This window comes from Lontra canadensis, unplaced genomic scaffold, assembly GCF_010015895.1.
Source record: "Lontra canadensis isolate GAN:19392208 unplaced genomic scaffold, GSC_riverotter_1.0 scaffold8, whole genome shotgun sequence".
In the NCBI taxonomy this organism is placed as follows: domain Eukaryota; kingdom Metazoa; phylum Chordata; class Mammalia; order Carnivora; family Mustelidae; genus Lontra; species Lontra canadensis.
The window spans coordinates 11839592-11983770 of NW_022631002.1; the positions used below are offsets into that span (position 1 = coordinate 11839592).

The following is a 144179-nucleotide window of genomic DNA, read 5'->3' on the forward strand; positions in this document are numbered from 1 at the left end:
AGACACTGTAGAAGGTAAATAATGGCCTTAGTAGAATTATGGGAAGTTTTCGCCTTTGGAGACCCTCTGGGGTCCCTGGTCACTTTGGTAGGCGCTGCTGCGCTGTAAGAATAAATCGTGACTTCAGACTTATCAATGCCTTTACGGCAGGCCTCCGGGGATGGAGTAAACCTTTGGTTTGCGCGAATTTTGGGCTTTGGTTTTTAGGCCATCTGGGCCTTGCGGGGGACACGAGCGACGAGATAGGGAGGACACCATGCGCCTCCCCTCGCCAAACCCGCACCCGCGAGCTCTCGGCGAGTTACCCGCGCGCTGCTCACCCTCGGACTACGACTCCCGGTAGAGCTTGCGGCAAGGGGGCGTGTACCACAGCGGCAGGGAGCGTGGGTCACTCAGGCCGAGTGACGGAAGTGGAGGGGGCGTGCCTGTTTTGGGTCGGTGCAGTGTCGCAATTGGAGGAGCCGGGAGGAGGGGCGGAGCCTGTATTTGGGTCAGCCAATGGTTTGAGGTCTGGAGGAAGAGGGGGACGGGGCGTGGCAGGGCTTACTCGCGGGCTGCCTGAGGCTCACCGAGCCCAGGAACTTGAGTTTGCGGGGAGTGGAACGCGAAATCCTGGGGTGGGGGCGGTCGGGTGCAGGAGATGGCGGCGCGATGGAGCAGCGAGAACGTGGTGGTGGAGTTCCGCGACTCCCAGGTGAGTCGGGGGCCAAATGGAGCCTTCTGGGCATGCGCCCTCTCTGGTTCCCCTCCCCCACGCTGCCGGGTCAGTCTCCTGGTTGGCGGAGCGACCCTCCAGCCTGGGCTGGGGAGATGGGTAAGGGGGTGATCCGGCGCTGTCAGACCCGAGTGAGCGAGGGCAGCCTTGATGACCGTTGGGGGCGGTTGGGGCGGGCACGGACGGGGTATGGGTTCCCCGCGGGGGTCCGGGGAATAGGGTCTGCTTTGGGACACCGAAGCGTGGAGACTGCGCGCGAGCGAGTGTTGAGCGGAGGCTTCCCAACACCCGGGTGGTGAGCGAGTGGGTTTGCTCTGCAAGGTTGGGGGACTCGAGGCTTAGTGACTTTGGATAAGTCGCAGAACTTCTTTGAGCTTCAGCTGCGTGGAGGTATCATTGCCTCACAGGACTTTGGAATGGATTCGATTAAAAGAAACACAAAACTATAAAGTGCCTGTTTCGGCAGCTAAGCTTTGAGGTGGCTGCTGATGCTAGAATAGTGGAAAATACCTTATAGGGAATAGGAGTGTGCGATGTACGTATTGCCCAAATTCGAATACCTGGTTCAAAAATACCAGCTCAGCCCTAGCCTGTCATTCCCTCTCAGCTCCTCACCTTTCTCACCTGTGTGAAGGTGAGAGTCGTGCCTGCCTCACTGGGCTGGCGTGAGAATTTTATGATGTATTATTATATTTAGGATATGTGGCACAGTGACGGGCACGTGTTAGCCTCAAGGAACTTTAGCATTTACTAGGGTTTTTTGTTTGTTTGGTTTTTTACCATTTTTGTATTTCGTGCTTTCCTAATGCTAGCCCTTGTGGTAAGTGATTTATCTGCATTTACTTTCTCTAATTCAGGAGAGAACCAAGAAATAGTTATTAACCCTTTTATCCAAATTGGGGGTGGGATTGATCCGTGTATGGCTGATCTCAAGTGACTTGGCCAAGGTCTCCCATTATGTGGCGCATTTGGGATTTGAAGGCAGGCATCTGACCTCAGGGCTCTTGTTACTTTGCTTCATGTTTTAGCAATCTGTCGTCCAGTCCTTCCACAACAACTAACCCATTTCCTCTTCCCCATCACCTAGGACAGTGTCTTGGTGATTCTCTCCACTTATTCAACAAATATTTATTGACTACCTTCTGTGTGCCAGGTTTTCATCCACAGATTTATTCAGCAAGAATTTACTGAGCCCTTGCTAGGTGAACACTGCACCGTGTATCAGGACACAAATGGTTTATACTGAAGGCAAATCTGGATTACAACAAGGGGTGATGTGGTTTCTTCTTTCTAAAACTCCATCCCTTTTTTTGCCATAAAGATTTACAAGTGGAGGAGCCACCCACTGATTTGCTCTGTGGTTCCCTCTGACACATAGCCCCAGTGGAGAATTTGAGCAGCAACATACAGATTAAAGCATTCTAAGGTACTTTGCACTGTCAGCACGGTGTCTCTGGGAGGCCTGCTGTCCCATGGGAAGCGCCAGACCCCTAGGGAAAAAGAACTGTATTCTTGTTACCCTTCTTGTTAATTGCTTTCCCTGGAGACTGGGAACAGTCATGTATAGTTACCTCTGAGCCTATTAATTTGGAAGCTACTAATCTGCAAATGCTTTAATTCTCAGGGAAACTCAGGTAGTCTCACCCCTTCTTCTGTATAGAGCTGTAATTGGAGAGACCTGCGGAGAGGGTGCTGACACATATATTAGGATGTATGTAATATCAAGTAATTAAACCTGAACAGCAGTGGTCATAGTAAGAGAACAAAGTAAATTGGGTAATTTAACTGCCTTGTGGGGGTTTCTATTTTTCTTTTTTTCAGTTGGAAGGGTACGACTTAGTTTGAATTAGTATGGTTTTGTGGTTGTTTCTGGTGGCAACTGGAAGGGATCTAGACCCACTTTATTAACTTTATTTATTCATGTGGAAAGAAAAAAAACCAAAGCTCTTCATACTGTTTTTCTAACAAGGGAGGACAGACCGATAAACTTGTCAAAACCCCCTGCCTCTAATTAAAATATTTTGGTTTTTCAGAGAAAAAGCCCAGCCTGAAAGGTGAAGTTCTTTTTCTTCAGTTTCTTTCTTTCTTTTTTTTTTTTTTAAGAGTTTATTTATTTGTCAGAGAGAGAGAGAGAGAGAGCGAGAGTGCGAGCGGACAAGCAGGCAGAATGGCAGGCAGAGACAGAGAGAGAAGCAGGCTCCCTGCTGAGCAAGGATCCCGATGCGGGACTCGATTCCAGGACCCCAGGATCATGACCTGAGCCGAAGGCAGTGGCCTAACCGACTGAGCCACCCAGGTGTCCCTTTTTCTTCAGTTTCTACAAGTGCCATTCACTTTATGAAACCATGCCTTCAGATGTTACCATCCCTGATTAACAGCGAAGAAACTGTGGTACTTAACAACTACTCTGAAGTGATCCCTGGAATGGATGAGTGTTAAGAAAACTTAGAGATAACTTTCTAGAAAATTCAGTAGAATTTTCTGCCATGATGGAAATGTGGCATTGAACAGTTGAAATGGGGCTAGTGCAACTGAAAAATTGCATTTTTAATTTAATTAAAATTGAATTAATTGCCATGTAAATAGCCACTTGTATCGAGTGGCTGTGCTTTTCCAAAGTGCATGGGAGTTGAGATCAGTACCCCTGGCAAAGAGGTTAGATGGCAGAACGCGTAGTTCACAAGCCTCTAAAACAATGGAAAGAGCAGAAACAGTTCAGAAATTGATTGGGATGAAGACAGGAATTTGAACTCATGGCTCATAGCAACAGTTTGCTTAATGTCTCCGCTTTGGCATCTGTGAGATGTCTCAAACTCAGTTTTCCAAAGTAGCTGGCCATACTCGGGACCACTCTCCCTGCACCCTAGCTTTTCGCTGCTTTCCAGTTCATCCTCCACAGAGCCAGAGTGGGTTTTTTGTTTTGCTTTGTTTTTCCTTTAAAACCAGGTTTACTGGGGCGCCTAGGTGGCTCAGTTGTTGGGCATCTGCCTTCAGCTCACATGATCCCAGGATCCTGGGATCATTCCCCACATTGGGCTCCCTGCTCAGCGGGGAGCCTGCTTCTCCCTCTCCCACTCCCCCTGCTTGTATTCCCTCTCTCGATGTCTCCCTGTCAAGTAAATAAAATCTTAAAAAAAAAAAACCCAACCAGGTTTATTGAAGTATAATTAATGTACAGTAAAATTCCCCTTTTTATGTGGACAGTTTGTTGAGTTTTGCCCGTGTATGTAGTCCTGTAACCAGCGTTACACTCAAGAGTAACACTCCAGAGTTCCTTGGTGCCCCTATGTAGCCAGTCGTAGTGCCTCCCTCTGGCAGCTGCTGAGATAATTGCTGTAAGAAAAGGAATGGACAGTGTGGAAACCTCTGAACTTGGCCTCTCACCCTTAACCAAGTGCCTTTGAGATTGATCCATGTTGTTGAGCATCAGTTAGTCTGTTCTTCTTATTTTAAAATATTTTATTTATTTATTTGACAGAGAGAGAGAGAGAGATCACAAGTTGGCAGAGAGGCAGGCAGAGAGAGAGAGGGAAGCAGGCTCCCTGCTGAGCAAAGAGCCCAATGCGGAGCTCGATCCCAGGACCATGACCTGAGCCGAAGGCAGAGGCTTAACCCACTGAGCAACCCAGGTGCCCCTAGTCTGTTCTTTTTTATTGCCCACAGGTGGTACTCCGGTGTATAGAGAGACCACAGTCTGTATCAGTTCACATGTTTGTGGATATACAGGTTGTTACCACTTTTTGGTGATTATGATTAAAACTGTGATAAGGGGTGCCTGGGTGGCTCAGTCAGTTGAGTGGCTGTGGCTTAGGTAATGATCCTGGAGTCCCAGGATCAAGTCCCATGTGGGGCTCCCTGCTTCGTGGGGAGTTTGCTCTTTCTCACAAATAAATAATATAAAATCTTAAAAAATATAGAGCTGTCATAAAATATCAAGGTGGTTTTTTAAAACCTAACTTTAAAACCTTAGGGGAACCTGGGTGGCTCAGTCAGTTACTCATCTGACTTCAGCTCAGGTCATGATTCCAGGGTTCTGGGATCAAGCCCCATCAGGCTCCCTGCTCAGTGGGGAGTAAGCTTCTCCCTCTCCCTTTGCCACTCCCCCTACTTGTGCTCTCCTTCTCTCTTATCCTCTCTCTCTCAAATAAATAAATATCTTTAAAAAAAAAAACCCTTAACTTGGGACGCCTGGGCGGCTCAGTGGCTTAAGCCTCTGCCTTTGGCTCAGGTCATGATCTCAGGGTCCTGGGATCGAGTCCCGCATCGGTCTCTCTGCTAAGCAGGGAGCCTGCTCCGCCCCACCCCCCACCTTCCTGCCTCTCTGCCTCCTTGTGATCTCTCTCTGTCAAATAAATAAAATCTTTAAAACAAACAAACAACAACAACAAAAACTCCTAACTTATCCCTCCTTCAATGGAAATGCTTCAGTGACTTCCTGTTGGACTGAGTGTAGAATATAAATTCCTTATTTTGGACTGTTTAATGTGCTGGTCTCAGCCTACTTCTCGGATCACATCTTACACCTACTTTCCCCCTCTGTCCCTGTTTGTTTTCATCTTTCTCCAGCTGCTCCAGTGTGAGCTCTCTGAAGGTAGAGATTTTTGTCTTGTTGACTCCTGCTGTCTCCCTGGTGCCTTGAATAGCGGTTGGTACACAGTAGCACCCAGCAAGTATTTGTTGAATGAATAAATTTTAAAAAATCAATTATGTTGATTAATAGTATTAATAGGAATTAGGAAAAAGTGTTTAGGTTATCATGGTTTTTTAAAATAGATTTTAGAATAATTTTAGACGGGGGTGCCTGGGTGGCTCAGTGGGTTAAAGCCTCTGCCTTCGGCTCAGGTCATGATCCCAGGGTCCTGGGATTGAGCCCCGCATCGGGCTCTCTGCTCAGCAGGGAGCCTGCTTCCTCCTCTCTCTCTGCCTGCCTCTCTGCCTATTGTGATCTCTGTCTGTCAAATAAATAAAAATCTTAAAAAAAAAAAAAAAAAGAATAATTTTAGACGTACAGAAACACTGGGAAGATAGTACAGAGGGTTCACATATGCCCTGTACCGGGTTGTCCCCACTAAAAACATCTTGCACTAGTATGGTACATTTTCCATGATTAACGAATCAGTATTGATATTATTAATGCAAATCCGTACTTTCCTCATATTTCCTTTGTTTTTACCTAATGTTGTCTGTTCTGGGATTCCATTCAAGCTACCACATTCCATGCAGTCATCATGTCTCCTCAGACTCCTTGGCTATGACAGTTTCTCAGACTGTCTTTGATGACTTGGACAACCTTGAGGAGTACCAATCAGGTATTTTATAGAATGTCCCTCAGTTGGGATTTGTCTGATGTCTTTCTCGTGATTAGCCTGGGATTATGGGTTTTGGGGAGGAAGACCTCAGAGATAAGGTGTCATTCTCATCCCGTCATATCAAGGCTACTTGCTGTGAACATGGCAGGTCACTGTTGATGTTGACCTGGCTGAGGTAGTGCTTGTCAGGTTTCCCTACTGTAAACTTGACTCTTTTTGCTTTCTGTCTGTTCTGTACTCTTTGGAAAATAGTCAGTATATGCTGCCCAAATTAAAGAGTGGGGACTTCTTTCTTCCTTCCTTTCTTTCTTCCTTCCTTACCTCCTCCTTCCTTCATTTCTTCCTTCCTTCCTATCTTTCTTTCTCTCCACTTAGTTGCTTATATCAGTGTGAATTCTTAGATATTTATCTTATACTTTGGATTATAATCCAGTACTACTTTATTTTTATTATTTTTACTTTGTTTCTCAGATTGTCCCAGCCTTCACCTTTGGGAGCTCTTCAGGTGGTTCATGTGTTCTTGTGACATACCCCCATCGTTGTTTTCATTTGTTTGTATGTCTTTTACTTTTTTATTATTTATTATTCATTATTATTTTTAAAAACATTTATTTGAGAGTGAGAGTGAGAGAGAGCACAAGCAGGGAAGAGAGAGAGGAGCAGGTTCCCTGTTGAGCAGGTAGTCCCATGTGGGGCTTGATCCCAGGACACTTGGATCATGACCTGAGCCCAAGGCAGACACTTAAGTGACTGAGCCACCCAGGTGCCCCTGTGTGTCTTTTAAATATACAGTACTTTCTTATTTTTTGGCACTGCAAGTTGCTAAACTCTTTTTTTTTTTTGATATTTTATTTATTTATTTGAGGGAGAGAGAATGAGAGAGCATGGGGGGGAGGGTCAGAGGGAGAAGCAGACTCCCCGCTGAGCAGGGAGCCCCATGTGGGCCTCCATCCTGGGATTCCAGAATCAAGACCTGAGCCGAAGACGATTATTTAACCGACTGAGCCACCCAGGTGCCTTCAAGATGCTTAACTCTTATCATGTATATTTCCTGCCGTAGTCCCCAAACTAGCCATTTCTCTAAGGATCCCTGGTTTCTTTTATTGGAGAATGACATCAGAAACCAAGATCTGGTGCTAAATGTGCTCACTGCTCTTGGGGTGTTATTGCCTGTAGGCACTCTTATCTGACAAAACAGGAAATGTATGTGCATACTAATCCGTGTGTGTGTGTGTATATATATTTCTATATGTAATTATCTGTATATTAAGCTGAACACGAGTTCATACTTAGCATCTTCTACTCTAATCCATTATCACAAGAGTCATTGTGCCACCCTTTGCCTACTAGTAACCTCCCACTCTTACTGTGAGAAGCAGGGCCCCCCCTGCCATCCTCCATGCATTTACATACTTGTTCATTCCAAAAGACTTGTACAGTGGCTTCAGAATTGTTCACCTCTATAGCAGGGACTTTATATACTAGAGCACAGTGCTTATGTACAGTTCTTTTCCCCGTTAGTCTTACAGATTTCACTAAGGTTTTCATCATTTTTAAGCAGCCTTTTTCACTTCTCCACACTGTGTTCCAGTCTTGTCTTTTTAAAATTTAATTTAATTTATTTTTTTGAGATATAGAGAACAAACAGTGTGAAGGGGCAGAGGGAGAGGGAGAAGCAGTTTCCCTGCTGAACTGGGAGCCTGTCTTGGGGCTTGAGTCCAGGCTCCTGGGATCGTGACCCCAGCCAAAGGCAGGTGCTCAACTAGCTGAGCCATCCAGGCACTCCTCGTTTCCCCCTCCCCAAGATTTTACTTTATTTATTTAGTTTTTAAAGATTTTATTTATTTAGAGAGAGTGCACTTGTGTGTGCTCAAGCAGGGTGGCAGGGGGGAAGGCAGAGAGAGAGAATCTTAAGCAGACTCTGCACTGAGCACAGAGCCAGACACTGGTTTCGATCCCATGACCCCAAGATCGTGACCTAGCTGAAACCAAGAGTCGGGAGCTCAACTGACTGAGCCACCCAGATGCCCCTTAAGATTTAGTTTTCAAGTAGTCTCTACACCAAACTTGGGGCTTGAACTCACAACCCCAAGGTCAGCCATCCCATGCGTCACCGACTGAGCCAGCCAGGTGCCCCTGTGGTATAATCTTTATGAAGCATTACCTTTTCTTTTCTTTTTCTTTCTTTTTTTTTTTTTTTTTTTTAAGATGTATTTATTTATTTTAGAGAGCTACCCTGCTTAGGTACCCTAATATTGGGTGACTTACTAGTCTCAGCATTACTGCTACTTTTCCAGACAGATAAAAATTGAAGCCTTGGGGTGCCTGGGTAGCTCAGTGGGTTAAAAATTGAGGCCTTGTTTTGTTTTCTGCTCTAAATAAAATAAACAAAACACAACTTGGCAAATTTGTTAGCTAAGAGGAATGTTGTGAATAGTTGATAGTCCAGACGTTTCCTGGAGCCATCCAGCTTTGGTCCCTGCTTTTCTAGTTTCACTTCAAGTTCATTTTGGAAACTATGGGGATAGAAGGGCACAGAGGGCTGTTTTGGGTGGAAGTGACTATTAGGTTGTGAAAGCTGCCAATTATTTGTTTTCTAGAAAATTTGATAGGAAAATGCAGTGAAGAATGGGGGAGGAGTAGGGTACCGCCAGGGAGTGCCAGTGTTAGGACCCAGGTTCTATCATCTCTCTGCCATGTGATCTTGAACAAGTTAGTTCCTTTTTAGCCTCAAAGAATAATAGTATCTGCCTGTGTCCAGGAGTCCCCGTACCATGCCTAGTTTCACTAGGAGGATTCACATTCGTATTTGCGGTTAGGATTTATTGCAGGGAAAGGACACAAAGCAAATTCAGAGCGAGAAAGCACATGGCGTGAAGTCTAGAGGAAGCTAGGTGCAAGGGACCTTTCACCGTGGAGTCACTCAGGACATGCTTAATTCCTCCAGCATCGAATTCTAGCGATACCTAGGAAATGTGACCAGGGAAGCCCATCAGAGTCTCAGTGGCCGAGTTTTTATTTGGGGCTGGTCACGGAAGCACCCTCCAGCTAGTGTGAACCACACCTCAGCAGGTGCTCAGCATAAACCACATTGTACACGAGGTGTGGGTAGAGTGAGCCACTCTTATCAGTTGGGGAATGGTGGGAACATTCCAGATCCCAAGTTCCCAGGCGCCAGCCAAGAACCAGCCTTGCAAGCAGGCCTTTCTGAGGTGAGTAGTCTCGTGCCTGCTACGCTCTTTTCTGCAACACCACGTGACAGTGACTGGAAGGATTAGATGAGATAGTCCCCCTTGAGCACTTGGCACAGTGACCAGCTTATTTTAAGTACCTGATACATGTTAATTATTATGGTTATATCAGAAAACTTGGTAAGGAAGCAACAAATAGCCTGACAAAAGAGCCTTATGGAGCTGAGGGAACCTTTGGAAGACAGCTCATCCACTTTCTTATTTTATAGATGGAGAACCGGGGACTCAGGAAGGAGAGGTGATTTTCCTAGTCATACCCAGTGTGAGCCATTTCAGCTTGTGAGAACACAAGGATGTTCTCATTTTAAAGAGGGAGACTTCCCGGAAGTGTCTGGGTGGCTCAGTCGGTTAAGCATCTGCTTTCAGCTCAGGTCATGATCTCAGGATCCTTAGCAGGGAGCCTGCTTCTCCCTCTCCCTCTGCCACTCCCCCTGCTTGTGCTCTCTCTCACTCTTGTCAAATAAATAAATAACATCTTAAAAAAAAAAAATAGAGTGAGACTTCCCAGAAGACACCCACTGTGCTGAGTGTGTGAACACAACCTCAGATAGAAACCTCTAGAAGGTATTATATGAGGATGGTTCAAAAGCAGCCCTAGCAGCAGTGTTTGTCTCTGATTTAGAGACTGGATCTCGTCATTTGAAACGTTCTGATCCTTTTTATATCCATCGGTTTTAGTTTGTGGTTTTATTCTATGAAATCCAAGCGTATGTACATTACAGTCGTTATTCAGACACGTGACAGACTGAGTTTCGGGGACCTGACCTAGCTCTGACTTGTGTTGATTGGATGTTTCCACTCTGCATCATTTCGAAGAATGAACGGGCAAAGTGTTTTTGTATTTTTGAACAGCTCTTTCTAATTCAGCTGGGGTTGAGAGAGGAAGAGTTGATTTCTTTCCAAGCCCCTTCAAGTAAACTGAGATTTTGTTCTGCAGATGGCAGTGGTCTCTGTAGAGGGGCTTTCTTCTGTGTTGAATCAGGGTAGAAAGGTAGTCCTATGAAGTTATATATTACAGATTCTTCCCAGAGAGATAAACTTTCTGAGAGAAGCATTGTGTTTGTACCAAAATTTAACTGTAAATCCAACATGGATTGGAAATGCAGTCTATCTGCAAATTCATTGTCTCCTGACCATTGTGAAGTATCATCCCTGTTGTTATCTAAAAGATGAGAATATTATAGTGTAAGCCTTTTTTTGGTGGTAGTTTTATTGAAATATTGTTGACACATCATATAATTCACTTGCTTGAAGTGTACACGGTTTAGTGGGTTTCATTATATTCACCGACTGAAACCAGTGCCACCATCATTTGTAGAACATTTTCCTCACCCCCAGAAGAAACCTTGTACCCTTTAGCCATCACCCCTCAGTCCTCCAACTCCCCCAGCCTTAAGCAATCACTGATCTGGTGTCTTCTCTATAGATTTGCCTTTTTGGATATTTCATAGAAATGGAATCACATATGCAACGATGTGGCTGAAACTAGAGGGTATTATGTTAAGCTAAGTAAGGCAATCAGAGAAAGACAATTATCATATGATCTCACTGATATGAGCAATTTGAGAAAGAAGAGAGAGGATCATGGGGAAGGGAGGGAAAAATGAAACAAGATGAAACCAGAGAGGTAGACAAACCGTAAGAGACTCTTAATATTAGGAAACAAACTGAGGATTGCTGGAGGGGAGGGGGGGTGGGAGGGATGGGTAGCTGTGTGATGGGCATTGGGGAGGATATGTGCTATGGTGAGGAAAAAATAAATGTAAAAAATATATATTCTCATATAAATACAACTAAAAATAAAAAGAAACAAAAAAAAAGAATCACATAGTATGTGGTCTTCGTGATTAACTTGTTTTGCTTAGTTTTTGTGTTTTGTTGTTTTTTTTTTTTTAGAGAGAGCATGTGCGTCGGGGAGTCAGGAGAGGGCCATAGGGAGAGGGAGGGAGAATCTCAAGCAGATTCCCTGCTGAGCAAGGAGCCCGAGAACGGGCTCCGTCTCATGACCCTGAGATCAGGACCTGAGCCAAAACCAAGAACCTGGCACGCAACCAGCTAAGCCACCCAGGCACCCCTCACTTAGTTCTTTTTAAGGTTCATCTTTGTTATGGTGGAGTAATATTTCATTGTAGGGCTATGTCACATTTTGTTTATCCATTCATCAACCGTTGGACATCTGGGTGGTTTCTGTATCTTGGCTGTTAGGACTCATGCTGCCATGCGCGTTTGTGTATAAGTTTTGGTGCCGCATAAACCTCTGTTGTCCATGGTAGCTCGCATTTATGCAGTACATACCGTGGGCTGTGCCAGGCATTGTGCTAGTGAGTCAGTTTTTACCCTCAAGCAATTGCAGTCAAATAGTGGGGATGTATCAGTAAGTAGAGGGTTATTATAAAATATCACAAGTACTGTGTACAGATAACCCTTGCGTACTACGGAAGCACAAGGGAAGCACTGGTGAGCCACTGGGTGTGTGCAGGAGGGGGTGGGTCAGAACTTTCTGGGACAAGCGTGCCCTGCACTGTGAAGGACAAGAAGGGATTGGCCAGGCGTAGAAGGGAAAAAAGTGTCATCCAGGCATAGGAAGCAGCAGGTGTGGGGGCCCAGAGGTGAGAGGGAGGGTGGTGCTTGCTTGAGTTTGGAGGGGATTCATAGTAAAGAATTCATCATGGCTGGAGTGTTGGGATGGGGTTAGAAGGTGAGTGATGTGAGCTGGGCTGTAGAAGTGAGCCCAAGAGAGGTCTTAAGTGATCTTTACTGTCATGCTAACGGTGCTGTCCTTCATCGTGTGGGGTGTGGGAACCACTAAAAAAGGTGACCGAGTAAGCCCCGTGACACTCCCTGGATCTAGCAGAAGCCCTGAGGGGGGAGGAGCAAGGCAGGTATCTTGCTGCACAGGTGTCTGACCCGGTGATGACTGACACAGGTCTGAATGAGGCAGAGATCGGGAGAAATGGATTGATGAGGAATAGACCAGAAAGGGGCATCCAGAGTAAGGAGAGAGCTCAGAAGAAGGTCAGTCATGTCATGGTAGCCATAGGTTTTCGGGAGGGAGTGATCATTTGTTTTTAAAATTTTATTCATTCATTCATTTATGATTTTATTTATTTATTTGTCAGAGAGAGAGGCTGAGCGGGGAGCCTGATGTGGGGCTCGATCCCAGGACCCTGGGATCATGACCTGAGCCGAAAGCAAAGGCTTAACTGACTGAGCTACCCAGGTGCCCGTCATTAGTTCTGATACTGCCTTTTTTGTGTGGAGGCTTACACAGTCTCATGGAGTTGATATCTTTTTATTTGCTGTCAGCCTGCCTTTCCACATCCATTAGTTACATATTTTCCAGGCCAGCAAGAATCAAGCACCACTGTCAATGCTATGGTAGTCTTATTTCATAAAGGTCGTATGACTCCTGAAGTGTGTCACCAAAGCCACCATCCTGCATTTGGAGGAACAAAGGCTAGGAAGAACTTTATTCTCTTTGGTTTAAAGATACTGCTTTCGACAGGAAGCAGTTCTGAACAGTAAGTCTATTTTCCTGCAGGCAGGAGAGGACTTTTCAGTATCTAAAAACAAAGGTTGAAAGAAGGTATGATTGGAATTTTACATTATAAAGCGTGGCTAAGATGCACACATTTTGTTCCTTGGGTTTCTCTATTCTAGTTGAAGGCTTCACACAGCAGGCAGTGAGCTACTGAAGTTTATTATTCTAGAAGGTATTACAGAAGAAAAGGAACTAAGATAAATTCATGCATGGTAAATTATCAAGGGAAACTACTGAAAAAAGTTCTTTGAGATGTCAAGGAACGCCTTGGCTCATTAGATTTTGACCTGATTCTGATCTGCTTTCCAAACAGCACATGTTCACAGAGCCCCTCTTTGGGTGCTCTGGGAGAAATAAGATAGATCCTGCCCTGTAGGGGATCCCCAGCTAGTGGGAGAAGATAAATGTGTACAGTAACAATTACCACATAGCAGGTGACAGCCATTCCTGTGTCGGGGTTAGAAGGTGCTTTTCGAGAAGGTAGAATCCCCGTGGTGGACTCTGGGTGAGTTTCTTAGAGGAGATGTGTCTTAGGACCTAAAAGGTGAGCAGAATTTCCACAGCAGAGTAGGAGACAAGGACTTGCCAGGTGGAAAGACGCGCTTAAGCATCTTCTTAGAATTGGGAGCTTTGCTGACCTTCCAGAAAGGTGAATGCTTCGAATGGGTGTGGCCTGGGCAGGTAGAAGAGGGAAGGTCAGACTGGAAGGTTATATAAGCCTCTTATTTGGAAGGGTCTGAAGGCTGAGGAGTTGCCACTTGATTATTTTCAGTGGAAAACCTGCAAGGTTTTAGAGCAGTGGATTGATGTAATCAGAAGTCTGCTTTCAGAAATTTCAGTGTCGGGCGGGAACGGAAAATGGAGAAGGGGAAGGAGCGCTGTTGGGAGGGAGTTGCTGTAGGCTGGCAGGCCTGGAGGGCCCAGGCCAGGATGAGAGGCATGGAAACAGGAGAGGCTTGGGATGCCTTAGAAAAATAGTATTTTTTATTATAAAATCATGTGAATTTGTAAGTAATACAAAAACATAGGCTCATGTGGAGGAATGAAACAAAAACCCCATAGGAATAACTACCATCTGAGCATTCTGATGGACTTTCTTCAGGGTTTTTTAGGCATAAGTAGCTGCTTGAAATTTCAGTTCATAGCACAGTATAAAATACCACTTTCCTTCACTCCTGTAAGCTGTCTGTAATCTGTCCTAAGCCCCTTCCTGCGGCTACTGGGAAGTTCTCTCTCTCTCTTTTTCTCTGTCAGTCATCATTGGGGCTGAGCTCCCTCTCTTGCAGTGGGATCTTGTGGTTCCCGGGATTCTTAACTCCCTGACTCCCAGACTTAGCATCTCTCAGCTGCTCCCTGCCCAGTGCCCTGAGGTGGGGAGGCCTCCTGGGGGACTCCTATCCCCGCCCCACCCTGAAGCGCCAGCTTTACTCTGATTAGGTCCCCTTCTCTTCCTCTCCATTCTCTCTTTGTGACAGCCTGGCATGAAGTTCCTCAGTGTGCTACGAACATGATGTTGGCCCTTTTTTCTGGGGTAGTAGAGACACATCAGTTTGATGTGCTTTTGAGTCTTTTTAAAAATAGCTTCCTCTGATGAGGTGATATGGTGAGTTACGCTGCTCTCTTTGCTGTTTTGGATCCTGTGTTTTTCAGTGTCATTTTTAAACACTTTGAGAATATTGTTATAAAAATATGCATCATTTACTGGTAGATAACATGAAATAAGCCACTCTGTGTATAGAAGTTTTTCTGTGTTTTGGGTGGATTCTGGAGGTAGAATTTTTGAGTCAAAGGCATAACTTTTTTATCATCATGATTATTATTATTACTACCGGGCCACTCTCTGTTATCACCACAAACTTAGCGGCTTGAAACAATACCCATTTTTTAGATCCCAGTTCTGTAGGTCAGAAGTCCAGGCATTGCTTGTTTTCTGTTCTGAGTCTCCCACACTGAAATCCAGGTGTCAGTTGCTGAGCTGTCCTCTGGAGGCTCGGTTGGCTAAGGAAGAATCTAATGGGCTCATTCAGGTTTTTGGCCGAATTCACTTCCTGGGGGTTTTAGGACTGAGGTCCATCCCTGTTTTCTTTCTCTTTTTTCCTTCCTTTCCCTCCCTCCCCTCCTTTCTTCCTTACTTTCTTTCATTTTTTTAATTAACCTGTACTCTCAACATGGGGCTCGAACTCATGACCCCCGAGATCAAGAGACACATGCTCTATCAGCCGAGTCAGAGCCAGGCACTCCTTTAAAAAAAAAAATTATTTAAAATAGGCTTGATGTCTTTTATTTTATTATTTTTAAAAATTTATTTATTTATTTTTTAGTAATCTCTACACTCAACACGGGGCTCGAACTCATGACCCCAAGATCAAGAGCTGCATGCTCTTTCCACTGAGCCAGACAAGCACCCCAGCCCTTTTCCTTTTTTCTTTTCTTTTTAAATTTTTAAAAATTTATTTAACAGAGAGAGAGAGAAAGAGACCAAGCAGGGGGAGCAGCAGGCAGAGGGGGAGGGAGAAACGGGCTCCTCGCCGAGCAGGGAGCCCAATGCGGGGCCCAGGCGCCCTTTTTAAGATTTACCTTATTTGTTTCATTGAGAGAAAGAGAGAGAGGGAGGGAGAGAGAGCACCCGAGAGCGGGACTGAGGGGGCTGGAGGGAGGGCAGACGCACACTCAGCACGGATCCCACGACTGTGAGATCTTGGCTTGAGCGGAAATCAAGAGTCAGACACCCAACTGACTGAGCCACCTGGGTGTCCCGAGGTCCCTGTTTTCTTGCTGATGGTTAAATAGGGTTCACTGTTAGCTTCTAGAGACCACTTTCAGGGCTTTGCTGAAAGCCCTTTTACAACCGGCAATCATCTTCCTCACATTAAATGCCTCACCTTTAGAATCTCTGACTGCCTCTGTCTCTAACCTCTGGACCTAGAGTTAAAGAGCTGACGGGATGGGGTTTCTCTGTCTCCCCACAACCCTCAAGAACTTCTCATCATCTCAACAGAAACTCTCAGGGCGCCTGGGTGGCTCATTCGGTTAAGCGTCTGCCTTTGGCTCGGTCCTGGCATTGAGCCCTGGGTCCAGCTCAAACAGGGAGCCTGCTTCTTCCTCTCCCTCTCCCCCTGCCGCTCCCCTGCTTGTGCTCTCTCTCTGTCAAATAAATAAATAACATCTTAAAAAAATTCAAACACAAACTCTGTATTCATTAAATAGTAACTCCCCATTCCCCACTCCCTGCCCCCTCCACCTCTATACTACTTTGTGGTTTTATGGATATACCTATCTTAGGTACCTCATGGAAATGGAGTCATGCAGCATTTGTTCTTTTGTGCCTGGCTTGTTTCACTTAGCATAATATTTCCAAGTTTCACCCCTATCGTGGTATGTAGGCCATTATATGTGTATACCATGTTTCGCTTATCTATTCCTTTGCTGGTAGCCATTTGGGTTGTTTCAGGTCTCTTTATCTTAAGGTCAGCCGATTTGGGTACTTAATCATGTCTGCTAAATCCCTTCTCAGCAGTCCTCAGATTAGTGTTTGAATAATGGGGAGAGTGTGTGTATGTACCAAGGGCCCAGAATGTTGGAGCCATTTTCAGATTCTTTTTCTTTTAAAGATTTTATTTATTTATTTGACAGAGAGAGAGATCACAAGTAGACAGAGAGGCAGGCAGAGAGAGAGGGAGAAGCAGGCTCCCTGTTGAGCAGAGAGCCCAATACGGGGCTCGATCCCAGGACCCTGAGATCTTGACCTGAGCCAAAGGCAGAGGCTTATTAACCCACTGAGCCACCCACGTGCCCCCATTTTTGGATTCTGCCTACCACACACCTTCTAGAAAGATTGGAGGTACCATCGTGCCTTCTTTCATACCTTTGTCTATAAATTGTTCAGAAGAGTGTGGAAATCACATCTCATTTCACTGCCTGCCTTTCCAGCTGGGCTTTTCTCTGCTCACAACTCTGGTGGGATGAAGAATGCATAACAATGACTTTTCAGCCTCCACTGAACGCTCTGGCTTCTCGTCCCCAATATTACCTGTGACATTCTTCTTGAGGATGTATGAGATTGTGCAGTAATGTCCTGAGAATGCAGCAAGATTTGAATTTGTCTAAATTAAGAGAATTTAGGGCTATAATTGCTGTGATTAAAGTTAGCCTCATGCTTCAGCCTGAATGCAAATTCATTTGACTCGTTCTGGTTTTCTGGGAATTAGACATTGGATCCTGAAAAGATGGTGCTCCCTAGGAACTGGGATACTTGGGAAATGGAAATCATTAGAATGTGCTAGAAATCTCAGATTAAATGGGAGCTGAGCATCTCAATAACAAGACTGTGGCCATGGATTCAGCATGGGTGGTGTTTGAATATTACTTCTTTCCATTTGGCTTGGAGGAGGAGTCTATGCCCTTTGGGAAAGGGATGGGGGTGGTGTGGTCTGGGATGGGGTGTGTGTGTGTGTGTGTGTGTGTGTGTGTATGCATGTGTGATGTCCCAGGTTAGGTTTTGCTCAGAAGGGGAGGGGCTCTTAGTTGCTCTGTTAGCTCTGAGGTACTTAGATCTTCTAAGGGTCCTAGGATGATATCTTCTCAGTTTAGAATATGCCAGCTTGCTTGTGGGTAATCCTGGTGTCGGGGAACAGATAGCATCACCCTCTTGTGGCAGGTGAGTATGAGATGTGGATGAGGATTAGAAGTGGGTAAAAGCGTCCACTGCAAACAGTGAATCCTTCCTGCCCGCTGGGGACTTCTCCCGGGCCAGAGGAAGAGAAGACGCCGAGGTGACAACCCGCGTGTCTTCTCTATCCTGAGCTCGCTTTGCTGGCAGAACTGAATGTGTTCTCTCTCGCAGGCAACGGCGATGTCTGTGGACTGTCTGGGACAGCATGCTGTGCTTTCCGGGTAAGTGAGCGTGCAGTGTTCCTCTGCTTCGATTTCTGGGAACAAGTGGCAAATCAGGAAGGAGGTTTCTGGGAAGTCGGAAAATACTCCTTCTCTTTAAGGATTGTGGCTCTAGGGCTTAGTTCTCTCCTAGTGACCTCGGGGGCACTTAGAGGGATTGTTAGCAGTTTATTTTTGACTCTGCCCTAATATGTAAGCAATAAAATTCCTTTGAAATTTTAGTGACTGGGACTTTGGTCTTGGAATTATAGTTTTCTCTTCATTGCATGGACTCTGTAGAAGGATGCTCTCTGTTGTGGTCTCACAGGTAGTTACAGGGATGGAGGGCATCTGGGTCCTAGTTTGGCACTGCCATTAATGACAAGTCCTGGGACATTTATCCAGTCGGCCTCCGTGGACTTCAGTTTTCCTGTGAAGGAATTTGATTTCATTATGAAGAAATCAACATAATTTCTGTGGTGTCTTCTGGCCCAGCATATTTAAGATTTTGGCAAGTAAGCACCATCCCAGCATTGCTAGTTATTCCACCACGGTACTGGAGTGATCCCACTTAATGGCCAGAATCTCACCTCCCCTCTCATAATCACTATCTCTCCAAGTTTGCTGTATTTTCATTAACTTAGTTGTTTATGAACCCATTTATAAAATTTTTTTTTTAGATTTTATTTTTAAGTAATCTCTACACCCAATGTGGGGCTTGAACTCTCAACCCGGAGATCAAGAGTCACATGCTTTACTGACTGGGCCAGTCAGGTGTCCCTGAACCCACTTATAAATTAATGAATTATTTTCTTTCTTTCTTTTTTTTTTTTAAATATTTTATTAATTTATTTGAGAGAGAGAATGAGAGAGAGCAAGCAGGAGAGGGGGAAGATCAGAGGGAGAAGCAGACCCCCTGCTGAGCAGGGAGCCTGATGCAGGACTTGATCCGGGGACTCTAGGATCATGGCCTGAGCGAAAGGCAGTTGCTCAACCAACTGAGCCAGCCAGGTGCCCAATGAATTATTTTCTACTTCATTGTTTTATTTTGAAATAATATTTTAACTTACCTTAAAAAATGTAGCAAACATTTAAATAATTCAAAAGACTATAGGTTGAAAAGTAAGATTTCCTCCTCCCTTTGGCCCCCTTCCCCAGGGACAGTTACCATTACCATTTTCTTATGTCATACTGGCTGCATAGATAAGCAACGATTGGTATGTCTCTTCACTGCTGCCTTCTCACTCAGAAAAAAAAGAAAAAACAGCTTTATTGAGATATAATTCACAGACCATGCAGTTTACCCATTTTAAGCATACAAGTCAGAGGTTTTGGGGATATTAACTACTCAGTTTTTAAGCCTTGTTTTTTAAAAATCAAGGAAATACATATATATAGTTGAAAAAGTCAGTATAGCATTACAAGGATTATATTGTCAGACAGCAGAATCCTACCTTTTCCCTACCCCTGATCCCACTCACTAGAAGCAACTAATTGAGACTCTTTTAGCCATTTCTTTGGGGTTGCCTCCATTTTTCCAAATAGTATACCTATACTTGGTATCTTGATTTATCCATCAAAGATCTAACAAATTGACTTCTAAAAACAGGTGAGGAGTTAGCACTTTTATTTTCCTCTGTGAGTCCCTTACAGGACCTTCCCCCTCCTTCCAGTATAGTTATATAACAATTTTTGGGTTGAATTGGTATTTGGGGTTCTTTTCTCAGAGTAATTTTGAGAGGTCCTATACCATTCTGATTCTGGATTTTTTAAGTGACCTATTTTTTGTCTTTGGAAGCTTTAAAATGCTATCTTCGTCTCTAGTGTTACTTTTACCCCCAGGTGTGTGAAATTGTTACCCCCACTGCCTTGGTGTATGTTTTTTTTTCATTTATTGTGCTGGGCACTTGGAGGGCCCCTCTTTTTTTCCATCTTGCCTTGTTTTATCTAAACAGATGAAACATAACATATACCTGGCATCATGTAGCCACATTATCAACCCATAAAATACTGAGGTGCTCAGGAATAACTGTGTCTCAAATGTTAGACTTTTCTGCATTCACTGATGTGGCTCTTGTCATTTGTAGCATTGTAGGAGGGAATGGGATCGTGTCACTGGAGATCAGGCCGGCGTTCCTGCTTTGGTGTGCTCTTAGATACAAATATATTCGCCTTATTTTTCAACAAGATCTTGAAGGTTCACCATTTCATATTCTTACATTGAACTTGAAAATATATAAATGAATATTTATATTCATATAAATATATGAAAAATATATACAATATATAATATAATAACTTTATTATATAAAGTTTATATATAATATATAAACTTGAAAATATATAGGTATATAATATAATATATAAATATATATCATATATTTATATATTTAAGTGAACAGCTCAAGTAAATTTATAGGTGTATACGCCCGTGTGATCCCTAGTCAGAGTGAGATCCAGAGTAATTTTTAGCAGTGTTGGAAGGCCCTTTCAGTCTGGAAGTCTGTGTCTTCCAGAGAAGTTTTCCTGCACTGAGTCTCAATTCCACACACACCCCCCACCCAACTTCCTACTCTCATTCTTTCTGGAGCTGCGCTTAGTCTGAGTTGGATATCCTATGTGAATTCTCTTTTGGTCCATTTTGTTTTACATTCTGGGCATTTCCTTCAGCTTTAACTTCCCACTCTTCGATCAGATTTCTTTATTTCAGTTATGCTTTTCATTTCCAGGAGCTCTCTCTTGTTCTCTGTTCTTTACCTTGTCTTCTTTTACCTCTCTGAAGGTGTTCATTCTAGGTTTCTTCTTTCCTCTTTGCTATTTCCTTCTATTTCTTTCGACCGAGTTGGTGCCTGCCTTTCATGTTTCCTCTGGTGACTGATACTCACGGGCTCTCTGTTGCTGTCAAAGAGTGATCAGTTTACATGTGTGACGGTGGGGTTCATTGGAGGGAGATCAGGTGGGAACCAGCCCCCCTTTTCTCAGAGGGTGCCCAGATGTCTTTATCTCTTGGGTTCTGTGTTGTTAACTTGTTTGCTTTTGTTTCTTTCTTGGGCTGGTCATTTTCCCCTGAGAAGAATCCTCTTGTCACATGTTATCTGAAGACAAAAGCTCAGTGTTGTGGGTGTTGAGGAGGGAAGAGGCGGGGGGCCTCATACTCTACCTCATGCCCTGTTTTGAGCACAGCTCTTCATCCTCACCCGCCCCTGTGCCTGTTGTCCCAGGCCCGGGGCTCCCCCCAAGTAGTTTCTCTGAAGCACATCCCCCCTGCTCCGCCGGGTGAAGGAGAGGTGGTCACCTGGCTCTCTTGGGGTGCGCATAAACTGCTCTCCTTAGTGCTCTTTCGAACTGTGTTTCTTCTGTTCAGTGTTTGGTTCTCCAGCCCTCTCTGTTCCTTGCCTGGAGGCCAAAGCTTCCAGCTCCCGGGCCGGCCTGGGCTTTGCAGCGTGAATCAGCTTGCCTGTCGTTCCTGGCCCCTCTGCAGTTTGCTTTCTCTCCATCAGTTACCATTTGTCCTTGAGCTCTCCACTTCCTCTCTCTGTCTTTGTCTTTGTGGGTTTCTGTATTTTATGTTTTCACTCTTACATAGTTGGTGGGTCTTCTGGGGGAATGAAGATTCACACGTGTGTTCGATCAGACATGTTTATGCTGAAGTGCTTGCGTCCTGCGGCACTGCCATGGCTTTGTTATGCTTCTGTCATGCCTTCCACCTGCCCTGTTGACACGCACCCCACACAGTTAGCTCTCGGCCTTTCTCTGTTGTTGCTGATACAAAAGTGCCAGCTTCCCTGCTGCAGGATCAGGTGATTCCTTCGGAGGGGTTCAGACATTCTAGATCTTTGTTCTGCACCAGAAGTTCTGGAAGTTCTGTGAATTTGTGTCTTGCCCATGTTTTCCTGCTTCCTTCCCAGCCCTCTGTTGTGGGGTTTCTGCTAGAGTCTGACGTGCCATTTACCTCGCGTTTCCTATCTCTTCTGAGCAGGGACGATTAATCTTTTTCTTCATCATTGGGCCCGCCTCTCCTTGGGAATTCCCAGGGGCTCGGAGTGTTCTCTAACGACAGCTGATGGCTGCCGAGATGTGGATTCGTTCACACACCAAGGATTTTTCGCTTAAAGCGAAGGGAAGATAGGTGAGCACAGGACACTTCTGTTTTCAGAGCCTTTATACTGATTGGCATCTTGAACGGTATCAGCGCTTAATATGTTATTTTCAGGGACGCCTGGGTGGCTCAGTTGGTTGAGCGGCTGCCTTCGGCTCAGGTCATGATCCCAGCACCCTGGGATCGAGTCCCACATCTGGCTCCTTGCTCGGCAGGGAACCTGCTTCTCCCTCTGCCTCTGCCTGCCTCTCAGCCTACTTGTGGTCTCTCTCTCTCTCTGACAAATAAAAAAAAAAAAAATGTTTAAAAAAAAATATGTTATTTTCATTATTACTTTATTGGTTATTATTTTCCTTCCCGGTGGACTTAATTTAGTTGCTCTCACCAGGTTACCGACTTGCAAGGGAATTTGAGATTTTCTCCAGAGTAGTGGGCTAAGGGATGAGTGATGTGTGTAGCGCCTGTTTACCGAATGCAGAGCACTGTGTCTGGTGAGGAGGGACCTGCAGAGATGGGAGACACGGTCCCTACTCCACTCACTCAGTTCAGGACCGAAGTCTTAACCATCAGTAGTTGTCCTACACAGATGAATGCTACCATCACAATGCAAACTGCTCAGTGGGCGTAGTGTGGAAGCAGGGACCTATCCTAGCAGGACGATTGGGAAAGACCAGAGAGGCTTGGACCTGAATCCGGTGGGCAGATGTTAGACTCCCAAAGATCTGGGGTGGGGAAGGCCATGTCTAGAGACAGGCTCTCCCAGAGATGTGGCTCCCGCTCACTGAATAGTCACCTTGACGTCCTCTTGTCCCTCATATGCCTTTCAGATGAGGTAAAGGTCGTACACATCCAGGGATATTTTTTAACTCTGTTTGCAAACCATATGTAATTCCAAATGTGCTTTTCTGTCTTAATGCTAATGCTGTTCTCTCGTTATAATGTTGATGTTGTTTTCCTAGCCGCCGATTCTTATACATCGTTAATCTAGATGCCCCTTTCGAAGGTCACCGAAAGATCTCTCGCCAGAGCAAATGGGACATTGGAGCTGTGCAGTGGAACCCTCATGACAGCTTCGCACACTACTTTGCAGCCTCGGTGAGGTCATTTAAGGGGTACAAGGAAAAGACTTTTTATAAGTATGAGCTGGGGCCAGTAGGTCTGTGTTCTATGTAGAGAAGAGAATGTAACCCTCACTTGTCAGGCGGAAAAGAAGTATGGATGGTTCTAAAAGGAAGATTGAGGCACATTGCTGACATGTATATATGCGTGCGTGTGTTCGTAGATGGGAACAGATTTGCTGGCACCCGTGGTGCAGGATCTTGTGTTTCTGAGGCTCCACATTTTGAAAGGGAAATGAGTAGATGCCTCTGTTCCTCTGTGTGATAGGAACCTGTTTTCACTGGCAAGAAGGTAACTGGCTAGTGACTCTGACCTTCATTGCTTTTTGGAAGGATCAGAAGACTCCACACACCCTTCCACTCAAAGGAAGGGATTCAGTCTCGATTGGGATTTTATTAGATCAGCTAAGCCTCTGAGATTTTTATATGCCTCTTTATCTGTGAATTTTTCCAGGGAAAATGTGTGCACACGTTTTACTAGGTTTTTCAAGGGATTCATGACTGAAAAAAGATCTGGGCTAGATCCATCTCTGGAATCTTTCGCCAGATTCTCTATTAGCATTTCTATTCTCCTAGAACAATTCGAAATCTAAACCTTTGGCTCTTTTGCATGGGGCCGGGAAGACAGTATTTAAAGGAAACCCATCTTATCATCCAGGAGACGCAGCCATTCACGGGGCTGTCTGGGTCTTTTCTTATCAGAAATGACAGTCTGTGAGAGGAAAGCATCGGAGGAAAGAGAAAGAAGAGCAGTGTTGTCAGCTTCAGGAGGAACAAAAAGCTGCTCTTCCCCGTCATTTCCAAAATAGAATCTGACTGTCTCACTCTCACCATAGACATCTGAGGTGGAGCTGGTTTAGGGACTGTTCCAAAGGAGAAACGGGGGCCAGTCTCCTGCTTTCCCATTCCTGACCCTTTTCCCGTGTGTTAGGAACAGTGCTCTTTTTGTTGGCTTCTACCTTTAGGACTTTCTCTCCCCTCTCACCCGCAGCCCCTGTTCATCTGGTCCAGGGGTCCTCAACCTGGATACTAGTGACATCTCAGGCCAGATAATTCTTTGTGGTGGGGGGTGTCCCCTGCATTGTGAGAGCTCCAGCAGCATCCCTGGCTCCCATCCGCAAGTCCCAGTGGCCTCCTCGTCTTCTCCCTCATCGTGACAACCGAAGATGCTTCCAGACATTGTTAAATGTCCCCGGCAAGTAAAATTGCTCTGATGAGAAACCGCTGATTGAGGCCGACCAGTCAGTACTTGGCCGGAGTGGATTAGCCCTGCATTTGTTTACGAGTGGTGAGATAGTCCTTTTTGGGGGCGTGGGGGGAAACAGTTGTTTTCTTTTCTTTTTTCTTCTTAATTTCTTTTGGCAGTCATTTTAAAGTGGACAATTTAATGTCAGTTACTACGTTCATGATATATACAACCACACTCCTCTCTAGTTCCCAAACATTTCCATCACTCCAAAGTAAAACCCCTTACCATTCAGCCATCTCTCGGAATTCCCCCTCCCCACAGCCCCTGGCAACCACCGGCCTGTGCTCTGTCTGTAGATTTATCTGTTCTGGATATTTCACATAAACAAAACCACACAATACGTGCCTTTTGTCTCTACCTCCTTTATCTCTGTTATAGCATGAATCAGTGCTTTCCTCCTTTTTATGGCCAAATACTCTTCCATTGTATGGCTGTAATGCATTTTGTTTAATGGTTCTTTTACCAGTGGACGTTTGGGCTGGTTGTTGTGAATAAAGCAGAAATGAACGTGGGTGTACATGTGCTTCTTTGAGTACTTGTTTTCCGTTCCTTTGGGTATATACTTAGGAGTGGAATTGCAGGGTCATATGGTAAGTCTGTGTTTCACTTTTTGAGGAACCATGAGACTTTTCTATGGTAGCTGAATCGTTTTATAGTCCTACCAACAAGGGTGAAGGTTCTGGTTTCTCCATATCCTCACCAAAATTATTGTTTTCTGTTGTTTTTCTTCTTTAATTTTAATTTTTTTATTTTAAAAAATATTTTACTTATTTATTTGAGAGAGAGGGCATGCAAGAGAGCACAAGCAAGGGAGAGGAGTAGAGGGAGAGGGAGAAACAGACTCCCTGCTAAGTAGGGAGCCTGATGCAGGGACTGATCCTAGGACTGGAGGATTATGATCCAAACTGAAGGCAGACGCTCAACTGACTTAGCCACCCAGGTGCCCCTTTTTTCTTTAATTTTTAAGTTACAGCCATCCTAGTGGGTATAAAGTAGTATTTCACTATGGTTTTTGATTTGCTTTTCCTTAATGACTAATGCTTTGAGTATCTTTTTGTGTGCCCGTTGGCCGCTTGCACATCTTTTTTGGAGAAATGTCTGTTGAAGTCCTTTGCTTATTTTGAAATTGGACTGTATGTCTTTTTGCTGCCGAGTTGTCAAAGTTATTTATATATTCTTGATACTAGACTCTTCTCAGAGATACAATTTTTTTCTTAAAGATTGTTTGTTTATTCATTTGAGACAGAGAGATACAGAGAGAGAGAAAGAGCATGAGCAGGGGGAGAGGCAGAGGGAGAGGGAGAAGCAGACTCCCTGCTGAGCTGGGAGTCTGACTTGGGGCTCAGTCCCAGGACCCTGAGATCATGACCTGAGCCAAAGGCAGACACTTAACCATCTGAGCCACCCAGGCTCCCCAAGATAAGATTTTTTTTCAAAGGTTTTATTTATTTATTTTAGACAGAGAGCAGGGAGAGGAACAGAGGGAGAGGGACAAGCAAATTCCCTGCTGAGCACAGAGCCCAACTCAGGGCTCAATCTCATGACCCTGAGCTCATGACCTGAGCCAAAACCAGGAGTTGACTTCTCCCACTGAGCTACTCAGATGCCTCAGACATATAATTTTCTTTTCATTTATTTTCTTTTTTTATTAAAGTTGGCTTCTTTTTTTTTAAAGATTTTATTTATTATTTATTTGACCAAGAAGACACAGTGAGAGAGGGAACACAAGCAGGGGCAGTGCAAGAGGGAAATGCAGGCTTCCCACCCAGCAGAGAGCCCGACTCGAGGCTCGATTCCAGGACCCTGGGATCACGACTTGAGCCGAAGGCAGACGCTTAACGAGTGAGCCATCCAGGCCCCAGAGATATGATTTTCAAATATGTCTCTAATTCTGTAGATCGTCTTTTTACTTTGTTGATAATGTCCTTTGATATATTGAAACTTTTGATTTTGATGAAGTTTAATTTATTGATTTTTTTGTTTTATTGCTGTTGGTTGGAAGACAGCGTTTTTTAGGAGAAAGAGCTTTGGAGTTACAGACATCTGAGGTCAAGGCCTAGTTTTGACACTATTTTATCTCTAGTGCTCTCCCAGCTCTCCAAGCCTCAGCTGCCTCCCTTGTAAGGTGGGTGATGGCAGCCAGTGTGCAGCGTGGTGCAGGAGAGCAGGAAGCAGGGCTCTTAAGATTCCTAGGACATAGACTCCCAGAGCCGCCCAGTGGAGATGGGATAGTGTTGTAAGATGAGGGGAACTTCACTTCTCATTCCTGTTCCCGTTGGAAGCTGTTTTGAATCCTAACCTTTAGACCGGGAACCTTATCTATTTAGAATTGGAAACTGGCATTTCTGGATTAAAACCTTAGAACTTTGTACATCTGTCTATCTCTGAGCCTAAAATGAAAATCAGTCTGGTAATATATAGATATTAATGTACCTGCATCTTCTGTATCTGTTCAGAAATTATTAGATACCTATTAGTAATCAGACTATTATAATCTTTGTTCACTTTTGGTATGTTTCTTAAGCTCTTGATATTTAAGTATTTTGCTGGCTGGTTGTTTCTTTTAGTGAAACATGGCTTTTTCTTTTCTCCTTTCCCTAATGTAGTGTTGTTTCTTCTGGCCAGTTTTTTCCCCGTGTCTTTTTACTTAACCCTTTAAGAAAGTATAGGCATATTTCAAGGAATCTGTATAATTTTGCCTCCTAGGACATGCCTTTGGTGTTAGTTCTGTTTTCTTTCTTGTGCGTGTGTGTTTTTAAAGCGTGGTGGAAGGACTCCAGGCATTTGATAAGTGGGAAAGGCGAACTAAAAACATCTAGTGTGACAGCAGCTGGAGAGATGGGTGTGTGACCTTCCGAGTTGGGAGGCGGTCCCTCTAGCGGCCAGGAACATCTCCATAAGCCATTGCTCATGTGTTCAGTACTGCCTCTGTAGCTTCCGTTCAGCTGTACCTGTTCAGGGTATCTTTACTCTGAAGATAGCACTGCCCTTTAGTGCTGTGGACTGAGCTAAGGGTGGCTCAGATGTTAAGTGTATTCATTTCTCTTGGCTTCATAAGGAAGTCAGTCTGTAAATCTCTGCCATGTGAGTTGGTTTCTGCGTGGCTTCCCCTTCTCAGCCCTCGGCAGATTGCGGTGAGAGCACATGTTCTGATGTGCTCCTGGCTGCCTTCTTTCCCTTGTTTCTTTTCAGAGTAACCAGCGGGTCGACCTTTATAAGTGGAAAGATGGCAGCGGGGAAGTTGGCACCACCCTACAAGGCCACACTCGTGTCATCAGGTAGGTACCAGCCTTCCGCAGCTCCTGGCCTGTCTCCCTTTGTTGTAGTCTCATGGGAACTAAAACGAAGACACCGTCCTCCTTGCATGGCCTGACCCTCTGTGTTGCGTTGTGATGGTCCTCATAGCCAAGATCAACCAGCTTTGGTGTAACCACTAATCCCGATCCCAGGAGACCCTCAAGACAGATACAGCCCAGTCTGGAGTGAAGGATTAGAGCCGATCTTTTGCCATGGAGGGAGCTAGCAGAATTACTCTGCTGACAACCGACAGTGCCCAGGAGTACAGAGAGCAGGACGCAGCCCTTTGCTTTTTCTTCAGCAGCTTGGGGCACAGATCTCCTGCAGCAGAGTCCATTACCCAGCTGCATGGTCACCTCCTGCCTGTGGCCTTGGCCTCTGGAGTGTTCCTTGATCCATCCTGTCCTTAGGTCCCTATTTCTGGGTGGGGAATACTCCTTCTGGGAGGTAGCAAGCAGAGAGTGCAGGAGTGGGGCAGCTGGCCCAGGAAATGCTGGTAAAGGCTGGATCCCTGGATTGTGTTAATTGCACAGGAACTGCCTTTCTAGGAGGGGGGACATGGGTAGGGTGGCCTTGCCCTTCTTGAAAGCTATGTGGCAACGTGGCAGTTTGCCACTGCTCTAAGAGATGTTGGTTTTACTCAAGGTACCTGTGGTTGAACCTGATTTAGAGAATGATAAGTCAAAAATTACTTTGTGTTTTTGCTGTGTGTGCACACGCACATGCACTTGAAATTGAAATCCTCCATTTCTTTTTTGGGAGCAGGTGATAGTATAGCTGGGGATGACAAGGGGGAGGGCCTGGAAGTTTCCCCTGGTGCTCACTTAAGTCTTGTTTGGAGAAGTTTGGAGATTGCTGCCTTAAGTCATGTTAGGGAGGCCTATGAGTGGTGACTCTCGGAAGCTACTAGAAACTGAGTCTGCTGGCACTTTGGAACTGGACTCTGAATTATTCTGTTTATATCTCATATTCCCAGTGACTTGGACTGGGCCGTGTTTGAGCCGGATCTCCTGGTTACCAGCTCCGTGGACACCTACATCTACATTTGGGATATCAAGTAAGAACGATTAAAATGCCAAACCACCAGGCTTTGGGACGATCCGGGACCTTTGTTTTAGAGATCAGGGGTCTTAGTTTGGTTTCCCTGGAATGCGGACCCTGAGATGAGGACACGTGGCCGGCACATTGTTTAGGAGGTGACAGAAATGCCGGTGGGGGATAGAGAAGAGAGACAGGACCAGGAAGGCTCCAGGCAGGGGCATGTCATCCTTCAGGTACCCCTGTGAACAGGTGGCGTTTACTCCTACTGGGGGCTGCTAGGTGCTAGTGCAGAACTCCCTCCTTAGAGGTGTCCCGCCCTCAAGAGCTAAGGAAGTGGGGGTGCCATCCATTGGCAGTCATTGGTTGAAGCCTGCGCCCTGGACCCCCCCTTCCCTGGCACTTCAGGCCCGTCACGGAGGTTTGCAAAGCAGGCCTCAGCAAGCAGGGAAATCCCTCTGGCGGAGAATTAGGTGCTGGTGTCTGGAAGTCCAGTGGAAGTTTAACTGAAGTGACAGGTGACAGTGGGGGGGCTTGGTGGGTACAGACACACATGTGCTACGGCAGGCAGTGCTCTAAGGGACATCTGCTTTGCTCTTGGCGAAACTTCCATCGCCCACCTGTAAGTGCCACTGAGAGCCACCTCTTAGGGTTACTCTTCATGAGGTGACAAGTGAAGGAGCACCCGGCCTGGGGCCTGGCGTGTCAGAAGTTCTTAGTAAACGTCTTTTCTTCTCCCTTCGTAGAGCAAAGTTCCCTTTGCCATAGCAGCTACGACTAACCAGAGGGTGTAGTCCGTAGAGTCCCCCAGACAGGACCCCCTCCCGCCGGCAGACTGCTCTGCTCCCAAATGGCAGGGGCCCTGGGATGATTTACTCTAAGAGGTGGACAGACCAGGGAAAGGGAGCTGCGACTCAGGATGTGCGTGGCGGACTTCACCCGCAACCCTCTCTCATTAGTGCCTCAGTGGTAGTTGGTCTAATGGCAGCACCGAGTGGGGAAGGGCACAAAATCCGGGGGTGATGGAAGAAGCCTGCTCTTCAATAAACAATAAACAGCCTTCAGCTCATGTCATGGTCCCAGGGGTCTGGAATCGAGTCCTGCATCGGGCTCCCTGCTCAGCGGGAGGTCTCCTTTCCCTTTGCCTCTCCCCTGCTTGTGCTAGCTCGCTCTCTCTCTCTCTGACAAATAAATAAATAAAATCTTTAAAACAAACAAACAAACAAACACCAAAACAAAACCCTCAGGAACTACGGGGCAAGGTTAGAGTATTCCTTACTGATATGAAATAATTTGTTTTCATAATTTAAAGATTAAGGGACACGGAACAGATGATTCCTTCTCAGGTTTTCTGGATAGTAAGCCTGAGCTGCAGATTGGCCATCCATCCCCTAGGTCTGGATTGATGCCCAGTCCTGTCACGTTACCATTTGGAGGTGAAGTCGCCCTCTGGCTTTACAGTGAACCCAGGAGTCTCTCTCTGAGTCTCCTGTTCTATCCAGGAGTGGCTTTTTGTTTTGTTTTGTTTTGTTTTGTTTTTGTTTTGTTTTTAATTGTGGTCAAAAAACCCAAAACATAAAATTTACCATCTTCATCATTTTTTTAAAAAAGATTTTATTTATTTATTTACTTATTTATTTCGAGAGCAAGGGGAGGGGAAAAGGAAGAGAGAAAATCTCAAGCAGGCTCCATACCCAGCTGAGAGCCTGATGAAAGGCTCTGTATTGGGACCCTGAGATCATGACCTGAGCTGAAATCAACAGTTGGTCAGTCGCTCAGCCAGTGGAGCCACCCAGGCGCCCCGATCATCGCCATTTTTTTTTTAAGATTTTATTTATTTATTTGACAGATAAAGGTCACAAGTAGGCAGAGAGGCAGGCAGAGAGAGAGAGGAGGAAGCAGGCTCTCCGCTGAGAGCCTCGATCCAAGGACCCTGGGATCATGACCCAAGCTGAAGGCAGAGGCTTAACCCACTGAGCCACTCAGGCGCCCCAGATCCTTGCCATTTTTAAGTGTGCAGTTCAGTAGAGTGTATGCCCAGCACATCCCCAGAACTTCTCATCTTACAAAGCTAAAACTACTCATTCCACACCTTCCCACTTTCTGTTTCTATGGATTTGACTACTTGAGATACTTCATATAAGTGGAAGTGAAATCATGTGGTGTTTGTCTTTTTGTGACTGACTTATCTCACTTAACCTAATGTCCTCAAGGGCTGTCCCTATTGTAGCTTGTGACAGGACTTCCTTCCGTCTTCAGGCTGAATAATATTCCATTGTATGTATAGACCACATTGTGTTTATCCACTTCTCTGTTGGTGGACCCTTGGGCTGCTTCCCCCTCTTAGCAACTGCGAATTTGAGAGTCACCTTTTACTTCAGCTCTGAAGTCCTGCCGGGAAGGTCCTTGCAGAGTTAAGCCTCCATGACTGTCACTTCGTTGCCACTAGGAGAAATGGTCCCGCGAAGGGATTCTTTTGGCTTCTTCCATCCCTATGTCAGGGTCACGCAGGCCATGCTGAATCATGTAGTTCACTTTCTGTGGCTCCAATTATGTGATTTGAAATTCAGCCTCAGCCTCATTTGAAGGAGCTGAGAAAGTTTGTCCCTGAAGGGAGATAGGGCTCTCTTTACCTTTGTTTTTCAGGCCCTCATGTTCCCTCTGAACTCTAACTCCCACTGAAAGGGGAGGGAGAACTGTGTGCAGAGGGCAGAAAGTACCAGGGTGGTGGCATATGGATCGGGCATTTGATCTCTGACTTTTCTATTCCAGAGACACAAGGAAGCCCACGGTTGCACTGTCTGCTGTAGGTGAGTGTACGCTCCCCCGGCTTAGGTCATTCCTTCCGTCCCTTCTTGCATGGGGCTGCCCCTGCCCCCGTCTCTGGCTCAGATGGGTGGGATTTTAGGTCCCTCTGGCAAGGAGCTTGTTTTTGGCTGCTCTCAGAATTTAGAGTCAGGAATGCTAAGCATGGTCAGGAACTCATTTCAGGATTCAAGGACAGGAGCCAAAATGGTTTGTTTTTAAACTTTTTATTGTGGAAAATTTCAAACACGTATGAAAATAGAAGGTGAAATTGCTTTATGTTCACGATCCAGCTTCAACAACGGTCACTGGCCGGCCAGTCTTATTTATTTCATCTTTACCTCTACCCACTGTCCCAGCCCCAACTCCCATCTCTTTTGGATTGATTTTGAAGGGGTGCCTGGGTGGGGTGGCTCATTTGGTTAAGGGTCCAACTCTTGATCTCAGCTCAGGTCTTGATCTCAGTGTTGTGAGTTCAAGCCTCATGTTGGGCATGAAGCCTGCTTTAAAAAAAAAAAAAGAAAAGAATTTTTTGAAGCATTTCCTGGGTGTCATGTCATTTCCTCAATGAATATTTCAGTAGGTGATATTTATGCAGGAGAAGAACCCTGTAAGAAAAGATGATCACAATACCATAAGCAGACCTGAAAAGATTAACAGTGGCTCTTTAATATCAGATATTTAAGCAGTACGCAGATTTCCCTAATCTCAGTTGTTGCTATTTTACAAATTATTTAAGTCAGAATCCAAATAAAAAACATACTTATAAGTGGTTGATATATTTCTCATCTTTTACAATTGGTAGGTTTCTTCCCCCTCTCCTTTTTTGGTTTATTTTTCTTTTCCTAAGGTTTACTTATTGAGGAAACCAGGTTGTTTTTCTTATGGTTTCCCCATAATCTAGATGAGGCTGATTGTGTCTCCCATGTTGTCATTTAATGTGGATTTACTGAAACTTCGAAATTACTTCCCGGTCCCCCTGTTTTCTCAGTTGGAACTGATTGTTTTGGAATTCTGCTTTGGGGATGTTGTGGGGTATTTACAGAGAGTAGAATTTGGGCACAGAAATGGTGTATCTTACGGTGATGAAGCCCAGTCATCAGCATTGTGTTTTGAAGATTTATTCATCTATTTTTGGAAAGAGAGAAAGAGTGGGGCAGGGACAGGGAAGAGGGAGAGAATCTAAGCAGAATCTGCACTGAGCCCAGACCCCAACACAGAGCTCGATCTCAAATCCCAAGATCATGACCTGATGAGCCGAAACCAAGAGTTGGTGGCTTAACTGACTGCACCACAAAGGTGTCCCATCAGTATTGTATTTTGACATCATTGTTAAAAATATACATTATCTGTCTCTTAAATCCTGCTCCTTTGTATTTTTTTGGTACTTTTTTCTTTTTTTAAAGATTTCATTTATTTATTTCCAATAGAGCAAGAGCAAGTGACACAGAGAGCAAGAGTGAGAAAGCACAAGCAGGGGCAGTGGTAGAGGGAGAGGGAGAAGCAGGCTCTCCACTGAGTGGAGAGCCCGATGCAGGGCTCCATACCAGGACCCCGGGATCATGACCTGAGCCGGAGGCAGAGGCTTAACCCACTGAGCCACCCAGGCGCCGCTCAGTGAGATTTCTCAGTGGTAGCAAAGCTGCTTCGGGAGAAAAGAGGCAAATGAGATGCTGTGGATTTGGTGAGCTGCTTGATCTACCATTCCCTGAAGGTGAAACTTGGCCAGTTTTGCTCCCTGGAGTCTGTGGTCCTTTATCTCTCCATGAGCACGTTGCTTATGCCTTTGGGGTAGGGAGTAAGTAGGAGCCTGTGTGTACTCCAGACTATTCTCTGTTCGAGAATACCCAGGGACTGGGAACTGTTAGACCCTGTTGTTGCAACTCTAGTAGAACAGATTGAATCAGGGGTTCCCAGAACCCTTTGGCAGTCCTCATTCATGGTCTGATGGCCTCCACACTGGGGAAAGTATATTTCTTTTGAAAGTCTTCGAGTAATCTGTCTTGAGGAAATGGGGCAGACTCTTCCTACTCACTTTCTCCTGCAGTTGATAGCCTTTCTTTCAAAGAAACTGGGTCTCCTAAGCTAGCTTCCTCCTTTAGGGGTCTCCACTGTTCATTCCTAGGTGATTTAAGATGCCTTGTGTCTCAAGCGAAAAAACACAAAAGCCAAAGCCAAGCAAGGATAACTTCTGGGTCTTAACTCCATTTCCTGTTAGATTCTGAGTCCTTGTTGTGTCATTCCCACTCTTCTTGGATCAGGGCACCACAGTGTCCCCAGTAATAAACACCCCACCCAAAGGGAGAAATGCTTGTGGTCTGAGCAAGGACAAGAAGAGATGGGAAGGAGAGCCATTGTGTTGTTCTGGTGTAACTGAATGAACTTGGTTATTTTTCAGAGCCAACTACCAGTGCTGATATGTCCTAGATTTTCACAGGTCTCAGCCCATCTGGCATCTTACGCTAATGCCTCCTCTCAGATAGCTCCCTTCTTACTGTTGTTACCTCTTTGTGTTGGCAGAGTGGGGAAAGGACTCAATTCATAGTGTGGGGGGATATTCCCATTCTCTGACTGAATCCAGGGCCGGGGGTCATGTGCAGCCGCTGATGGGAGGGGAGAGCGCAGGAGGGGGCTGGTGCACACACCCTTCTGAGGGCAGAATTGGGCAACTTGGGGCCTTATTCTTCAGCTGAGCTTCGGGAACCTTTGTTTCTCCAAGGTTGCCCTCCGAAATAGGGGAGTGAGGGAGGGAGGGAGTAGGTGGGAGCCAGCATTGAGCTGAGGCTCTTCTGAGTGGGAGAGCTGGGCTGGCCCTGGTGGTGGGGATGAGAAAGAGACAGACCGTGTGAGGAGTAGTCATTTGCCCCCCTCCACCCCCCATGGCGCCATGTTGGGCTGCTGCTCATTAGAAAACATGCTTCCCTGCTGATTCTGCGTGGAGGTCACCAGTAGGGTTTTTTCCTGAGTGTGATTATTTCCTCAATTAGGTGACTCTGATCCTGTTCCGATGAGTTAATTCATTAATTTTTTTGCTTCATTTTCTCTTTAATGTGGGGCTGGTGCAGTCACAGGCACTTGACGGGTTCTGTTCTCCTTCAGCGGGAACTCATTATCCAGCCGCCCTGGAAGCGCTCTCTACTCTGGTGCCAGGGGGTTTGAGGGCAGCTGCTTTCTTCCCCTGATTTTCCTTTGCAGCCGGTGCCTCACAGGTCAAATGGAATAAAAAAAATGCTAATTGCCTCGCCACCAGTCATGACGGGGATGTGCGGATATGGGACAAGCGGGTGAGTAATCTCTTGTCTCCCACCCCAGTTGGTCCTTAGTCCCTCCCCGGGGGTGTGAGGATGGTGCTGTGAGTAGCAGAACTCATCTAGAAAGGCCGGGGTGCCCCATGCACTGCAGCAAATTGCCATTTTAAGATCATAGTCCCGGAAGACATGTGCTGATCAAAACTGATGTTGAAGGAAGATAGAAAGTATTAGGATCAGTGGTTAAGAAAATGAACTGGGCCTGCTAAGTTAGAGCCCCATTTTGCTGCCTCCTAATTACATTATCAGCTGAGCCACTACACTTCTCCAAGCCTCAGTTACCTGATCTTCAAAACGAAGATACTGATAGTGAGTGTGTCACTGAGGAGGTCAAGCCCGGGGACCAGACACTATTCTAGAAGGTCAGTGCTCCGGCTTGCAGAGTGCAAACTGGTTGTTCTAGGACATATTCCACCTTGGGTGTTTCTGGTAGAAATCACCAATGCGAGGTACTTAGGGTGCTCAAATCCTCCCTTAGACATCCAGCTGTCCCCTTAGCCTCACAGAAGCTCACAGAGCATATATTCTCCCTGCACAACCCGTGTAACTGATGGGCACGGGAGAAGGGCAGGCTCCCGGGTGGCTGCCGCCGTGGAGAGTCTATTGAGAGTTTGGTTCGTTGGCATCAGTGAGGACAGAGATGCGGGAAAATGCTCCCCCGTGTCCGACTCCCAGATGATGGGGTCATAATGCACGGGGCAGTTGACTTTGTAAGATGTGGGTGTCATGCCACTTCCTGCTTTCCGACAGTGGAGGCTAGAGCTTCTCAGCTCCTGTGGGAAGCAGCCACTTGTAGTTTTCCCGAAACTGTCAGCCGGGATGCAGTCTCATCCCAGCACGGCTTCTGGCAGCCCTGTCCCTTCCCTTGTGGCAGGGAGTTGGTCAGACGGTTGGGCAGAGGAGAAGGAAATGAAGCAGATGGGGGGGTCGGGTGAAGTGGGTGCTACAGCTTGCTAGGGAAGCTTGGGCTGGCCGAAGCCCTCTGCCTTCCATGGCTCTTGGGTGAGAAGGTGACTTTGTACATAAGGATTGGGCGGGTACGTCTTCTATGTGTTAGTTTTTGTCTCTGTCCCTTAGTGCGATCTCATATTACCCATTCTCCCCTCTCTTGATTCCCTAAAGTGGTGATTGGTTTTGTTTCTTTCATCACTAGTATAGCTTTTAAATATGTAAATGGCTTAAATAAAACATTTGGTTAGTTTGTAGTGCATACAGACGTGCTTTAGACTGTTTGCAGGCCATCAGCAATATAAACCATTTGGTAGTTTTCCCTTAATCCCTGTCAGTACTTGTCTTCTGAACTAGTGTTGAAAAACTAGTAGTGTTCCTTATCTTCCAGAAAGAGACGGCCAGACTGTTCCTGTCTAGTCTTCCTGTCAGTCTACTGAGAATCCTGACTTCCCTCAACAATTTTATCTGTTTTCTTTAAAGGATTTTAACTCCCCCTGCCACGCATAATTAATACTTGGGACTTTGGCTCAGAGGGGTTGTAAAACTCGTAGGTCATATTTTTACTTCTCTGGCACTTTCCAGTATCGAAGTAGCACTCTTGGCACCAGGCATCAGAGGCTTAAAAAAGTGCAGTATCAGTGGCAATGTTGGATTTCATTCAAACACACCAAAGACAAATAGTAGTAACATTTACTACATGTTTTTTATGCACAGGCATTGTCCTAAGAACTCGCTTTATAACTAGTCTTTAAAGTAAGTACTGTCTTTATCCCCATTCTACAGATGAGTAAACTGAGGCCTGTTTGTTGTTGGGATTTGAACTCAGGGAGGCTGGCTCTGAAGACTGCTCTTAACCTCACAGACCAGCGCTGATTATAGAAGTAATACATGCTCTTTGTAGAAACTGTAGAAGAGAAAATAAAAAACATTCATAGGCCCATTCCCCAAGAACAAATGCTAGCATTTTGGTGTTTTTTTGTGCTTTTTAAAAAACATGGTTTATCCTGTTACATACATGGTCATACATACTTTTTCCATTTAATAGCATTTTCCCTGTCCTATAATCCCTGTGTCTAACATTTAGTCACTCTGCCATACTATGTTGGATAGCTGTACTGTAGTTGATCTAAAATTTAATTATTCCTCATGTAGTGTTTGTGTTGCTTCTAGTTTTCTGGTATTCCCAGTATCACCAAGATGAACATCTTTAGTTATCTAAAGCTTTTTGTGAAATTGGAATATTCTCCTAGGAAAGGAAAATCTTAAGTTGCTTGGTAAAAATTGTCAAAGGTTTTTGCCGAAAGGTTGTACTATTTTGTATAAACACCAGCAGTGACAAATGGAGCCTTGCCAGTGTCGAGTATTATTTACAAGTATCTTCTAATTTGATAGTTTAATAAAATCTGACTTTAATGTATATTTCTGAGGTTTCCTCCCGAGTTTGCTTATTTTATATAAGCTTATTAATCATGACGAGTTATCTTTTGTGATGTGTGTTCATTCTCTTTGGGGGGTCTTGGTGCGTGATTACTTTAAGATTGGTGGTTTTCCCTCTGGTCTCGAGGTGGGGTCTGTCTGAACTTCGCAGCCCCTCTCCTTGGGTGATAGTGAGGAAGGGGAGTGGGGATTGCAGACTCCACTAGTCAGCAGAAGAGCTCCCACTACCCGGTGTCCTTCATTAAAGCCACGCCTGGGGCTGGAGCAGAAAGAAATGAGGTTCATAGGCCCGAATACAGAGCATGTATGAAGGAGGGTTGGAGAAGTCTTTCTCTGTTTTGTTTGTTTTAAACAAAACAAAGTGGAGTTTCCTAAGGATAGAGACAGTATCTGGTAGTGTTTCTGTGTCCCCACCCAGCCCCCAGCAGACCATTCTATGGTAGACACTCAGGGAGCTCTTTATAAATTGACAACACTCTGCCAATCCTGTCGTAGAAACCCAGCACGGCGGTGGAGTATCTCGCAGCGCACCTCTCCAAGATCCATGGCCTGGATTGGCACCCAGACATTGAGCACATTCTTGCTACCTCCAGTCAGGACAACTCTGTCAAGGTGAGTGACCCCCAGGGACAGCTGGGGGCGCTGTGTGCGGGAAGCATTAGATTTTGAAGCAGCATCTGGTTTGGAAGGAAAGCTACGCCAAGCACAGTATGTGTGCTGTATGGGTTCCGGGCAGGTAAGCCTGGTCGTGTGGGCCAGTAGGAACGAAGAGTAGCATATCTCTGATAGGGTTCCCGGGATCTGCTTGGAGTGTTTTCTTCTTTCCATTTGTGAAAGGAAGTCGGAGACTAAACCATTTAGAAAGGAGAAGTTTATTTGCCAAGAAGTTGCCAGGAAATCAGATTTCAGGGGAAAAAAAAAAAAAAACCACCACCACCACACCAAACCAAACCAGATATATCATAAAGGAGAAAAGCTGATATTGTTTTTGTTAAGGTTAAGGTTAACAAAATTGTTAAGGTTACCAAGTTTCTGACTAGACTCCCTGGGATGGAAAACCAGCACTCTTCGAATATGATTATCCCATCCCCAAAAGTTAGGACATCTTCAGCCAGCAGCACTGCAAAAGTCAGGGACAGGGGCACCTGGGTGGCTCAATGGGTTAAGCCTCTGCCTTCGGCTCAGGTCATGACCTCAGGGTCCTGGATCGAGCCCAACATCGGGCTCTCTGCTCATCAGGGAGCCTGCTTCCTCTTCTCTCTCTGCCTGCTTCTCTGCCTACATGTGATCTCTCTCTGTCAAATAAAGAAATAAAATCTTAAAAAAAAAAAAAAAAGTCAGGGACAGAGTTGACAGAGAGTCTCTCTCACTTACAGGAAATGCTCCAGGGTTTATGTGTTTCTATAACCCTATTATTTTGGTTTATCTCAGAGTGCAGCATTTCTTGTTTGTTTTTTGTGTCCCGACTGATGCGTTTAGAAGGATGCAGGGAACAGGGCCAGCCTCATTCCACAGGCCCTCCTTGTGGTCAGGTCTCTGTCTGGAAGGACAGAGATCTGACCACACAAGTTGGCTTAGTAGTTTTCTGATTCAGCATCATTAACGTAATGATTTGTTTACATGGGCACACAGACAATGTCATTTTATGATATGGTGAGCAAAACTAGAACCATAACACTGAAGCCTGAAAAGTTAACTTCTGTCTTGAGGTTTGTAAATCCCTTAGGGTTGTCATTTACTTTTATGTGCTGGAATGGGTTTTTTTGTTTGTTTATTTGGGGCTTGGATTTTTGGCACCTTGTCACCCAAGTTCAGAACTCAGGAACCATCCAGTTCCCCTCCTCCTCTTTCCTCAAGTTTGTCCTGTTCAGCGACATCTTTACTAACTGTAGGCTGGATTCCGTGGGTATTGAAGCAGGCAACAGGTCAGTTTACACATGTGAGACTCAGTCTTTGTTCCTTACTTGTAGGCTGAGCTTAGGAATTAAATGAGACTTATGACATAAATGACATATTTAATTTATTCCACTATATCCTGGTGGAAGGAAGGCGTTTCTGTTGAATGTATATAAATAGCATAATTGTAATTGAAGCCGTATCAGAGGTACTTGCATAATATTCAACCATATTTTTTAGTAATTTGTATGTTAGTATCAATATGTCATTTTTTCCTACATAATCGTTTTCTTTTTTTTTTTTTTTAAAGATTTTATTTCTTTATTTGACAGATAGGGATCACAAGTAGGCAGAGAGGCAGGCAGAGAGAGAGGAGGAAGCAGGCTCCCTGCTGAGCAGAGAGCCTGATGTGGGACTTGATTCCAGGACCCTGGGAACATGACCCAAGCTGAAGGTAGAGGCGTTAGCCCACTGAGCCACCCAGGCGCCCCTCTACATAATTGTTTTCTTAAGTTTACCTGACAAGAGGTTAGCTTATTATTTGTAGTAATACATTATTTTTAAAGATTTTATTTCTTTATTTGACAGAGAGAGATCATAAGTAGGCAGAGAGGCAGGCAGAGAGAGAGGGGGAAGCAGGCTCCCTGGTGAGCAGAGAGCCGATGCGGTACTTGATCCCAGGACTCTGGGATCATGACCTGAGCTGAAGGCAGAAGCTTTAACCCACTGGGCCACCCAGGCGCCCCTGTAGTAACACATTTTTATTATATTTTTGTTTTCTGAATTGAAGGGGTACGCCGGAACAAGATACCACTGAATGTTTCACCTGAGTTTGTAAATTGTTAAACTGTAAAACTGTTGAATTGAGGGTTAGAGCTAGATTGAGAAGAAAGAAAAGGATTTTTCTTATCTGGCTATTAAAAATAGAGCATTAACCACAATGAGATGACTTCATACCAGTTTAATGATTGTTTTTGTCCCTGATCTTGGGCTAAGCAGTCAAATTTATGATATTGCCTTCTTCTAGACGAGCAGCCCTGGAAATCCAGACACAGATCCTTAGTCCATCCTGACAGATGTGTGTCTGCCTCTGGATCAAGATCAGCCTAACTGAGAGTCCTGTACCCACAAGGCTGTTCAAAAACCTGGTTCTTTCTTGCCTGAGGCTCTTCTGATATTTCTTTAGAAGCCTTCCTTTCTGATCTGTAACTTGTAGCAAGGGCCTCTTGGCAAGCAAGAGAAAAGCAGAAATCACCTATGGGCGAGAGGATGGCATGGCTGCTCTGGTACTTTTACTAACCAGTCTGTCAGATTAAATAGACTGAAGCCATTCACATGCAGCATATTGTCATTTCGTAAGACTGACAGTGGTTCCTTTGAGAGTATGATCATGTTATGAAATGAGTGAGGACTCGGTTCAATCCCCAGGGTCCTCTAACTTGTTCCATAATTATATGTTATAATACTCACTAGTCGAGCATATTTAAATCTGGAAACATCCTTTTTTTTTTTTAGATTTTATTTATTTATTTGACAGAGAGAGAGAGATCTCAAGTAGGCAGAGCTGCAGGCAGAGATAGACTGGGGAAGCAGGCTCCCTGCTGAACAGAGAGCCCGATGTGGGGCTTGATTCCAGGACCCTGAGATAATGACCTGAGTTGAAGGCAGAGGCTTACCCCACTGAGCCGCCCAGGCCCCCACAAATCTTTTTTTTTTTTTTAAAGGATTGATTTTGTTAACAGTTTTCATGACAGTCTGTAAATAAACATGAAAAGTAACCAATTGCCGAAATATACTCAATAGTACTATGATCTTACCTGTATGTAATTAACTAAGGGAGGTTGAACTTTTTCCTTTGCTAGTTTTTCACATTGGTTGACTTGATAATAGGAAGACATTCACGAAGTGTTGATCTAATTAAAAATCTGGAGAATGCCACGCTGACCTAATGATTTCTAGTTTCCCTTCTTTTGTAAGTTGAGGGAGCAAGTTACAGTTTTCCCTATAGCCATCGGGGAAACCCAGCTGCAGATTAGGTGGAAAACACATCTTAACAATTTTATTGTTTTGAATGTGGAGTCCGAATTTGTCAAAAAAAGAGTTGTCAGAAGAAACTAGAATCACCTCATGCGATCCTTTTATAGCCACACCCTCCAACCCCCAACTTCTAGCAGCCACTGATAACGTTCTCCATCACTGTAGTTTTTTTTGTGTTTTTTTGAAGATTTTATTTATTTATTTGACAGAGAGAGAAATCACAAGCAGGCAAAGAGGCAGGCAGAGAGAGAGGGGGAAGCAGGCTCCCCGCTGAGCAGAAAGCCCGATGTGGGGCTCGATCCCAGGACCTTGAGATCATGACCTGAGCCAAAGGCAGAGGCTTAACCCATTGAGCCACCCAGGCGCTCCCATCACTATAGTTTTGTCATTTTGAGAAGGTCGTTTAAATGGAATGATTCAGTATATCTGAGTTGTTGTTTTGAGAAGGTCATTTAAATGGAATGATTCAGTATATCTGAGTTGGTTTCTTCTATTCAGGATAGCACCTTCAAGATTCATCCAAGGTACTTCAAGAATCGATAGATCATATACTTTTAGTTGGCGAGTGGTAATCCACTGTATGGACATACTACGGTTGATCATCTGTTGCCCCGTTGAAGAACATTGACTGGGCTGTCAGCAGTTTTTGATGATTGTGAATAGAGCTGCTATAAACATTCACGGATAGATTTTCCTGCGAATGGAACTTTTCACTTTTCCAGGACAAATAGTTAGGAGTTGGGATCAATGGCATATGGGTCAATGGGTCAATGGCATATGCATGTTTAACTTTTTAAGAAACTGCCGAACTGTCATCTACTTTTGAGAATAATTTCTTAATACTGGAATAGCACAGAGTTGCAGTCTTGGTCCTCCTGCCTTTGGTGCTGTACGGTTTCCTGCTTCACAACCGAGGCTCAGGCTCCAAGTATAGTTGTGTCCCTTCATTGAAAGTGCAGGTGTCCCTAAGGTGGAGTGTGTCTGGCTCACCTCTGTGCATTTCGCAGTCTCGAGTTCCGCATGGTCAGTGGCGGAGTGGGTGACCGTGTATGTGAGTGCGTTGGTGTCTAAACAACCACCTCTTCCCTATGGGACCTTGGGCAAGCTGGATTGTTTCGTCATTTAGCTTCTACATTTGAGAAAGAACTGAATGACACCCTTAATTTGGTTGTCGCAAAGATTAAATGGGATAACAAAACCTAAAGCTCTCAGCTCGGTCTGGAATGCAGTAAGTAGTTAGCACATTGCCTGTCGTTAGTTCTTACTTTGCCCTGCATGGTATAAAAGTGACACAGGGGGAAAGCTTGTCACTCTGACCTTTCATCTCTAGGCCCGTTTAAAGGGCAGGCTGAAGCTAATCTGTCCCAAGGGCTGGTCCTGGTGATGTTGGGAAATTCTCCTGTAATGTTGATATATAGGAAAGGTTTGTGTGTCTGCCCCGCTCCCCTGGCTGGCAGCGCTGCCGGGGACACACCGAGGACAGAGAGTGGTGGGTGCACAGGCTGTGCTTATTTCAATTGTTGGTTTTGTTTTGTTTTTTTAAGATTTTTATTTATTTATTTGACAGACAGAGATCACAAGTAGGCAGAGAGACAGGCAGAGAGAGAGATGGGAAAGCAGGCTCCCTGCTGAGTAGAGAGCCCGATGTGGGGCTCGATCCCAGGACCCTGAGATCATGACCTGAGCCTAAGGCAGAGGCTTTAACCCACTGAGCCACCCAGGCAGCCCAGTTGTTGGATTTTTTAATGGCATCTGTTTAACAAATTACCCTGTTTTCTTTCTTCTAGTTCTGGGATTACCGCCAGCCTCGGAAATACCTCAGTATTCTCCCTTGCCAGGTGCCTGTCTGGAAGGCCAGATACACTGTGAGTGGGACACCCCACCTCCTGCTGGGGAGCTTCCCCTTAGTGTCCAAACATGGGGGTCAAGGACCCTTTTCTCTTATTTTCTTTGTGAGGTAGTTTCTCTTTCTGTCTTGGCTGAGGGGTGGGACAAAGGCAGTAATGATGGCATAAAAGCTGGTATGTATTTAAAAACTTGTCCTTGAAATGTTGGGGAACAACCTGTGCAAGAGTTGCTGACCATAGCCTGGGAGGCCGGGCCCCATGAAGATGGTCACTACTGGCAGGGAAAGTGGGTGAGACGGGACCAGAGGGTTTGGGGCTTGCAGTCAGTGGACCATGGTAGAAAGAAATCTGGCTTTAGATTCAGAAGACCTGGGTTGTGGGCCCATTGGTGCCTTTTAATTTTTTCCCAACATTTATTGAGATGTAATTGACCTGTAGCATTGTGTAAGTTCAAGGTATACCCCCATGGATTTGATATTGCAAGACCGTTAGTACCCCAGGGTTGGCTAATACCTCTGTCACATCACATAATTGCCATTTCTTTTTTGTATTGAGAACATTTAACATCTACTCTCTTAGCAACTTCCAAGAATATAATACAGTGTTATTAACAATCATCCCCGGGCTGTGTATTCGATCCCCTGAACTTGCTCATCTTCGAACTGGAAGTGACTGAGCCACCCAGGCACCCCTTTATTCATCCATTGATGGACACTTAGATCACTAAGATTGTTTCCGTATTTGCAATGAGCCATTTAATCTTTGTGTGGCCTTGGGCAAGCTGCCAGATGCTTTTGAGCGATAGTTTCCTTCTCTGTAGCATCTAAATAATAATTTTTACCAGGCCTTCCTTTTTATTTTTGTCATAAAATTTACCATTTTAAAGTATGCGATTCAGTGGCATTTAGCACATGTACAATATGCCTTTCCTTTTGAGAAATGGTATGTGAAAATGCTTTATAAACCATAAAATGCTGCAGAATAAAGCTATTAGTCTTTCAGCAGTTTTTCCATTGCCACATTGATAGCTTCTGATCAGAGATAATATATTTTCTTCATTGTCAACTTGAAAGGGAGCGCACAGAGATGAATAAAGCTGCCTTTATGTGTTAGGCTGTCACTCTGACGCACTGTGGAACATAGAAGATAATTTAGATACTAAGTGGCTTTTGCATCTGGGAGTGCTTGTCAAGAAACCAGACATTGTTCTTATGAATTGAAATAGTTCTCTGGATTAATATGTTTACTTTAAAAAATAAACAGAGAAGTCCAGGAGTACTGCCAGGAGGGAAAGTGAAGATAAATGTGCTTTTAGGTGACTGTAGTTTATTCCTTCAAGAACAGAGTCTGATTATTTACCCAGTGGGCCCCTTTGCTACCTAGCGGATGAGGTGTCAGTAGGTAAAGCATGCCAGTCCTGAGATTGGAGGGTTTCCCTCTGAATAGCTGTGGTTTGGGGCGGGGAGGGGGGCGTGGGAAGGTGATGCTTCGTGTGGCTGCCGTGCTGCTGGTGCGTTTCCACATGGCAAGAATCCCGCCCGCTGCTCTGGGGTTTTCCCCAGCGTGTCTTGTATACTCGCTCTGGATGTGAAACAGTGTGTTCTGGTGTGCAGCAGTCAGAGCCGTTTGCTTATTTTAGAATTTCAAGTTCTCCAAGTATTTAGCTTAGCTTTATTTTTTTACTTGCTATGGTCCCTTCCATGCACAGGAGAAAGTAGAATAAATGCAAAAGAAAAGTAGAAGGATGATTAACTTACGGTATTTGGAAAACATTTCCCCAGATGGGTTGGGGCCTTCCATCATCTTATTTATGTTAGTTAGGAAAGCATTCCAGCCTTGGTAATTCAAGATTCAGCTGACTCTCCCTAGAATAATTACCTGCTTTTCCCTTTCCTGCTGTAGCCTTTCAGCAATGGATTGGTGACTGTGATGGTCCCCCAGCTTCGGAGGGAAAACAGTCTTCTCTTGTGGAACGTCTTTGACTTGAACACCCCGGTCCATACCTTTGTGGGGCACGATGACGTGGTGCTGGAGTTCCAGTGGAGGAAGCAGAAGGAGGGTGAGTGGGGGCCTGATTTCCTTCTGAGCCCTGTTCTACAGCAGCTCCAGTGGGCCGTGTGGGCCAGTGTGGAGGACGCAGACCCCTCAGCACTGGGCTTGAGGAATGGGAGAGTCAGGGGGACTGCCACCATTCACTGTAGATGAGAAAAGGGGTTTGTGTCTGTGGTTTCTGTCCCAAGCTAGTGCCCCTTCTCATAGGTTCAGTGCCATCTCTCACCTGCATGGAAGAGATCTGTAAGAGATGGATAGACTTGCTGTTGCTTTCCAGCTCTAGGGCTGAAAAACTCTGGGGTCACACTTCTCAGAAGTCTGGTGTTCACTCCTTGCCACTCTGAGGAGGAAGGAGACCTGAGGTTGCCATCAGCACCCCGCCCACCACGTATTCCTAGATCCCTTCACAACACATAGTGGTGTTTTATCTCACACCTCCTTGAAGATGGGTTTGACCACATGGCTTGCTTTGATCATGAGACATAAACAGAGGGATGCGATCTCTTCTGGGTTGAAGCATTAGCAGCCATTGTACAATTACACGCTGTCTTTGCTGCGGCCACCACAGCTGGCAGAACTCCAGCTGGAGATGCACCCGTGAGCAAGGTGTCCTTGCTTTAAGCCCGTGAGATTTGGGCATTGTTCGTTATTGCAGCTTCGTCTAGCCAGCCCTGACCAGTGCAAGGTCAAGTGTAATGGAGTCAGAAACCCTTGGCCTTCACTTCTCCACCAACTCACCATGCAAACTTAATAGCAGCTTCTCTTTTCCTGAGATCTTATTGTCACGATATCTAAAGGTTTTAGGGAACAGAAGCATATTTCTTGGTCTTTCTGTATTAAAGAAGGAAAACCAGGCAGTGGAGTGGTGTGACCTGTCCAGAGTCCCAAGAAAGGTGTTGGGTAGACCTGGGATTAGAGCGCTCATCTTATCCCGGCTTCTTTGTGACCTCCATGAGCCTCTCTTCCAGGATAGTTTTTGAAGGGACTCTTTTGGTCATCCTCTTAATTTTCTTATCTTTATTTCCCGAATATCCCTGCTTCTAGAAACATGAGGCTGCTTGGTCTTTATCCAATCAATTTGCATGCATGACTTTGGCTTTCATCTTCATCCCTTGCATTTTGCCATAGTAAACAGATGATGTCGTTTCTTGTGGTCTGGCAGGGAGAGGTTGGCTTGTAGTTTTGGCTTGAAACGAAAAGTTTCTAGCAACCTGCTTTCAGTTATCTGTCATCTGTAAGCTGGCAAGGTGAATTGTGTAAATTGAGACTATCTAGTCAGTAGTGAGATTCTGAGTGCAAGTTACAGGTATTTCTTCAAATTCCTTTTTCTTGCAAAGTATATCATCTGTCTAGAAAGTTGCATAAAACCTGTACAGTCTTACAAATTTGGAAGAGAAAATCTGTGTAACTACCACCATGGTCTAGAAAGCGAACATTGCTCGAGCCTCGGACCACAGTCCTGTCCCTTCCCTGGAAGGAAACGCTGTCCTCATATTTATGAGAGTGATTGTTGTTCTTATTTTTATCGTTTACCACCCATTTACGCGGCCCCTGAAATGGCTTCAGCTCACTTGTTGGATCTTTCGTAAATGTAATCCCCCCGCACGTTTCTTGTATTTTACTTATTTTTCAACTGTTGCCACTTCGTTTTATTTTACTGCCATGTCTTCTTAGTTTTTACTGGGTTATCTCAAGCTTTGACTTGGGTTTTCACTGTGGTGCAGGAGCTCCTAGAGAGCTAGCAGGAGAAGCGGGGTGTCCTGGCCAAGGGGCAAGGGTGTTTCACGAAGGAGGCGCCAGTCACTGGTTTCAGATGTTGCTGAAGGATCACCTTGTAGAATAAGAGAAAAGCCCTTAATTGTACAAATAGGAAGCGATGCAATCATTAGGAGATGAGTTCCAGAAGCAGACTGAAGATAGAGGCCAAATTGTAAGGCAGCATGGACAGAGGCAGCAGGAACTGGTTTTGTGATTGAAGTTCCCTTCACAGGCAAGGAGCAGACTGAGTTGATCTTAGAGCCGCTGCCTTCTCCCTCTGAGGGTGAGGAGAGGATGCAAGAGAGTGGGTATGTGGGAAAGCTAGGGCCTTGTGAGGATGAGAGGGAATGGGGGTGGAGGCACTGGTAGAGGGGTCGGGATTAGAACGGAATTAGGGATAACTTTTCTCCACAGTCAGGGACACGAAAAGAAGCCAGATGGGGAGGCAGACGATTGCTGATGTAAACCTGAGTCTGCACGGGGTCGGCCGGGGGACTCCTGGCAGGCAGCTGTTCAGAAGACTTGTGTCCTGTTAGGCACACACAAGGATACGGTAACACGCTGAGGGAGTGAAGGCCCGATTGAGGGCAGTGACACAGAGAAGGAACTTCTGTCGCTTACCTACCCTTTTAGCTTGGACCCATCATGTTCTCTCTGACCTCCATTTTCCCACCTGTAAAATGAAGGAATTGGATGAAATTCAATTCTAAACTCTTCTAAATTCGTTGCCCTCTAAGATTGGCCATAAAGGAGATGCTAGATATGACCTAATTACTCCAAAGTGCCCTGATCTTTTCATAAAGCTCCCTAAACGATTTTGGAATAATTTCCTTCTGACCAGATGTGACATGTGAAAATATAACTCAGTCAGTTAAGAACACTCAAGATCGATTATCCATTTCATAAAGAGGTGCTTCTCTTTACCAAAGAATTCTTTTCAGTGGTAAGATTCCATTATGCATTTAAAGCAATTCATTTCACAAAATCATATTCATGCTCAGCTCCTCTGGAGCGTATAAAAGGAGGAACATTTGTGGAGGCGAAAGTTCAAAGTGACGTTAAATCCCAGCGTCCCTCTTCACCTGCTGGGCTGCCAGATATCATTTCACTTCATTTAAGTTTCTGCTCAAATGTGACTTCCTCAGGGAGGCATGTCTAAAAATAGCTTTGCCATCAGTTCTCTTATCCTGGTTGTTGTTTCTTCTTCTTCTTTTTCTTTTTTTTTTTTTTTTTTAAAGAACACTATCCCTACCACACATTTTATTATGTATTTATCTATTCTTCTCTTGCCACCGCTGGATTGTGAGATCTGTAAAGACAGACACTGTAGCAGTCCTGCTTGTCCTAGCACCTGGAGCAGTGCCTGGCATCTAGAAGAAGGTCAGCAAGTCTTTGTTGACTGGGTGGGTGAAGGAGTCTCATCCCATTGGAACCTGTAGCAAAAGTGATGTTGAATTAAAAAAAAAAAAAAAAATTCCAGGATTCTTATTTGGTGATTTCTAGGGTCCAAGGACTACCAGCTGGTTACGTGGTCACGGGATCAGACCTTGAGGATGTGGCGGGTGGATTTCCAGATGCAGAGGGTACGTACTCAGCGCTGCCGTGGAGGAGTGCGCCTGGGTGTGCTCGAAATTTACAGAAAGTACAGGCCTGAGTACTTGGAGTCAGAGGATGCGTGAGAGACATTCACTAACACTTGCTGTTGGCCGAGTGGCGTGTGGAGGCCACACTGAGGCTTTTAGGGCTTCAAGAGCCAACTCCAGCGTTGGGCACTTTTAAGCGTCAAGAGTCTCTGACCGCCTTTTCTCTGGTCCCGGCATGAGAGTGTGGGCAGCCTACCGAGCAGACGGCCTGTGGGCTTCATTTCTTTCTCTTCTTCTAACTGAACTGGGACGTCTGACCTTACCTGCAGTGTTCAGAGCCCTTAACGTCCACCCGCGGCACCTGTCCTGTGAAGCCCTTTTCAATTTTTGCCCCATAAATGATACCTGTTTCTTACATGAACCACAGTGGTTGGTACCTGGTGTGAACTGCCGTGGCCCTGGCTGTGCTCTGCCTCAACACGGTTTTTCCATTCCATGGCGACGTGCCTTACAGACAGGAACTGTGCGTCCTCGTGTGGCCTCCCGCACGGGGGTGCCTGTCTGGCTCAGTTGGTAGAACAGGCAGCTCCTTTTTTTTGGTGCCAAAGCCTGGGAACGAGAACATGCAACTCTCTCTCTCTCTCTCTCTCTCTCTTTTTTTTAAGATTTTAAAAAATTAGTTAATTAATTAATTAGAGAGATCGCCTGTCTGGGGAAGAGCAGAGGGGAAAGGAGAGGGACACGCAAACTCCTGGCTGAGTATGGAACCTGATGTGGGCCTCGATCCCATGATCCTGAGATCATGACCTGAGCTAAAACCAAAGAGTCAGACACTCAACCAGCTGAGCCACCCAGGCGCCCCAGAACACATGCAGCTCTTGATTTCAGGATTGTGAGTTCGAGCCCCACGTTGGCTGTAGTAATTACTTAAAAATCAGCCGATCCATCAGTCCTTCAATCTTAAAAAAAAAAATCTGCAGCACTGCTCAGTATAAAGTCACTCTTGAGCATTTGGGTCAATTATCCTCACCTTACTGCCTTTCAAATATATTTTTTCCAGAAAGTACCATTTGTTCATTTTTGGTCTTGGGTTAGCCGAACAACTCCATAAAGGCTTGGAATTTAAAATGTTTTCTGAGGCTTGCATAAACTTGGAACAGGATGAAAAATTTCCAGGGTAGCTGAAACTCTCATCTCCTGTGTATTTAACCAGGGAGATTTGGTAGTGGGTAAAGCCCATTTTGATCAGTTTTTGGCTGATACCTTTAGCTTTTGTGCTTCTCATTTTTAAGTCAGAACCCTAACCAGACATGGAGATCATTTCCACTGACTTCTGTGGACCTAGATCTTCTACCCTTTGTTGCAGCTTTGTGCAAATGACATACTAGATGGCGTCGATGAGTTCATTGAGAGCATTTCTCTTCTGCCGGAACCAGAGAAGACCCTGCACGCTCAAGATACAGATCACCAGCACAACCTGAGCCACGGGGAGGAGGAAGGTAATTGGTCAGACAGGTGTTTCAGGTGACGTGCCCCCTGTGCATCTCAGAGTTTCAGCACATACCCTAGAACGGCCCTCAGACCCGTTTTCAAAAGTGTTTGCCAACAACTAAAGAACCTCTCTCTCCTGCTAGTCTTAAAGGAAGACCCCCCGAGCAGTATCCTGGAAGAGAAGAAATCGGAGCAGCCAGGGCTCCCGCAGACTCTGCAGCAGGAGTTCTCCCTGATCAATGTGCAGATCCGGAACGTCAACGTGGAGGTGCTCACTGGCTTACCACCTCGTTCCCCTGCTGGCTGGTGGCCATCGGTGGGCGAGGGGACTCCTCCAGCTCTCATTTCGGCTAGCAGAGAGCTTTGCTGCTCCAACAAGTGAACCTCTCTGCTGGCTTTTTCATTTCCTAGGTTTTCTAGAGAAATAGATGTTTTGCAAATGCAAATTATAGCCTCACTGTAGTATTTTCTCATCAGATGAACTGAGGAGTAAACTGATGCTCATGTGTGTTGAAATCCTCCTAGCTGCTCCAACACCTCGTTTTACCACGTGTGAAGTTACTTAGAGCCAGGAAGGCTTAGTGCTTTGGCAAAGGTTACTGGTAGAGTTAGTGGCAGAGCTGAGTTTGAAAGCCAGACATCCTGACCCCCAGAACCCCACCCCCTAACCCCCAAGTTCTTTGTGCTCTGCTGTACTGTCTTCCCTTAAAGCTGGTCATTTCCTTAATGACTTAGATTCATAGTAAGAAGTTCATCAAACCTCTTTGTTCATTTAACACATGGAAACGTTTACTCTCTTCCTTTTGGGGAGATATTGAAACGCTTTCCTTCAGACAACTGAGTCTGAGTTTTGAAGCTTGATTTGTTCTTTTTTTGCCTAGATTCAACTAATAGGTATGGATATGTGTGTATGCATAATTATCTCTTTGGTCTTTTTGGGGGTGGGGGTGGGGCAGAGGGACAGAGAGAATCCCAAGCAGGTTCCATGCCCAGGATGTAATCCAAGGCAGGGCTCTATCTCATACCCCTGAGCTCATGATCTGAGCTGCAGTCAAGAATTGGATGAAGTGCCCCTCCTTTGGCCTTTAAAACAACTCTGCAATACATGCTTTTATCCCTACTTCACAGAGGGGAAGCTGACACTAAGGGATGTCATGACTTGTCTGAAGTCAGCAGCTGTTTGAATCTGTCTCCAGATTTCCCATGTGTGTGCCTTTCTTTGCTCTACTACAGCTGCCTTCTCTGGTTGGCAGTGCGAGAAATCAAGAGAGAGAAAGGATTCTTTGATTAATTGATTATCTGTATCAATTCAAATCATACCCCTCTGTTGAGAACAGGTGAGAACGGTGTGGATAGCCAAGTGATTCTAGTTTAAGAAGGAGGTCTTGATTCCTTTTCCAGGAGTGCTTTTTTAAAAGTACTGAGATGTAATTCACGTAACTATGAAGTTTGCCCTTCTAAAGTGTATAATTTGGTGGTTCATAGAATAGTCACAGAGCTCTGCCATTATCACCCCTAATTCCAAAGCATTTTCATCATTTCATCATCCCTAAAAAGCCCTATACCCACTCATGGTCACGGCCCATTGCAGGGGGTGGGGTCACCCCCACCCGGCACTGCTAATCCGCTGTCTATGTGGATTTTCCCAGGAGTGCTTTTTTAACTCAGACCGGTATTTCACTTCTTCCTGCTCTCTTTTCTCATCTCAAAATAAATATAACAAGTTTCAGTCTACCTCACAGCTTCAGGCTGAAGCTTTTTTAAGTCACAATACTTTGAACTTATTAAATCAGTGCTAAAATTAAAAATCTGTCTTGAGCATGAGTTGTCTCAGTCTTCCAAATTGGTTTGTCTCTGGAAAGTCTCCCTTCGCCCTGGTCCCGGGAACCTCAAGCTTGCAGTCAGCTTGTTTAAATTTATTTGTGTCCGGAGATGCCCGATGGTTCCTCTCCTAAGCTGTTGCCCCTTGGTTGCCTGCAGATGGACGCAGCGGACAGGAGCTGCACGGTGTCAGTGCATTGCAGCGGCCACCGTGTCAAGATGCTGGTGAAATTCCCCACGCAGTACCCCAACAATGCTGCCCCTTCCTTCCAGTTTATCAACCCTACAACCATCACATCCACGATGAAAGCGAAGCTGCTAAAGGTAGGGCTCTCTGTTCACACATTCTCCTTAGTGTCGTAAGAGGAAGCGTCTGTTCATGGGCATCAGCGTCTTAAGCTGCGTGGTCAAGTTGAATGAAAGCTCCAGTAGATGAGATTTCAAAGTCCCATCTGTACGGATGTGCTTCTCTGTTAACTTCATTGTCTGTGTGTAGCCTGCATTCTATTTTTATTGAATGGCACTGAATTAGACCTTTAAAGATACCTCTTAACCTTTTTGGATCGTGGAGCCCCTTCAAACATTAAATGAAAACAACAGACCCTTCCCCAGAGAAATTTTCACAGATGCCTTATATAATCTTAGAAATATTGCGTGTAAATAGTTGTCGTTCTGTCATTGTATATAATCTGCTCATAGATCTCACTAAAGCTCTGCATGAATCCCAGGTTAAGAACCCTGCAGTACATTTTCATTTATCTGGGAACAGTAGACTAGGTGTATTCTGAAGCTAAAAGATATTTTATAATCGGAAAACAAGGGATGCCTGAGTGGCTCAGTCAGTTAAGTGTCCAACTCTTGATCTCAGCTCAGGTCTTTTTTCTCTGTTTTTTTTTTTTTTTTTTTCTTTTAAATCCATTCCAGGATGCCTAAGTGGCTCAGTCGGTTAGGCATCTGCCTTCGGTTTAGGTCATAATCCCAGGGTCCTGGAACTGAGCCCCATATTGGGCTCCTTGCTCAGCGGGGAGCCTGCTTCTCCTACCACTTCTCCTTCTGCCTACCACTCCCCCTGCTTGTGCTTTCTCTCTCTCTGACAAATAAATAAATCTAAAAAAAAAAAAAAAAAGAATTCTCAGAACATTAAAATTTTAAAAATAATAAAAATAAAAAAATAAAAAAATTCATTTCACAGAAGGAGGTGGTGCCATGCTCAGGCGAGGCTGGCTAGCTGTCCAGGTGAGATGTCTGAAGGGATGGCAGTGCCTGAATGGAGGTGGGACAGCCTGGCATCTGGTCCTTGCTCCTGTGGACTCAGAAAGTTGCTTTTCGTGCAGAGCTGATAAGGCAGAATCTCTATTAAAAGTGCCCCTTGTGGCTCAGTGGATTAAAGCCTTTGCCTTTGGCTCAGGTCATGATCCCAGGGTCCTGGGATCGAGCCCCACATCGGGCTCTCTGCTCCATAGGGAGCCTGCTTCCTCCTCTCTCTGCCTGCCTCTGCCTACTTGTGATCTCTATCAAATAAATAAATAAAATCTTTAAATAAAAAAAAATGCCCCACGAGCTGGGCATGGTACACCTTTTTCAGTTTGAGCAGCATCATGAGTGAAATAACTGAAATGTCTTGGCAAACCAAGATGACCCAAATGCTATTCATCCTTTGCCTAGTTTCTATCATAGACACTTGACCCATCTTCCTGGAGGGAGATACGTAACCAAGAAACTTTTCAAGGGGTATAAGGATCTCTCAAATGCTACTTTGATTTTGTTATATAGGTACATTTTGTGCTTGGAGATTTTTTTTTTTATCCAAGTATAATTAACATGTAGTGTTAGATTAGTGTCAGGTATACAATATAGTGACTCAGCAATTCTGTACATTACTCAGGGGTCATCACAAGGGGACTCCTTAATCCCCATTACCTGTTTCACCTATTGTCCCCACCCACCTCCCCTCTGGTAATCATCTGTTTGTTCCCTAGAGTTATGAGTCTGTTTTTTTGTTTGTCTGTACTTGGAATTTGAATATCTCATTGTCTTATTTGCACATATAAAAACCATAGATGTTGTTATTGTTATAAAAATGATAGGATTAAGAGGTATCTTTAAAGGTCTAATTCAGTGCCATTCAATAAAAACAGAATGCAGGCTACACGTAATTTAAAATTTTCTAGTATCCACACTAAAAAAAGAAAAAATTGAAAGCAGGTAAATTAATTTCAGTAATATTTTTAGTTAATCCAATATATGCAAAGTATTCTCATCTCAACATGTAATCCATATAAAAATTATTGCAAGAGTTTGCATAATTTTTTTTTGTACTAAATCTTCAACACTTGGTATGAATTTTACACTTATAGCACATCTCAATTCAGCATGCCTAGCAGCTGACACTGGCCCTTTCCTTTTTTTTTTTTTTTTTTTTTTTTTAAGATTTTATTTTTTTGAGGGAGAGAAAACAAGCAGGGAGAGCAGCAGAGGGAGCCTGAAGCTGAGCTTAGTTCCAGGACCCTGAGATCATGACTTGGGCTGACGCCAGACGCTTAACTGACTGAGCCACCCAGACGCCCCAGCACATCTCAGTTCAGACTTAACCTCTCTTCACATGCTGTGTAGCCCCCATGGGTAATGACTTCTGTAGTGCACCCCACAAGCCCAGTTAACACGCCTGTCTTCAGTATGTATGTTGGTTTATGTCTACAGCATGTGCTTTAAAATGTTAGGATTTGTGTTTTTAAAGAAGCAAAAAAAAAAAAAAAAAAGATACGTTGTGATTTCCACTGAAGTGAAATCTGTTCACCCTGGCTTGTATTGGGTATTACTTCTAGGAGCCTGAGATTTTCATGAGGGGGTGGGGGTTCAGCTGGAAGAAGAGGAAAGGAGTATAATTCACAGGAAAGAATGTGTTCTCTCAAAAAAAAAACAAACAAAAAAAAACAAAAACAAAAAGAACGTGTTCTCTCAAGCCATGCCTGCGCTGGCCAAAGAGAGAGCTTCTCGAATCTGCTCTGTGAGCCTCTGGAGCAGGTGGGAAGGAGGATGCCTCATTGGAAGCCTCAGACACAGCCACGCTCCCGTCTCCCTGCATCTTCACGACTTCCCACTGCTCTGAAGAATAAAAGTGAATCAGGAGAAGGAATGTTGCTATTCTTGACTGTGTTTCGTGCCTTTTCTAGATCCTGAAAGACACTTCTCTGCAAAAAGTGAAACGAAACCAGAGTTGTTTGGAGCCCTGCCTGCGCCAGCTCGTCTCCTGCCTGGAGTCTTTTGTGGTGGGATTCTCCTACCAACCTCTGCTTTGATGTTCCCTTTTGTTTCTTCCTCCCCAAACTAATGTATCCGTATTTTGTAAGTCAGCTTTAAGACAGCTTGTAGGTTTTAGTCTGTTAATTTTTAAATTTCAGAACCAAGAAGACAGCACTTCCAGCAACCCCTTTGCACTCCCAAACTCCGTCACTCCACCCTTACCAACATTTGCCCGGGTGACCACTGCCTACGGGTCATATCAGGATGCCAATATTCCCTTCCCTAGGACCTCGGGGGCCAGGTTTTGCGGAGCAGGTGGGTCTCTTTTTTGGTTCTCTGATTCTAGATTTTGAGAGTAAGAAGCCCAGAATGTCCTGTAGTCTATAAAGAAATCTCAGAGAAGTCAGGAAATTGTCATTTGGTTTTGTTTCCTGGGAACTCTGCTGTAGTTTTAAATGGTCTGATGCCGAATTAACTTCTGCAGACATACCATAAGAATGTTCAACAGAATTACAGTTTTAATTTTTTGCATTCTCATGAGCATGAATTTGAGTCTTATTCAGATCCCTGATTCTCAACACAGGACAGGTCCCCTAGAAAAGAAATATAAAGTATCTGGGAAGATTTTTTCCATGCTACACACATCCCATCCCTCCTGGATCCTAGAGATTCTGACCCTTGTCCTTGTTATGTATGGCTACAGTCAGGGCTAACCAGGGCAGCCTTAGGATTTCCCATGTGCAGCTCATTGACCTTGATGTGCACATGTGGTGTCTCCTTTGTCAGGGTATCTGGTGTATTTCACAAGGCCAATGACGATGCATCGAGCAGTGTCTCCAACAGAACCTACGCCGAGGTGAGCCTGAGAGATGCAGATGTCCACTGTGTTCATGGGGCCATAAGTGGGCAGACGTCTGAGAATGTGCAGAGTTTGTCTTTGGACAGGTGCTTTTAGTTCTTCAGTAAATACCCACTATAAGATTTATTCGAGAAAGATGAGGTTCATGAAATTGCCACTGAGCTGAGATTTGGGAGGTCCAGTTACTACCAAACCATCAGAAGTAGTTTGATAAAAGCTATTGTCAGGGCACCTGGGTGGCTCAGTGGGTTAAAGCCAGTGCCTTCAGCTCAGGTCATCACCCCAGGGTGCTGGGATTGAGTCCCGCATCGCATAGGGCTCTCTGCTCAGCAGAGAGCCTGCTTCCCTTCCCCTCTCTCTCTGCCTGCCTCTCTGTCTACTTGTGATCTCTGTCTGTCAAATGAATAAATAAAATCTTAAAAAAAAAAAAAAAAGCTGTTGTCAACACAAAGCAAATTCTTTTTTAATGTGCTTTTCCCCTATTGCTAAAGTATCACTTGAACATTGAATAAAGATTAAAAAGTAATGAAAAATCATCTGCTGGTCCACGGCGCCAGTATGGCACTCTTAACATTACTGAAACACGTTAAATTTTTTAAAAAATGACATTAAGTGGTTGGAAAAACTCACAATATGGAAGTTTTAAATTAAAATTTGAAAGCTGTCCTTTTCCTTGGCGAGTCACTGTTAGCATTTCAACATGCTTTCTGTCTGGTCTCCGTTATTTTTCTGTGTGGGGGTTTTTGGTTTATTTGTTTTGGTCTATTTTTAAGAGGCAATCTAAGTAGCAAATGGGAATGTGGACTTTGGAGCCAAGCCCCTGGGGCCTCATGTTGGCCCTGCTGCTGTGTGACCTTAAGCAAATTACTAAACTGGGCTTGAGTTTCCTCAACAATAACTTGGGGATGATCCTGGCACCTGCCTCCTTCAGTTGCTGGGAAGATTAAATGTGTAAATCCCTGAGAAGCATTTAGAACAATGGCTGGCATGTTGCTCTGTGTTTCCTATTATTACTACTGGTTGTTGGTATGTGTGTGTGTGTGTTTGTGTACTTGTTTTTTATGTTTATACTGTTTTATTGAGATATAATTCACACAGGATATAGTTGACCCATTTAAAATAATTGTTGTATATTCACAGACAGAGACAGAAGGTAGATAGTGTTTGCCTAACCCTGGAGGAATGGGGGACCTGGGAGTGTTGCCAGGTTGGGGATACAGTTTCATTTAGGGGTCATTAAAAATGTTGTAGAATTGACTATAGTGATGGCTGCATGTAAATTTGCCTATTCTGGGCATTTTATATAAACAGAATCATATAGTTATATGGCCCTTTGTGACAGGCTTCTTTCACTTGGTGTTTTGTTTTCAGCGCTCATACATGTAGCACGTATCAGAACCTCCTTTCTTTTTATTGCCATATAATATTCTATCATACATATATGCCACCTTTTCTTTCTTTATTCATCAGTCGATAGCCATTTGGGTTATTTCCACTTCCTTGCTATTACGAATGATGCTGCTAGGAGCATTTGTATGCAAATTTTTGTGAGGGCCTAGATTTTCATTTTTCCCAGGTACATATCTAGGAGAGGAATTGCTGAGGCATATTGTAAAGGGTGTTTTTTCTTCATTAATCAACTTTATGTTTTAGAACAGTTTTAAATGTGCAGCAAAATTGAGTGGGAAGTTTGGGTACATACCCTTGTCCCCACACATGTGCAGCGCCCCCCGCCCATACCACTGGTTTTTTAAGCTTAAATATTACCGGTTGCATATGTAGACTTCTGGTTCTGCAGTGTAGCAACCAGGATAACACGGAAGCCCTCCCGGTGCAAACACCTGGGTGTGCTGGTTGGAATAGAATCAGCATATTTACAGGAAAGAAAGGAGATTCACCTCCTGCTTTCCTGAGAGTCTGCCAGTCCCTGCAGTAACCCAGGCAGATGATACCTTGGCTGTCAGGACTGGGGAGTTACATGTCAGAGACCCCGTACATTGCTTGGGGTTTCTTATTTGAAACATTGTACTAAAAATCAATCATCTACTCTCAAAGGGAAACCAGAAGATGAGTATCCGGACTTCGGATCAGGACAGCATTTTACTGAGGTCTCATTCACAGTACACGAATGTGAATTGCATGCCTTGATGACCAGCACCCAGACCAGGATACAGAGCAAAGGTTCCCTGTCCTTTCACGCAGATGAAACCCGTCTTGTGACTTCCATCATTGTAGTTCTAGTTTTGCCTGTGCTTGAACTTCATCTAAGCAGACCGTCATGCAGCATGTGCTATTTTGTGTCTTACCTATTTTGTTCAACTTAATGTTTTTGTTTTTAAAAAAATTTTTTTTTAAAGATTTTAAATTTATTTATTTGTCAGAGAGATAGAGCACAGGCAGGCAGAGTGGCAGGCAGAGGCAGAGGGAGAAGCAGGTTCCCTGTGGAGCAAGGAGCCCGATGCAGGACTCAATCCCAGGATGCCAGGATCATGACCTGAGCCGAAGGCAGCCACCCAACTGACGGAGCCACCCAGGCATCCCTGTTCTTTAAAAATTTCTTAAAGATTTTATGTATTTATTTGAGAGAGAGAGAGTGAGTCGGGGGTGGGGGCAGTTAGAGAGGGAGAGGGAGGAGAAGGCTCCCTGCTGAGGCGGGAGCCCTGATGTGGGGGCTCAGTCCCAGGACTCTGAGATCGTGACCTGAGCTGAAGGCAGCTGCTTAACCAACTGAACCACCCAGGCGCCTCCAACTTAATGTTTTTGAAATGGATCCATATAGCTATATATGTCAGTGGTTCCATTGTATGAAATAATGCAGTTTATTTATCATTCTCTTCTTGAGGGATATCTGGGTTATTTCCAGTTTGGGCCCTGATAAAATAAAAATTACCACATGGTTGCTCTACATTCTCTCAAAAATTTGGTGTTTTCAGTCTTTTCAACTTTAGCCATTGTGGTGGGTGCGTGGTATCTCATCAAGGTAATGGCTAGTGATGTTGTGCAGCTTTTGTGTGCTCATTGAACATTTGGGTTTGTTTTGTGATATGCCTGTTCAAGTATTTTGCCCATTTCTTTATGACTATTTTTCTTATTACATATTTGTGATAATTTTTTTTTAAGAATTATTTATTTATTTGACAGAGAATTCACAAGTAGGCAGAGAGGCAGGCAGAGAGAGACAGGGAAGCAGGCTACCTGCTGAGCAGAGAGCCCAATGCAGGGCTCGATCCTAGGACCTGAGCTGAAGGCAGAGGCTTAACCCACTGAGCCACCCAGGTGCTCTATTGTGGTAATATTTTATTCTGGTTGTAAATCCTTTCCTAGAAGTATGTGTTGATTTTCTCTGAGTCTGTGGCTTATCTTTCTCCTTCCCTAATGATTTTTAATAAACAAGAAGTTTTTATTTTATTTTATTTTATTTTATTTTATTTATTTATTTGACAGACAGAGATCACAAGTAGGCAGAGAGGCAGGCAGAGAGAGGAGGAAACAGGCTCCCTGCTGAGCAGAGAGCCCGATGCGGGACTCGATCCCAGGACCCTGAGATCATGACCTGAGTCGAAGGCAGAGGCTCCTGAGCCTGAGCCACCCAGGTGCCCCAAGAAGTTTTTAGTTTTGATGAAGTCCAGTCTATCACTTAAAAAATTCTATGATTAGTGCCTTTGTGTTCTAGAAAAAAAAACTTAGCCTACCCAAGGTCACAAAAATATTCTTCCAATTTCTTTTAAAAATTTATAGTTTTAGATTCCTTATTTAAAGCCTATAGTCTATCTCAAATTAATTTTTGTCTATGATGTGAGTAGGGGCCAAAGTTCACTTTTTTCAATTGAGATATATAATTATTCCAGCACCATTTAAGGAAAAAAATGGAATTTTCTCATTGAATTTGCATTGATTAAAAAAAATTGCATTAGGATGCCTGGTGGCTCAGTTGGTTAAGCCTCTGCCTTTGGCTCAGGTTACAATCCTGGGGTCCTGGCATTAAGCCCTGTGTTGAGCTCCCTGCTTGGTGGGGAATCTGCTTTTCCCTCCCCTTTTGCCCCTTCCCTCACTTGTACTCTCTCTCTCTCAAATAAGTACATAAAATCTTTTCTTCTTCTTCTTCTTCTTTTTTTTAAATCATTTTTTTTAATTTATTTTCAGCATAACAGTATTCATTGTTTTTGTACCACACCCAGTGCTCCATGCAGTCCCTGCTCTCTCTAACACCCACCACCTGGTTCCCCCAACCTCCCACTTTAAATAAAATTGCATTTGATACCATTGTTGAAAATCAGTTGTCCCTGTTTGTGGGTCTGTTTCTGGAGTCTGTTATTTTTCCCCTTTGATCTATAGGTTTCTCTGTATGCCAACACTGTCCCCCCCACCTTTTTTTATTAACATATAATGTATTACTTGTTTCCGGAGTACAGGTCTGTGATTCATCTGTCTTACACAATTCACAGCGCTCACCATGGCACATACCCTCCCCAGTGTCCGTCTGCCTGCTACCCGATCCCTCCTATCACCCTCCACTCCAGTAACCCTCAGTTTGTTTCGAGATTAGGAGTCTCTCTCTCTCTTTTTTTTTTTTATAAAGATTTTTATTTATTTGTCACAGAGAGAGAGAGAGCACAAGCAGGAGGAAGGCAGGTAGAGCAGGCAGAGGGAGAAGAAGGCTTCCCACCAAGCAGGGAGCCTGATGCAGGACTTGATCCCAGGACTCCGGGTTGTGACCTGAGCTGGAAGCAGATGCCCAGCCAACTAAGCCACCCACGCATCCTGAGTTTAAGAGTCTCTTATGATAGGTTTGTGTCCCTCTCTCGTATCCTCTTGTTTCATTTTTTCCTCTCTTCCCCTATGATCCTCTGCCTTGTTTCTCAGATTCCATCAGTGAGATCATATGATAATTGTCTTTCCCTGATTGAGTTACTTCGCTTAGCATAATACTCTCTAGTTCCATCCACGTTGTTGCAAATGGCAAGATTTCATTTAGTCATGGCTGCATAATATTCCATTGTATATATACAATCTTCATTATCCATTCATCTGTCGATGGACATCTGGGCTCTTTCCATAGTTTGACTGTTGTGGACATTGCTGCTATAAACATTGGGGTGCAGGTGCCCCTTTCATATCCCTACATTTGTATCTTTCAGGTAAATACCCAGTAGTGCAATTGCTGGGTCATAGGGTAGCTCTATTTTCAACTTTTCAAGGAACCTCCATACTGTTTTCCAGAGTGGCTGCACCAGCTTGTGTTCCCACCAACAGTGTAGGAGGGTTCCCCTTTCTCTGCATCCTTGCCAACATCTGTCGTTTCCTAACTTGTTAATTTTAGTCATTCTGACTGGTGTGAGGTGGTATCCCATTGTGGTTTTGATTTGTATTTGCCTGATGCTAAGTGACATTGAGCCCTTTTTCATGTGTCTGTCGGCCATTTGTATGTCTTCTTTGCAGAAATGTCTGTTCATGTCTCCTGCCCATTTCTTGATTGGATTAAATCAAGGTGTTTTGGGTGTTGAGTTTGACAAATTCTTTATAGATTTTGGATACTAGCCCTTTATCTGATATGTCATTTGCAAGTATCTTCTCCCATTCTGTCCGTTGTCTATTGGTTTTGTTGACAGTTTTCTTTCCTGTGCAAAAGCTTTTTATCTTGATGAAGCCTCAGTAGTTCATTTTTTTAAAAAAGATTTTATTTATTTATTTGACAGAGATCACAAGCAGACAGAGAGGCAGACAGAGAGAGAGGAGGAAGCAGGCTCCCTGCTGAGCAGAGAGCCCGATGTGGGGCTCGATCCCAGGACCCTGGGATCATGACCCGAGCCGAAGGCAGAGGCTTTAACCCACTGAGCCACCCAGGCGCCCTCTCAATAGTTCATTTTTGCCCTTGCTTCCCTTGCCTTTGGCGGTGTGTCTAGGAAGATGTAGCTGCAGCTGAGGTCGAAGAGGTTGCTGCCTGTGTTCTCCTCAAGGATTTTGATGGATTCCTGTCTCACATTGAGGCCTTTCATCCATTTTTAGTCTATTGTGTGTGCGGTATAAGGAAATGGTCCAGTTTCATTCTTCTGCATGAGGCTGTCCAATTTTCCCAACACCATTTGTTGAAGAGGCTTTTTTCATTGGACATTCTTTTCTGCTTTGTTGAAGATGAGTTGACCATAGAGTTGAGGGTCCATTTCTGGTCTCTCTATTCTGTTCCATTTACCTATGTGTCTGTTTTTGTGCCATACCATACTCTCTCGAGTACAGCTTTGAAATAGATCTTGGGGTCTGGCATTGTGATGCCACTGCTTTGGTTTTCTTTTTCAACATTGCTCTGGCTAAAATTTCATACAAATTTTAGGATGGTTTGTTCCTGCTCTGTGAAAAATGTTGATAGTATTTTGATAGGGATAGCTTTGAATGTGTAGATTGCTCTAGGTAGGATGGACATTTTAACAATATTTATGCTTCTAATCCACGAGTATGGAACATTTTTCCATTTTTTTGTATCTTCCTCAATTTCTTTCATGAGTACTTTATAGTTTTCTGAGTACAGGTCCTTTGCCCCTTCAGTTAGGTTTATCCCTAGGTATCTTAAAGTATTTGGTGCAATTGTAAATGGGATCGACTCCTTAATTTTTTTTTCTTCTGTCTCATTGTTGGTGTATAGAAATGCAACTGGTTTCTGTGCGATTTCATATCCTGCCACTTTGCTGAATTCCTGTGTGAGTTCTAGCAGTTTTGGGGTGGAGTCTTGGGTTTTCCACATAAAATATCGTATCATCTGCAAAGAGTAAGAGTTTGACTTCTTCTTTGCCAATTCAGATGCCTTTTATTTCTTTTTGTTGTCTGATTGCTGAGGCTAGGACTTCTAGTACTATGTTGAATAGCAGTGGTGAGAGTGGACATCCCTGCCATGTTCTGACCTTAGGGGAAAGCTCTTAGTTTTTTACCATTGAGAATGATACTTGCTGTGGTTTTTTCATAGATGGCTTTTATGATATTGAGGTATGTACCCTCTTTTCCTACTCTGTGAAGAGTTTTAATCGAGAAAGGATGCTGTACCTTGTCAAATGCTTTTTCTGCATCTACTGAGAGGATCATATGGTTCTTGTCCTTTCTTTTATTAATGTATTGATTAACATTGGTTGATTTGGGGGTGTCGAACCAACCTTACATCCCATGAATAAATTTCACTTGGTCGTGGTGAATAATCCTTTTAATGTACTGTTGGATGCTATCTAACACTATACTTTTTTAAAAAAAATTTCTTTTTTAAAGATTTTATTTATTTATTTGACAGAGAGAGACACAGCAAGAACAGGAACACAAGCAGGGGGAGTGGGAGAGGGAAAGCAGGCTTCCTGCCGAGCAAGGAGCCCGATGAAGGACTCGATCCCAGGACCCTGGGATCATTACCTGAGCTGAAGGCAGATGCTTAATGACTGAGCCGCCCAGGCGCCCCTAATATTATACTCTTAATGTAGCTTTTATATAGTAAGTCTTCAGGTCTGTAAGGGTGTGTCCTCCAACTTTATTATTCTTCAGGATTGTTTGCTTACTCTAAGTCTTTTGTAGTCTTATAAAAATATGAAATGGCTTATTGGTTTCTACAGAAAAAAAGTCTATTCATATTTTAATTGGAAATGTGTTGACTCTGTAGATCAATTTGGAGAAAACGGACACCTTGACAATAATAATGGAAACTTCCAATCCACTAACATCATATATGCCTCTAGTGGTTTGGGTTTTCTTTAATTTCTCAGCAATATTTTATATTTTCAATGCACATTTTTAAATTAAATTTGTTTCTAGGTATTTGATGCTATTGTAAATGAAAATTTTTAAATGTTTATTTCCAAATGTTTGTTTCTAATGTATAGAAATAAGTAGATTTTTATAGATTGGCCTCCTATTTAAATTCACTTATTTGCTCTACTAATTTGCTGATTTTCTTGAATTGTCTATGTATACAATTGGAAGTATTCTCTGCTTTAGCAGACAAAGCGTTTTTTTTGTTTTGTAAGTTCATTTTGGTCTTTTTTTTTTTTTTCTTTCTTTTTTTTTTTCCCACTTTACCCATCTTTTCTCTTGGTTTCATCACATGCTTAAGGGCAACACTACTTGGAAAGATGGGAAGACTGTAGCCCGTATGGATAATTCTGCATTTTCAACCACAGGTCTCTGTCAGCCTTGTCTGCTTATCATACTGGCTTGATTGCCCCCATGAAGATCCGCACAGAAGCCCCTGGGAACCTTCGTTTATACAGTGGGAGCCCCACTCGCAGTGAGAAGGAGCAGGTCTCTATCAGCTCCTTCTACTACAAGGAGCGGGTAAGCAGCAGACCATGATCTTTGATTCTAATTCCGACTGGATTCTTGTTTTTTGTCTCCCTGCCTGCTATGCACAGCAGCTAAGTTAGTAATCCCCCTTAGTCTTTAACTTTCAAAATTAGTTTGTTCAAGAAGGACCTTTGCTTTGTTCCTTACAGTTGATTTTAACTATTGTGAATTGCGTGTGTGGAGGGGTGGGTTGGTTCTGTTATAATCCATATTCTTCACTCCCCATTTAACCCTATCCTGTTACCCCATTTGTTAAGGTGATTCCCATTGTTTCAGGTAGAATTATTAACCTGCAGATCTTCCTTAGTGTTCTTACGTTTGTCCGCAAATTAAGGGACGCTTCTGAAGGCTTGAGATCTCAAGATACTTAGAACGTCAGAGTGGTGAGAAGTTTTAAAGTTGATCTGTGAGGGGTCTTATGCTTTTACTGTCTACACCAGAGTGCCCATCTGAATGGATAAGTTTATATGAAAATCCCCTGAGCCCATCCTTGTGTTCCTGGGTTCTTCAAGAACTCGTCATCCCTAATGTAGCTATTTAGCTGTCAGAAGCCTTTGGTGACGATAATGTAGAGAATGTTGGCAGAGCGTAGGAATGCTAAGAACTCTCTCTGTGTTGTCAGATTGAGAGGCTGGTTTAAACTGGCTTTTTACTGACAATGATGTTTTAAACAGAGCTACCATTGAGTTATTAACCAGCTCAGTCCTTAGGAATTCTTTGTTGCTCTCCCCAACTAATTGGGAAATGGTGGATTGACTATAGATGGAATGTGTTTTTTAAAAACTTGAGTTAATTTAAATAAAAACCCAATTTCCAGCTAGTGTTAGAGGTGCCTGCACTTTGATTGCACTGTAGTGTCTGGCCTTGGTTCACACTGGTAGGTGGTCACCTCTGACTTGTCGAGTCTTAGAGTTTGTATGCAATTGAAGTGGACAGCAGAAGCTGATGCTTGAGGCGGACCCACCTTGGACAAGACCACTCTGTTGAATGGAGACAGTGATTATTGCTGTTCTGTAGTCCCCTTCACCTCTCTGGCAGAATTGTGCTGCCTGTCACTGACTTTATTGGAGCACCTATATCTTCCCAAGTCCTTTACATTAAAAATTATTGGGTTTTCTTCCCTTTAAGCAAGCTAGCAGGCATTTTATTGACATAACAGTCAAACAAACTCGTGGTTGGGTAAATGGGGGTATTTTCTTCAGCATCAGGGCCAGGCTGAGGAGATCTTTTAGCCAAGAGATAGGTCTGAATCCTCCTCTGAGTCATGTCATGTGTTACTCATGCTTGGGTTTGGATTGGGAAAAGAGGTGGACTAGCATTTTGACTCTGACAGTGCAGAAAGGCCACGCGCCTAGTCAAAATAACTCCCATTCCACGATGGGACCTCTCCTAATGCCAAAGCATTTGTACAGCCTTATATTCATGTTTTTCACGGTCTGCCATAAACACCATAATCATAAAGAGGGACCAAAGGCACATAGGTAGTTACTTTTTACCAGACAGGATCTGCTGGGGAGGAGGGGAAGGACTGTGATACTTCACTTTGGGATGACTCCCAGTATACAGTTTCTCCACAGGTTATTATAGTCCCTTAGGATGACCTAGTATAGTAAGTGATCTTGACGTTGTATTTCAGAGACAGACCATATAAAATATGGGTAGTCACTTATGGTAATTTTATATGAAACATTTGTATTTCTGTGTGATATACATATAGAAAAGTTCACAGATCATAAGCATATAATTCAGTGAATTAACAGTTACACAGACCAAGAAATAGAACATCGTAAGAACCCTAGAAGCTCTGGGGGAGGGAAGCACATCTCAGTGGGTAACATATAGTAATTAGGTGAAATCTTATGAAATTACTGATAATTGACTGTTTTTAACCTCAAAAAGTTTCATGTGGTTCAACCTCATATGCAGTTAAATGAGTGAGTCATTTTGTGATGAATCTGAAGTAAATTCATCTCTCCTTGAACCTTGTTCATGTCCATCCCATTACATGGGGCAGAAGGCAGGGGCTGGGGGAGTGAGGGAAATGAAACATGACCATGATATCTTATAGAGACCATCTTCCTTCCTTTTAGAGGTCGATACAGTTTTATCCCTCGAGGAGTATTTTTTTATCCTCAGGTATCTAGTTTGACATGTCAAATAATACCACTTTTATTACTTTTGTTCTCAAAATGATTCTAGATTACTACATTTCTTTGTGCTTAAGTCTTTATTTTCAGCCCCCGTTTTTCCCCTACATATTTTTATTCTCTTTCAGATCTCTACCCCTGAGATCATTAAATGAGTAAGAGTAAAGGAAAAAGAATATAACTGCATTAAAGTATAGCATGTAAAGTAAAGCATGAAGGAATTATAGAGTGTTTTGGAGATTATAAGAAGCTTTATGGACCCACGGGGGATTTTACTGTTTGTTTCTCTTGTTTTTATGTGTTTTTAACCTGCCCTACTTAGGTCATATTATTATATTCACCCAAATGTTCTCCGGATGGAATTCCAAGGTTCATTCCTAAATATTAAAAAATGTGAGAGACCTAAAAAAAAAAAAAAATCAACAACCAAAGCCAACTATCAAATTTCACAGGAAGTTAGAAAGCCCAGAGAGATGCTAACATTCATCTGGTAACTGGACCAACTATTAATAGTTGATGAAATATTGTTTAGTCCTAGGGCAAATCAGAGGACCCAGAACTTGTGATAAACATTAGGCCTTGGCCTATAAATATTTCTAAAATTTTGCAACCTCCACCCATGCTTCAGTTTATGTTGCTAAAATAGCTCTAATGTAAATAACTGAGGCGGTCTTGAAGTTAATAGAATAATTTCTGATTTCCATCGACAGTGCTTTTCCGCCCCAGTTCTGCACTCATGCTATCAGCGAGCGCCCTCGGGAGAGCAGCTCTTCAACCTTGCTCCCTCTTTCCCTCCATTTCCCGCGTGTGCTTGCTTACCCATCACTCCGAAAATAGACCTGTGGGCCTGAGGTCAAGGCTCCCAGTTTCCCCAGTGCCCCCCAAACCACACACCAGAAACAGTTTCTACCTTTTTAGGAATGAGAATCTTCTGGCACATACGTATGCTCTTGATGGAAAGGGGAGACCCTCCACCCATCTCTCTACTTGCCCTGGGATCCTCCCTAGAGAATCCCAAGCTTGAGCTCAGCCTCCTTATATCTTGAAATGCGTTTTGAGCTGAAGAACGAGGATACTGAAGCTGGGTTTGGAGTGCGATGGGCTGGAAGGGAGGTGAAGGCGTTCAGATACTGCTGTGTTTAAGTTCAGATCGGTAGTCATGCAAACCCAGTTTTGCAGTGTATTGTGGTACCTTTTAATCCATCAGATGTGTGGGAAGCTTTCATTTTATTCTATATTTTTCCCTTTTAATTTTCTTGGTGTTTTTCTTCCCTCCTTCTGGGTGTAACGTTTTCACGCACAGATGTCTCCTCGCTCTGCCCGGCGACGTTGGTCCATACAAGCAATTAACGACTTCCCGGTACTGTGCGCTGTGCAAATGCTCTCCTTGACTAATCCTGTCTGCCCAAAGGCCCAAGAATAAAATGCCACCTGCCTGGCTTTGAGGAACCTGAGGGACAGGCTGGCTGGTTTTCAGGACCAGCACAATAAATTTTTCCTTCTTGGGAGTCAGGCCCCAAGGACTTCCTCCTTGTTTCATCCAGTTTCCAATGGGCGAATACTGAGACCGTTAAGGATCGTGAACCGGCTTCTTTGAAAATGAAGCCAGACACTGGGTTTCTTGGAAAGAATCCCAACTGTAAGCCTTTTGCTCACCTGATTTCATTTGGAGTATTTGTATCATTTCCTGGAGCTTTCAAAAGCCTACCTTTGGCATGGGGTGAAGCAGAGGAAGATAGAAGAGGCTTCCACCATTTTGTCTCTCTGTTTTTATCGTCTTGGTCTAGTTTAAAGAGGGAAGTGCTCACCTGCTTCATTGGCATGATGCATAAGCTAGTTTTTAATCCTTCGGGAACTTTCTGGAACAATTTTTTTTTTCCTTACCAACAGTATTTTGCATTGCAATGAAACCTCTGCTGTGGACATCCTCTCTTCCTTTTCTTTCTCTCTTCCTCATTCCTGTTGGCCATCCCCCCTCTTCTGTCTTCCTCTCCCATCCCCTTCATGTTTCACTAGTGCCAAGGTGGCCTCGGGCTGTGAAAGGCAGCCTTGCGCCTTTTGTGTAAATTTCATTTGGTGTAAAAAATTTGGTGGGGGAAGAGTCCTTATAGCCTTTTCATATCGAAACCAGTTGAAATCAGGAGCCCTGACTTAGCACGTACCACTGCTGCTGATAGCTTGCAGGTGGAGCGGCCATCGTGGCTGCCATCCCTCCAAAAGCCTGTCCCAGCCAACCTGACTGCTGGATTTCCAGTGATTTCCAGAAGTCTCTGCTCCCGCTGCTATTGAAATAGGAACTCATGTTGACTCACTGCCCACTCTGCTCATTATGCATTGTTGGTGGGGTTGCTGCGAAGCAGTTGGTGGCTTATTCTTGGGCTGTTTTACATTTAACCCATTTATTGGCATTGATGTTGCCTCCGATTGTAGCAGTAACACTGGTGGTACAGTCGCAAGCTGGCTATATTGGTTGTCATTCAGTGCTATTCGCACCAATGCCTCCCCCCGCCCCCACCTCTCCCAGTCCTTTCCTCCCTGTCCTCCTTCCTATGAGTCCATGAACGCCTTCTTGGTATGTTCAGAGGAGTATTCTGGTGCTCATCATGTGATAATTGTCTGTCTCGTTTTGTCTCTCTTCCTCAATCCCTGCTTATGAAATCTGTGGGGCAGGGGCGTTTTCTGGGATGGGGCATTGAGAAGACCTAAGAGAAACACGGGCCCTTTGCCTCCCAGAGGGACCGAGCCTACTGCACAGAAAAGCGACCCCTCGAGGCCCGTCAGAGTGGGACTAGAGCAATGCGAGAGGTTTCGGGGGCTGTCAGGCCAGAGTGCCCTCCCCTCACCTGGAGCGCTTGGCCACACCTCAGCCTGGTGTGTCGCTGTTCTCTGCATGTTGTCACCTGACAGTGGCACAGATGAGGGATTCCTCCAATCACCAGCAAGATGTAAGGGAAGAAGAAGTCTTGGGGAAATGTGGATGGAATATGAACCCTTTTTGCTGCAAGGAAGTTACCTGTGCTCCTTCGGGAGCAGCAAGGACCTAAGGCTCTGACATCTGCTCGGAGACTGAGCATGTCTTTACGTATGTAGGCAGACTGGCTATATCTGCGTCCCCAGGATACACGGTCACTAGCCTGGCGTACATGGTGACTCCCCTAGTCTGCAGGGGCGGCACTTCCTATTTAAAAACCACCATCCACTAAATAGAAAAAATGAGACTCTTTTATGGCCCCTTACAGATTTTTGATAACGTTCTGCACTCGCTCCTTGCGCATTAGATGAATGCACAGTGTGGTCCCATAATTGCTCTTATAGTTTGAGGCCTGGCGGCAGCTGTACTCACACCCATCCAGTGCTGGCAGATGTCCTGTTACAGGCTCAGAGGCAGCTGAGTGAGTTCCCACCACACATCGCCTGCACATCAGAATGGATCAGGGGAACCAGCTAGAAGCCTGCCATCTCAAGAAGTTGCCAGGCAAGTCCCAGGAAATCTGGACTATGATTTCTATAGTTCAGTGAAGGGCAATTACAGAAGGTTGTCCAAGACCGCTGTCTACATTTTCATCAAGTTCCTGTTGACGCACACGGGTTTTTTTCCTCCCCATCTCTGCAACCAAGGACCCCCAGATGGGCAGAGGGAAGAGTCCTAAGGCATTTCTTTGGACTCTGTTCTCTTCCCTCTGAACGTGCCTATCCCTCCCACTCCCCGAGAGGGGGTGAAACAGAGTGAGGGTCAGGCTTTCAAGCCTGGCCTGAAATATAGCATCTGGGGCTGAGCCCGGGGAGCCGCCATGTGAAGCCAGTAGCCATGGCCGCCTCTTGTCTCTGCTGGTGTTTAGCCTGCGGCTCTGGCTCAGCTCAGGATGCTCGGGGTACTTGGCAGAGAAGTGAAATGAGCAGTAACTGGAGAGGCTGGGGTGTCAGACAGGCCTCACTCCCATCAGATGTTGATCTCCTCCTATGCAGAGATGGATGCATTTAAAGATGGGCCAAACAGTTCACATGGTAACAAGTAGCTTAGTCTTAGGGCTTCTTTTTTTTCCTTTTAATCCAAAATCATGCACTCAAAAGCAGGTTAATAAGGATGGGCTTAGCAGCCTGACAGCCTGCATTCAAATCTCAGCTCTTAGGAGTGTGGCCTCAAGTAAGACTCACATCGTCATGTGTCAAACGGAAGCAGCAGCCCCTCTTTCAGAGAGCTGTGGTGATGGCCACACTCGCAGCGAGGGAACATCCCAGAGCAGGAGCTCATGTTGTTCATAATAACAGACAAATCTGTAAATCCTAAGTCAAACATTTATGCGCTTTGACTTGCGTCCAGGACATCCCTCATTTCCTGCACAGAGGACCCTCTGTGGCCATTTGAAGGTGAGGCTATGGGGAGATGGGACAGTTGCTCATGATCTTCCATGTTCCATGTTACCCAGGTCCTTCTGCTCAAGTCCATTTGGCATTCTGAAGTGATCACTTTCAGAAATAACACAACACGTCTGCTAGGAAAAACATTTTTAAATGAGCTAGTCTATAGGCGAAGGGACCACTTTTGGCACACGGGCCTTAATATTCTGTTTTCATTAAGTTTGCTTAAAAAGACAGGAAATTGTGGTGGTTTTCTGTGTGGCCTGAAAGGTAGCAGACCCCATCCCTCATGAGGCCTCCATTTATTTCCACGGTTGAGTTATGTAGAGCTGTGGTGAAGTGGCCAGTTCTTCGGACGCTGCTTATTTTCTCTTATAAACAACGAGCCAGAGTGTCTGCCTGGAACAGTGTTTTAGACGCCTTCCACCCAGCACAGAAAACCAACGAGATGGATCATCCTCCATTCCAGGTGGAATCTTTTTAGTGTCCATCTTTTCCTCTTGTTTCTTTCTTTCTTTTTAAATCCAGTACCCTAAATCTCATTTGAGGTATTCAATTATGTGGGACCTATGGGTGTTGTTTCCTGGAATTTTTAAACTCCTGGAAACCTGGATAAAAAAAGTTTGTGTACCTAACACCCTCCCTGTTCCAGTTCACCACACTGTGCTGTTCTGTCGCTGCCCGGTGGATGGCCACGAAAGTACCCTACCTCCAGCCAGTCACGTCCAATGATCTCACGCACATGGGCGACATCTGTCTTGGGTCGGTTAACGCCGCCTGGCTCCAGCCCACTCTGACAGGCGGTTCACTCCTCAGCCCGTTCTCCCTGTATTGCGTCCTTGTCAGGATATCTGTGGCTCCAAAGCTAGTATTTTTGTGAGTGGGTACATAATTCTTTAGAAACTAGCCTGCACAAATCGAGAATCAAAGGGCTGCTGGACGTAGTAGCTGAGGCTTCTCTTGGATTGATAGTAACAATGTGTACGAATCAAGATCACAGAGAAACTCAGTTGCTACCAAAGGTAACTGGGTCAGAGTTCCAAATGGATAATGTAGCACATGTATTTACAAATTATGATAAACAGTTTACATCCTCAGCCAACCTTTACCTGCCACGATCCAAGTCCAGGTGTCCTGGGTCTAGTCGGTTCCATACCACTTACGGAGCCCATAGGAAGCTACATGCATTGGGCATCTTTGGGGATTAGACCGGACATCGCTGGTCAGAAACGACTAAATACAGACCGTGACTCATGAATGGAAGAGCGGTTGTATAAAAATCACTTGCAGAAAATCAATTATTTGTGAGTAACCTAAGTAATGATCTAATCTAAATTCCTGAAGGCTTATCATACATTTATAATCATTACAGATTTTTTAATTGCACATTTTCAGTCTGCACTCTCACCCTTCCATTGTGGCCTTTTTAAACTTGCAAGATCGGAATGGAGCTCATCATGAGGCATAGTTCTCAGCGAGCAAAGAGGATGACATGAGACTAAGTTCATAGCAAATAAGGAGCTCGCCCGGGGGCACACTGAACCAGCACAGGTGGTAATAAGACCCTCACACCTTGGTTTTCTGACTCCAGATCGCAGACCCCTTTGCTAGCAGCTTTATTAATAAGTATGTCACCTCCCCTCTGAGTTGAGTCACTTTGGTGGGCCCCCTTTTAACTTCCAGCAATAAAATAAAGTAAAATATTATTTCCTCGGCTACTTGTCATTTTGAGGATACCAGATGGGGCTACACTGATAATTCTCCCTTTCTAGGACATCTCTCATTTCCCACACACAGGGCTCCTTTGTAGGGGGTGCCCTGGGGAAATAGGCCAGTTGCTCATGGTCTTCCATGTCCATTACCCAGGTACCTCTGCTCAAGTATTTTTGACATTCTAAAACGATCACTTCTTAGAAGTAATTCAAGTCTGCCAGGAAAAACCGGGTAATTCTCCTTGAGCTGCTACGTTTCTCGGTCTGCCTGCCACAGATTAAGGTTTGCAGAGCCCACACTGCTGTGTCTGAATTAAATTTTCCACAAACCCTATTAAAGCTGTCTGAGAAGGAAAAAAAAAAACTTTGATTAGTTTCAAGCAAGAACTTTGACCCTAAGGCTAATCCCAACCTTAAAAGTTGCTCTTCTCCCACATTTTTGTGGTCTTTACTAACTTATTTACCTGCTGTTCATTCTTTTTCTTTTCTTTTCTTTTCTTTTTTTTTAAATTCTAGATCCGAGGTATCTATTTTTGGGCACCTGCACAATGTATGTAGCCCTGCAGTAGGTGCATATTTTCCTGTTAGGATTTTGGAACCAACAGCTCAATGCCCTCTGCCATCCTTTTATTTCCTACAGATGCTGATTCATGTAATTGTGGGCATGATGTAATGCAAAGTCACTGCAAATAACCAATGACCCAACTCTGATGTGCTCTGCGACTGTAGATTTCCATTCATCAGAGTCCCCATTAGTTATATCTTGTCATCTCCCCCAGAAATCCAGGAGATGGAAAAGCAAGCGTGAGGGGTCAGACTCAGGCAATCGACCGATCAAGGCTGCCGGGAAAGTTATCATCCAGGACACTGCGTGCCTTCTTCCTGTTCACAAATCACTGGGGGAACTGTACATGTAAGTCTGCTGTGCTTATCACACATCATAATCCACGTGGCTTCCTTTCTTTTTTTTTTTAAAGTTTTGGAAACCTTTCGGGGCGCCTGGGTGGCTCAGTCAGTTAAGCGATCGGCTCTTGATTTCTTTTCAGGTCGTGATCTCAGGGTTGTGAGTTCAAGCCCTGTGTCAGGCTCTGTGCTGGACATGGAGCCTCCCTGAGATTTTCTGTCTCCCTCTCCCTGGCCCTCTGCCTTCCCGCACCCCACCGCGCACACTGTCTGTGTCTCTCTCTCTCTCTTTTTTTAAAATATGTTTTGCTTGTTTGTTTGTTTTTTATGTTCTGTTGTTTGTTTGTTTTTTTTTTAAGATTTTATTATTATTATTTATTTATTTGACAGACAGAGATCACAAGTAGGCAGAGAAGCAGGCAGAGAGAGAGGAGGAAGCAGGCTCCCTGCTGAGCAGAGAGCCCGATGCGGGGCTCGATCCCAGGACCCTAGGATCATGACCTGAGCTGAAGGCAGAGGCTTTAACCCACTGAGCCACCCAGGCGCCCCAGTGTCTCTCTCTCTCTTAAATTAAAAAAAAAAAAAAAAAAAGTTAAGGGTTGGAACCTTTTCTTCAGAAGTTTTAGGAGGAGACCAGTATATGAGCTTTCTATTGCTGCATAACAAGGCACCACAAACAGCAACTTAAAATAACATACATTTGCTATCTCGGGTTTCCGTGGGTCAGGGTCCAGGCATGGCTTTAGCCGGGTCCTTGCTCACGTCTCACCAGACTGAAACTGTAGAGGTGGCTGTGTAGTGGTCTTATCTAAAGCTTACAGTCCTCTTCCAAGCTCATTCAGGTTGTTAGCAGAATTTACTTCCTTGAAGACATAGAACTCGGTGATTTTCGTCTTCGAGACCAGTAGGAGTTTCTCTCTGATGCTTCACTTTCTTTCTAAGGTCTCATCTGATTAGGTCTGGCCCATCTCTCTCCCATAATCTCTCTTTTGACACATTCAGAGTGGATGGATTAATAATCTAATCTTGGGTGTGATAGCCCATCAATATTCACTGGTATCACTCGTAATTAAAGGGAGTGGATTATATTAGATGTGTGGTGGGGGGAGGCACAGAAATCTTGTGAACAGCCTCAGAATTCTGCTTTCCATACCGATATGTAAAACAGTTAAAAGCAGAGCCACTTCAGTTGAAGGGAGTTGGGAGGCCAGTGCCAGGCGTATAGAGGCTGCCCTGTGGTCACCCTTCTTCTTGAACTGAACACATAACAAAAAGTGTTTATTTTGTAATATATACACAGCACACCACTCTTTGTGTTAGAAACCAGTGTTGCACATATTTAAATTCCTTTTTATTCAACCCGTAAGTGTGGGGAAATCCACAGAAAAGCTGGTTGCTACATTGTCATTCAGGGCTGGCTTTGTCCTGACTTTAGAGAGGTGAACAACTTCATCTTCCCCAGGTGCGAGCCGGCAGCCTGAACTGTGGGTAATCTTTTTCTCCATTACGTGACTTGAAGGGTGAAGCTTAAGGCTAACGTAGATAAAACGTTTTGGGTGACAATGAAAGGGGCAACTTTTAGTTTGTTAAATCATGCGTCACTGGGCGCCTGGGTGGCTCAGTTGGTTAAGCAACTGCCTTCAGCTCAGGTCATGATCCTGGAGTCCCGGGATCGAGTCCCGCATCAGGCTCCCAGCTCCACGGGGAGTCTGCTTCTCCCTCTGACCTTCTCCTCGCTCATGCTCTCTCACTGTCTCTCTCTCTCTCTCTCTCTCTCTCTGTCAAATAAATAAATAAATAAAATATTAAATCATGCGTCACTGGTTGAGGAGGTGAGACCAGAAAGAAACTTTTTCTTTTTACATTTCAGATTAAATGTGAATGATATTCAAGAAACATGCCAGAAGAATGCCACTTCTGCCTTGCTTGTTGGAAGGAAGGACCTTGTCCAGGTTTGCGCATCCCTTCTCATGCCCATCTGGAGTTTTCTTTTTGAGCTGATCGTTTTCACTTCATAATTTTGGTTTAGTGACCTTTCAAGGAGTGCTTCCTATTTTGTGATTTCTCTACCATTTTCTTTGCCCAACTACAGGGCTAGAGTAACTTTCTAAATTCTTTGGGTTTTCTCTCTCTCTTAAAAAAATTTTTTATTTAAGTAATTTTACCCCCAGTGTGGGGCTTGAACTCATGACCCCGAGATTAAGAGTTTCATGCTCTTCCGACTGAGCCAGCCAAGCACCCCACTCTGGGTCTTTTTCTTATTAGCGCTTAGTTGAGAAGATCCTAAAGCACACACTGATAATTTTTTTTTATTACATTTCTCTTTTACTCTGGTACCATGGTGATTATTGTACACATAAATGTGGGTATCTGTGCCTTTGCCATTTGCACTGTCAATTCTGTTTTGCTGGGGTTTTCATGCTTTTAAAGATGCTTTGTTTCAGGGGTGCCTGGGTGGTGCAGTCAGTTGGGCATCTAACTTTTGGTTTTGGCTCAGGTTGTGATCTCAGGGTCATGAGATCAAGCCCCCTTTTGGGGTCCGAGTTCGACATGGAATCTGCTTCAGATTTTCTTCCTCCTCTTCCTCTGCCTCTCCTGCCGGTGCTCTATTTCTCAAATCAATCAATCAATCTTTTTTTTTTAATGCTTTACTTCAAGGAGGGGCCTGGCTGGCTCAGTCAGTAGAACATGTGACTCTTGATCATGGGGTTGTAAGTTTAACCCCCATGTTGGGTGTAAAGATTATTTAAAAATAAAATCTTTAAGGGGCTCCTGGCCGGCTCAGTCGGTTAAGCATCCAACTTTTGATCTCAGCTCAGGTCTTAATCGCTGGGTCATGTTTTTTTTGTTTTTTTTTGTTTTTAATTTCTAATCTCTCTCTCTCTTTTTTTTTTAAGATTTTATTTATTATTTGACAGACAGAGGTCACAAGTAGGCAGAGAGGCAGGCAGAGAGAGAGGAAGGGAAGTAGACTCCCTGCTGAGCAGAGAGCCCGATGCGGGGCTCGATCCCAGGACCCTGGGATCATGACCTGAGCCGAAGGCAGAGGCTTTAACCCACTGAGCCACCCAGGCACCCCTGGGTCATGATTTTTAAGTCCCATGTTGGGCTCCATGCTGGGTGTGAAGCCTACTTTAAAAAAAAAAAAATGTTTTGTAATCCTGGGCAACACTTAATCTTTCTGAACCTCAGTTTCCTCGAGTATGAAATAGTCCTGATTCTAGTACCAGTGAGGAAGAAATAAGGTCATATATGTGAAAATCCCATGTCTATATCTGCTAGATGGCAAATATCCAACGTATGGGATAGTCGCCACTCTGTTCCTGTAATTATCGTGGTCATTAGTGGCATGGTGCTTGTAAAGGGACAGAAATGGCATCGGTGCAAATGCTTGAAGAATATTTTCTGGTTCTTTTTTATACATATGTTGATGATGTGTCTACTGTAATGCAAAAAGTTGTAGAAATAAACCCAAGTGTCCACTATTCCTGTTAAAGCCATTTAAGAAACGTGTATTAAAAGTGAAGACATAAGGGGGTGCCTGGTGGCTTGATTGGTTAAGCTTCCGACCCTTGGTTCTGATTTAGGTCATGATCTCAGGGTTGTGAGGTCGAGCCCCGTGCCAGGCTCCTCCACACTCAGCGGTGCGTGTTGGGCGGTGACGTCTGCTTGAGATTCTCTCTCCTCCTCTGGCCTCCCGTGTTCTGTCTCTCTCTCAAAGGAAAGAAATCTCTCTCTCTCTCTCTCTTTTTTTTAAGATTTTATTTTTATTTATTTGACAGAGATCACAAGTAGGCAGAGAGGCAGGCAGAGAGAGAGGGGGAAGGAGGCTCCCTGCTGAGCAGAGAGCCCAATGTAGGGCTCAATCCCAGGACCCTGGGATCATGACCTGAGCCGAAGGCAGAGGCTTTAACCCACTGAGCCACCCAGGTGCCCCCCTCTCTCTCTTTTTTTAATCCAAGGAAGTAACATGCCTAAATTGTCAGGGTAGTAAACATCCTCTCCCATCCCAGAAAGACATTAACTTCTTCCAGCAATCATTCAGGCAGGTCACTGGTTAGAGAGATGAAAGGAAACCTTGTGATTCTTGTCTTAATCGATACTTACGTGTTTAAGTATATTAGTGCCACCTAATTTAATAGGTTTTTACTGTATATCTGATGTGTTTCTCTACCCGTTTTTCAGTATTTTTGTTTGTTCTTTTTTCTTAGATTATTGACTCCTTGATTAAACTCTGTATTTTCTTCCTTTCAAGTTTCTCACAGAGTCTAGTCTAGTGTTTTTCAGTTAGTGGGCATGCAATGATGTATTGCCCCTAAGAAAGATTTCCCAGTAGTACTCCATTTTTAAAAGTATGGAGGGAAGGAGGCTCTGTTGATGGCGTGATGTATTTAATATAGTGTGTGCTAAGTCTTAGATTTAATAGGTACCTAATGGATATTAGTTTCTGCTTGATGACCCCAAGCCCTGTGAGAGTTCAGGTTTGAAGATACTCCTCAGATTTGATGTCAACAAAAAGAAAGTCAAGTCTATTTTGTCCTGGCCTATTTTTCTTTAGCTTTAAGAGTATGCTGAAACTTCTGTGATGAAAGCAACAAAGTTTCCGATTACTTGGGTAAAGGACAGATCTGAAATGTGATAGGGAATGCTTTTATCCCCACCTTTCCCTGCCTGTTCACTAATGAAGCAACAAAAGAAGTCACTTGAGACAGCCCATTGAGGTTAATATGTGGTGTCATTTCTTTGAGGTTTGCTTAATAAAAGTTTTTAAGACTAGCGTTTCTCGAGCATTACAGTCCCCAGAGAATCTTGTTAAAATGCATATTTTGATTCAGTGTGTCTGGAAGGGGGCCTGATGTTCCCAGTTTCTGTTGCCCTCAGAGCAACAAGGCTGTAGGCTGTGTGTGGAAGAGAAGTGGGGTTCTTCCATGCTTCCTGGTCCTGTCCTCACCAGTCTGACTTCGAGTGTTTGTCTTCGATCTGTTCCAGGTTTGGTCACTGGCTACAGTCGCTACGGATCTTTGCCTTGGTCCCAAGTCTGACCCAGATTTGGAAACACCCTGGGCTCGACATCCATTTGGGCGACAGCTGCTGGAGTCTCTGTAGGTTTTGAGAGCTAAAAGTGAGGAAAACGAGTGATGTAAATTTTAGGTCTGTAAACCTTTCCAGTGTTTTCATCGAGGAAATCTGAGAAATGGGAAAATACGAGCTCTTTCTCATTAGTGCTTTAGTAATTTCTGTGCAGAACTGAATTCTTACAGCAGAAGGAAGTATACAGTATTTTTTATTTACAACAAGGATTTGAGATTCATGTGTCCTTTAGAGATTTATGCCTTAGCCCATAAGTCACACTAGTCTGAAACATAGGAGAATGAACTCTTGAAATGGTAGATTTCTGGGGTGCTATAGAGTTTTGGTCCCAAGAGCAGATTCTCTAGCTCCATGTTGACTTACATGTTTCCTAAGGATGATGATGTTTTCACCCTTGGTAGTTTATGAAGGTTGGATTTATTGCTCTGAAATGTGGCGGACTGTAAATACAATGTGAAAATGGTTTGCCACCACGTCCAACCACTTGACCCTTCATAACTGTGAGGCTCAGAGTCTGACAGAGAGACAGAGAAGCTCTGATGCCTTCAGGTGGAGGATTGCTGGACTTACTTGTTGAAGCTGGACCTGGGCCCTGTGCTGAGGCTTCAGTCACCTCATGGTGATGCAGAGATGATAATGGTTGTTCTAGCCCATCCCATAAGGCTCAAATATGATGGTGTGAAAACACTTTTAAGAAACACCATGCATTGGGGTGCCTGAGTGGCTCAGTTGGTTGGGCATCTGCCTTCTGCTTGGGTCGTGATCCCAGGGTCCTGGGATCGAGTCCCGCATTGGGCTCTCTGTTTGGAGGGGAGCCTGCTTCTCCCTCTGCCTGCTGCTCTGCCTGCTTGTGCTCCCCTCTCTCTCTGTCAGATAAATGAAATCTTTAAAAAAATTTAAAAAAATTTAAAAACCCACCATACATTGCTTGGCAGGAAAGTATCAGTATCATTCTATCACAGAGGCCATGTTGCTCTGATCCCTGTCTCACATCCTAGCGTAGTGGTCCTAAAAGGGGCAAAGAGGATGCGGGTAAAAGGTAAAAATATCCCTTGTTATTCTTTTTTAATAGCTCATATTCATAATTCCACCTTCGTGTCTTTTGTCAACTCTCCACACCATGGTGATGGTACAGTGTTCTGAGCACCTTTATGTAGCATTAGGTTATGAGTGAAGAGGGAGTCTTCTTGGAACTGGGAGACCAAGAGCACATGCATGGCCCCATTCAGATGTTAGCTTAGTCCACTTAGTTCTTGGAGAGGCTACACGCGAGTCTGAGCCGTTCCTGGATCCCAAACAGAAGCTTTCACATGGGTTATCCAGCCCATTTGTAATACTTGGATGCATTCTTTTCCAAAACAAATTTAGCCAGACTCAAAGTACAAGCTGCTGGATCTGTAGAAAGCCCTGGATCCTGACGATTTTGTGAGGCAGAATTAAGAATCCTCCCTTCTACCCTCGGTCCGCAGCCCACCACAATGGTGACAGTTATCCTTCCTCTATCTCTTCTCTTGACTTTTTCTCCTCTTATTTTTTCCTCCAGGTTGGCTCACTACTGCCGACTCCGGGACGTCCAGACATTGGCCATGCTCTGCAGCGTGTTTGAAGCCCAGTCTCGGCCTCAGGGAATACCAAACCCCTTCGGACCCTTTCCCAGCCGGTCGTCTAACCTTGTGGTGTCCCACAGCCGATACGTAAGCCTGCGTCCTTGTGCATTGTGTCTGACCGCTCCTAAAGGGAAGCCTGTTCTGACGCCGCTTCTGTTTATCCTGCAGCCCAGCTTCACGTCTTCGGGCTCCTGCTCAAGCATGTCAGACCCAGGGCTCAACACCGTTGGCTGGAACATAGGTTGGTTTGGTGCTGCCTTGGCCACGCTGATTTCTGGCGCTCTGAACACTGTGTGTGAATTGTTACTGTGTCAGCTTCGGTTGGTACATGCACTCTGTGTTTTCCTTGTTTCTCATTTCTCTTCCAATTTAATGTGATGGGGATGCTGTCGTTAGCAAGGCCTGGACTTGAACAGGCCAGTTTCTAGTATGTCTGTGCCCGGCCGGGTGGCTTTTCAACTTGTAACCTTGAAAGACTGGCAGCAGGACTTCGGTGTTCCAGTAAACCCGACTCTCGTCCTTTCTCCCTCACACGCCGCCCCCGCCCGACCCCAGACGAGGTGGGGCCACTTAATAGCTGTCTCTTCCCACGTGCCATCTTTCAAGGTAGAGAAATAAAGATGAGCCTGATTCCAGCTGGCCATAAAGGTCTATTTAACGAACAAGTGTATTTGTGGCTTCTGGATTTTTGAAATTTTCTTTTTAAAAATCATCTTAATTTTCTTTTCTTCCTTCCCTTTTTTTTTTTTTTCTTACTCAGAATTTATTCTTCTCTTATGTAGAACTTGAATGAGCTTGGTGATTTAGTTTCCTAGTCTACAGAATAGAAGCTACAGATACAGAGACTTGGAAATAAAAGGTGGAGCCCGTTAGAGGCAGGGCAGGCAAAGAAGTCATAGTTACAGTAGTTTGATAGGAAGAGATTAAAAAGTATTAAGAAAAAAAAAAGACCCAAACAAAAAACATTAGTTTGTGCTTAGTAAGTACAGTGTCAAATAATTTCCTGAGAGAATATCGCTGTCTTGCCAACCATGATTCTGGGTTGTGCATTAAAACATTTTACCAGTACCGTTTGCACAAGTAGTCAGGAAAAGTCATTTTATTATATTCAGAATAGTTTTAAAACTATGAAACTTGGGGCACCTGGGTGGCTTAGTGGGGTAAGCCTCTGCCTTTGGCTCAGGTCATGATCTCAGGGTCCTGGGATCGAGCCCCGCATCAGGTTCTCTGCTCAGCAGGGAGCCTGCTTCCACCCCCCCCCCCCCCCCCCCCCTCCCTCTCTGCCTACTTGTGATCTCTCTCTGTCAAATAAATAAATAAAATCTTAAAAAAAAAAACAAAACAACTATGTAATTTTAAAATGTTTCAACAAAGTGAAGTTTCTCTTTCTTGGAAAACCCATTCAGGTAAGTGGGGCAGGGAAGACAGAAACCTTGTTCCTTTGATTTTCTTGATGATAAAAGTAATTACAATGAGGACACCTTGGTGACCCAGTTGGTTAAGTGTCCAACTCTTGGTTTCAGCTCAGGTCATGATTTCAGGGATGTGAGTTTGCTAGAGATTCTCTCCTTCTGTCTGCCCCTCTCCCCTGCATGTGCACATCTACGCACGTGTTTGTTATTTCTCTCTCTCAAATAAGTAAATAAATCTTTTAAAAAAATAATACATGCCCAGTATTAAAAAGTATTAAAGATGAAAATAATCATCACTGAACCTCCACCTAGAAATATTGTCTATTAGCATTCCAAAACACTTTTCCCAATCTGTGTGTGTGTGTGTGTGTGTGTGTGTGTGGTCATTCTATATATATATATATATATGATTTTGTGTTCTGTTTTCAATTTTATCATGAGCATTTTCTCACATCATTGAAAAAGTCTTTATCAATAATGACTGCTTTATCTAATATCCTATATCACTCTACCATAATCTGCTGCTTAATTGTTGTGTGCACTTCATTATTAGGTTGCCTTAACAGTAAATATGTAAATAAAAAGGTAAGGCTACGAAAGAGCTCCCCTTAGGTCCATTTCTCAGCATCTTCCACTCAGCTTATTTTCCTTCTGGCGGCTAACTTGAGCACACTCCGCATTATGAGAGTTTCTAGACGATTTCTACGCCTTCTCTGATTTCCTTTTCCCTTCCTGTTCGATTTGCTTCAGCGGGAAGAGAGGCAGAACATGTCTCCTCACCTTGGGGCGAGTCTTCTCCAGAAGAAATCCGCTTTGGGAGTCTCACCTACAGTGACCCCCGTGAGCGAGAACGTGATCAGCATGACAAAAATAAAAGGTAACCACCTTCCCCACCGAGAGCTGCAGTTTCATAATGCTTAGAGTCCCCCAAATCAAGACTCTTGCTGTAAGAAAGGTGTGTTAAGATCATTAGGGATCGAGCTCGTTTTTCCTTAAAGGAACTGACAGGAAATCTTTTGAGTTTTATCCAGGCTTCTGGACCCAGCCAATACCCAGCAATTTGATGACTTTAAGAAATGCTATGGAGAAATCCTCTATCGCTGGGGTCTGAGAGAGAAACGAGCTGAGGTGCTGAAGTTTGTCTCCTGTCCTCCTGATCCTCACAAAGGGATTGGTGAATATGAATTTCTTTCTTTTCCCGTCACTGTCTGAAAGGTCCTATAATTTAATTTGTCTTTAAACATAAGACTTGGAGTGAAAAGTCTTCCAGCTTCTCACTTAGAAACAGAAATGTCTAAGGGATTTTGAGTCTGCTCTAACCTTCCGAAAACCCTTGCATTTCATGACAAGAGTATGTTTCTCTTCTAAGGGGAAGTAATTTTCCATACGGTACTCAGATGCTGATTCGGAGGAGGGGTATCATTCACCTACTCAACTAATACATACTGAGCCCCTGTGAGGCACAGTGCTGGCATGTTCCTTCCCCTCCTGGAACTCACAGACTAGTGGGGGAGAAAAATTAAATAACTATAGGTTGTGGTCACTGTTGATGAGCAAACAAAAAGGATGTTGGCACAGGTAGAGCAGGTAGGGGGAATTTCAGGTGAATTCCAGGAAATTTCAGGTGAATTCCAGGAAATTCAGGTGGGAATTCCAGGTCTGGCCGTGTGTGAGGAAGGCCTTTCTGAGAGGCTGCGGTGGAGGGATGAGAAGCCATCTGTGAGGAGAGCAGCAGACATTAAATTAGGAGAGGAAGCCCAGGGCTAGAACACAGTGAGTGAGAGGGGTACCAAATTAAATTGTAGGATAATTAGGGACTTGCAAATCATGGTACAGAATTGGGACTGTATTTTGAGTCCAATGGTAAGCTTCAAAGGGTATTAAGAAGTAAGTGACATGCTCTGGTTTCTATTTTGAGAGAATCACTGACTGTTAAATGAAGAAAGGATCAGAAGAGGGTGGGGTAGAAGTTGGAAGAACTTTAGGGTAGTCAGAGGGAGATCAACGGCCTAGTCTCAAGCGATGGGCAACAGAGGTGGAGAGAGGGGGTAGATTCGAAATACTTTCTAGAGGTAGACTCCGCATGATATGCTGACAGACTGGATGTGGGATTGAGGGGAAGGGACAAAGCTTAGATGATTCCTAGGTTTCCAGTTTGGGCAACTGGGTAGGTCATGGTGCCACAATCTAAGAAGAGGCTGGAAGAAAGTTAAGAGGTGTGTTTGGGACAGCTGGAGATGTGTGTGAGCTGTCAGACTGGAACGTCACGTAGGTGGCCAGATGTGAGTCTGGAGCTCAAAGGGGAGTCTGGGGTAAGAACTAGCAGTTTGGGGCATTCTCAGCATGTAGATGGTCCTGGAGCTGTGAGAATGGGTACATCGACCTGGGACCTGGGGGGCGGGGAGGAAGAGTACAGGGAGAGCAAGAGCCCACCCACTCCGGGCTTTGAGAGAAGCCGGTACCTGCAACTTAAGTCTAGAGGAATGGCCAGAGACAGACTCAGAAGGAGATACCAGTTTTTGAGGAAAAGCAAGAGTGTGATCTGAAAGGAGCTAAGAGATGAGTTTTTTGTTTTAAGATTTTATTTATTTCTTTGACAGACAGAGATCACAAGCAGGCAAAGAGGCAGGTGGAGAGAGAAGAAGGAAAGCAGGCTCCCCGCAGAGCAGAGAGCCCGATGTGGGGCTTGATCCCAGGACCCTGGGATCATGACCTGAGCTGAAGGCAGAGGCTTTAACCCACTGAGCCACCCAGGCGCCCCAAGAGATGAGTTTTAAAGGGTGATGTGGAAGGTCACCGGAGAGGGTGGTCTGAATACACATCGATGTCCTCTTCCCCAGAGGCCCCCCACCCCGACAAGCATCTATCCAGAGCTTTCCTGTAAAGGTATAACCATGCAAAGAGAATCATGTTGTTGATAGCATTTGGGACCAGGGAGACAGCTTAGTGGTTACTGATTTTATGGGGCTTGAACAGACAGGCAGAAAAACAGTACGACACATAACAGAACCCCCATCCCTCTCCGCCCTCCCCCCACCTTGATGGCTCAGAATTTAGTGATGCTTGGCACCTCAGGAAGTGGCACGAAGGTGAGACTAAACACAGGATTATTGTTGGGTGGCTTTTTTTAGGGTCCCCAGGTCCCTGCTCCCAGTTTGCAGAGCAGGTTATGAGCCTTCCTCTATCACAACAGAAACTCAGGAATTTTTGTTCTCCAGAGAAGGCAGACAGCTTTCCAGATTGAAAGGGTGCACCAAGCACCTAGTATAGTCAATGAAGAAAAACCCGGGATAAAGAAAGACCCGGGAGCTACCAGTGAGCACAGGTCCCACACAGAGGATAAGGAATATGGGCAGCACTGCACTTCTCAGGAGCGGCGAACCAGACACTGGGAAGGAGAGGATGAGGCGGCATTGCCTTCGGAATTCTCCAGAAAATGATTTCTGCCCTAGAATCTTGCCCCAGATGATTAGTCCCCGTGTGAAAGTAAACCTTCCGCCTATCCAGGAAGGCAAAGAGTCGGGATGGTGGTGAAGGGAGACCCACCCGGCAGACCTGGAGGCAGACCCCTCCAGGCTGGTGCTGAGGAGCATCGTCTCCAAGAAGAGAAAGTTAGAAAAATAGCTAGTGGATTTCAGTGTCTGCTCTGTTTTTAGAGATTCAGGCATTTGAGAGAGGGTTTGCAAATGCAGTAAACAAACTAAGCAAACAACAATAAGACGGTTACTGAGAAAAGCCAAGCGTGCAAGAAGGGAAAAGTGGTCGTGGTGCATGGCTTGGCTTGAGTAACGCTCACCTAGGTAGATCATGTGAAAACAGAAGGCTGATCTAGCCAAGTAATAATGGAACTGTGTGGGGAAGATGAGGGACGGGGTGTGTGTGTGTGGTTAGGGGGCATTTGGGGAGTGAAAGAAGCTTCCATGGGAAAGTAGAGAATGCTTAAATGTGGAAATTAAAAATTAGCTTCATAAAGGGGTGTTTGGAGATAGAAGGTAGAAATAAAAAGTTAAATGAGTTGGAAGGATTTCCTCCCGGGAGTGATGGGCGAGGGGGTGGAAGGGAATGCCAGTTTTGTTAATCAAACGTATAGTATTATTTGACTCTTTAAGTTTTATGTATGCGGTTTCAGTTAAAAAACCCAAACAAGGGACACCTGGGTGGCTCAGTGGGTTGAGCCTCTGCTTTCAGCTCGGGTCATGATTTCAGGATCCTGGGATTGAGCCCTATATCGGGCTCTCTGCTCAGCAGGGAGCCTGCTTCCCCCTCTCTCCCTGCCCACCTCTGAGCCTGCTTGTGATCTCTCTCTCTCTGTCAAATAAATAAATAAAATCTAAAAACAAAACAAAACAAAAAACCCAAACAAGGTGCCTGGCTGGCTCAGTCGGTAGAGCTTGTGACTCTGGATCTTGGGGTTGTGAGTTCGAGCCCCATGTTAGGTGTAGAGATGACTTAAAATCTTTAAAAAAAAAAACCCAAAAAAACAAAAACCAAGCCAGAGTAATATGGAGATTTAGGTATCAGAAAACAAGTTTTGTTTTAATATGGATTATTTTGGTGTATGTACTTGAGGGAATGCAAAGATGCAAAATGTTATTTGGACATTGTATTTTTCAGAGCATCTAAGTGCATGGAAGTTTATCAGAGAGAGTCATGAAGGCCTGGAGCAATTTGTCATTTAGTTTTCAGGAAAATATATGAATATATGAAAATATATGAATATATGAAAATATATGAATATATGAATGGATACATTGCACCCTTATGACATCTATTATTATTAGCATCATGCCAGGTTTTGTTGGCCATGCAAGGGAACACGAGGTGTGCTTTGGGGGGTGCTGTCAAAAAGTCTCCAATCAGAGAAGCAAAATAGGAACTCATGGAGACTTCAGTGATCCTGAAGCATGAATAGTGAGTCCTAATACCATTGCAAATGGTATTGCAAGATTTCAAAGGGGGAGGGATTCTGGTAGAGAGACTCACAGACAAAAGCATTACATAGTTTCATCTTTATTAGTTATTACTTTGGAAGAATTGGACTGCTCAAATCTAGCAACAGCAGATATTGAAAGAGAAATACTCCGGGGTTACCAGGGCTACAGTTAGTCTCGAAATTGCTGGAAACCAGCAGTTTCCTCTTGGGCTCATCACATCTGCAAGGGTCATCCCATATCAGCAGCAAATTTTAGGGATAAAATTGGTTTCATGTGAGGGGTTATATTTATAGAAAGGGCTTGAGGCTTCATTTATCTTGAAGGGATAGTCCTAGACAGAACACTTTTTTAATAAACCATCTCCATTACAAGATGATTTTTTTTTTCATTTTTTAAAATTAACATATAATGTATTATTTGTTTCAGCGGTACGGGTCTATGAATCATCAGTCTTTTACAGTTCACACCACTGCCCATAGCATATACCCTCCCCAGTGTCCATAACCCAGCCACTCTATTCCTGCTCTCCCCACCCCCCAGCAACCCTCAGTTTGTTCCCTGAGATTAAGAGTCTCTTATGATTTGTCTCCCTCTCTGCTTCAATCTTGTTTTATTTTTTCCTTCCCTGCCCCAAAGACCCCCTACCCTGCCTCTCAAATTCTTTATGTCGGAGAGATCATAAGATAATTGTCTTTCTCTGATTGAGTTATTCTCTTAGCATAATACCCTCTAGTTCCATCCATGTCGCTGCAAATTTTTTTTGATGGCTGCGTAGTATTCCATTGCATATATACCACATCTTCTTTATCCATTCATCTGTTGATGGACATCTGGGCTCTTTTCATACTTTGGCTATTGTGGACATTGCTGCTATAAACATTGGGGTGCAGATGCCTGTTTGGATCACCACATTTGTATCTTTAGAGTAAATACCCAGTAGTACAATTGCTGGGTCATAGGGTAGCTCTATTTTCAACTTTTCAAGGAACCTCCATACTGTTTTCCAGAGTGGCTACACCAGCTTGCGTTCCCACCAACAGTGTAGGAGGGTTCCCCTTTCTCTGCATCCTTGCCAACATCTGTCGTTTCCTAACTTGTTAATTTTAGTCATTCTGACTGTATGTGGTGATATCCCATTGTGGTTTTGATTTGTATTTGCCTGATGCTAAGGGACGTTGAGCCCTTTTTCATGTGTCTGTCGGCCATTTGTATGTCTTCTTTGCAGAAATGTCTGTTCATGTCTCCTGCCCATTTCTTGATTGGATTAAATCAAGGTGTTTTGGGTGTTGAGTTTGACAAATTCTTTATAGATTTTGGATACTAGCCCTTTATCTGATATGTCATTTGCAAGTATCTTCTCCCATTCTGTCCATTGTCTTTTGGTTTTGTTGACAGTTTTCTTTCCTGTGCAAAACCTTTTTATCTTGATGAAAGCCTCAATAGTCCATTTTTGCCTTTGCTTCCCTTGCCTTTGGTGGTGTGTCTAGGAAGAAGTTGCTGCAGCTGAGGTCGAAGAGGTTGCTGCCTGTGTTCTCCTCAAGGATTTTGATGGATTCCTGTCTCACATTGAGGCGTTTCATCCATTTTTAGTCTATCTTTTTGTGTGTGGTATAAGGAAATGGTTGTTTCATTCTTCTGCATGAGGCTCTCCAATTTTCCCAACACCATTTATTGAAGAGGCTGTCTTTTTTCCATTGGACATTCTTTCCTGCTTTGTTGAAGATGAGTTGACCATAGAGTTGAGGGTCCATTTCTGGGCTCTCTATTCTGTTCATTGATCTATGTGTCTGTTTTTGTGCTGGTACCATACTGTTTTGATGATCACAACTTTGTAATAGAGATTGAAGTCTGGAATTGTGATGCCACCAGCTTTGGTTTTCTTTTTCAACATTCCTCTGGCTATTTGGGGTCTTTTCTGGTTCCATATAAATTTTAGGATTATTTGTTCCATTTCTTTGGGAAAAAAAAAGATGGTATTTTGATAGGGATTGCATTAAATCACACACGTGATTTTGGCTGTATTTTGGTCTATTAGAAGAAACTACCTCCCAAAATTTTAAAGGAAGAAAAACTTTTATATATATATATATATATATATATATATATATGGGTAAACATGATGAAGGGATGGAATATGACTGTAAAGATGAAAATTTAAAAAGATTCTAAAAAAGGAATTGATAAAATAAGAAGTTGGCTAAAAAAAGAAAAAAAAAAGATGGAAGAATGTGACCAGGCTGGAGACTAGAACAAAGCCATGCACTAGATTTAGAGTATATTTTGATCTATTAGAAGAAACTGTATCCCAAAATTTTAAAGAAAGAAAAACCTATATGTATACAAAAAATAAGGTTAAATATAAGGAAGGGGTAAATTTAAAATTTAAAAAGATTTTTAAAAAGATAAAATTAAAAGATTTTTAATAAAACAGTTTAAAATGTTAAAATAGGAAAGAGGAAAAATTAAATAGAATAAGTGAACTTCAAAAAAAATTTAATTTTGAAAGACTAAAGAATCATGAAATAAGCAATGAATTCTATGTATTTCTTTCCTCTAGCTCTGGAGTTTCACAGTTCTCAGTGATCAGTGAACTTGGTCTTGTCTGGATGTTCTTGCTGATCTTCTGGGAGTGGGGTCTGTTTCCGTAATTCTCAAATGTCTTTGCCTGAGGCAGAACTGCACCACCTTTGCCAGGGGTCAGGCTAAGTAATCTGCTCAGGTTCACTCTCGCCAGCTTTTGTTCCCTGAACGCTTTCCATAGAGCTCTGGAGAACAGGAATGAAAATGGCGGCCTCCCAATCTCCGGCCAGAGGAGCCGAGAGCTGGGGCCCCACTCCTCAGTGCTCCCTCAGAGAAAAGCCATTAGTCTCTCCCGTCTCCCTGTTCTCTGGTGGTGGTACATGCTCACCTGGCCTGTGACCGAGTGTTTCTATCTCTGGCACTTGGCCCCATTTGGAGTCTCAGCGTGCTCGCGCTCCACTTCTCCCGGAAGAGAAAGGATCTGCCCGGATCCAGGGATCTACCACCTGTGCATCCCCTGCCGGCTCATCCCGGTTTAAGGTAATTCTGAGCTGAGAACCCTGATCTTGGCTCCAACTCTGAGGCGGGCTTCCCGGGTCCGATACCTGGCAGCTTTGCCACACTCAGACACCCCCATCTTCCCATGACCCCGAGGGTCCTGAGACCACAGTGTCTCTGCAAGGGCTCCGCCCCCACTTAGTTTCTGGAGTGACAACCCTCAGTGGAGCAGACTTCTAAAAGTTCTGATTTTGTGCTCTGCTCTATCATGTGCTGGGAGCCGGCCCCTCCCCCCGTGGTCTATCTTCCAGTGGCTTCAGATTCACTTCTCTGCACGTCCTACATTCCAGAAAGTGATCGATTTTCTGTTCCTAGAATTGCTGCTTTTCTTCTCTTCAATCTCCTGTTGAGTTTGTAGGTGTTCAGAACGGTTTTCTAACTATCTGGCTGAACTCCTGGGCCCTGATTCAGGTCTCCTGCTCCTCTGCTATCTTGCTCCTCCTCTACAAGATGATTTTTTATTTTGTGGGGTTTTTTTGTTTTGTTTTGTTTTGTTTTGATTTTAGTTTTTTTTTTTTCCTTTGTGGTTGTGGTGCTTGGTAATTATGGCGGCACAGGTGAGGTGTTTGGGACGCACCCCAAATCCTGCCCCAGAGGCATGTGTCTGCTCACCTAAATTTTGTTCCGCCACTTTCTGCTTCTATGTCTGTTAATTTAACATCTTATTCATCTTGCTGGTTTTATTTACATTTGTGTAATTGCTGGTAATTAATACACATAGCTCTTCTGTATGTAGAGTCATGTGATGTTAATTAAGCCTTGGGAGCTGGCTTCTGCCTGCGGGTTTCATAAAGCCTTAGGAGTCATAATTTGATCATTTATGTGCCAGACGTATTTTTATTGTCCTTATTAGTTTGTCCATTGAGAACCAGGAATGCTCTGTTTCGCCTCTGCCAGCTTTCCCATGCAAAACCTGTACCTGTGGTCCTATGCTTCCTTCCCTGAGATTCCCCAAGTTTGTCAGGGTTCCTGGAAAAGACACCTTGACAGCTTGTGATTTCATACAAACTCTATATCCCTTTGTATCTCCACATGTGACAGGAAGTGAGTCTGTACACCACCGTGGCCCAGATGCGTGCCAGTCCTTCTCAACTAATGGCCATTCCATTACGTAGAACAAGAAGAGGCAAGAGAAAAATGTTAAAATTACACGTAGTGACTTAGTGTTTTTGTATTCCCTATCTTTGTGAATTTATATCCACTTAGAAATTGGCTACATGTCCCTAAATGACTCATTAATTAACTAAATGAAATATTAGTTCAGGTCTTAAAGTTAATAACAATCTTAGAGATCATATTTAAGCTGACATAGTATGAAGAAACACAGTTACTAATGACATACTGAGTTTTTCAGGGAGATGACATTTTAATAATTTTACACAGATAGATCTGGAGAATAATTGGGTTTTCATTTATAGTTATCCCAAATGTCAAAGAACAACCCCCCTTTAAAGGCATAATTCAATTTATTGAATACATAACTTCCATGTTCTCATAATTTTAAAGGTTGAATCTTGTCCAACCAATAAAACCAGTAAAGGAAATTCAAGAATTTAAACTAATTAGGCTTTTCACAAGAACATAAACCAAACTCTTACCTATAGGTTGTGCATAGAGGGACAAGACATGGCTATTTTTCACCAAACTTATCAAACCAGCCTAATTAATTTCAGGATTTACCTGAACTAGGACCATCATAAAATTTTTCCTTGGTTACCATGTATTTTAAAAGTCTTTACTGGTACATTTTTGTGACTGCCATTTGTCCTGAGTCAAAGAAATTGGCTCAGGTTCAAGAAAAAAGCCTTCCTCTGGTGTAGGAGGTAGAAGGAAAAGAGAAACAAGTAGGAAAATTTGAAGGTTTGGTGGCTAGAGATGAAGGCTTCTCTTAGGGAAGAGGGGAGGCCAGCAGGTGAGAGAGGGGAGCGCTGGTTGTGCAGGGGCACACGGACTGTGGTGGAGGCAAGAAGCACCCCCGGGAAAATGGCAGCACCGCCGCGGTGCAGCCCTGGGAGTCTACTGGTTGGTTGTTGTGTATTTAGTGAGAAGCATATCTTGCGGGCGCACCTTCCCTCAGGAATGCTGGGGGCAGATGTGGGGTAGGCAGCCAGTAGCGCTCATTGGCCTGGGGGTTCTGGTTCGTGCCATGGAGGGAGAGTTGGGGAGACTTCCAAAAATGTGATGATAATGTTGGCCCATGTCATTCGGTCTGGCCTCAAGGGAAACTGTCACCAGAAAGGGTGAAGGCAGCACTTGCTGGGGAGGTCGGGTGTGCAGAGGTTCAGGGGTTGGGTTTTGAAGGCACCGGGGATGGTGCCAAGAACTGGGGTCAAGAGAAGAAAGAAAACCAAGAACAGAAGTCCTGAGAGAAAGGGGTTTGGGAATGTTTGTCCAGAGTGCCATAGGTGCAGGCAGTGAAGAGGCAAGGGCAGCGAAGCCAGGTGGCATTTCCTCCAGGGGAGAGGTGATGATCTTGAGGCAGTAATGGGGCGTGGGCCTGCCGCTGCCGCCCCAGCGCTCCTCGGGACCCCAGACGGAAGCAGCCTTTCCTGCGGTGGCCCGCAGAGGCGGCAGGCAGCAGGCGCTAGGCAGGGCCAGACAGAGGGCGCCGTCGGAGGAGAGTGTGTAGCCATGGTCTGTTCCTGGGGAAGCACACTGGAAGCTGGGTAGGGGAGATGGGGGTCCGCATGGGCCACCTGGACTCAGGGTCATGCCCGAGGTGCACTAGGACATGCAGGTGGTGGGCTTAGCCCTCGGGGTCTCTTCCAGGTTGCTGGGGACCCGGCGGTCCTGACTGCAGGATCCTGACACGGCGCATCTGTGCCACTTGGTCTTTGGTGTTCAAATAGGGAGGACTGGTGACAGTGATCAGGTGTTGCTGGGTGTCACTGAGTCCTTCAGTGACCTTCTGTCAGCCAACAGTTGGTGACCACCTCTGTGAGCCAGGCCCATGCAGTCGTCAGCATAGGAGAGGATGAGGTGTAGCCATCGCCTGGGCTTTTCACCCTGGCCCTCCCAGCAGCCAGGCATCTCCTGCACTGTCCCCCTGCACCCAGCCTGCAGTGACAGCAGCGTGTCTTTGCAAGACTTAGCAAGATTGTGGAAGAAGGGCATCTGCTGTTTAAAAAAAAAAAAAAAAAAAAAGAATCTTTGTTGTAATAGAATCTTGCAGACTCCTCACATGAAGACATTATTCTCACTCACCATGCCCAGTTGCGTTTTGCAGAACTAACCTTCCGCGTGTCTTGTTTTGGCCACCTCCACCCATCTGCAGAGTTCGGTGTGTACTGCAGCCACTGCCGGAGTGAGGTCCGCGGCACGCAGTGTGCCATCTGCAAAGGCTTCACATTCCAGTGTGCCATCTGCCACGTGGCGGTACGAGGATCATCCAATTTCTGCCTGACCTGCGGGCATGGTGGACACACCAGCCACATGATGGAGTGGTTTCGGACACAGGAGGTGTGTCCCACCGGGTGTGGATGTCACTGCCTGCTTGAAAGCACATTCTGAACTTATGGACCAGGGAAGTTGTCGCCAATCCCAGAGGACTCCATGGATGTTGGATGATAAGCTCTTCACCAGGAGGGAGGCTCCAGCAAGCCATTCCCAACCAGACTGGAGCACATACCCCTCAAAGACTGCCACCGCACCGGCTGTGCACGAGCTTTTGCTTCTCTTCCGTTTGGCTGTTGGTGGCATAGAGGTCACCGGGAAGGAGGGGACAGATGTGCAGAGCCACGGAGCCAGGTGGAAATCTTCCTGAAGTAAAGCACCTGCCTCCAGAGCCATGTTTACCTTCAAGGTGTGAACCTTAAACCACTGAACAGCATCCTTCCTGATGCCATTTCAGACCAAGGTCGGATACAAAGGATGGTCTCCTGAGCCGAAGGACAGTGGACATTAACTCAGTTGATAAGGGAGTCTGTGATACAAATTGGTACGTTTCAATGAACTGATGGATAGTAGCCTTTTAAAAGTGACACTTAAATTATAAATACATGATGTACTTACGGACCCTAAAGATGTATCTTATGTTTGTTATTTCTCTTCAAGCTGCTCTCCCTTGGCTAATAAAAGTCACGTCATTGTTTGGGGGAGAAAAAAAAGGAGATGATTGAACAGTGTTTTAATGAAATTGTTTTTAATCGTTTTTCTAATTGAAGTTAACTCTTTGGGATAGGACCAAAGTCAGTGCTCAGATTTTCAAAGGAATGCTGATTTACTCTTATCGTTGGATGGGATAAAATAGAATTTGATATTTTAAGTTTCTTTCCAATTCCAAGAGTTGTTTTTTTTTAAGATTTATTCATTTATTTTATTTTAAAGATTTTATTTATTTATTTGACAGACAGATCACAGGTAGGCAGAGAGGCAGGCAGAGAGAGAGGGAGAAGCAGGCTCCCTGCTGAGCAGAGAGCCTGACGTGGGGCTCGATCCCAGGACCCTGAGATCATGACCCGAGCTGAAGGCAGAGGTTTTAACCCACTGAGCCACCCAGGCGCCCCTATTCATTTATTTTAGAGAGAGAGCACAGGGCTGGTGTGGAGGGGTGGGGAGAAGGAAAAGGGAGAGAGAATCTACAGCAGACTCTGCATTGAGCACAAAGCCTGATGTGGGGCTTGATCCCATAACCCTGAGGTCATGACCTGAGCCAAAACCAAGAGTTGGATGCTCAACTGGCTACACCCCCCCAGGAACCCAATCCCAGGAGTCTTTTAATAATTTCATTTAGCAAAAGGAAAATGAGCTGGCTTCACAGCATTGATACTCCAGTCTCTCGTTGCCACTGGGCAGGTTGGCTGAGTTCCGATAAGTTCCTACCACTCTTCATTTGGGCTCCCTCACAGACTTTCTGTTTTTTGTTTATCTGCATTCCAAGTGGCTGTGACTCAGATGTCCACCTATTTTATTCTTCAGAATGATTTCCAACTCTTCACATATTATATGTGCCAGGAAAGAGAAATATTTTTCATATTTCTACTGGAATATGTATTTGTTTCTTAGAATTTTACAATTCCAAGTGGATTAACTTAAGAAATATAAGTACGTGTCTCAAAATGTGTTGTACATTCCTGTTTTAAACTATAGGTCAGGACCCAGTAATGGATTGTGAAATCAATTTAGTATATAAAAACCAGCATTAGGGGCGCCTGGGTGGCTTAGTGGGTTAAAGCCTCTGCCTTCGCTCAGGACATGATCCCAGGGTCCTGGGATTGAGTCCCGCATCGGGCTCTCTGCTCAGCAGGGATCCTGCTTCCTCCTCTTTCTCTGTCTGCCTCTCCACCTACTTGTGGTCTCTGTCTGTCAAATACATAAATAAAATCTTAAAAAAAAAACAGCATTAAAAAAATGAAATAGAGTAGAGGAGAAACGATGAGTGTGTACCATAAAAAGGATAAATACCATTTTGTGTGACCTGTTTATGAATGTATATGTACACACTCGCATATATGTATAATGGGTCACAGCGTAAATTCATTTCTTACTGAGGATTTTGGGGTGAAGACCCATTCATATGTGACCTACGAGTGACTCATTTTAGACCTAAAGGTCGAGCCCTGCATTGGGCTCCACACTGAGCATGGAGTCTGCTTGGAATTCTCTCTCCATCTTCTTCTGCCCATCCCTCTGCTCTCTTTCTCTCAAATAAATAAATAAATCTTTAAAAAAAAGAAGGGCACTATATAATAATAAAGGGGACAATCCAACAAGAAGGTATAATAATTGTAAGTATGTGTACACCCAACATGGGAGCACTCAGATACATAAAACAATAATAACAAACATAAAGGAACTAGTCTATGATTATAATACATTAATAGTAGGGGGCTTTAACCTCCCTATTATATCAATGGGACAGGTCGATTTAGCAGATATATTCAGAACATTTCATCCTAAAACAACAGAATATACATACTTTTCAAGTGCACATGGAACATTATCCAGTATAGATAGCATATGAGGCCACAAAACAGGTCTCAACAAATACAAGAAGATTGAAGTCATCCCATGCACCTTTTCTGGCCACAGAGCTATGAAACCAGAAGTCAACCACAAGAAAATATCTGGAAAGACCAAAAAATACGTGGACGTTAAATAAGATGCTACTAAACAATGGATGGGTCCACCTGGCAATAAAAGAAAAAATTTTTAAAAATAGATGAAAATGAAAACACACTTGTCCAAAACCTTTAGGGTGCCGCAAAAGTGGTCCTAAGAGGAAATAGACAGTAATACAGGCCTATCTCGAGCAAGAAAAATCTTAAATAAATAACACAACCTTCAGCTAAAGGAGCTAGAAAAGAACAACAAACAAAGCCTAAAGCTAGCAGAAGGAAGGAAATAAAGATCAGAGCAGAAATAAATGATACAGGAACGCCTGGGTGGCTCAGTCATTAAGCATCTGCTTTTGGCTCAGGTCATGATCCCCGGCTCGTGGGATAGAGCCCAGATCAGGCTCCCTGCTAGATAGGAAGCCTGCTTCTCCCTCTCCCACTCCCCCTGCTTGTGTTCCCTCTCTCACTGTGTCTCCCTCTGTCAAATAAATAAATAAATAAAATCTTTAAAGAAATGATACAGAAACTAAGAAAAGGAAAAAAAAATAGAACAGATCAGTGAAACCAGAAGCTGGTTCTTTGAAAAAATTAATAAAATTGATATACCTTTAGTGAGATTTATCAAAAAGAAATGAAAAGGACCCAAATAAATAAAATCACAAATTAGAAAGGAGAAATAATGAATAAAACAGAAATACAATTATAAGAGAATATTATGAAAAGCTATATGCCAACAAATTGGACAACCAAGAAGAAATGGGTAAATTCCTAGAGACATACAAATTACCAAAACTGAAACAGGAAGAAATAGGAAACTGACTGATTACCAGCAAAGAAACTGAATCAATAATCAAGAAACTCCAACAAATAAAAGTCCAGGACCAAGTGGCTTCACAGGCAAATTCTAAACATTTAAAGAAGAGTTAATACCGACTCCTCAAGCTATTCCAAAAAATAGAAAAGGAAGGAAAACTTCCAAATTCATTCAATGAGGACAGCATTATCCTGATCTCAGAACTAGATAAAGACGCCCCTAAAAAAGACAACTACAGGCCAGTATTCCTGATGAATATAGATGTGAAAATTCTCAATAAAATACTAGCAAACCAAAACCAAGAATACATTTTTAAAAATCTTCCACCACAATCAAGTGGGATTTATTTGTGGTTTGCAAAGGTAGTTGTATTTGCAAATCAATGTGATATACCACACTAATAAAAGGTAAGAACCATGTGATGATCACTTCAGTAGATGCAGAAAAAACATTTGACAAAGTATAACATCCATTCATGATTTTAAAAAAAAAACCCTCAATAAAGTAAATTTAGAGGGATCATACCTCAACATATAAAGGCCACATATGAAAAACCCACAACTAATATCCTAAATGGCAAGGGGGGTGGGGACCGAGAACTTTATGGTCAGGAACAAGACAGGATTGTCCACTCTCACCACTTTTATTCAACATAGTACTAGAAGTCCTAGTGACAGCAATCAGACAACAAAAAGAAATAAAAGGCAACCAAATCAATAAGAAAGAAGTAAAAATTTCACTGTTCACAGATGACATGATGCTCTATGTAGATACCCTAAAGACTCCACCAAAAAACCTGCTAGAACCGATAAACAAATTCAATAAAGTCTCAGGATACAAAATCAACATATAGAAATCTGTTGCTTTTCTATACACCAACAGTGAAGTAGCAGAAAGAGAAATGAAGGAATCAGTCCCGTTTATAGTTACACCCAAAACAAAAAGATACCTAGAAATATACCCAACCAAAGAGGTGAAATATCTGTACTCTGAAAACTATAAAATACTGATGAAGAGATTCAAGACGCTGTTGTCTTTGTTGTGGCACCTCAGAGGTGGTCGGGTGAAACTGAACATCTCTTTCCCAGCTACTGGCTGTGAGGAACTCATTGAAGTGGATGATGAATGGAAACTTCATACATTTTAGGAGAAGCGTTTGGCCAAAGAAGTTGCTGCTGATGTCTTGGGTGAAGAATGGAAGGGTTATGTGGTCCAGATCAGTGGTGGCAATGACAAACAAGGCTTCCCCAAGAAACAGCATGTCTTGACCCAAGGCTGTGTCTGCGTGCTGCTGAGTAAGGAGCATTCCTGCTACAGACCAAGGAGGACTGGAGAAAGAAAGTGCCAGTCTGTTTGGGGTTGTGGATGCCAATCTCAGTGTTTTCAATTTGGTCGTTGTTCAAAAAAAGAAAGGGAAGAAGGATAATCCTGGACTCACTGATACTACTGTGCCTCGTTGCCCAGGACCCAAAAGAGCTAGCAGAATCTGCAAACTTTTCAGTCTCTCTAAAGAAGATGATGACCACCAGTAGGTTTTGAGGAAGCCCCTGAACCAAATTGCCCAGGATTCAGCATCTTGTTACTCTACGTGTCCTCCAACACTGAGCCACCCAGGCGCACCTGGAACACTTTCTAACACCGTAAAAAATGGATTAAAGACCTAAATATGAGACCTGAAACAGAGTAACCTCTTTGACATTAGCTATCAAAACTTCTTTCCAGATATGTCTCCTGAGGCAAGGGAAACAAAAGCAATAATAAACTATTGAGGGGCACCTGGGTGGCTCAGTGGGTTAAAGCCTCTGTCTTCGGCTCAGGCCATGATCCCAGGGTCCTGGGATCAAGCCCGAATCGAGCTCTCTGCTCAGCAGGGAGCCTGCTTCCTCCTCTCTCTTTCTGCCTGCCTCTCTGTCTACTTGTCATCTCTCTGTCAAATAAATAAATAACATCTTAAAAAGATAAACTATTAAGATTACATAAAAATTAAAAGCTTCTGTACAGTGAATGAAGCCATCAACAAAACTAGAAGACAACCTATGGAATGGGAGAAGATATTTGTAAATGACCTATCTGATAAAGGGTTAGTATCCAAAATACATAAAGAGCTTATAAAACTCACTCCCCAGGGACATCTGGGTAGCTCAGTTAAGTGTTGAAATTTTGATCTCAGCTCAGGTCTTAATTTCAGGGTTGTGAGTTCAAGCCCCTCATTGGGCTCCATGCCCAGCATGAAGTCTACTAAAAAACCAAAAGAAAACAAACACCCCAAAGATGAATAATCCAATTAAAAATGGACAGAAGACATGAACAGGCATTTGACATACAGTTGGTCAAAAGACACATGAAAAGATGCTCAACACCTCTTATCAGGGAAATTCAAATCAAAACTGCAATGATATATTACCTTACATTTGTCAGAATGGCTGAAATCCACAACAGAAGAATCAACAGGTGTTGGAGGATGTGGAGAAAGAGGAACTCTCTTGCACTGTTGGTGGGAATGCAAACTGGTGCAGCCACCACGGAAACAGTATGGGGGTTCCTCAGTACACTAAACATAGAACTACCCTGCAATCCAGCAATTTCACTACTAGGTATTTACCCAAAGAATTCAAAAATATTTATTCAGAGGGATACATGCACCTCAGTGTTTAACAGAAGCATTATCCACAATAGCCAAATTATGGAAACAACCCAAGTATCCACTGATTGATGAATGGATAAAGAAGATGTGATATATATATATAGGTATAGATATAGATATAGATATAGATATAATGGACTCAGCCATAAAAAAAGAATGAAATCTTGACATTTGCAATGACATGGATGGAGCTATAGAGTATTATACTGAGCAAAATAAGTCAGTGAGAAAAAGACAAATGTCATATGATCTCATTCATATGTGGAATTGAAGAAACAAAACCAGGGGCGCCTGGGTGGCTCAGTGGGTTAAAGCCTCTGCCTTCGGCTCAGGTCATGATCCCAGGGTCTTGGGATCGAGCCCCGCATCGGGCTCTCTGCTCAGCAGGGAGCCTGCTTCCCCTCCTCTCTCTCTGCCTGCCTCTGTCTACTTGTGAGCTCTCTCTCTGTCAAATAAATAAATAAAATCTTTAAAAAAAAAAAAAAGAAACAAAACCAAAAAGCAAAGGTAAAAAAATGAGAGAGGAAGAGAAAGAGGGAGATAGACTGCACATCAAGAAACAGACTCTTAACTATAGAGAACAAATTGATGGTTACCAGAAGGGAGGTGGGTTGGGGGATAAGTTAAATAGGTGATGGGGATTAAGGAGTGCACTTGTCATGATGAGCACTGGGTGATATATGAAAGTGTTGAATTAAAAAAATGAAGTAGACTTGAACTCTAAGAAAAAAATAAAAATTGAAGTAGAGTTGACACACAGTATTACATTAGTTTCAAGTGTAAAACATAGTGATTCAACAACTCTATACGTTATGCTATGCTCAGACGCTTCCCACAATTATAGCTGCCATCAGTCATCCTATAGGCTATTACAGTACCAGTGATTATATTCCCACGGCTGTGCCTTTATCTCCATGACTTACTCATTGCATAACTGAAAGCCTGTACCTCCCACTCCCCTTTACCCATGTTGCCCAAGTCTCCACCCTTCTACTTCTGGTAACAATCAACATGTTCTCTGTATTTATGGGTCTGTTTCTGCTTTTTTTGTTGTTGTTCTTATGTTTTATTTTCTAAATTCCTCATGTCATGTGCTATTTATTACATCTTCTTTATCCATTCATCTATGGATGGACACTTGGATTTGTGTATAACATCTTCCATGTCTTGGATATTGTAAATAATGCTACATAAACATGTATCTTTTCAAGTTAGCATTTTTGTTTTCTTTGGGTAAATACTGAGTAGTGGAATTACCAGATCATACGGTATTTCTATTTTTAATTTTTGGGGGGAATCTACTGTTGTCCACAGTGTCTGTACCAATTTACATTCCCACCAACAGTGCATGAGAGTTCCTTTTCCGCCACACCTTTGCCAACACTTGTTATTTGTTGTCTTTTTGATTCTAGCCATTCTAACAGGTGTAAGGGGATATCTCATTGTAGTTTTGATTTGTATTTCTCTGATGATTAGTGATGTTGAACATCTTTTTATGTGTCTGCTGGCTATCTGTATGTCTTTGGAAAGATGCCTATTCAGGTACTCTGCCCCTTTTTATTTGGATGATTTGTATTTTTGATGTTGAGTTGTATATGTCTTTATATATTTTGGATAGGAACCCCTGATCAGATATACTATTTGCATATATTTTCTCCCATTCCATATACCATTTCATTTTATTGATAATTTCCTTGCTGCACAAAAGCTTTTTATTTGATGTAGTCCCAATGGTTTACTTTTGCTTTTGTTTCCCTTGCCTTATGAGACGTATCTAGAAAAATGTTGTGACAGCCAATATCAAATAAATTATTTCCAATGTTTTCTTCTAGGAGTTTTATAGTTTCATGTCCTACATTTAGGTCTGTAATCCATTTTGAGTTTGTGTGTGTGTGTGTGTGTGTGTGTGTGTGAAAGTTAATCAGCCCACTTTTATCACTATTTTTATTTTTCAGTTAATCTTTTTAAGCTGTTGATCCATTTTAAAAAATGGAGTTATGCTATACATACCAGTAAATAGTGAAAATGCAAATTTAATAGACAACACACTCATTTGATAGACGAAATGGCCAACACAATTTTATATGCACATATGCAGTCTTTGGGGATATCATTAAGAACATACTAATTTAAAAAATGAGATGTTTATTAAAATTGTAGTTAATGTTATGTGTCAAATTTGAGGAAACATATACACACACCAAATTATCTTTTTCCCCTGGAGGGCTTGACTTGCAGACCAATTAGGAACACCTGTGATTTGAGGATCTTACTTGAGAAATAACTGCTGTAGATGATGGGGAGCCTTCAGGGGAGGTTAAATGGAGACTGACAGGTCAGGTCTTAGTTTGACCATGTGCAAATTAGAAGTGAAGAGATGGTGGAAAGGGACATTGGTTAGAAGTCTATTTCTGTGCCTTAATTAGGACGGCAACAGTGGGAATACAGACTCTAAGGCAAAAAGAGATGAAAATCATCTCTTTGGGAAAAATGTATGGTCAGCCTTGGTACTGCTTCCCAGGATGAGAGAGCTGCTGTTGCTAAGAACAAGCACAGGGAGCTTATACTTCCCTGAACTGCTGTCTTGTGGTGCCAGAATTATTATTATTATTGTTGTTATTATTATCATCACTGTTGCATTTCATGACTTTTTTTAGTTTTTCTTTTTTAGATTTCATTTCTTGTTATTTATTATTGAAGTGTAGTTGATATGCAATGTTGTATTAGTTTCACATGCACAGCATAGTGATCTGACAATTCTGTACATTATTCAGTGCTTGTCCTGGTAAGTGTAGTTACCATCTGTCACCACACAGTGTTATTGCAGTATTATTGACTGAGTTCCCTCTGCTATACTTTTCACCTTTGTGACTTAGTTATTTTATAACTGAAAGTTTGTAGCCCTTAATCCCCTTCCTCTATTGCACCCATCTCCCCACCCACCTCCCCTCTGGTAGAATTTATTCTTTTAATCTTTTTATTTTTAGGTAATTGTAGATTCACATATGATTCTAAGAAATAATACAAAGTAATCTGGTGTCTTCTTCACCCAGTTTCTCCCTAGGGGAACATCTTGTGTAATTGTAATAAATATCACAACCAGGAAGTTGACTTTGGTACTATCCATCAACCTTATCCACCAATTTTAGATGCACTTGTGTATGCGTGTGTGTTTAGCTTTCTGCAGTTTTATCACATGTAGATTCATGTATCCACCACAACCACAGTCAGCATATAGAGTAGTGGTCCCTCATGCTGCCCTGTGATAGCCACTGTCACTGTCCCCCCAACACACACACACACACACACACACACTCAAACACACACCACCTCCTAAGCTCCTGGCAGCCACCAATTTGTTTTCCAGATCTGAGATTGTGTAGTTTCCAGAACGTTCTATAAATGGAATCATACAGTGTATAATTTCTAGAGATTGGCTTTTTCCAGTCATTGTAATTCCCTTGAGATCCAGCCAAATAGCTTTGTCCCTTTTTATTGCTGAGTATATTCCATGGTCTGGATGGACCACAGTGTGCTTAATTGTTCACCTATTGAAGGACATTTGTGTTGTTTCCAGTCTTCAGAATTGATTTTTTAAAATTATTTTAATTTGTTCTTCAAAAAAAAAAAAGCTTTTACTGCAATCGGTGAAAGAATACATGGAGACAAAATTAATAATCTTCCTCCTGCCTCCCCAGCAATCACTGTTAACAGCCTTGTGCTTATCCTTACACACTTTTCTCACATACAAATGTGCAAACAAATACTAGAAGGTATTTTTTGCTTGTAGAATAATGTGTTTGTATTATATGCTTTACACCACAATTAGCCTTACTTGATAATACTTTATGACATCCCTCCAGTAATAGATGTAAAAGAAGAACTTTCCATTTGCAGCAATACACCTAGGAAATACCAAAATGGGTACAGTAGTGGACCAGGACCTCTGGTCTGGGCAGGACAGGGTAGGCTTGCCTCTCCCTGCTCCTCCCTGCAAAGTGCAGCTGTTAACTCTGGAAACAGTACAGGTGACAACCAGAGAATTCTGCAAGGTGGAAAGAGAAGGGTGAATTGCTTGGGATGCCAGGGCTGGAGGAACAACATAGAGGGAGGACATTTTACAACCACCTCCCCCACCAGCTGAAGAAAGTAACCGGCTCCCAGCATTTTCCAACCCCCAGCCTAGCAGTAGAAGACAGCCCAGGTGGCACGAAAGCTCCACCAAGGCCAGCTGAGTCAGGCAGCCCCAGCAAAAGATTGACTGGGGACTTGCTGACACCAAGAAGGGGGCAGTCCCATTTATGCCTCGAAACTATGGAGATGCTCTCCCTCCTATCTGGGTCTGAGACCCTTTTCCCCACTGAAAGACACATGGTAACCAGTGAGCACTCTCACCCTGAGAAACTAGGTGGCCAGAGACACTGGCAAGAGGAATCTCACCATAGTCAGCACCTGGCCCAGGAAGCCTCTTTAGTCCTACCTGCCCAGAGGGACCAGGCAGCCGGCCTGGAAAACTCCTTTAGCCCCCTCAGACAGCATTAGCAGGAACCAGAGGAGCCCCAGTGGCTCCAGATAAATTAAGCATCCCAAAATAACATCACAAAAGCTCTGAAAATTAAATTGTCATTGGAACTGCAGTCCAGAAAAGTAGGCCAGGCCCACTTATAAACATTAAACCTGAACAAGGTGACTGCTTGCTCAAATATAAGATTTAAATAGGACCCAGCGCCTCCTAACATAATAGCCGAAATGTTCAGGATACAATAGAAAATCATCTGTCTCACCAAGAACCAGGCTGACACAACTTGAATAGAAAAAATAATTGACTGATGCAACACTACGGTGAATAGATGTTAGAATCTCTTGACAAGGATTTTTTTTTTTTTTAAGATTTTACTTTTTTATCTGTCAGAGAGCACAAGCTCTCTGCAACAGGCAGAGGGAGAAGCGGGCTCCCCACTGAGCAGGGAGCCCGAAGCGGGACTCGATCCCAGGACCTTGGGATCATGACACTTAACCCACTGAGCCACCCAGGTGTCCTGTTGATGAGGATTTAAAGCCGCCATCATAAAAAAGCCTCTACAACCAATTACAATTTCTCTCGAAATAAAAATATGGACAAGTCTTATCAAAGAAAGAGAAGTTATAAAAAAATAGCTAAATGGAAATTATGGAACTGAAAATACAATAGCAAATTTTTAAAACTTGCTGGATGAAGTCAAGAGTAGAATGGAGATGGCAGAAAACAGAATTCATGAATTTGAGGCTAGAATTTACCCAACCTGAACAGAGAACAGTTGACTGAAAAAAAAAAAAAAGAGATCAGAATCTTAGGAACAATACAAAAGATATATTTGGACCATCAGAATCTCAGAAGGGACTGAAAGCTTTCAAAAAATAGCATTCAGGGGTGCCTGGGTAGCTCAGTTGGTTGAGCAGCTGCCTCCGGCTCGGGTTGTGATCCCGGGGTCCTGGGATAGAGCCCCACATTGGGCTCCCTGCTCAGCGGGGAGTCTGCTTCTCCCTCTCCTTCTGCCTGCTGCTCTGCCTACTAGTCCTCTCTATCTGTCAAATAAATAAATAAAATCTTTTAAAAATAAAAAAAAAACATTTAAAGAAATAATGGCCAGAAATTTCCCAAATTTAGTGTAAACATAAAACTACTGTTCATCTACTTGGGATTTATTTATTTGTCTAAAATATTTTTAATTTATTCATTTATCAAAACAGGATAAACCCAAAGAAATCCATGTCAAAGCACATCATAATTAAACTTCTGAAAACAAAGGACAAAGAAACAATCTTGAAAGCACCAGAGAGAAACCACATGTTATCTCCAAGAGAACACCAATTCAAATGACAACTAAGTTTTCATCTGATACTCTCTCTGGAGGCTTGAAAAAAGGAACACTACATCAAAAACTAATGACCAATGTAACACAATAAAAAAAAAAAGAAAAGAAGTGGACATTTTTCAAGAGCTGAAAAAGAGGAGCTATCAACCCAGAATTACATGTCCAGCAAAACTATCCTGCAGAATGCAGGAAAATGAAAAGAATTTGCAATTGTGGACATACCTTGAAAGGATAGCCAAAGGAAGTTTTCAGCCAGAAACGAACGTTAGAAGAAGGGATGTTGGAGCATCAGAAAGGAGGAAGGAACCATGGCAATAGCAGAAATATGGGTCCATGCAATAATTATCCTCATGAGTTTTATAAATCATGTTTAACAATCAAAAAATATTATAACATCATTTGGTACTCAAGACAATGATATTTAAAAGTGGGGAAGTAGAGGGACTTAAATGGAAGGAAGGTTTCCACACTTCACCCAAAGGGGTAAAACATTGATACCAGTAGGTTGTGGTGTCACACATAATGTTGTAATACCCAGAACCACCACTAACCAAACTACATAGTGTGATACACTCGAAAACACTGTGAATGTAAAATGGTATAGTTGCTGTGGAAAACAGTATGGCGGTTCCTCAGAAAGTTAAAAACAGAATTACCACACAGTTCTATGTGGAATTAATGGCAATTTCACTTCTGGGTACGTACTCGAATGAACGGAAAGCAAAGGCCCAAAGAGTAATCTGTACAACCATGTTCGTAGCGGCATTGGTCACAACAGCTAAAACACGGAAGCAAGAACCCAAGAGTTTGTCGTCGGTTGAATGGGTAAGTGAATGTGGTATATTTATGCAGTGGAATATTATTCAGCCTTAATAAAGGAAGGAATTCCGCAATGTGCTGCAAAATGGGTGAACCTGAAGGATGTTATGCTAAGGGAAATCAGCCAGTCATAAGACCATATGGTTCCACTTACATAAGGTTTTCAGAGTCGTCAAAATCATAGACAGAAAGTGGAATGGTGGTTGCCTGTGGCTAGGGGCAGGAGGGAATGAGGAGTTGTTAATGAATGTAGAGTTTCCAATTTCAAGATGAACAGATTTATGGAGATGGATGGGGTGATGCCTATGCAACAATGTAAATATACACCTAAAAATGGTTAAAATAATAAATTTTACATTTTGTGTGCTTGGTCCCAATGGAAAAATTTGAAAGGAGAAAACAATATATACATAAATCAAGATGAGATTCTAAAAATGTTCAAATAACCACAGGAAGGCAAGACATGAGAAACAGAGGAAACTGGGGCACCTGGCTGGCTGAGTCGGTGGAGCATGTGACTCTTGGTCTCGGGGTTGTGAGTTCAAGCCCTGTTTGGGTGATAGGGATTACTTAAAAATAAAATCTTAAAAAAAAAAGAAGAAACAGAGAAAATCATACCAAAATGGCCAAGATTTGTGATAGCCCCCAAATGGCGTTAGCCTAAATGTCCTACAATAAGCGATTGGTTAATGAGAGCACATCTGTACCAGGAACACTACTTAGCAATAACAAGGAATGAGCCAGTGATACCCGTAACCGCCTGGATGAGTCTAATGGGAATTATGCTGAGCAGAAAAAGACAATCCCAAAAGGTCACATTAGTATGATTCTCATTACATAAGACTCTTGAAATGACGACATTATCAGCCTGGAGAAAAGATTACTGGTTGTCAGGGGATGGGGGAGGGGCAAGTGGGCAGGAAGGCTGTCCAAGGGCACACAAGAGATCCTTGTGACAGTGGAGCAGTTGTGTATATTGATTGTGGTGAATACACCCTTACACAGGTGTTAAATTGCACAGAATTACAGATGAATAAGTACAAGTAAAATTGCAGAAATGTGAATAATCAGTGAATTGCATCTATGTCAAGATCCTGGGTGAGGGCGCCTGGGTGGCTCAGTGGGTTAAGCCGCTGCCTTCGACTCAGGTCATGATCCCAGGGTTCTGGGATCGAGTCCCACATCGGGCTCTCTGCTCAGCAGGGAGCCTGCTTCCCTCTCTCTCTCTCTACTTGTGATCTCTCTCTGTCAAGTAAATAAATAAAATCTTTAAAAAAAAAAAAAAAAAGATCCTGGGTGAGACCAGACTTGCAGAGATGTGGATGTGTTTATTACCTTTATTACCTCTATCACAAGTTTATAGATATGTCCAAACCCATCAAAACATATACATTAAATGTGTGCAATTTTTTTTTAAAGATTTTATTTAGTTATTTATTTGACAGACAGAGATCACAAGTAGGCAGAGAGGCAGGCAGAGAAAGAGAGAGGAGGAAGCAGGCTCCCCGCTGAGCAGAGAGCCCGACGTGGGGCTCGATCCCAGAACCCTGGGATCATGACCTGAGCCGAAGGCAGAGGCTTTAACCCACTGAGCCACCCAGGCGCCCCAAATGTGTGCAATTTTTAAAATAAGAATTACAGCTCAGTAAAGCTATAAAAAAGAGAGAAAAAAATCCTGGGTATGATATTGTACTGCAGTCTTGCAGGATGTTGCCTTTGGAGGAAACTGGACAAAAGGTACACAGTGTCTCTGTATTTTTTTTAAGATTTTATTTATTTATTTGACAGAGAGAGATCACAAGTAGACCGAGAGGCAGGCAGAGAGAGAGAGAGAGAGAGAGAGAGAGAAGCAGGCTCCCTGCCGAGCAGAGAGCCCGATGCGGGACTCAATCCCAGGACCCTGAGACCATGACCTGAGCCGAAGGCAGCGGCCCAACCCACTGAGCCACCCAGGCGCCCCTGTATTATTTCTTAAAACTGCATGTGAATCTATAATTATCTCAATGTTTAATTGCTAAAAAAAAAAAAAAAAAAGAAAGAAAGAAAGAAAAGTGAGACACTGTGATGCACCACAATTGGTTCTGAGAAACAAGTATGAACTTTGGGCATCACCTGGGATGTGCTGGACCAGCTCAGGACCTAACTGAAGACTTTCTTGAGTAACGATCAGCAGATCTTATAACCAGTCATACAAGGGCTTGTGGACTTGCTCTGTCCAGCCCAGCGGAGGAGAGGAGAAATCAGTTCCTTCCCCCATCTTAGGGTCTAGAGTCTCATCTGGATTTTAGTTCTCATCTGTTCCCTTATGGTGGTTGTCATTATTTTCAAGCCACACCTGTGGTCTGAAAAGCAGTTAAAACTCCCTGGAGTCGATGACACATGTGGTGTCTGCCACTGTTTTGAAAATATACAACTCATCCTAGGAGACTGGTTATTACCTCCCAGACCAGACTCCAGAAATCTCCAGTGCGGCCGCCAGGGACACTGAGTGTCCATGTATAGGTAAGGCCCATCAATCAACTCTTTGAGACTGGACTAACAGAAGACCAGTGAGAAAAGTACATTTCTTGTATCATAAAAATACTTATTCCAGTAGCATAAATCTGGAAACAATCTTTCATTCCTACCTTTATTTTGCTACGTTAAGTCCAGATATAATATAAAGGAAGAGAAAATGATTAGGTCAAAATGACCTTGTTTTGTCATTGAACTCAGCTCTTGGCTGTCAGGCTCTCTGGATTGCCATTCAGGAAGACATTCTCTCTCACCCTCTGGGGCTTTCAGAAGGTTGCAAGTTTGCCAGCACACACAGGTCCAAGCTGGGAGGGACTCTGTCTTAAAGGTCAGGGCCAGGCCAGACATTACCTTCTTCTGTTACTTTCTTAATTTAGAATACCCCTCAATATTGTGTTTTTTCTACTTTTCATAATGGAAATCAGAAATGGAAAAAAGATATTAAAAAAGAAAAAAGAGAAAGAGAAAGGAAGGAAGGAGGAAGGAAGGAAGAAGAAAGAGAGAAAGAAAGAAAAATGCAACAAAAGTGAGTTTTCTTTCCCATCTAGAAAGCATCCCACTAATGTTTTTGCTGGCTTTAAAAGACTTGGGTCAATCTGTAACTTTAAAGGAATCAAAACTTTTTGTCCCTTCTATGAATATTTTGGACACATTTGATACAACAGAGTGTAAAGTTTGTGCAGTACAAATAGAAGATATACTGTTTCTTGTTTTCTCCACGAAAGGCTCTGATAGAGTTGGAAAATCTGAAGTAGAGAGGGCGGAAAGAGCTCAAGGTGTAATTTTTTTTTTTTTTTAAGATTTTATTTATTTGACAGCAAGAGATCACAAGTAGGCAGAGAGGCAGACAGAGAGAGAGAGGGTAGGAAGCAGGCTCCCTGCAAGGCAGAGAGCCCGACGTGGGGCTCGATCCCAGGACCCCGGGATCATGACCCAAGCTGAAGGCAGAGGCTTTAACCCACTGAGCCACCCAGGTGCCCCTCAAGGTGTAATTTTTAAGAGCCCAGGACTTCCAGAACATTCACATCTTTGAAGCTGAGAAATTATTACCACCAGGTGGCAGCAGAGACCTTGTTCAGAGAATCTGGTCAATTCCCAGGTCTGAACCGAGGTTGAGGATAAAGGTTAATCCAGACTAGACTGTACCTGTTTCTTTACTTGTGAAATGGAAAATCTGCCTCATCTGTAATGCACCCTAGTTTCATTGATCCAGGGATTGAACAATACCCTCTGAAAAGAAAAGCCGTTCGAAATCCTGTCCTGCACCTTTTTTTTTTTTTTAAAGATTTTATTTATTTATTTGACAGACAGAGATCACAAGTAGGCAGAGAGGCAGGCAGAGAGAGAGGAAGGGAAGCAGGCTCCCTGCTGAGCAGAGAGCCCAATGCGGGACTCGATCCCGGGACCCTGAGATCATGACCTGAGCCGAAGGCAGCGGCTTAACCCACTGAGCCACCCAGGCGCCCTGTCCCGCACCTTCTTGAGTATGAACGTGTCTCACGCACTGCTAAAACCTGAGCTTTTTTTTTTTTTTTAAATTCTATTTATTTATTTGTCAGAGAGGGAGAGAGATCACAAGCAGGGGGAGCTGCAGGCAGAGGGGGAAGCAGGCTTCCCGCTGAGCAAGGAGGCTGACAGGGGATTCGATCCCATGACTCCGAGATCATGACCTGAACCAAAGATAGACGCTTAACCCAGTGAGCCACCCAGGTACCCTTAAAATCTGAGCTATTAACATTAATTTTAAATTGCATTTTTAAATGAGAAACGTAGTTTAAAATACAGGTGGCGGGCGAGGTGTTTCAGAGGATTCTACCAGTATCGATTCTGGAAGTGAATGAGAAAGGCAGAAACTGAAGTACGGAGAAAGTAAAATAGTTAAGTAAAGCTGAAGTCAGGTGTCACATATTATGGGTATAATGTGACTCTCAGAGTCTCACAGTACTCTCATTTAGGGAAATAAACTTGATGAGCCCCTTTGGTTATGAGAGGTGGGCTGCCTCTGACGCCATCGAAAAAAGATGCTAAAAAATAAAGCTTTGTTTTCCTGTCTAATAAGGCAAGAGGAATTTCACACTCCCGGGGAGCTACGGGGAGGAGAGAGACACCTGGCAGAAGGTCTAGCCCCACAGAGGGACACGCTGAGAAATTTGCTGACATGGGGAAATGGCTGAAAAGTTTCTCAGAATAGTGATACTTAACATTCCCTTTCGGATCATTCCCTGTTCTACGCTCAACTACAACCAATCCTTACATCCAAGTCGGCCACACTCAGTATCTTTGCGTCGCTGGGTTTGGGGAAAGGAAAGCAGAGGAGTAAGGGTCAGGATGGAGTGCTGGGTTAAAGGAGGCATTAAATCTTGTCCCCGAGTTGCAAGCAAATAGGTTGCAGCCCAGACTGCCTGGATCCATATCAGGTTCCAGGAAATCAGTGAGAGCTGTAGGGAAGGCAGCCCACAGCCTGCCTTGCTGAGATAATAAGGAGAGAAGTCGGGGTGCTTGGGTGGCTCAATGGGTTAAAGAGAAAGGTGACATCGGCAAGATGGAGGAGTGGGGGTGGGGGCGGTGTATCTGATTACACCAGAGGAGACTTCAACTTTGAATTGTTTAGCAAAAGGCAGTGAGCTCCCGGTCACTGGAATAGTTCTCCTAGTAGCATCTATCCAGAGGATCATAGAGGGCGTTCTTGCTTTGATTAAGAGGCTCCACAAGAATCCCCATGAGGGAAAATCACTGTCTTTCCCTCTACCTACTTCCTGATACCGTTTCACGCAAAGATCAACCTGCGGGTTTACAGAAATGTAATGTGCCTCAATGCACTGATGCTCGAGGGATTCTTTCTTTCTTTCTTTCTTTCTTTTTTTAAAGTTTTTATTTATTTGACAGAGATCACAAGCAGGCAGAGAGGCAGGCAGAGAGAGAGGAAGGGAAGCAGGCTCCCCGCTGAGCAGAGAGCCCAATGCGGGGCTCGATCCCAGGACCCTGAGATCATGACCCCAGCAGAAAGCAGAGGCTTTAACCCACTGAGCCACCCAGGCGCCCTTCTTTCTTTCTTTTTTAAGATTTTATTTATTTATCAGAGACAGAGAGAGCACAGGCAGGCAGAGTGGCAGGCAGAGGCTGAGGTAGAAGCAGGCTCCCCACCGAGCAAGGAGCCAGATGTGGGACTCAATCCCAGGATGCTGGGATCATGACCTGAGCCGAAGGCAGCCGCTCTACCGGCTGAACCACCCAAGAGTCCCTCAAGGGATTATTTCTTTTTATTTTTTAGAATATTTTAATTAACATATGATGTATTATTAGCCCCAGGGGTACAGGTCGGTGATTGATTAGTCTTACACACTTCACAGCACTCACCATAGCACATACCCTCCCCAATGTCCATAACCCAACCACCCTCTCCCTACCCCCCTCCCCACAGCAACCCTCAGTTTGTTTTGTGAGATTAAGAGTCTCTTATGGTTTGTCTCCCTCCCGATCCCATCTTGTTTCATTTTCTCTCAAGGGATTCTTTCTTTTTTTTTTTTTTTTAAGATTTTTTTTTTTTTTTTTTAATTTATTTGACAGATCACAAGTAGGCAGAGGCAGGCAGAGAGAGACAGGAGGAGGAGGCAGGCTCCCTGTTGAGCAGAGAGCCCGATGCGGGACTCGATCCCAGGACCCTGAGATCATGACCTGAGCCGAAGGCAGAGGCTTTAACCCACTGAGCCACCCAGGCGCCCCTCAAGGGATTATTTCTTAAAGGATGTTCCACTCATTCTGATTCCACTTTTCCATAGCTTCGCTTAACAAGTTATCTGTTGGGTTTCAGGCACTCTGAAACGTTTGTAAGGCACACTTGTTAATTGGACACCATCCCTGCTCTTCTATGATCTTGTGTTTTGGCGTGCACAGTGCTGGTTATAAGGAGGGCTTTCTGGGTTCTTAATCTGGGGCGGTGGGAAGGGCGCTGACAAATCGGAGACCTTTGTTCTCACCCCCGCTTTGCCGGGTGTGGGCAGAGCAAGGACAAGACTCCTGTAAATCTCTAACCATCACTCTGTAAAGCAAAGGTGCAGAACTATTCCAGGTGTCACCAACTCCAAAGCCTGTGGCGTTCCTGCACGTAACATAAGTAACATGAGGCAAGCAGATGTTATGATTTGTTTCATAATGATACCATAAGTAGAATTCTCTGGAAACGCTCTTTGCATAGTAAGCACACTGTGCCTTTTCCTCTTCTATGAGTCATTGTGTTGTCTCCCATTCTTTTTTTTTTTTATTTTGAAAAATGTTAAAATGTATTAATAGTTAACATCACATAGTTAATTCGACTAGCTCTTTATTATACATGGCAACATCTTTACTAGACTTAGTGCTCAAAGATTTGAGATTCAATGTATCCCAAAGATTGAGATTCACTGGATTTACATCAGGCAAAGCAGCATCAGCAAGGAGCTGTCACCTAACTGTGCGAACACAGACATTCAAAATGCATTTTCCTTTTTGGGAACCAGCAACATTCTTTTCTTGAAACCCTCAGCCTTCCAGGTCTTTCCACTTATCTTCCCACACTGATAGAGTCCTGGTGTAAGAGATCTTAGGGGCACACAACAGACTTTACCACAGCTTTTTGAAGCAGGGAAGAGATTTATGAAAGAGAAGTAAGTCACAGAAACTTGAGGTGGCCTCAGAAATCAGGCCTGGGGGCCCTTTAGCCCGAGAGAAGGGTTCCAGGCAGGGTACAGGATGCCTAGGCAATTTGCAGTTCAGCTGGAACATGCTTGCTTGTTGTTAATATGAAGTTCAAATTTAACTAGGTATCTTGTATTTTTAATTGCTAAATCGGCAACCCTATTCCAGGGTCATGCAGAAATTATACCTTGGGTTGATCCCAGCTGCTGGCTCCAACAGTGTACCACCCTGAGGTCTTGAAAAGACTTCCATTAGCTAACAAACCAAAGGCCAGATAACCGGTCTTACGGAAACGCAAGTTAAGACTAAGGATAGCATCGGTGAGACAGTGCTCACAGGGGTAGGAGCCTGCAACCCCGTGTCCAGACTGCATGGACTGCCTCTCAGCTCACCGGTGTCCTTGGCGTGGTGCCTCAGTTTCCGCCTCTGCAAAGTTTAAGTAACACGACAGTAGTCCCCCTTGCCTGCAGCTCACTACCGTGGAACTACCCACAGTCAACCCTGATCTGGAAGCCAGTGATCCTCTTTCTGACATGTGGCAGAAGGTCAATAGTAGCCTGAAGGTCAACACTCATGCTAGTCACCTCACTTCAGGTCGTCATGTAGGCCCTTTACCATCTCACACCCTTACATGGGGGCCAAGTTCAGTACAGAGAAGGCATTTTGAAAGAGACTACATTTATAATTTATATATAATTTAATAATTTATAAATCCCACATTATCATAGGTATGTGTGCATGGGGATAAATAATACAGTATATATATATACAGGATAATACAGTATATAAGGTTTATTTCTATCTGCAGTTTCAGGCATCCACTGGGGGTCTTGGAACATATCCCCTGGCATTAAGGGAAGACTACTGTACTTACCCCACTGGGGTTATTCTGAGTAATGTATTTCTATAGTTCCAATATTGCCTCAGAGTTCATTGTACTGTAGCATAGCGTTCTCTCCACTCCCCTGGCAGGGTCTCCTAGAGAATTAGGGGTCTCCTGCCCCTAATACTCCGCCTTGCCACCACAATTTACTTTGGAAACCCTCAAGACTCAATTCATCACCTTAACCTTTCTTATGTCAACACAGGAAGTTTATAAACGTATTTCTTTTTTTTTAAAAAAGATTTTATTTACTTATTTGACAGACAGATCACAAGTAGGCAGGGAGGCAGGCAGAGAGAGAGAGGAGGAAACAGGCTCCCCGCTGGGCAGAGAGCCCGATTTGGGGCTTGATCCCAGGTCCCAGGGACCATGACCCGAGCTGAAGGCAGAGTATCAACCCACTGAGCCACCCAGGTGCCCCTATAAATGTATTTCACTCAGCCAGGTGATCAAGGTCAAAAGCAACAGTGATTAGTCATGTTGACAGTGTGATATGATAGTGGATAGGGTGTGACAAACAGGTCACTCTACCTCTGGGGTCTTCCCCCGCCCCCACCTCTAATCCATAAGCCCAGTCTAATCACGAGAAAAACATCAGACAAATCCCAACTGACGGACATTCTACAAAACACCTGGCCAGTACGCAAAGTGTCAAGGTCATCAAAAACAAGGGAAGTCTGAAGAACTATCACAGCCAAGCGGAACCACAGGAGGCATGACAGCTAAAATGCAATGTGGGATCCTGAAAAGGATCCTGGAACAGAAAAGTGATCGGAGGGAAAGATGAATGTCAACTGTTAATAAGGAGGGAGACTGAGTGTGAGGCATGTGGGGACTGTCTCTTAACGTCTGCAATTTTCCTGTAAATCTAAAATGCTTCTAAAATAAAAAGGGTTTGGGGACGCCTGGGTGACTCAGTTGTTTAAGCATCTGCCTTTGGCTCAGGTCATGATTCCAGGGTCCTCGGATCGAGTCCCTTGTTGGGCTCTCTGCTCAGAGGGGAGGGTGTGTCTTCTTCTCCCTCTCCTGCTGCTGCTCTCCCTGCTTGTGCCCTCACTCTCTCTCTCTCAAATAAATAAAATCTTTTAAAAAAGTGTTAGTATGAAAATGTTGACCTTCACATTGTTTATTCTAGCAGAATAAAACGAAACAAACTGCTTTTTTTTTTTTTTTAATTTGAGAGAGAGAGATCACAAGTAGGCAGAGCAGCAGGCAAAGAGAGAAGGGGAAGCAGGCTCCCCGCTGAGCAGAGAGCCCGATGCGGGGCTCGACTCCAGGACCCCGAGATAATGACCTGAGCTGAAGGCAGAGGCTTAAACCACTGAGCCACCCAGGAACCCCCTATTCCTGCTTTTTTAAAAGAATAATAAATGCAGATACATTTATAAATGCAAGCATACACCAGTCATAGGAATGTTTTCTGGAGAATTGTCCTGGAAGGGTTTGGGGTGAAAAAAGATTTTTATGTTTTATTTTTAATTTTTTGAACTGCTTGATTATTATTATTATTTTTTTTTTGCTATGTTGTTTGGACTCTTTAGTGTAAAAAAGAAAAAAACTAGTTAAATACTATAAGTCTTCCTTGCCAAAAGCAAACAAGCAACTTTCTTTAAATATAGAAAGAGAAGTTTTTCCTGGCTGCTAAGTGCCTGAGAAGAATTTCGTGTTGTTGGAGACAGCTAGGCTTAAAGCACGTGAGCCCCTCAATTTTGCTTTGAGTGGGACAGCTGTACCTGAGGCAACATGTTTATATGGGCCGGAAAAGCCCACACCTGAAGAATATGTGCTTGTGATCTAGGGCTCTATTGAATAGGATTATCACTAAATAAATTCCATGGGTGTGTTTTCCATTTTAGATGCAGCATCACTTTGCTCTCAAGTAAGCAGACCGTCCTCATCACCTTAAGGTTCATAGCTTAGTTAATAGGTGGTGACAAACCATATTTTAAATGTCCTTCCTTATAAAAAGTGCTGGCATTTTTGTATATTACAAAGTCCTTGGGATAACAGTGGTGCCCAAGAAAATGTAACTCCTTCTTATTGATTTATAAGTAGGCTCCGGGGGGCCTGGCTGGCTCAGTCAGTTAAGCTTCTGCCTTCCACGCAGGTCATGATCCCAGGGTCCTCAGACTGAGTCCCACATCAGGCTCTCTGCTCCGAGCGGAGCTGCTTCTCCCTCTGCACCTTCCCCCAGCTTGTGCTTGCGCTCTCTCTCTCTTGCAAAAATAAAAGAAATATTTAAAAATAAAGATAGAGGGCGCCTGGGTGGCTCAGTGGGTTAAAGCCTCTGCCTTTGGCTCAGGTCATGATCTCAGGATCCTGGGATCCAGCCCTGCATCAGGCTCTCTGCTCAGCGGGGAGCCTGCTTCCTCCTCTCTTTCTGCCTCTCTGCCTACTTGTGATCTCTGTCTGTCAAATAAATAAATAAAATCTTAAAAAAAAAAAATGGAAGTAGGCCCCGCGCCCAGCATGGAGCCCAATGCAGGGCTTGAACTCCCAACCCTGAGATGAAGACCTGAGCCAAGATCAAGCCCAGTGTTTAACAGCCCGAGCCACCCAAGCACCCCAGTGACTGTTGTGAAAGAGTTTCAGAAGGAGTTAAAAAAAAGATAGAATGTTACGTCAGACGGATAAGCCTAGGTCTGTTCCAAGACCTTCGAATTCAAGAAATTGGGAGCAATTGGGAGCAAAGGATGATAATATTAATTAAAAAAGATACAGCGAAGAACTTTTATTTATGTTAGAATTCCAACTTTATCAAACAAACAACCTGTACACGGACATATTTAAACATGGAATAAGGGGGAAAAAACATGGAATAAGAATCATTTCCCAAGGCGCCTGGGTGGCTCAGTGGGTTAAGCCGCTGCCTTCGGCTCAGGTCATGATCTCAGGGTCCTGGGATCGAGTCCCGCATTGGGCTCTCTGCTCAGCAGGGAGCCTGCTTCCCTTCCTCTCTCTCTGCCTGCCTCTCTGCCTACTTGTGATCTCTGTCTGTCAAATAAATAAATAAAATCTTTAAAAAAAAAAAAAGAATCATTTCCCAGTCCAGGTTACGGCCCCTCCTCCCCTGAGGAGCAGCTGTGGCCCAGCCTCTGGGTAAAGTGAGGCCCTGGCCCGCCCAGCCCCGGGGGAAGGTGCTTAGCATTAAGCTGGAAGGGCCCTGCACGGTGGTCCCGGTGGCTCCCTGGGCCCCGGGAGAGGAGGTCTACACTGGGCTCATCGAGGATCCAAGTCTCTGGGGCCCCTGGAAGCCAAGGAGTGGAACAGGTAGGCTGGGTGGGGAGTGGTTACCCAGAGACACAGGAGCTGGGTAACGGGAAGGCAATCACTACCTCCTCCGTGGGGAGCGATCGTCATTGAGGGTTGATCTAAGAGCATTTGAGGGCAGGGTCCGCTGTTTTTAACGATTTCAAGAAAAAAAAAAAGCTTGTAGGCTAGGATCCCGAGGAACACCCCTGTCAGTAAAGAGGCTGGCTTGTTGCCTCCTTGGAGAGGGGCCGAGCAGCCCCCAGGTCCCCTGGTTCGCTCGCTCCGTGGGGTGTGGGACCTGACTCCAGGATCTGCACGGGCGAGAGCTGATCTCACGTGGGGCCTTGGAAGCAAGCATTGGCTCTGGCTTGGATGTTACCTTTCTGTGAGAGGCAAGGCTCGTTCTGTGACTGGACACGTTAATGAAGGTTATAGGAAGGGGAGCAGGGAGGGGTTACTGCTGGTACTGGTAAAGCAGCAGCTGGGGGTGCCCCCTTGGCTGCGGGGGTGGTTCCTTGGTGGTACTTTGTGGCTTGATGGAGTTCAGGTTCTATCTGTTACAGGGCATGAGGCCCCCGGGGTCCAGGTTTGGTCTGGCTCTGGCCTGGTCTCAGCGTGGTCCTGTTTGCTGTGGATGCTGGGGAGGAGGACAGCAGGACCTAGATGAGAGGGGGGCCAGTGGGGTGGGGTAGGGTAAGGAGGGGGGCTGCTTTCCTGCCTCAGGCAGGATGACAGCAAATCACAGGCTGAAGTCACGGTCGGAGTAACAGCAAGTTCTTATGTACTAACCAAGTCCTTAGCTTCTTGGTAGTTTGAGCCTCAAGGAGTTGTTTTATGTTTGTTTTAAACAAATTATAAAAGAGTGTTACTACAGTGTTTATCAGTCAGAATCTTGATTTCCTCACCTTAATTCAGGGTTATTTACCTGTCAGATGCGCCAAGAAAGTTCCTCAGGTGAACAAAAACACATGGTATGATGCTGCGCATTTTCTGTGGGGCGTGTGTGTGTCTATATTGAAAACATTCTGGGGGTGCCTGGGTGGCTCAGTCTGTTAAGCGTCTGCCTTTGGTTCAGGTCATGATCCTGGGGTCCTGGGATCGAGTCCTCTATCGGGCTCTCTGCTCGGGTGGGGGGGGGTCTGCTTCTCCTTCTCTCTCTCTCCCTCTCCCCCTGCTTGTGCTGTCTCAAATGAATACATAAAATCTAAAACAACAACAACGACATTCTGGAAATACATGTTAAACAGATCAGTGTGGTTCCCCCGGAGTAGGAGGCAGACCAAAACAGGCAGTGATACCTCATTTTTTTTTTTTTTTTTTTTCCTTTTGAGAGAGAGTGTGAGCACGAGCAGGGAGGGATAGAGGTAGAGGAAGAATCCCAAGCAACCTCCACACTGAGTGCAGAGCCCAATGCGGGGTTTGATCTCACGACCCTGACATCATGACCTGAACCAAAACCAAGGGTTGGATGCTCAGCCAACTGAGCCACCCAGGTGCCCCAATACCTCACTTAAAAAAAAAAAAAAGCTTTTAGTTTTTAGGTTCACAGCAGAGTTGAATGGGAAGTACTGAGGTTTTCCACATACCCCGTGTGCCTACATATGCACAGCCTTCCCATTCCCAACGTCCCCTACCATAGTGGCTCATTTGTTACAACTGATGGACCTGCACTGAGACATGGTCCTCACCCAAAGCTTGTGCTCAGGGCCACTCTTCTGTCCTGCACTCTGTGGGTTTGGACAATGGTAATCATACAGAAGTTATGGTATCATTACTTCAGTACTATGGGAAATGGTTGGTAAATATTTGCTAAATCATTCTAACCAGGTGTGATAGGACAGCAACCGTGCTCCATTTTCAAGTTTTCTAAATACTAATTGCCTACTGAGGCTTCTCCCTTTAGCTGTATTTTCAAGCCATTGTGGAATTTTAAAAGTGTGAGGCATAAATTTTTCTGTTTCCATAATGTTTCTTCCACTTAGTTCTCCACCTTTAGGCTGACCCTCCCCACCTACATTGCAAATCCGCTGCTGGGAACCTCCAAAACCTTTTTTTGTTGTTGTTATGCTAATTCAGAGTTCCTAATCAGAGATGGATGGAGAGAGACCCCGAGGGTTCCAGAGGAGTCTCTGGGTGGATTCAAGGAGTCTGTAAACATATGAGGAAACAATAGCATATTTATTTTCACTAAGCTATACTTGAAATGTGTCATTCCTTTCAATTATTACGAAGGCATGCACATTTATACCTGATCGCACCTTAACATTCCATTTAAGTTATACGTTTAAGCTTTATTTTTCCTTAAACACCTCTTTTAAAAAGCTTTTTAGGGGCGCCTGGGTGGCTCAGTGGGTTAAAGCCTCTGCCTTCGGCTCGGGTCATGATCCCAGGGTCCTGGGATTGAGCCCAGCGTCGGGCTCTCTGCTCGGCAGGGAGCCTGCTTCCTCCTCTCTCTGCCTGCCTCTCTGCCTACTTGTGATCTCTGTCTGTCAAATAAATAAATAAAATCTTAAAAAAAACAAAACAAAAAAAAACTTTTTAAAAAATTCTAAACATATATTAATAAATTCCAAATATACACAAAGAGTATACGGTATAAAGAACCCGCACGCATTTCCCACCCATCTTCAACACCTGTCAGCCCTGTTCATCTCATTTCATGTCTAGCCTGGCCCCTTTCCCATCCCATCTTTGTCCTAGGATTGTTTTGAAGCAAATCTGGGACATCATATCATTTCATCCATAACACTTAAGTATGTATCATCAGGAGGCCAATATTCTGTGAAACAGAGCCATGACACTTAGAACTTCTTTTTTTTTTTTAAGATTTTATTTATTCATTTGACAGACAGAGATCACAAGTAGACAGAGAGGCAGGCAGAGAGAGAGGAAGGGAAGCAGGCTCCCTCCTGAGCAGAGAGCCCAACGCGGGGCTCGATCTCAGGACTCCGAGATCATGATCTGAGCTGAAGGCAGAGGCTTTAACCCACTGAGCCACCCACGCGTCCCCAGCAATAATTCTTAAATATTTAGTTAGCATTCAAGTTTCCTAAATTGTGCCACAAATGTTTCTTCAAACCAGTAACCAGAATCCATATATTAAATTAGTTGCTATGCTTTTTAATCTCTTCGAATCTAAAGGATCTATAGGTTTCCACTGTTTTCCATTCTTGCAATTTACCTGTCAAGGAAAAAATCATTTTTCTCTTCCAGTTAGCAAAAAACCAACCAACAAAAACAAAAACAAGAACAAAACCCTATTGTTTCTTCACATTTTATTTGTTGAAGGACATCTGTCCTATAGAACTTTCTACATTGTACATTTTGCTGATTGCATGTATTTCCTGTGAGTGGATAGGTAGACCTAGAGTAGGGTTTCTAGACAAAATACAGGACTCTCAGTAAAATTTGAATTTCAACTTAAGGGTGAATAATTTTTTTTTCTTTAGGGTAAGAATGCTCTGTGCCATATTTGGTCATCTTGTATTTTTATGGGCTAAATTTGCAACCATAATCTAGAGATTTGATTGCATTCAGGTTTGGGTTTTTTTTTTGGCAAAAATACATTCAATACTGTGTTGTGTTCTTCCATCAGGAGACACATAATAACTGGTTGTTTCTCTTTTTGTGATGTGAAGAAGGATCCCCGGATTCAGGTTTTGCCAGATTTATCTGTTGTTAACGTGACTCCTCAGCTTTTTACTGGTGAGTTTGGCAGGTGATGGTTATTGCTTAGAATCATTGCTTTATTAAAGTTTGCAGAAAGATGCCTTTCCAATCCTATCATTCCTTCTGAATTCATTAGGCGCTTCTATAAAAAACGTATTCTTCTGTATGGTTTATGTAGGAAAGTTAAGGAAGGTCTTTCTTTTCCTTAAATCTAAACTTTGCAAACACCTAAGAAAAAAGCCTTACAAATCTAATAATAAAATTTTGCTAAGGCTTTGGATAAATTTTATCCAATAAATAAAATAAATTTAATAAGATAAAAATATTTTTTAAAGATTTATTTATTTATTTGAGGCAGGAGGGGCAGAGGGAGAAGGAGGCAAGCAGACTCCGCACTGAGCAGGAGGCCCAATGCAGGAGCTTGATCCCAGGATTCTGAGGTTGTGACCTGAGCCAGTTTGAGAGTCAGATGCTTAACTGATTGAGCCACCTAGGTGCCCAAGACAAAAATCTTAAAACACTTCTATATTTTAAAAATCAATTTACACATTTAGAAAGCCAGAACTGTTCAGCCTTAAACGTTCACTGCATCTTTAGTTAAATCTTCCTTAGGATTATAATTAAAATTACATGTTAAATTCTCTAGTATATCAGATTATTTGAAATGTTTCAAACCATTGAAAAGTGAATAAAGCCTATAAAAAGAAGCAAAATGTATACAACTTTTCACACCAGGATGGACAGGTTTTTTTTTTTACTTTTTTTTTTTAAGATTTTATTTATTTATTTATTTTTTTAAAGATTTTATTTATTTATTTGACAGACAGAGATCACAAGTAGGCAGAGAGGCAGGCAGAGAGAGAGGAAGGGAAGCAGGCTCCCTGCTGAGCAGAGAGCCCGATGTGGGGCTCGATCCCAGGACTCTGAGACCATGACCTGAGCTGAAGGCAGAGGCTTAACCCACTGAGCCACCCAGGCGCCCCAAGATTTTATTTATTTACTTGAAAGAGAGAGAGCACAAGCAGGGAGGAGGAGTAGAGGGAGAGGGAGAAGCAGGCTCCCTGATGAGCAGGGAGCCCAAGGTGGGGCTTGATCCCAGGACCTTGGGATCATGACCTGAGCCGAAGGTAACGGCTTCACTGACTGAGCCACCCAGGTGCCCACATTCTGGTCATCTTTGACATTTCCTCTGTACCAGTCTTTGTTTCCTAAATAGATGGAATTTGGTGACCCTTCTTTAGCCCCAAAGTGGGCTGCAGCTAATCGTCCCATTAGGAGCTCCCTGGAGTCTCTACTCTGGGCTGTGTTTCTGTGTCTACCTTGTCAACCCCATTCCACAGCTGTTTGTAGACCAACTGAGCTTAGAACTCCAAACATGAAGAGTGTCCCCTGCCCAAGTTTCTCATTCTCACTGCTGTATTTCGGGTAAAGACAGAGCCACTAAGAAATGAAGCAAGTGTCGCTCACGACAAGTTTTCAGTGGAAAAGCCAGGGCTGTCACTCAGGACAACTTCCCCACGATTACTAGGTCATGAGTGGGCAGGACGTGACCTGGATTCTGTCTTGGGTGTTCATCTTGTTAGTTCAGGTGGATGCCCTGTGCCTTTTAGCTTCTTACCTCTGCTCTTCCATTTCCTCATACCTATAGGTGAGATATCACTGAAAAAGAATGAGCTGCAGGCAAAAATAACATGGTGCAACAAATTGTGCCATCTGTTTTCCTTGAACACAAAAATATCTTTAATGCCATTGTTCACTCGGTTGTATAAAATAATGGCTGGCACTGATTTGTTGAAATGGACCTTGGGGCTTTCAGGTAAAGGTATTATTTAAAGTAACCTGTATTATTCCCTTGACTGTTAAGCAACACCTTTCCAGTCTTTATTTTTTTAAGATTTTGTTTATTTATTTATTTGTCAGAAATAAATAGCTCCCTGCTGTGCAGGGAGCCTGATGCAGGATTGGATCCCAAGACCCTGGGATCATGACCTGAGCCGAAGGCAGACACGTAACCAACTGAGCCACCCAGGTGTCCCCACATTTCCAATCTAAATGTAGAGCTTATTGCTACCTTGTAGTTACTTAGTCCATGTTCCTTGCTGATCTGTCCTTGTCTTATAGAAACATTTGCAGTTTCTATGACATGTGAAATAACAATCTATTCTAGAAATTCCTAAATGTTAAAAAAAATTATATCCTTGTCTAATTCTACACAGTAACTTTAAAAATTCTATGTAGTTCTTAAGAAGTAGAATGCTACTCCTGAAGCCAATACTATGCTATATTAACCAATTAGAACTTAAGTAAAAACATGAAATAAATAAATAAAAACAGAATGCAAGATAGAATCTACATTAAGGCATTCTAGCTTGAGGCATTATTATTTTCATAAGGGTGACAGTAAATGGGCTTTCATTTATCTCTCTGATGGCAGTAATTTCCTTTTTCTCATGGACTCTGATTTTTTTTTAAGACTTTGTCATTGGGAACATTGTATGAATATTGGGAGTAGAGTTGGACATTTCCCAAAGGCGTAAACCAGCCACAGGACAGATCTTGGCCAGTTCACAGAATAGAGAAGCCAAAAACACCCAGCGCCTCAAGCCTTTCCAAGTGATTCTTATGCAGCTCAACCCTAGAGGGATTCTTTCAGCTCTCAGAGGTTCTCATGGCTGGTTAAGTCCGGCTACCATATTGCAAGTAGGGTAACAACAGCTGAGCTAATAAAATCAAGACCGGAGCTAAAATTCCATTTTTTGATTCATTTGTAAAAGCAGGATTGTAGGCAGCTCCCAGCTTAAAATCTCCCTGTGGCAGGCTGAATAATGGTCCCCACACATGCGCCCATCCTAATTCCAAAACCTGTGAATGTGTTCTCTTCCGTGGTGTCTTAGTCTGTTTGGGCGCTGCAACAAATTACTATGGACTAGGGGGTCCATAAACAACAGAGATGTATTTCTCACAGTTCTGGAGGCTGGGAAGTCCAAGATCAAGGTGCTGGCAGATTCAGGGTCTGCTGAGAATTTGATTCCTGGTTCATAGACAACTGACTTCTCACCGTGTCCTCCTACAGCAGAAGGAGCGAGGGGGCTCTCGGGACCTCTTCTAGAAAGTGATTCTTGCCACCTTGGAGAATGACTACACTATTACTCAAGATGTACTTTCCTGAGAGTAGAGTAAGTGCTCAGTGATTCTTTCTCTCTCACCCTTGATGGTGCCCTCCAGAGCTTTTCTAGTCCGTACTTGACCTAAACACAAGAAGTTTTAAATAAATCTATGAAAAACAATTAATAATAATAATAATGATAATAATAATAAATCAACTATAAGTGGTCATAAAACAAATTGCATTTTAATAACTGAAGACAAGTAAGGACAAATCCTGGACTATTACTTCTCTGTAAGAAGTAACATGGGTCACCAATTTGTTATACTATTAGTTCTAGCTAGAAATGCTTTTCCAAAAGAGTAATTAGGAAAAAAGTATAGCAAAATGCCTTCTGGGGCGCCTGGGTGGCTCAGTCGTTGGGTGTCTGCCTTCGGCTCAGGTCATGATCCCAGGATCCTGGGATCGAGCCCCACATCAGGCTCTGTGCACATCGGGAAGCCTGCTTCTCTCTCTCCCACTCCCCCACCTATGTTCCCTCTCTCACTGTATCTCTCTCTGTCAAATAAATAAATAAAATCTTAAAAAAAGAAAGAAAGAGAGAAAAATGCCTTCTTCTCTTGAACTGCTCAAGTTCTAAAGATCCCATGAATGAAGGTTGGTTGAATGTGTGAGTAGCTCGTGAATATCTGGGTTGTAGGAGGGTCCATCTATTGGGTATTCATTGTTGATAATTAGAAACATTGTTATTGGTAATAGTGTAATGACTAATAGGTAATTAGGAAGATAATAATGAATATGGTCTTATTAATAGAATTTGTTATTAGTAGGAAACTTGTTCTTAACTCTCTCTCCTTTTCTCTGATTTATTCTAAGGCATAAATTTTTGTTTGCTTTATACTCTTTGCATGACTCTACTACCATGTTTTGCAAGCAATACTCAATCTTGTCTAATGGAACAGTAAATACTAATAATGTATTTTTCCCTTTCTTCAGTTTTAAAAAATTGAGATAGAAGTAACAAATGACATGGTTTCAGGGGCACACATAATGATTTGACATATTGTGAAATGATCACCACAATGAGTTCAGTGAACAGCCGTCACCCACACAGTTACATTTTTTCCTTATGGTGAGAACTTTCAAGATAGAGTCTCTTAGCAACTTTCAGAGACATGGTACAGCCTTGTAAACTATAGTCACGAGGCTGTCCATCACATACCCAAGACTTACAACTGGAAGTTTGTGCCTTTTAACCAACTTCAAAAAGTACAGGGGCGCCTGGGTGGCTCAGTGGGTTAAGCCTTTGCCTTTGGCTCAGGTCATGATCTCAGGGTCCTGGGATCGAGCCCCGCATCGGACTCTCTGCTTAGCGGGGAGTCTGCTTCCCCCTCTCTCTCTGTCTGCCTCTTTGCTTACTTGTGATCTCTGTCAAAATAAATAAAATCTTTTTTTAAAAAAAATATAAACTTTTGAGAGGTGGGTAAAATGCGTAAAGGGTAAAGGTGATCAAATGTAGTTTTTGTGGGTAAGATAAGGAAGATAATGTATTGTCTTTCTGTTTTCATTCTGCTAGAATGTGGAAGGTTATGGGTGGTGACCACAGAATGTAGCAATAGAATTGGGCCATGGAGAGAGTTTTTTTTTAAGCTCTTCAGGGAAGAGTTTCTAGGGGGAAAACTGTCATTCCAAAGTCAAAAGAGGAGAGACCGTGGAGGTGTTGGTTTTCCCTTCTCCCCGAAAGACAAGGTGCCTCCTTACCCTCTAATCGCTCCCTGTGCTCTCCTCACTCCTAGCCTGGTCCTGCCCATATTGCCTCTGCTTCTCTCTCTAGCCCATAAGATCCCCCAGGACAAGAACCACTTTTTTTTTTTAAAGGTTTTATTTATTTATTTGACAGACAGAGACCACAAGTAGGCAGAGAGGCAGGCAGAGAGAGAGGAGGAAGCAGGCTCCCTGCTGAGCAGAGAGCCCGACGTGGGGCTCGATCCCAGGACCCTGGGATCATGACCTGAGCCGAAGGCAGAGGCTTTAACCCACTGAGCCACCCATCCAGCTCCATGTCTTCAGGCCTGGTAGAACCCCAAGCACGTGGTAGGCACTTTGACAAATGTTGGCTTGAACAAATGAAATGTCAAGGGAGGTCTAAGAATTTTAGAGGAAGAGGAAAATAAAGTAGGAAAGCTGTTTAGGATCAGTTTTGTGCTTCTTAAAACCTAATCAGAGGCTGGACACTGAGTTTCAGGGGGTCATATTAGCAGCAAGAAACCCAAATCCACTGTTTCTTGGCGCCAAGTATTTCTAAGGGTTTCCAGGGGCAGCTCTTCTGAGTGCGCAGGCCACACACGCAGAGGCCGTCCGGTTGCTGCCCCCTCACCAAAGCTTTACAGTTGGTGAACTCTGGAGCTGGGCGCAGGCAACCTCCTTAACACTCATCCGTCCCGGGCGCCTGGGTGGCTCAGTCAGTTGGGGGTCTTCTTTCGGCTCAGGTCACGATCCCTGTGTCCTGGGATCGAGCCCCACATCGGGCTTCTGCTCAGCGGGGAACCTGTTTCTCCTTCTCCCTCTGCCTGCCGCTCTGCCTACTTGCGCTCTCTTTCTCTGTCAAATAAATAAATAAAACCTTTAAAACAAAACAAAACAGCATTCATCCGTCCCCCCTGTCCTGCACCTAACAGCTGTGCTTGGGAAAAGGAGCAGTCCTGCCCGCTGTTCTCACCAGCTCCTGGCAGAGTCCTGGCCTGAGGCAAGGTAGAGCTGTGAGTGCTCACTTTCTCTCTTGCTGCTTTCCTGGAGACCCTGAAGCAAGGCTGCTAGCTCACTGTGGCAGATCGCCCTGCTTAAACCAACCAGGTGGGTCACCTGGGTGGCTCAGTTGGTTAAGTGTCTGCCTTCAGCTCAGGTCATGATCTCAGGGTCCTGGGATTGAGTCCCACCTCGGGTTCCCTGCTTAGTGGGGAGCAAGCTTCCCCCTCCCCCTCTGCTCCTGCTCTGTCTCTGGATTTCTCTCTCTCAAATAAATAAACTCTTTAAAAAAAAAAAATAAATCAACCAGATGAATAATTCCCTCCCCTAGGAGATAGATGTGGGCCTTGAGATAGGGTCAGGGGCACATTTGAAGGCAAGGCGGTTTGCAGTCCGAGGGATGATTGACTTCTGCGACTAAGGCTTTGCTCGTAGGAAAGCGAGCAGCTCTTGCTTCTCCTCCCTGAGAGGTAGCCTCCCCGCTACACTCAGCCCCTGCACACAGCTGCCTGGAGTTGCGGCCGCCAGCCCTTCTCTTCCCCCGATGCTTCCAAGATGGGCCCGAGAGGTGAATCTCAGCAGTGAACAAAATTTAACCTCAAGCTGGCCATACCTCTCTTCCCAGCTAGCACCGTACGTTTGAGATCAGGGATGCATTTTGATTTTGCTGTAGGCTGCCCTTGATGACAGCGAATCTGTTAGGAAGAAAGACAGAAGCAACCCTCTTGGTGCCCTGTGGTCCTCTTCTTCAGGGCGTTGTTTCGGACTGTGAGTGCTTGGCTGGCCGTGTTCACGCCAGGCATGTTGGCTGTTAATTCTTTTCATGGGTTATCAGATTTACATGGGGCATTGCCTCTAAGCTCCCTGGGGTGCAGGGAGAGGTTTGCTCAAACGTAGCTCAAAAGGGCTTCTCATGCCGACGAGAACTCGGGGATATCGCGTGGACCGTGGAGACAAACTATTTGCGTTCAAACCCCAGCTCCACCACTGTCCGCCTGCGTGACCTGTGTCTCTCTTCCTTAGGCGTAAGAGGGGGACATTCACAGTACCCGCTTCATAAGGTGCTTGTGAAGATTGAAATGAGTTACATAATGTCCGGAATAGGCGAATATGGAGACAACTGTAGAGCAAGGGTGATGTTCTACATCATGAGATGTTCTACAGTTGGTCGTGATAGTTGCACAACTCTGAATATACTAAAAACCACTCAGTTGTATGTAAACTTTAAACGGGTCAGTTGTGTGGTGTGCGAATGATCTCTCCATAAAGCTGTTATTAAAAAGGAGTCACATAAAATGCTTAGAACAGTGTCTACACATCATAAATGTTAGCTGTTATTTGTATTATCATCAGAATGTTGTGTCTCCCCTGGGCTTATTAGAATCTGTTCTCCCATTACTGAAGCCATACACTGTCCTTTTTAAGTTTTTTTTTTTTTTTTTTTAGGGTCCTGGCTTGTGAATCTTGGGTCTTGTATTAGTCTGGGTTCTCCAGAGAAACAGAACCAATAGGATGGAGAGATCTGTATCTTTATATCTGTACCTACACCTGTATTTCTCTATATAAGATATATGTATTATAATATATAAAAAATATATAATTTATAATAAAGATAAAATATATATTATAAGGGGCACCTGGGTGGCTCAGTGGGTTAAAGCCTCTGCCTTCAGCTCAGGTCATGATCTCAGGGTCCTGGGATCAAGCCCCACATTGGGCTCTCTGCTTAGCAGGGAGCCTGCTTCCCCCTCTCTCTGCCTTGTGATCTCTCTCTCTCTGTCAAATAAGTAAATAAAATCTTTTTAAAAAAATTGTTTAAAAAATATATAAATAATTTTAATATGTATTTAATATAAATAATAATTACATATAAAATATATATGTGTGTATATGTGTATGTATGTATATAGAATATATTGTGTTATGTATAATATATACTTATATAATACATGTATGTACGTACATATAATATAGTATATTTACATAATGTATATTTTATATATTCTATAATATACATAAACATATATTATACATAAATATACATTAAAATATTTGCCTAATATGTGCATATATATACACACAGACCTATTCATCACAAAACAAGGAGGAAATACTCATGATAACCGCAGTCCTTGTTTCTGTAGCTTGTTACAAGGTCATGGCTGATATTTATAACTTCCCTTCTATTCATTCTATATTCCTTTTGTCTTCAGCAAGCACTTCAGCTGATCATGGTTCTTCACTTGGAGAGTTTCAGACCTTCATATCTGAGGGGTCTGGGCCATTAGTAGTCCTTCCTGGACTGGATGGTGGTCATTCTCCATTGACTTTCATCACAAGGCATGGTAATACTAAGAGACGCCATTGCGGATCTCTTGTATTACAGACATTCTCCTTCTTTTCTTTGTCGTTGACTAGCTGCCCAGTTTGCACCTCGTGGTCGGGATCAGTCTTCTTTGCCTATTGATTCATGAGGAGCCCAAAGTGGCTGGGTGGTGGGGTTAACTTTGGGTTCAATGGAGTCATTGTTGTGTCCCCTGGTGGAAGCAGTCCTCCCTCTGGAACAGACCTCTAGCTAGCGGAGTATAAAGATGTGGGCACAGGAAGCAAAAATTTTGCTAGTGGGTCAGTAGAGGTAATAGCGAGTGGTGCCACTCCCCTTTCCACCTCGTGATCCCTGGACTAGTGGATCCAGGCTACTGGATAGAAACACCGTCTATTGGACACAGACTTGGAGCAAATATAGACTCTGGAGAACCTTGCTAGATCCCCGCCGTGTAGTACTACCTCATCATTCTGGCAAGCCAGCTGCTTCAGGACAGTGGGGAACATTCTAAGACCAATAAGCGTGGGTCCTTGTACACTTCTTTTGTTGTGAAGTGAGTTTCTTGATCAGAAGTGATGCCATGTGGTAGGACATTCTGGAAGTCCATGGATGGTAGTTTTGGCAGAAGCATTGCATGCAGGGAAGGCAAATCTGTATCCGGAGTAGGTATCTATTGCAGGAAAGACAAAACACTGTCCCTTCCATGATGTCGGAGGTCCAGTGTAATCAATCCATCCCAGATGGCTGGTGTAGCACTCCCAAGAATGGTTCTGTATCAAGGGCCAGGGTTGGACTCAGCGGCTGGCTGAACGGGTGCTCCATGATGGCTGTAGCCAGGTTGGCCTTGTTGAGCAGAAGCCCACGTTGCTGAATGCGTGGGTAACCTCCATCCCAGCCACCACAGACACTTTGTTCGTGAGCCCATGTGGTGATGACAAGAGTGGGATGGGAAAGAAGCCAAGGGGTATCCAGAGAACAAGTTATCTTGTCCACTTGATTATTAAAATTTTCCTCTGCTGAGGTCACTCTCTGGTGAACATTCACATGAGACACAAATATCTTCACTTTTTTGGGCCATTCAGGGAGGTTTATCCACATACCTCTTTCTCTACATTTCTTTGTCACTACTTTTCCAACCATGTTCTTTCCACGTCCCTAACCATCCATGGCTACAGACCACGAATTGGTACGTAATTGCACATATGGCTGTTTCTCCTTCCAAGCAAAGTGCATAGTTAGGTGTTCTGCCCAAAGTCCTACCCGCTGAGAAAATTTCCCTGAACATTACCTTTCAGGGGTGTCCCAGAGAGGAGTTGTAGAGCTGTAGCTCTCCACTTTGGGGCACGGCCTGTATATCGTACAGAACAGTCTGTAAACTAGGCCTGAGTATTTGTTTTCTCTGTCACCTAATTATAGGGAAGTCCCTATAAGGCCATAGGTGAAGCCTGGGAGAGATAAGGCAGTGTAGTAGGAGTAGGGACCGTGGGCATTTGGGCCATCCAATTGCATAGCTTTCCTGGGCCTTCAGAACCTGCTCCCACCTGATCACATATATACCACCTTCCATTTGGTGATGGAGTGTTCCCAGGCACACCCACCTTTATGGCTTGGTGTGGCATAGTATATCCCCAGTACAGGCAGCTCAGGTGGCATGGTAACCTAATGGCCCATCGTCAAGTGTTCAGTCTCTACTAGGGCCCAGCTGGAGGCCAAGAGCTGTTTCTCAAAAGCAGAATAGTTATCTGTAGATAATGGCAGGGTCTTGCTCCAAAATCTTGAAGACTGTGCTCTGATTCACCCTTCCTCCTCCGTCTTGTTATATTTGGGCCTTCAACAGTTTAGATGATGCTCACCCACATTGGTAAGGGTTTTCTTCTTGACTCAGTGTACTGATCCAAGTGCTAATTATTTCCAGAAACCCACTCGCAGACAGCCAGAAATAATGTTTGGCCAGCCATCTGAGCAGACAAGTTGACACATAAGATTAACCATCCCATGTAGTAACAGTTAGCTACACATAGTTATTTAAATTTAAATTAATTAGAAGAAAAAATTCAGTTTCTCAGTCATGCTAGCTGTATTTCATACTCTTAATAACTAGACTTAATAACCAGTGGCTACTGTGTTGGACAGTGCAGATAGAGAATGTTTCCATCATTGTGGAAAATTCTAGTGGACAGGGCAGCTTCAGAGGATGAAAGAAATGAAATGATCATCTGGTTTTATAGAAATCACAGGATAAGAAAGTGGAACCACAAGGAGAAACGCTCTTCTCTGAAATAATCCCAGAATATTCGATATGGTAGGATGATAGAGGGGCAGGGAAGGCGGGTAATGTTTTAAAACTTCAGCTGGCCTCCCTGGACATCCTTACTTGGGTATGTGCATAAAATTCCAGTTCCTCTCCCAACATCAAGATTCTCAAAACCTCTTTCTACATGGTTTCCTTCTAGGGTGAAGGCTCTCAACTTTGTCCCTGAAGTTGCTAAACCTTCTGTAAATCTGAAGCAAGTCTTTTGACCTATCTCCGCCCATTTTTCTATGAATTAAACGAGAAACCAGGGAGAAGATATGCTGGTAGTTTATGTCCCTGATTTAGGCAGAGTCACTTACCTGCTCCCAAAGGCAAAGTTAAAAATGATTCTATTTTCTGGAAAGATGTGAGTGGATCAAACCTCTAGGTCTGAGTTTTGTGTGTGTGAACAATGAACTTTCTGGCCTATTCTGGTAGGGCTCCCATGGCCCTCTGTAATAATACTCATTGCTAACATTTATTGAGGTGTTACTGGGACCACGCACTATGCCAACCACTTGTATACTTTATTTTGTAACCATCCCCTGAAGAGATTACTCTTATTCATCTCTCCTTACAAGTGAGGAGGCAACTAGAGGCTAGATGGCTCTTCAAGGTCACTCTGTGACCTTGATCCACATCTAGTGGATCCAAGATTTAACCCTAGCTCAACTGACTGAAAGTACTGAAAGTTTGTGCTCAGAACTTTGACATTGTACTTTTTCTTTTCTTTTTTTTTTAATTAATTTATTTATTTGACAGAGAGAGATCACAAGAAGGTAGAGAAGCAGGCAGAGAGAGAGGGGGAAGCAGGCTCCCTGCTGAGCAGAGAGCCCAATGTGGGGCTCGATCCCAGGACCCTGAGATCATGACCAGAGTCGAAGGCAGAGGCTTAACCCACTGAGCCACCCAGGCGCCCCTGTACTTTTTCTTGATTGTGTCTCTGGTATCATGTGCTGTGTTGGGTTAGCTCTATTTGCTGTCTGTCTCTCCTTTCAAGACTTGGAATGTCTTAAGGGGAAAGTCAATGCCTTCTCTTTTTTTGAAATTTATAGTTGTTTTTATTTACCAAGGCTCTTTCCATTGTTTGAGCTCCCTCCTTTTCCTGGCATTGTATAGTTTGCCTCCCACTATGGCAGCAAAAAATGACAAGAAACACTCTTTGTCTCCAGCCACCAGGGCATGGACATGGGACCTGGCTTGGCCAATCACTTCTCCCATCCAGAATATTGAACTAATGACACAGAAGACAATGAGATGAGAAGGTCTTGCTCATGGTGTTGGTGGCATCCAGCAGTGACCTGTGGTGGCAATGGTAGCATTCTAACCAAGTGGTTTCTGCTAAAAAAAAAAAAAAATGGTGGTTGTCTTCCTGCTTACTGGTTCTCCATAGGTGCTCCTTCTCTTGTCCATTTTCCAAGCCCGCTTCTCCTGCTTCACATCTGTTTCTTCCAGAATATTCTTTTTTTTTCTGCTACCTACAACCAAGAGTCATAACTAACACAGTCATCATTGCATACCCAAAGGATGGGGTTGGTGCATTAGTAAATGTCCCCTGAATGAATTAATGAAATCTTATAAGCCATCAATATATCTTATAGATGGATGGACCAAAGGAGTAAGTAGGATAAGAATGAGTATGTTTTAAGAATTGTGGAAGGTGAGGTTGGGGGGTGATAGTTTCCCATTTAAAGTCTTCCGATTTTAGTTTGCCTGATGTTATTGTAATGTAGGATCTCTGACAAAGACAAGGTATGGGACATGAAGTATCCATTCTTTTTTTTTTTTTAAGATTTTATTTATTTATTTGACAGATAAGAGATCACAAGTAGGCAGAGAGGCAGGCAGAAAGAGAGAGAGGAGGAAGCAGGCTCCCTGCCGAGCAGAGAGCCCGATATGGGGCTCGATCCTAGGACCCTGGGATCATGACCTGAGCCGAAGGCAGAGGCTTTAACCCACTGAGCCACCCAGGTGCCCCTGAAGTATCCATTCTTAAAAGTGCAGTTAGAAAGGAAAAATCTAGGGTGCCTTTGTGGCTTAGTCAGTTAAGTGTCCAACTCTTGATCTCAGCTCTGGTCTTGACCTCAGGGTTGTGAGTTCAAGGCTCCAAGTTGGGCTCCATGTTGGGTGTGGAGACTACTTAAAAAGGAAGAAAAAGATGGAGAAGGAGAAAAAGGAGGAGGAGGAAAAGGAGGAGCGGGAGGAGGGGGGAGAAGGAGGAGGAGGAGAAGTAGAAGAAAAAAAGGGAAAAAATCCCTCTGCTTAAATCTGAGGTGCAAGTCTTCAATTTTATCTGAAGCTTCCTACGAAATCCACATGGGTCTCTTCAACAACTGGTTTTCAAACACAGTCACTTCGACCCCTCCAGGTATCTGGTTACTCTGCTCACATGGTGACATACTTATACCCTGTGTTTTGTTTCCTGCAACTTTGATGAAGAGCAGAGATTATTATGTCTTCACCTTTCATGAGTCATACCAAGACATTAGGAAAGGTTGAAAGGATTTTGTTCAGGCTGTCACAAGGAAGTAATTCATAAAATTAAGCCTCATTAATCAGCACTCCAATACTCCAGAAGGCATCCAACTTGACTCTTGACTTCACACAAAATGCAAATGAAGAAGTGAGCACAAAAGTGGAGGAAAATTGTTGAAACTTTGTACGGAAAAATATTCATTTTTGTAATCCATCAAAACAGTTTGAAATCCATCAAAACAGTTAATTCTGAATTATTTTTGTGCTTTCAAAGTTGTTCTTTCCTTCAATGAGTAATTATCTGATGGTCTAAACCTTCTTACTTTCTTAATTTGGTTCTACACATTATTTACACTTGTATCAGTCATGGGTCCCCAGGAAACAGGAAGCACACTCAAGACTTTACCTGCTATTCATTTTATTTACCAGGGAGAGAGAGAGAGAGAAACAAAGGGAGAGAGACCTCAGAATCCTGTACCTCTGCCCTTTGAACAGACTCCAGACTCTTAGCGGTGGCTTACCAGGCTTTGCAAGACTATTAGGATCCCTTGTACCTCCAATCTTATCTTACCATTCTGCACTTCTGCCTGTTCTTCAAACATCTCTGCTATTGTCTTTGTAGTAAATATGTATTTCCTACTGTGTCATTTTAATTCCTTTGTCATTTCTGAGTTTTTGTTTTTCTGGTTGCCCAATGAACCTCTTACCCTGTCAGAATCTAGCTCTAAGACAACTTGATCTCAGTAATAAACAAAACTTTGCTTCTATATCGCTTCATTCTCGTCCCCTATCTCCTTTGTGCTATTATTGTCACACAGATTACATCTTTATTAATTAAGGGACATTGACACAGATCTATAATTATTGCTTGATTTCAGTTGTCTTTCAAACCAGACAGGAGAATAAAAAGACTTATAAACTAAAATACATGATTACTGTCTTTTATGTTTACCTGTAATCTAGCCTTTACTTTATTTCATGTGAGTTTAGGTTACTGTCTAGTATCATTTCATTTCAGCCTGAAGAACTCTGTCTGGTATGTCTTATAGGGTGAATTTGCTACTAACAAATTCTTTCTCTTTTTAATTTATCTGAGAATATCTTAATTTCTCCTTCATTTTTGCAGGATAGTTTTGCCAATATAGAATCCTTGATTGACGATTTTTTTTTTCTTTAGGACTCTGAATGTGTTGTCCTATTGCTTGTGGCTTCCATGGTTTTTATGATATGAGTTAGCTATTCATCTTATCGAGGCTCCCTTGAATGTGATGAGTCAGTTCTCTCTTGCTGCTTTTGAGAGTCTCTCTTTATCTTTCAAAGTTTGATTATGGTGTGTCTTGTGGCTCTTCTTCTATTTGTTCTCTGTGGAGTTTGTTAAGCTTCCTGGATATGCAAATTAATTTGTTAAATTGAATTTGGGGAGTTTTCATGATTCTTTAAATATTCTTTTTGCACCTTTCTCTCCTCTCTTTCTGGGAGTCCTATTATATGTATGTTGGCACACTTAATGATATCCCTTAATATCACTTAATGATATCACTTGATACCACTTAATGGTCTCTGAGGCTCTGTTTACTTTTGCCCATTCATTTTTCTTCCATCCCTCAGACTGGATAATCTCCATTGTCCTCTCTTCAAGTTCTCAGATTCTTTATTTTGCCTGATAAAATATGTTGTTGACCTCCTCTAATGACTTTTTTTTATTTGTTATTGTACTTTTCAACTCTAAAATTTGTGTTTGGTTCTTTTGAAAATTTAATCTCTTAATATTTTGTTTGGTGAGACATTATTCTCAAACTTTTTTTAGTTCATTATAAACATTTCAGATAGCTCTTTAAACATATTGAATAAAGCTGATTTAAAGTCTATCTGATAAGCCCAGTGTCTGGGCTTCTTTTAGAATGGTTTCTGTTGATTGATTTTTTTTTTAAGATTTTGTTTATTTATTTGACAGAGGTCACAAGTAGGTAGAGAGGCAGGCAGAGGGTGTGGGGAAGCAGGCTTCCTGCTGAGCAGAGAGCCTGATGTGGGACTGGATCCCAGGACCCTGAGATCATGATCTGAGCTGAAGGCAGAGGCTTAACCCACTGAGCTACCCAGGTGCCCCTATTGATTGCTTTTTTCCTGTGCAGGTTATATAGACTTTTCTTGACTTACAGCAGGGTTGTACCCTGATAAACCAATTGTAAGTTGAAAATACCATAAGTTAAAAATGGATTTAATACACCTAACCTCATAGCTTAGCCTAACCGACCTTGAATCTGCTCAGAACATTTACATTTGCCTACAGCTGGGCAAAGTAATCTAACACAAAAACTACTTTATAACAAAGTATTGACTAGTTCAAGTAATTCATTGAATACTGTACTGAAAGTGAAAAATAAAATGGTTATATGGGTCGTAAGTGTATTGGTGGTTTACCCTCATTATCACATGGCTGACTGAGAGCTGCCATATCCAGCATTACCCCAGAATATTGTACCACATATTGCTAGCCAAGGAAAAAAAATAAAAATTCAGAGTATAGTTCCTACTGAATGCATATCACTTTAGCATCATCATAAAGTCAAAAAATGGTAAGTTGAACCATTGTAAGCTAGGGACTGTCTGTACTTCCTTGTTTCTTTGAATGTCCCACAACTTTTAATTGGAAACTGGACATTTTAAGTGATATAGTTTGATAAATCTGGAAATCAGTTTCCTCTGTGCTCTCCCACCAGAGTTTTTGTTGTTGCTGTCTGTTGTTACCGTTTTTTTGTTTAGTGACCTTATTGAAGTAATTCTCTGAAGTCTGTATTCCTTGATCATATTGGCCACTGAACTCTCTTTGATTTGCTTAGTGTCAACTAATGATTGGACAGAGTAAATGCCTGGAACCAATAAGTCTTTCCCAGGGGACTTTGTATGTATGCTGGGTTTGGCTTTCTTTCCTTCCTTTCTTCCTTTCCTCCATTTTGTTTATTTATTTATTTGAGAGAGAGTATGAGCAGTGAGAGGAGCAGAAAGAGGTGAAAAGAATCTCAAGCAGACTGCACTGAGCACAGAACCTGATGTGGAGCACAATACAGGGCTCAGTCTCACAACCCTGAGATCATGACCTGAGCCAAAGCCAAGAGCCAATGCTTAATTGACTGAGCAACCCAGGCGCCCCTGGGGCTTGCTTTCAATACTCAGCCTGGTAGTTGATAAAGCCACTTTAGCCTTCACTTCCCACTTGTGTAGAGCCTCAATGTCAGTCAGAGGTAAGAATTTAGGGCTTTCTTACGTCCTTCTTGAGCATACACGTGACCTGACACATGGGTGGCTTCTAAATTTGCAAGAATATGTCAGATCTTGTGAAAGTCCGATGAAAATCTCATAACCCAGCTTTTCCTTTTAAGCTCTTAAAAAAAAAAAAAAGCCTATTGTTTGCCCCAGCTACTATCTACCACCTCAGGCGACTATGAAATATCTCTAAATGTTTTTGACCAATGCCGCTGGGGAAAAGGCTTTTTTCATGGGGTGAACTCCAAGTCAGGTGAAATTAGAACAGTCCTGCAAACAGGACTTCCAGGGAGCCACGAGTCAGGTCACATCATGAGAATTCTCTGGGAAGGATGCTTTTGGAGCTCCAACCCAGCCTCTTCTGTGGGCTGCCAGACCACTGGATTGACCCATGATTTCAAGCTGTCAGTTTTCAAGGTTACCATAGAGGTGGAGAGAAAAGGTAAGGACTAGGGCAAGTTAAAACACCACAATGTTTGCAATTCTTATCAAGATTTGGCCACTTTTCTTTCTTCCTTTTTTCTTTTTTTTTTTTTTAACAAATTAAGTTTTTATTTGGCATACTTACAGAAAATTATATGGCAACTTTTCTTGAATAAATGCTCTCTGATTTGCTGCAAGAGTTTGGCTAATTTCTAAGATTCTGACCAAAAAAATGATGCTGGACATTTTTTTTCAATTTCTTCATTGTTTTATGGAGGAGAAAATTTGGGGAGGCCCTGTAGATTTGTGAGCTTACTCTAAATAAATTAGATCAACATCTCAAAGGATTGGGCAAAAAAGCTGCATTTTTATAAGCAGGTGATTATAATCCCCAGTGATTATTACCAGACCCTAAAATTTGAGAAATCACTACTTTGAAATCACTGTTTTGTCACCACATTTTAAAAATCAGCCTTACTGAGCAGGCAAAACAGTGGAATTTACCTAACACCAGAAGCTGTAAGGACTTCAGAACCTGCAAGCAATGATCATAGCGTTCTTTTCTTGCTTTTTCTAACCACTTTCCCAAAGAGAATAAAAAGTATCCCTAATCTTAGGGATCCCATGTCCAAATAGTATAGAAATTGCCACAAGAGCTTGATACCCTTGCTTTCCCTAAAATTGCTATTTTTGCAATGCCCTTCACGCTACTGAAGAAGGTTGAAGGTGATGTGGTTTGAAAGATCTTTGCCTTTGTGAAAACTACTTAAACCACATTGAAGAACTTGGGTAGAAGCATAGACAGCCCTATTCTGTTCTGATCACTGCTTGAACATCAACAATCTGCATAACTGGAAATCGCCAATCAAATCAATGGGGAAGTAAGTTACGCTCTTGTACTTCTCAAGTAAAGGCAGATAGAGGATTGCACATTATGCTCTGTTTCTTAAAAATAGTTTAAAGAGTCAGTGATATTGTGGTGGTGAAAATTTAGTTAGCCAAAATGAATACATATTTATAGCTCAATCTTCATTAAGCTAGCCTGAAAAAGTATACAGATAAACTTATTTTTCAAAAAGACTTATGTTAGGAACCTGCTTTGCCAGGTGGATGTGAGGATTTGGCGAGACAAAGGTAGAAGCTATTCATGAAGGCACTTTCTGCCTAAACCTTCCTGGCCTGGCTCCTTCACTCAGTAGCTACGTGGTGTAAGGCTCATTTCTTAACATGTCTAATCCTCAGTCACCTTATATGGAAAGTGAGCATAAAAATGGCATATAGTCGGGGCACCTGGGTGGCTCGGTGGGTTGAGGTCTCTGCCTTCAGCTCGGGTCATGATCTCAGAGTCCTGGGATCGAGCCCTGCGTCGGGCTCTCTGCTCAGCGGGGAGCCTGCTTCCTCCTCTCTCTCTGCCTGCCTCTCTGCCTACTTGTGATCTCTGTCTGTCAAATAAATAAATAAAATCTTTAAAAAAATGGCATATAGTCAACAGGAATGCTCTGAAGATTAAATGCAATAATCCGAGAGAAGCTCTTAGCACAATGCCTGGCAGGATATAAGTAATGAAACATGTAGTACAATCTGATTATAATTGTTTGTATTGTCATGACATGGGTAGAAAGTGCTCAGCATAATGGCTGTTGTGCAGCTGGTGCCCTAAATCAATCTGTACTGCTCATTAGAGCAGTCACAGATCACCTGTGGCTACTGAGCACTAGAAATGTGGCTAGCCTGAATTGAGATGTGCTTTGAGTATAAAACTCATACTGAATTTCAAAGACTTAATACATTGAAAAGGTAATAAAATATCTCCTTAAATGTTGCTATCACAAGACAGGGCTACCACAGAAAAAGAAAATTACAGGCCAATATTCCTGGTGAACATAGATTCAAAAATCCTCAATTAAATATTAACAGACCAAATTCACCAATACATTAAAAGGATCATATACCATGATTAAGTGGGATTCGTTCCAGGGATGCAAGAATGTTTCAACATTTGTAAATCCATTAATGTGATATACCACATTAACAGAATAAAGGATAAAATTTCAATAGATGCCAAAAAAAATTTCATGATATTCAACAATCTTTCATGATTAAAAACTCTCAACGAACTAGAAATAGAAGGAAATTATCTCAAGATAATAAAACCCATGACTAACATCACACTCAATGGTGAAAAACTGAAAGCTTGTCCTCTAAGATTGGGAATAAGAAAAGGATACCCACTTTCCCCACTTTTACTGAACAGAGTATTGGAAGTCCTAACCATAGAAATTAGGCAGGAAAAAGAAATTAAAGGTACCCAAATTGTAAAGGAAATAAAGGAAGAAAACTGAAAAGTAAGGAAACCGTTACTATTTGCAGATGACATGATATAATACATAGAAAATCGTAAGGACTGCACCAAAAAACTGTTAGAACTAATAATTTGGTAAAGTTGCAGGATACAGAATTAATATACAAGAATACGTTGCATTTCCAAACACTAATGGTGAATTATTGGAAAGAGAAATCAAGAAAACAAGCCTGTTTACAATTGCATCAAAAAAGAACAAAGTAGGGACACCTGGTTGGCTCAGTTGGTTAAACCTCTGCCTTTGGCTCAAGTTATTATCCCAGGGTCCTGAGATCAAGCCCCACACCTGGCTCCCTGCTTAGCGGGGAGTCTGTTTCTTCCTCTGCCCCTCCCCCCACTCATGCTCCCTCATTTCTCTCTCTAATAAATAAATGAAATATTTGGGGGGAAAAAAAGAAACAAAATAGGGGACCCTGGGTGGCTCGGTTTAGTGACTCTTGATTTCAGCTCAGTTCATGATCTCAAGGTTGTGAGCCCATGTTGGGCTCCATGTTCAGTGCACAGTCTGCTTGGGATTTTCTCTCTCCCTCTCTCTTTGTCCCTCCCCCTGCTTGCTCACTCTCTAATTAAATAAATAATTTTAAAAAAAGAGAACAAGATACCTGGGAATAAGTTTAATTAAGGAGGTGAACTATAAGACACTGATGAAAGAAATTGAAGACATGAATAAATAGATATTCCATGCTCACAGATATGAAAAATTATTGTTAAATAATTGTTAGATATTATGAGAATGCCCATACTACTCAAAGCAATCTACAGATTCAATGCAACCCCAACAAAATTCCAATGGTGTTTTTCACAGAAGCAGAACAAATATTCCTAAATTTTTAAAATTTAAATTCAATTAATTAACGTCTATTATTTGTTTCAGGGGTACAGGTCTGTGATTCATCAGTCTTATATAATACCCAGTGCTCATTACAATGTATACCTTCCACAATGTCCATCACGCAGTTATCCCATCCCCCACCCCATTCCCCACCAGCAACGCTGTTTGTTTCCTGAAATTAAGAGTCTCTTATGGTTTGCCTCCCTCTCCGCTTTCATCTTGTTTCATTTTTTTCCTCTCTTCCCTTATGATCCTCTACTTTGTTTCTTAAATGCCACATATCAGTGAGATCATATGATAATTTTCTATCTCTGACTGACTTATTTTGCTTAGCATAATACCCTCTGGTTCCATCCATGGCATTGCAAATGGCAAGATTTAATTTTTTGAAGATTGAGTAATATTCCACTGTATGTATATACCACATCTTTATCCATTCATCTGTCGATGGACATCTCGGATCTTTTCATGGTTTGACTATTGCGGACACTGCTGCTATAAACATTGGGGTGCAGGTTCCCCTTCGGATCACTACATTTGTATCTTTGGGGTAAATGCCTCATAGTACAATTGCTGGGTCATAGGTAACTTTACTTTCAACTTCTTGAGGAACCTCCATGCTGTCTTACAGAGAGGCTGCACCAACTTGCGTTCCCACCAACAGTGTAGAAGGGTTCCCCTTTCTCTGCATCCTCGCCAACATCTGTCATTTCCTAACTTGTTAACTTTAGCCTTTCTGACTGGTGTGAGGTGGTATCTCATTGTGGTTTTGATTTGTATTTCCCTGATGCTGAGTGATATTGAGCACTTTTTCACATGTCTGTTGGCCGTTTGGACGTCTTCTTTGCGGAAATGTCTGTTCATGTCTCCTGCCCATTTCTTGATTGGATTATTTGTTCTTTGGGTGTTGAGTTTGACAGATTCTTTATAGATTTTGGATACTAGCCCTTTTTCTGATATGTCATTTGCAAATATCTTCTCCCATTCTGTCCATTGTCTTTTGGTTTTGTTGACTGCTTCCTTTGCTGTGCAAATTCTTTTTATCTCAATGAAGTCCCAATAATTCTTTTTGCCTTTGTTTCCCTTGCCTTTGGAGATGTGTCTAGTAAGAAGTTGCTGCGGCTGAGGTCACAGAGTTGCTGCCTGTGTTCTCCTCGAGGATTTTGATGGATTTCTTTCTCACATTGAGGTCTTTCATCCATTTTGAGTCTATTTTTGTGTATGGTATAAGGAAATGGTCCAGTTTCATTCTTTTGCATGAGGCTCTCCATTTTTCCCAGCACCATTTGTTGAAGAAGATGGTCTTTTTTCCATTGGATATTCTTTCCTGCTTTGTTGAAGATGAGTTGACCATAGAGTTGAGAGTCCATTTCTGGGTTTTCTATTCTGTTCCACTGATCCATGTGTCTGTTTTTGTGCCAGTACCATACTGCCTTGATGATTACAGCTTGGAAATAGAGCTTGAAGTCTGGAATTGTGATGCCACCAGCTTTGGTTTTCTTTTTCAACATTGCTCTGATTATTCAGAGTCTTTTCTGGTTCTATAGATATTTTAGGGTGGTTTGTTCCAGCTCTGTGAAAAAAGTTGATGGTATTTTGATAGGGATAGTTTTGAATGTGTAGATTGCTCTAGCTAGGATAGAAATTTTAACAATATTTATCCTTCTAATCTATGAGCATGGAACATTTTCCATTTCTTTTGTGTTTTCCTCAATTTCTTTCATGAGTGTTTTATAGTTTTCTGAGTACAGATCCTTTGCCCCTTTGGTTAGTTTTATTTGTAGGTATCTTATGGTTTTTGGTGAAATTACAAGTGGGATTGACTCCTTAATTTCTTTCTTCTGTCTCATTGTTGGTGTATAGAAATGAAACTGATTTCTGTGCATTGGTTTCATATCCTACCACTTTACTGAATTACTGCCTGAGTTCTAGCAGTTCTGGAGTGGAGTCTTTTGGGTTTTCCACATAGAGTTCTTGTCATCTGCAAAGAGTGAGAGTTTTTTTTTTTGTTTTTTTTTTTTAAGATTTTAATTATTTATTTGACAGAGATCACAAGTAGGCAGAGAGGCAGGCGGTGGGGCGGGGAGGGGAAGCAGGCTCCCTGCTGAGCAGAGAGCCGATGTGAGGCTCAATCCCAGGACCCTGAGATCATGACCTGAGCTAAGGGAGAGGCTTAACCACTGAGCCACCCAGGTGCCCCAAAGAGTGAGAGTTTGACTTCTTTGCTGATTCAGATGCGTTTTCATTCTTTTTATCACCTGATTACTGAGGCTAGGACTTCTTGTACCATGTTGAACAGCAGTGGTGAGAGTGGATGTCCCTGATGTGTTCCTGACCTTAGGGGAAAAGCTCTCAAATTTTTCCCATTGAGAATGATATTCACTGTGGGTTTTTCCATAGATGGCTTTTATGACATTGAGGTGTATACCCTCTATCCGTACACTGAAGAATTTTAATCAAGAAGCGATGCTGTACTTTGTCAATTGCTTTTTCTGCATCTGTTGAGAGGATCATATGGTTCTTGTCCTTTCTTTTATTAATGTAGTGTATCACACCGATTGATTTGTGGATGTTGAACTACCCCTGCAGCCCAGGAATAAATCTCACTAGGTTCTGGTGAATAATCCTTTTAGTGTACTATTGGATCCTATTTCCTAGTATTTTGGTGAGAATTTTTACAACCATGTTCATCAGGGATATTGGTCTGTAATTCTCCTTTTTGGTGGGGTAATACTGGCCTCATAAAAAGAGTTTGAAAGTTTTCCTTCCATTTCGATTATTTAATTTTTTTTGAAGATTTTCTTTATTTATTTGACAGACAGAGATCACAAGTAGACAGAGAGGAGGCAGGCAGAGAACGGGGTTGGGGGGGGAGCAGGCTCCCTGCTGAGCAGAGAGCTGGATGCGGGGCTCCATCCCAGGACCCTGAGATCATGACCTGAGCTGAAGGCAGAGGCCCAACCCACTGAGCTACCCAGACACCCCATTTTTCACTCCTTTTGAAAGAGTATCTAAAGTAGTGCTCTCTGGGACACCTGGGTGGCTCAGTCGTTTAAGTGTCTGCTTTCAGTTCAGGTCACGAGCACCCTGCTCAGCGGGGAGTCTGCTTCTCCCTCTGTGCAAACTCTCTCACTCTCGCTCTCTCAAATAAATAAATAAATAAATAAATCTTAAAAATAAAATAAAATGGTGCTCCTTTTTTTCATTTTTAAAGATTATTTATTTATTTATTTGACAGTGAGAGAGATCACAAGTAGGCAGAGCAGCAGGCAGAGAGGTGATGGGGGGAAAGCAGGCTCCCCATGAAACAGAGAGCCCAATGCAGGACTCGATCCCAGGACCATGGGATCATGACCTGAGCTAAAGGCAGAGGCTTTAACCCACTGAGCCACCCAGGTGCCCCCATTTCGATTTTTTGAAAGAGCTTCGAAAGAATAGGTATGAATTCTTCTTTAAATGTTTGGTAGAATTCCCCTGGGAAGCCATCTGGCCCTGAGCTCTTACTTGTTGGGAGATTTTTGATGACTGCTTCAATCTCCTTACCGGTTATGGGTCTGCTGTTCAGGTTTCTATTTTTTCCTGTTTCATTTTTGGTAGTTTATATGTCTCTAGGAATGCATCCATTTCTTCCAGGTTGTCCAATTGTTGGCATATAGTTGCTCACAATATGTTCTTTTTAATTTTTAAAAGATTTTTATTTATTTATTTATTTATTTGAGAGAGAAAGAGAGTGAGAGAGAGCATGAGAGGGGAGAAGGTCTGAGGGAGAAGCAGACTCCCCATGGAGCTGGGAGCCCCATGCGGGACATGATCGCAGGACTCCAGTATCATGACTTGAGCCAAAGGCAGCCACTCAACTGACTGAGCCACCCAGGCACCCTCATAATAATTTCTTATAATTGTTTGTATTTCTTCATTGTTGGCTGTGATTTCTCCTCTTTCATTCATGATTTTATTATTTAGGTCCTTTCTCTTTTCTTTTCGTCTGGCCAGGGGTTTATCAATCTTATTAATTCTTTCAAAGAAGCAACTCCTAGTTTCGT

General features: G+C 43.5%; 1 protein-coding gene and 1 pseudogene across 3 annotated transcripts; both read left to right on the top strand.

Moving 5' to 3' along the window:
- Positions 1–521: 521 nt before the first annotated feature.
- Positions 522–93220, top strand: WDR59 (WD repeat domain 59). 3 transcript variants are annotated; one of them, XM_032853957.1, is made up of 27 exons: positions 522–694; positions 17660–17709; positions 22747–22882; positions 27347–27432; positions 28428–28508; positions 31262–31299; positions 34490–34578; positions 37486–37602; positions 42711–42788; positions 44673–44829; positions 48084–48163; positions 49530–49662; positions 49798–49922; positions 51635–51799; positions 54649–54744; positions 54877–55033; positions 55505–55574; positions 63725–63878; positions 67338–67394; positions 72885–73018; positions 74879–74960; positions 77998–78110; positions 79643–79793; positions 79875–79947; positions 81869–81995; positions 82150–82292; positions 92405–93220. In XM_032853957.1, exons 1-27 carry the CDS (start codon positions 641–643, stop codon positions 92638–92640), a joined length of 2982 nt encoding a protein of 993 aa, XP_032709848.1. In that variant the 5' UTR covers positions 522–640; the 3' UTR covers positions 92641–93220. The 3 variants fall into 3 exon arrangements, 2 of the variants coding, with proteins under 2 accessions (XP_032709848.1, XP_032709850.1); XM_032853959.1 differs by lacking the exon at positions 67338–67394; XR_004382249.1 differs by lacking the exons at positions 77998–78110; positions 81869–81995; positions 82150–82292; positions 92405–93220.
- Positions 93221–96836: 3616 nt separating this feature from the next.
- Positions 96837–97664, top strand: LOC116865491 (annotated as a pseudogene).
- The last annotated feature ends 46515 nt before the right edge of the window (positions 97665–144179 follow it).

Bases quoted from the DNA above. Each gene is read 5' to 3' on its own strand.
- WDR59 (XM_032853957.1), top strand. From the start codon at position 641: ATGGCGGCGCGATGGAGCAGCGAGAACGTGGTGGTGGAGTTCCGCGAC. The intron at 48,164-49,529 runs GTACGTACTCAG...CCTTTGTTGCAG, and splicing joins TGGATTTCCAGATGCAGAGG to CTTTGTGCAAATGACATACT. The intron at 82,293-92,404 runs GTGAATATGAAT...ACCCATCTGCAG, and splicing joins TGATCCTCACAAAGGGATTG to AGTTCGGTGTGTACTGCAGC.